Source organism: Thunnus thynnus, chromosome 7, assembly GCF_963924715.1.
Source record: "Thunnus thynnus chromosome 7, fThuThy2.1, whole genome shotgun sequence".
In the NCBI taxonomy this organism is placed as follows: domain Eukaryota; kingdom Metazoa; phylum Chordata; class Actinopteri; order Scombriformes; family Scombridae; genus Thunnus; species Thunnus thynnus.
The window spans coordinates 19303471-19447649 of NC_089523.1; the positions used below are offsets into that span (position 1 = coordinate 19303471).

The 144179-nt window shown below is 40.0% G+C and overlaps 4 protein-coding genes across 6 annotated transcripts; 3 read left to right on the plus strand and 1 right to left on the minus strand.

Annotated features, from left to right (window-relative positions):
• Positions 1-271: 271 nt before the first annotated feature.
• Positions 272-89555, plus strand: dscaml1 (Down syndrome cell adhesion molecule like 1). Its single transcript, XM_067594766.1, has 34 exons — positions 272-606; positions 8354-8500; positions 49002-49148; positions 49328-49606; positions 50708-50983; positions 51726-52025; positions 54785-54927; positions 55786-55915; positions 57754-58032; positions 58598-58726; positions 58918-59097; positions 60598-60803; positions 61798-61894; positions 62064-62192; positions 62537-62704; positions 62996-63066; positions 63227-63467; positions 68444-68590; positions 68689-68844; positions 71557-71696; positions 74888-75041; positions 77829-77946; positions 78284-78447; positions 78587-78685; positions 80449-80637; positions 81647-81775; positions 81949-82107; positions 82188-82343; positions 82550-82580; positions 82725-82843; positions 83049-83201; positions 83594-83788; positions 83957-84265; positions 84436-89555. The coding sequence occupies exons 2-34, from the start codon at positions 8398-8400 to the stop codon at positions 85029-85031; spliced, it is 5892 nt and encodes a 1963-aa protein (XP_067450867.1). The 5' UTR covers positions 272-606; positions 8354-8397; the 3' UTR covers positions 85032-89555.
• A 5039-nt stretch (positions 89556-94594) lies between these two features.
• LOC137186100 (uncharacterized) lies at positions 94595-98109 on the minus strand. 3 transcript variants are annotated; one of them, XM_067594769.1, is made up of 4 exons: positions 97820-98109; positions 97035-97148; positions 95453-95495; positions 94595-95285 (listed from the first exon to the last, which is right to left on the minus strand). In XM_067594769.1, the coding sequence occupies exons 1-4, from the start codon at positions 97871-97873 to the stop codon at positions 95113-95115; spliced, it is 384 nt and encodes a 127-aa protein (XP_067450870.1). In that variant the 5' UTR covers positions 97874-98109; the 3' UTR covers positions 94595-95112. The 3 variants fall into 3 exon arrangements, with proteins under 3 accessions (XP_067450870.1, XP_067450869.1, XP_067450871.1); XM_067594768.1 differs by having other exon boundaries at positions 94595-95312; positions 97820-98108; XM_067594770.1 differs by having other exon boundaries at positions 94595-95249; positions 97820-98106.
• A 6772-nt stretch (positions 98110-104881) lies between these two features.
• Positions 104882-112047, plus strand: si:dkey-202l22.6 (interferon-induced very large GTPase 1). Its single transcript, XM_067595786.1, has 3 exons — positions 104882-104924; positions 106335-111363; positions 111499-112047. Exons 1-3 carry the CDS (start codon positions 104882-104884, stop codon positions 111629-111631), a joined length of 5205 nt encoding a protein of 1734 aa, XP_067451887.1. The 3' UTR covers positions 111632-112047.
• Positions 112048-133479: 21432 nt separating this feature from the next.
• Positions 133480-136490, plus strand: si:dkey-202l22.3 (7 transmembrane receptor domain-containing protein). Its single transcript, XM_067594772.1, has 3 exons — positions 133480-133978; positions 134143-134540; positions 136154-136490. Exons 1-3 carry the CDS (start codon positions 133516-133518, stop codon positions 136373-136375), a joined length of 1083 nt encoding a protein of 360 aa, XP_067450873.1. The 5' UTR covers positions 133480-133515; the 3' UTR covers positions 136376-136490.
• The last annotated feature ends 7689 nt before the right edge of the window (positions 136491-144179 follow it).

Genomic DNA, 144179 nt, shown 5'->3' on the forward strand with positions numbered 1-144179 from the left:
GTCAAGAAAAATCACTTGAAATGTCAGTAAAAACTTTAGTAAAACTATTTGGCAACCAGTTGGCAAATCTGCAGAACCAAGTGATATTATGATCCTGTATCTTACAACCTTTCAAACCATATCAATTTTTAAGCACATCTTGAATGAACATTTAAGTGATTACAAAGCATTCCTTTTGATTGTGCATATGCTCCCTCTCTTCATACCTGACATGAATGTTTTCTGTATGTCTGACTCATACCAACCTACTAATGAACTACGTGTTCCTTTCTCTCATCCTAACAGTCAACAGTGAGGATGTTGTCTCTACGCGGCTGTACTTTGTGAACGCCTCCCTGCAGCGGGTGACCTTCTCCAGCTCGGTGGGGGTGTCCCTGCCCTGCCCTGCGGGCGGCGCCCCCCATGCCGTCCTGCGCTGGTACCTGGCCGCCGGAGACGACATTTACGACGTGCCCCATATCCGCCACGTGCATGCCAACGGCACCCTCCAGCTCTACCCATTCTCTCCCTCCGCCTATAACAGCATTATCCATGACAACGAGTACTTCTGCACTGCTGAGAACCAGGCAGGCAAGATTCGAAGCCCCAGCATCCACATCAAAGCAGGTGAGGGTGGGCACACAAGATGCAAACTAAGCCAACAGTCAAAGGGATAGGTTAGTTTCAGAGGAACTTTACAGATTTCTCCTAGGTACAACATAAACTTTTCAGTGCTTTTTTATGTCTCTGCTTGCATTTTCAAGGTGTTTTGAATGGTGAAATTACCTTAGTTTAGCTCAGTTTTTGAATGTTTGTTGAATCAAATACAAGTTCTGTCGAACTGCACACAGAGACATGAACTTTGAACTATTCTTTGAAATAGTGATGAAACACTGCCTTCCAAGCCAGAGCCCTCCTACATATATTTTAAAATCAACCATAGTTGGATGGAGGTCTGTGAAGGAACGTGGCCCTGTACTAGGCTAGCTCAATAGCACACCCATTTGTCTTTTTAACACTATACAGAGTGACATAGACAGACAATCCCACCTTCCACAAGTTATGGGTATGAACATTTTTTACACATTTATGTCAGACTATCTTCAAATCTTTGGTATGATATCATCTAATGAGGCAGTGTCAGCTTTGTAGCAGCAGGTAAAAATTAAAATAGGAGGGCAACTAATTTAAAATTTAACACACCAAAATGGCTTTTTGGAATTTTTAACCTGTATTGCTGACAACATTTATACTATTACGAGACAATGTCTCATATGCAGTGTTTATGTGTTGTGTTAAAAGTAATCTCTGGGGTTTCCTTGTAAACAAACAAAAACTAGGTTTATATTCAGTATTTCTTACTAAAATGCACTGTGTGTATCCTTTAGGTCTAAGAAATGTATTGAATGCACTTCCTTTTCTCATAAAAAACTACATTGTTTACATGCATGTTTAGCAGCTTGTAATCTTTGTCTTCCCTGCCTTTGTTGGTGCATTGATACTCTTCTTTGTATGTTACTGCCACCAATGGTCAATCAGAGGCTGTCAATTGAGTGAAACCATTGGCACAAATGTGCATAAAGTCGCCTGCATGCAGGTGCATGTGCCTCTTTGTGTTTATGCACACAAAACTGGGACTTACAGCACTCATAAAAACAATGCTCCATAGCACTCCTAGTGGTCAAAAACTCCACAAGGTACCTTGGAAAACTCAAAAAACATGAATGGAAGCACTTACGAACATATTCTTAGAGTGGCACATCAAAAAACAAAAACAGAAACAACAACAACAACAACAACAAAAACAGTCAGAATACCCTGCTGGGAACCCACTGAAGTGGTTGCAACAGCATTACGTAGCTACAACCCAGCATCTGTAAATCTGGTCACCCAAACGGCAGTCATATTGGCAATGTGAGACCAACAACTTCTCTCAGTGGGGGTGAAGTGTCACAAAATGCTGCGTCTTGACCCTGTGTATTAAAAATCCTCCAGAAGACAGACACAAAGCCACACAGACAGTTGGTCTGGTGACCTGTCCGTGCTCTATGCCAAGGTCAAAGCTGGAGAGCGGCGCTGAACACACTGAGGGAAGGTGTTATTGCTCTTTCTCACACACACAAACACACACACATGAACAACACACACACACACACACACACACACACACACACACACACACTTGCATTCACACCAGCCTGTGTGTAGCTCATGCCAGCAAGCCTCCTGTCTCCCAGTCTCTCCATCTGTCCATGGACTGGAAAGTCCCCTAACTACACACACACACGCACACATACATACACACACTAAAGCACACACACAGAGCCATTTTCGTCAAGCTGGCTCATGGTGTTTAGTTGCCAGCTCTTTGTCAGGGTGTTTGGCAGGAAAGATTTTGGAGAGTCAGCCACAGACATGGAAAGATGTGAACAGAATCATGAAAAAAACTGGATTTTCAGGTCATGGTAATAGCCAGGCAGACATTTTGACTGTGTTGATCCATCCTACATGAAGAGACAGTCAGCAGTTCCCTTTCACACCCATGTATACGAATATAATCATTCTCCAAAATGCTGTCGAATTCTCTTCCATACCACCATGCACACACTTATATAAACACACATATGGCCTCTGTGGTCCCTAGAGGAGGACAGTCCCTCCAGCGTGAGAGTGACCTTCTAGCTAGCCTCAGTGTTGGGATGACCTTCCCTCCCAAATAATTACAACAATTAATCAATTAAATGCTGAGGCAACCACAACTCCACAGCTCCATAACCAGGGCTCATGTGCATGTGTGTGCACCTCATTACCTCCAGAGTCCTACACAACACACACACACACGTGCTCCCTTACAAGCTCGCACACATGCACAACCCTGCAGTTGCCATGGGCGACAGAGGCGTGAGTGCTAGGGTGTGGCACGCCCTGTCTCAGGTGGCGCAGGAGAATGATGACAGCTGACAGCTCACAGTGTGACACCCCCCCAAAAAAATCTGCCCCACCCCCACTCCCCCTCGCCATCCGTCTCTCTCTCTCTCTCTCTCTCCCTTCTCTTCACATCTTCACATCTCTCTCTATCCCTCCCCCTCTTTCTCACCCTCCCCCATGCATGCTGATTGTGGTCCAATAATAGCACGAGCACCTGTCTGGATAGCTCTACATTTATGAAAATCACTATGTGGGCTGCTTGTTTTCCTGTATATGTTTTTATTTGGCTCTGCCACTAATCTAGTTTTCTGATTTCATTTTTACTCAAGCTTCTCTCATAGTGGCTTTCTAAATCCCCATCTTTTGCACACATTTAGTTTTTGGTTAAAAAATAAAAAAAAAAGGTTTGATAGATTTCAGAATCTGGTTCCACAGACAGTGAACTACTAACATATTCTAATTATATTTTTTTAGGAATTGTAAACAGAAAGAACCACCATAAACTGGGGTGTATATGGCACTCCAACTTCAGGTGCATCTTCAATTTGGTCTTTATCCTGGACTGGTCAATTCTCTGACTGAGGTTCTTAAAAGACTATTCCAGTGTCTATTTTAGCATACATCTATTTACTATACTATCATGTGTACTTTATATATACAGTATATATTGACCATCTTCAAATGTTGTAGAATTTCAGTTTAAAAAATGGTCTTTTCTTAATTTTCAGGCAGTCATTGCTTTCTATTCATTTACATGTAATACAAAGAACTAGCAAACTATTGAAACTTGCTTGTGTTGTGCCGTATGATTCATCATCATGTCTGCATTTATTTTTCCTTAGAGTTCAATTGTTACATGGTAATGCAGTTTAAATCCAGATTGGTTTGCAAAGTGCATCACAAGTATATTCACAAAACTTAATGCAGACTTGACATTCAAGGGGAAGCAGGCGCAAATGAAGTTTCAAGAGTCAGCATATGTATTATATATTCTATATTATATATTCTTTATTTTTTTATACTTTATTTTCTATATTCATTTAATACATAGATTTTTTTCCCAACAGAAATTCTTACTAAAGCTGCTCTGTGTTTTCTTTTCAACCTGATTTTGATCAGTTCTTTCAAAGCCTTTCAAAGTTCTCTGCCCTCATTATCTGAAGATGTCATGCTAACTGTCCTGCAGCGAAAGTCCTTACAGTATGTCAACACCAAATTACTTGTCCAAAAATAAACATGATTCTGCCAAGAAAAATGCAACAATGAGTTTCCTAACATGCAAAAATATGAAATGCTAATAATTTTCAGTAGATTTTTTCTCCCAAAATAGTATTCTTTTAACATAGTTCCCATTTAATGTTCTAGTTACCTGGCTAGCTGAACTTTGACCTTTTAGACAAGTGGCGCTGAAGCTCTCATTTTCAAATACTGTACACTTACAGTAGCCTCAAACCAAATGTTAATAGGAACAATTAACAGAAAGTTTAAGTGTGTTGTTTCACTCTGTTTTGAAGCTGAATTGTGTTTAAGTTAACACATCTTTCCACCTATTCTCCCTCTCAGAAAGATAAGGAAAGGAATCAGTTGAGTTTCCTAAAAAGACTGTCAGTTGTCAAAGCCAGTATTATCATAGATAGAAGGCAGAGAAAATCAATTTCACATCGACAAAAAGATTCAGTACTAAGCCATTTTTGTGAATTGGACCTCAATCCCTGAAGCAAAGTTTTTTTGTGGGTATGTAACATATCTAACAGTTTGGCAGCTGTCTAGCCTCAGGAGGAAGACCTTCTCCTCTCCTCTCATCTCCTCTCCTCTCCTCTCCTCTCCTCTCCTCTCCTCTTCTCTCCTCTCCTCTCCTTTTTCTTCACTTTCTTTTCTTTAGGCTACACAAATCATTTTCACTTTTGGTAACAAGTTAAGGGACATATGTGTGAGTTTACTCTAAGAATGGAAGCGCACCTTTAGCAAGTACAGTTTGTCATTGCAGTTGCTTTGTGCTAGAAAACTGTTTTCTCTGGGTTTCATGTTTGGTGCACCCAACACCTCCTTACACAGACTTAATAGAGTGAGACACCTGTTCAATGAACTCACCTCATCTCCCTTTTGTCCCGACTAAAACACACAAACCTATGCAGGCCAGGGCCAAGACAGCAGGTGTTTAGATCCATCTGCCCTCCTCATCTCTTCCCTGGCTGACATTTCCTTACTACAGTAATACCATAAGTAGGGCCCTTGAACCTGATACACAAGGACTGTTTTTCTCATTCTATCCATTCAGTAACAAAACCTGTGTCCATTAATTTCTCCTGTATTTCATTATTTTTCTCCTTCTCTATCTTTCTCCTCCTCTGTGTTTTTCTCTGCTCGCTTTATGAATAAGTAAATGCAGTATTTGGTTTCCCCGTCGTTAATTATTGAAGCGACAGTGATACAGGACTTGCCTCCCAGTGCGCCCAGTGCACCAGACCCATGTTTTAGCTCGTTCCTAGGCAACCAGGCTGCATATATTCAGGCATCAGTAACATCCTAATGATTCTGCTGCGCATGCGATGAGGGGGAGTGCAATTTACACACAAATCAGTTGGGCTACCATTTGCATCTTGTCACAAAGCTTAAAAGAATGAATATGTAATGTTTTTTTCTCCTCTGTCTTTCATATCTTGGAATAGGAACGTGTGTTAAATGACAATGCTATCACAACAGTTGCGTATTGGAGCTGGTTACATGGCTGTGTACAAGGGCATGTTGCCATACAAGGCTTATTTGACTGATTTTAATAGGGAGGGGATTGGTTGAAAAACAATTTCTTAGATGTTAGCGAGTGTAGGACAAGGTGGGGTCAAAGCACTGGAAGTACAAACCTGGGGCGACCTTGACTGGATTTGAACACCCACTGAATTGACATGTGGTGACGGTCATCATTGCACCAAACATTTACAAGCTGTCAAGCAGATTTTAAACACTCTATGAGAGGCTCAGTGGGCACTGGGGATTTTCCCTGCTATTGACAAGAGGCAGCAGGGTCAATCAGAGAGTAAATAAATGATTGAAAGAATTGGCTTGGCCACAACAGCCGAGGCTACTCAGTCGATCCTTGCTATTGATCTGCAGGTAGATGGCATCATTGAGAGGCAGGGGCTGTTTAAATGAAGAATTGAAATGAAGACTTGATTGGAATTATTTGTCCTTTAGCTTTGATTTGTTTACAAATGAGACTTCAGCTCACATTAGTGGCCTGTGTGTCAGGTGACCAAAGTGGAAAGTGATCTGCTCTCTAGAGGATGCCTTACTGCTACCATTAATTGTGCTGGAACACAAAGTAGCATGGTAGCACCACAGCCATCCGCTAATGGTTTGGTAATTCAAGCGCCCAAAACACCTCATCTGTTTGGTCACATGTATGGTGCAAGGTTACATTTCAACCATTTTGACAAAATACTCTAATGTTAGCTCCTCCACAAGCGAGGACAGAAGAAAAAAGAGGTCCAAGGTTCAGCCAATTATGAAAAAGTAGAACAGGGTAAAAGCAATGAATGGAATCAGACAAAGACTTGGGAGATTAAACCTCGGACTTTAAGGTGAAAGACTCCCCACCATTTGGACAAGGACATTGGTTTTGGTTCCACTGGGTTCCAGTGACAGTGGCGGCTGGCATAAAGCATTATTAATGACCAAGGAAACTGGCCTTCAGGCTAGGCGTTAATTATATCACTGGAGAGCTGGGGGAGAGAGCGAACACACCAGAGGGCGGGGCCTCCCCCTGTGTTGTGTGTGTGTATGTGCGTTTTACATTGTTAAGCCATTACTGTCCTCATTTCTAAGGGAAGCCTGCTTGAATAGCAGTGATAGATTGTGTTAGATTGTGATGCCAGAAACACTCCCCAGCATCAGCCTTTCTGGGGCCCCATCTGATCCTGTAATTGTGTTTTCCTCATCTTATGCATATCAAATAGCCTAATTTTTGTCTCATGTAAAAGTTACTGGAGAAAAATTTGGCAATGCCCCTTTATACAAATGAGATCAGAATGGAGGGTAAGCCCACACAGTTGAGCTCAGTTCAGCTCAGTGTTCATTCAGTCAAGCTAGTGTGCCCTTGAACTACCTGTCTCTCCTCCTCACCAAAATAATCCATTAATTTAATTTCACTTTATGTAATTTATTTAATGAAAATGTATGCTCTGATTCAGCATTTCACATTCCTCACTAATCTAAATGTGACAGAGTTAACTGGAGAGATAATTTGGTTAGCTACAGGCTACTGTTTTCATCATTAAGCCTGTCTTAATCACCACCATCCTTTCTGTACACTGGCACAGATTCACAGCCTAGTGCTCTGCAAACCATGTGCAGGGGGTGTGTTTTTGATGCCTGGCGCCTGCATGTGACAGTTCCATTGGCCGTGAGCAACCCTCCACTCCTCGCCGTCTCATAGCATTTGTGGCGTTGTTCTTTAAAAGGCCAAGGGTCGCTCACTGTGTATCCCCCTCAACACAGCTCCAAGTCAGCCCTCCTTACAATCATAGTGTGACTTCAAAACTGGCGCTAAAGAGAAAAACACTGGCCTAATGTTGTTGAACAGAAAACCAGACAAATTTGTTTACTACAGCTGCAGGTGTTTTTCCTATGGGTTAAACAGGACAGATGTCAACTGTGTAAAAATGTATGTATGTATAATTATTAAATGTATATTTATTATATCAATCAATTGCTGTAATTGATTGACAGAAAATATATAGCCATATATTTAGATAACTGATTGTTTAAGTGATTCATTAAGCAAAAATGCCAAATATTCACAGGTTCCTACAACCATGACCATTTGATGCTTTTCTCTTTTTTATATCATGACAAATTGAATATCTTTAGGCTTTAGACAGTTGGTCCAACAAAGCAAGCTACATAAAGATGTCAACTTGTGCATTTATTTTGCTGAAATGCATAATTGCATGGTAATATCTTAACCATCCACCAATGGTTTGGTATCTAAAGGTCTAAAATGTCAAAATTGCTGGTTCCAGCTTTGCAAACATGACAATATGAAGGTTTACTTTCTGTTATATCATTATAAACTTTATAGCTTTGGGTTTTGAACTATTGGTTGTATAAAAAAAGGAATTTGAAGATGTCATCTTGGCCTCTGGGAAACAGTGATGGACATTTTTAACTATTCTCTGACATTCTCTGAAAACTTATTACTTAAAAAAGTAACTGACAGATTAATCAACACTTCCAGCCCTACTTTTAATCACGAAACAACATTTTCTCTCAGAAATCTCACTCTAGTGACATTGTCATAGGTCAAAACGAAGTAAGATCAAGATAAAGTTGGTTAAGTTTTGTGAGCCTTACTTTCCCTTCCTGAGACAGCCACTTTTACCACCAACCAACATATAACATAACCAACCAAATATTGACTAACTTTAGCTCTTTACTGTCTACACACCAGTGTTCAGGGAGCCCTACACAGTTCGTGTGGCTGACCAGCGCTCCATGCGGGGTAATGTCGCCGTGTTCAAGTGCCTCATCCCCTCAGCCGTCCAGGAGTACGTCAGCGTCGTGTCCTGGGAGAAAGACACCGTCTCCATCGTCCCAGGTAAGAAATTCAACCATGGCCTCCTTGAGACCCATTACAAATGAACAAAAACACAAACTTAGTCAATCTGCAGACAAAACCAGCCCCACATCCACCTTTTGCTATACTGCCTCTCCTGCTGAAATATACTGTCACTGCATGGTCCATTCTTATGACCATGGCCGAACTTTGGCACAATGCATGCTCGCTGTGTTTGATCAGTTGGTCAATAATAATGGAAGCAAATGATCTAATGTCATCCGTAGAGAAATGTTATTTTTAGACTGAATGAATCCAGAACCACAAATCCTGAGTGTGTTTAAAAAATGGGAATTTCCATCAAATCACCTCACTGTAATGCAGATTTCCTCCTGGTTTGCCATGTTTGTGATTGCTCACACCCCTCAATTGATACTTATCACTGACTGTGTCACTGGCATCTCCTGAGAGAAGATGGAGGAAGGTTTAAAAAATGGTGTAATCATTCAAAAAGAAGTCTGATGAAATGGCCTTTGCCTGGCACATCGCTGGGTCCTCACTCACTAACTGACACTGCTGTGGTTAATAGCTGTGTTACAGGGATAAATCAGGCATTAGTAGACATGTGCTCTGTGTGTGTGTGTGTGTGTGTGTGTGTGTGTGTGTGTGTGTGTGTGTGAAGGACAGAGGGGTGTGTGGGCTGGGGGGGGGATCTAATTTGATGAGTGATAGATCTGTTTAGCTGCTCATCACAGTCACCCAAAAGAGAGCAGCCACACCTCTAGGGCTCTGCTGTGTCTGAAGCTGTTCTCTCTTCTGTATCACAAGGTTTCATCTGATCCACTATTTAAATCATTCGATGTTAAATGAAGAATAATGATATTAGTTTGAAAGTAAGCCTCCTACACACTGCTGTATGTTTTTGCATTTGTGCTTACATGTGTTCTGTGTGTGTGTGTGTGTGTGTGTGTGTGTGTATGTCTGTGTGTAGGCTTGTGTGGTGCAGTGTTAACATTTGCTCCATGGACCAATGGCAAATTGCAGGGTGTCAGATGAGACTGTTTAGGTCAGAGGATACGTATTGCTCCCTCTGCCCCTTATCTCGCTCTCTGATACCGAGCACCCCTTTCATCTCTCTCAATAGTGTGTGTGAGCGTGTGTGTATAGAGGTGTGTTTGTGTGCCTCTTTGTATGGCTCTGTCCTTCACACTCATTGATCCAGCACAGCTGTAGTGTGTGTGTGTGTGTGTGTGTTTGTGTGTGTGTGTGTGGCCTGAGGGGGGTTTCCAGTCTGGATCGATAAAGCTTGCTGTTGGATTCCCCTCTCTCTTGTCACGGATCCCTCAGTGTGAGAGTGGTGAGACCAGGCCAGTCTGTTTGACTGATCGCTCTGTGTGTGTGTGTGTGTGTGTGTGTGTGTGTGTGTGTGTTTGTAAAAGCCACTGTATCATGGCTGTGTGGTAAGAGCTCAGAGGGAGTATGTTATTGATCAACTGATGGACGTATTCGCTAAAACATGCACATATGAACAAGCGCGTGAGCATGTGTGTGAAGATGCTCACACAAACACAGTGAACAGCTCTCTGTAGGTAAGATGATCAGGGCAAGTCATCCCTAATCTTTCTTAAAAAAAGCTGTAATATATTTCGCATATGAACATAATACATTACAGTATATTCACAGAATATTATTGTCAATAATTTCATGGGAGACCAAGTTAATTTAAAGTTGAGTACTTCTTGAATTTTGATCATGTCCAGATCTTCAAGAATAGAAAAAAATATGATGGATGATATTAATTTCTTTAATATCAATTTACAAAAATATTGTGTAAATACACTGTATATTTTAAGTGGTAAAGAATATGAGACACTATTTGAATTTGCATTTGAAAAGGCTTGAGAGCTTTTTTGTTTTCCATCTTTTCTCCCTCTCTCTTTCTCTCTCCACGCCTGATGAATAGGTCTTATTAGTAACACAGTGCTCCTCTTCTTCTTCCCGTCCATCTTTGGCTCTAAGCCTCCTCTCATCTCTTTCCCTCCCTGGTACAGGCTGGTGGCCTGTGTCAGCATTGTGGCCCTCACACACAGAATGCACGTGTAGCCCCCCTCCACACCTCATCCATCCATCCATCCACTCCATCTATCAGCTCCTGGTGGCATGTACAGCTTTCTCTCTTTCGATAGCACTCGAGATGCTCTAGTGGTTTGCCATTTACTAGGGACAGCGTATGCCAAGGTATTGGCTTGACAGGATGACACATGTCACACAGACGGCTGTGTTGGTCAATAAAGCTGAGTTTGAATGGGCTTTGATGAAGAGGCAGGAGGGTGTTTGCTGACAGCTGGCCTCACTGCGAGACGACCCTGCCTGGGTGTCGTGTCACTATTTGACAGCCAAATCTGTTTGCGTTGAGGCCCGTTCATGAAGCAATGAGGTGGGGGTGGTGGTGGTGGTGGTTTGGGCGCAGATAGACAGGCAGACAGTCAAACAGAGGAGCGCTTTGTGTGTTGACTGGCTATCCTGGCTTTTACTCCCTTGTCATACCTCCCCTTCTCCTGCTATCTCTCTATCTAGCCATGTCTCTCCCTCTAATTGATGGTTTGCTGGTGTTGCCGTCGGTTAGAAAATTAGCATTTGTTTGCTTGTCAGTTAGGGAACTGAAAGAGGATGCTCTGTTGACGGATGTGTATGAAGGAACTTCGTCTGTGTATGTGTGTGTATGTGTGTCACTTTGTTAGTATCCATCTCCTCCTCCAGTTGGAGCTTAAAACAGTGTGAGTTTTATCTGGTCACCATGGAAACGGGTGCGAACCGACGGGCGGAATAAGGAAGGTGTGAGGATGCATCGCTGCCTAATTTTTATTAGTGCATCACCACGGCTCAGCTCCACCACACTCATGCACACACGCGCAGGCAGACAGGCACAAGGGCTCACACACAGATGCCATAGCTGCATATTTATGTACACTTCAGTGGCAGGTAGCATAGATATACATATTGTCTAAGACATTTAGCCTTTCTTTCTTTTTTCTTTCTTTCTTTCTTTTGATACAGGGTATATCTTTTTGTGTTGTGTAAATGTTATTTCTGATGTTAAATGAATGAAGAAATTTGACAAATAATGAAAAGTTTCTCTGTCACATTAGATTAGCTTTTCTTTTAAATTCATTATTATAGTATGTGACTCACATTACATACATACATGTACCATTTTTGATTATATAAAATGGTGACACATGAATATATGCCTTTCCCAACCTGATTTAGCTATTATTAGCTGTTATATTTAAAACATGTTTTCATTTTAAGAAAAAAAATAAATAAATAATCGTAGCTTGTTCAAAAGTTCCATGTGGATTCATACACTATGGCTAAGATTGTACATTACTCCTAGTCTTCTGCTGTAATATTTGGAAAGAATGACAGAATACCAGTAGTGAAGGACACAAAGTGACATAGATAGATTGATTTATTAATTTATATACTTTTACTTTTATATTTATATACTACTGAGGTATTGATAGGTTGATATAATGAAGAGATTGGAGGGTGAAGAGTGTGTGGAAAAGTGTGACGTCTGTGTTTTTGCTTTCATTGATTGAGGTTGTTTAATCCCCTTTCTCGTTCACACACACACGCGCACGCACGCACACACACACACACACACACACACACACACACATCACACATTGCCTCTCTCCCTCTCTCTTTGTGAAGTGTAGCGTCACCACAGCTGCTGCTGCTTCTGTCCCATGTCCCAGTCTCCATTTTGTGGCCACTCTGCAGAGGCCTACACTCTCTCTATCCACTCTTCTTAACTTTATCCCCCTCTCACCCCTCCTTTCTAGAGGCACTTATTAGGAGGTGGTGAAGTGACAAAGCATCGTCTTTTCCTTCCACTCCGCTAAACCTAAAAGTTAACAACAGATAGGCAAAAAAAGGCAGAATAGGCAGAAAAAGAAAGACAAAGTGGCACAAAAGCATGACATGCTAAATTATGCAGATGGCAAAGTGGACATAAGATGGATGGATGATGGAATGAGCTGGGTAGGTATATGAGGACGAGAGGATGGGCAGATGGACTAAGAGAGAGGTGTGTGTGTCCCCAGCACCCCAGGGAGGAAGAGGAGGCCATGGGCTTTAAAGCTGTTGTGTCCTGCCATTAAAGATGCATCTGACAAGTGCTTAATGTACCCCCAACCCACCTTCTCTCCTCCATCTCTCTTTCTCCTTTAGACTTTTTTTTTATTTATCCCTGTGAGTATCTTGACCATTAACCATTACATACATGATGTGCATCTATGTGTGTTTGTCTTTAGGATATTTGCAGTTTGTACCTAGTGTGGTGGTGGGTGAAAGAGGGCAGTCAGGGTTTCTGTGGAGGGGAAATGGGTGGTGTTTACTTATTGATGTGTGTTTATGGGCTGTGGTGTGTGTGTGTGTGTGTATGAACCTGGCAGTGATGCGTTTTAGGTTGGGTTATTTATTCAGCACTCGTGTTTGGATGTTTTACAGAGAGAACAGGTGCAGAGCGACTCTGAGCGCGCTCTGTTTGAGCGGACTGTGTGTGTCCGTGTGTGTGTGTGTGTGTGTTAGTCAGACAGACAGAGAGAGAGAGAGAGAGAGAGAGAGACGCACACACACACACACACACACAGGGGCATTCACTGCTGTCCAGGCACTGTTAGGGCCGCAGTGTGTATCTGTGTGGATGGCATGATTTAAGTGTTGAAAGGAAATGATGATTTGTAGTTTTCAAGATCCACTGAGACATAAACGTCCAGTTATTTTTTGTAGAGTGACAGACACAGATAGAAAGATAGATATAGATAGATCAACACTGCAGAGGAACATAGATGTTCTGTGTAGAGATTGAAATGGCGGGAGAGATGGAGGGAGATTGAAGGAGGGAGGGAGAAAGTGAGAGAGGGCTGTGCACGAGGAGAATTTCAATGGCACTCCAATCATGCAGGCAGTCTCGTTAGCCCAGGGAACATTTGCATAGCGCTTCGGCGAATTCATTTGGCCTTACTCAGAGAAGATGGCTCCCTTTCCTCTCTGCTAGTTAGTTATTCATTAACTGCACACAGCCAAGGTGTGCGCGAGTGTATGAATGTGAATTTGTCTGTGCGTTTCTGTTTGTTTCTGACCTGCCGGCCGACATGCTTTTAATTTTGTACTGTATAGTCCTTGTCGTTTGTGCATGAGATCATTATTTGCTGTTTTTGCAGCGTGGTGGTACATCTGCAGCTTTCTGACTGAATGGAGGCGTGCCTCGTCATATCCTCCTGCATATATACCTACAATAGTAGTGTAAGTACATGCTAGCAGACAGAATCGCTATCAGGTATTTTGCCAAATGCAGAACCGACGTCAGAGCATTACTCATCACCCACGAAGATCTGCTCGCCAACACCCTCTTCCTCAAACAGTGATGCTGTGCCTCAACTTCGTGTATCACTGCTGCATTACTCCCCCTCCTCCTCTTCCAGCCCTAGGAACTAATTAGAGAAAAAAAAATACATGATGGGGGTTCAGAAAATCAGATCTATACTTGAGGCCATCACTAATGGGGATCATGACTTGCCTAAAACAGCACGTCACTTGTAGGGTGGGGTGAGTGTGTGTCAGGGGTTGGAGGAGGGGTTGTGGTGTCAGTGAGGAAGCACAGCCAGTAAGTGAAGATGACACACATAATGAAGAATACAGTGGATGTGTTATTCTAATTATCCCACTGACACCACCACGCAATCTAATGTTGTTTGACAGTGCACAACAACCGTGGTGGAAGTGTGTGTGGATGTTCATTTGTATGTGCGTCCATGGGTTTGTGTGTGTGTGTGTGTGTGTGTGTGAATTTGCCAGCAAGCGTTTGCTGGAGTCTGACAGTGTTTGCCACATCTGCTTGGATTTGAGATGTGCATTTGGGTTGTGTGACCTTTCTAAAGACGAGCCCGTCTGTTGGTCAGTGTAAGCAGACGCATGCATGCCAACATCTAATGCTCTATGCTTACAATTCTGTTTAATATTAGGTAAGGTAGATTTATCTAAAAAGAAAGGAAATTAGACCATATATTAGCTTTAAATGGTAAGTACCCTAACATGACATTTTGTTGGAGAATATTTGGAAAATGTGATACGGGACTCTTCACAGATAAACATCTCAGTGCCTGAAATATTACCTGAAAATAAAGTGGTCTGTATCAGCTTTATTGACTTAAAGAGATTTCTCATCATTTGTTCATCTACAAGCAATAAAATACAAATATATTGAGGCCTTTAATGCTAGTATACTGTTGTCACTGAACATTGCAGGGTTTTTAGGCATTTCTGGCCCATGACCTACCAAAAATCTCACAGACCTCAATAATTACAGAGTTGTCAAGTTGTCATATCAATGTGACAATGTGAGTATGGCATAGTTTTGTGTTCTATTTTCAGCAGCATGAGAGGAAGCTCCTGGGCTAGCCTAGAAATTGTTAAGAAAATCAGAATCAGGTTTATTGCCGAGTAGGTCAGCACATAGAAGGAATTTTCCTTGGTGTTGTGGTGCATAACAATCAAAAATACAAGGTAAGAGAAAATACCCAAAAGTACCTATATAAATTAGGGGAAACACAACTACCACAAAAAAACAAGTGATCATAAATAACATTTTACAATTAAAAAAGTAAAAAAAAATATTCTAAGTGAAAAGAGTTAGAGTTTAAAGTTTAAAAAATATTGTACAAGATATTGACTGGGAATGTGCAACTGTTCACAATATAAACAGTACATGTAATATGCAAATGTGATAATAAAAATAACTGTGTTAAGGTAATGCGCCATGTTGGATGTAAATTGTGATATAGTCCAGAAAAAAGCCATAATGTCCACCATATTGTTTAGTAAGGTACATGTTGTTTTTTGTTTTTTTGTTTTTTTTTACAACCCCACATGGGTTCTTAACCCAAAACTTGAAGTGTTACCACTGTTAGGAGTCAAGCAAATGATGAATTTGTGGACTTTAATGAGTTTAAGTGGTTAGTTGACCAATAGGCCAGAAGCTTGTCTACTCTTTCACTGTTTGTGTTTTAAAGAGGCAGAGACCAATAAACAGAGAAAAAGAGAAAGAATAAAGCGTTTGTCTGTGTGTGTGTGTGTGGTTATTGTCGTGCATGTGTTTGTGCGTATTTGTGTTTCAATAGCGAGGTGGGGGCAGGGCAATATGAGAGATATCCTGTTCCAACACATCCCCTCTGGAGCTGACTTAATGACCCGTGACCTGAAGATGTACATGCTAGGGAAGGAGAGAGGGAGGAGGGCGGGTAGTTGAGGAGGGACAGAAAGGGAGGTGGAAGGCAGTGGGGTGAGGAACCAGGAACAAAATGGATGAAAACTGCAGTAAATAAAGCAGAATGGGAGATGCAAATGTGTCCTACCTGACACGGTAGTCTGTCTCTCTCTCTCACTGGGATGTGTCCTGACCTGACCACAGTCATATCCATCAGCTGGAACTGGCTCCTCATTTTACCTACATCTCCCCTTCTGTCATTCCTGCTTTAACTCACTTTTCCTTATTCATTTCTTTCATTGGGGCTTCATAGATCACAGCTAATCAAAGACAGGATGGAGACAGCCAACAGAGCTCTGACATGCAGCCCACAATGGACACAGGCAGAGGCAGAGAGAGAAAGATAGAGAGTGTCAAAGTGAAAGAAGGACAGGGAGATAGAGAGGAAGAATAACTCTGTAGGGAAGTAGGCAGAAGGCAGGTGAAATAGTTTTTTTCTTTTTCCTTTTTGACACTCCATTTTTTTTATATTCTACTTTTGCCAAGTCCTCCTCCTTCACCACTACCTAACCTCTGCAATAACTGTTAATTTAAACTCTGGAGCTGCCTGTGTGTGTGTGTGTGTGTGTGTGTGTGTGTGTGTGTGTGTGTGAGAGAGCCCTCACTGACCTCCCCTGTGAGCAATGGCATATCTATGCTTTATTAATAGCTAATCAATGGTCTCTCTGGGATGTATAGGATGCCCTGAGGAGTCCCATAAGACATATCAGCACACGCATGGACACAGGCACATCAATAGTTCAGAGAGAGTCAGTGATGTATAACATATGTAAAGATTATTTTCACAGTAGAGTCCTTTAAGTTTTTATTATGAATGTGTTTTGTTTTTTTTTATTTGAAGAGCTTCACACAAGCTTTAGCCAACGTGACAAAATAATGCTCTGATCCATAACAGACAGTTACAGATTTGTCATTCATGTTCCCTTATTTGGTTTGCATCATAAATTCATTCTCTTTCTCACCTTCTCTTTTACCTCTGTATCCTAGGGCTCCTTTACTACTTGACTTGACATTTATTCCTCTCAAGCGCCTATCAGGCCCACCTGACTGCCTCTTGTTTTGCATCATTATTTTCTTTCCCTTTCTGCTATTTTCAGCGTGCCTGCCCTCTTCCTATTCTTCCCTCACCTACTTATTTTCTCCACTCCGCTCTCACTTTCTGTACCTTAGCTCTTGGTATTTTGAAAGTGCAGTCTGTTGTTTTTTTGTTTTTTTTTTGTCTGTTTTGTTCATGTGCATAGCCATTGTTTTACAATGCCCAGAGCAATGCAGGTTTTCTGTTCCTCTCACTCTGTCTCACTGGGGACATTGTTTGAAAACAGGGATGTGAGTTTCAAACAGGTCTTGGGAGGAATCCTCCATGTTTTTACCTTTCTCCTCTCCTTCTTGTTCAACCCTTATGGTTCACTCCTCACTCACTTCCTGGGCTTTACTTTTGTAATATGTTTTAAGTATCGCCACACTTGTATGTAACTAAAATACAGGTATCACAAATTGTTTCATTTCAGTATCCCAAACAAAATTAAACGATAAGGCCGGCAATATTCTATATTTTTGTTATCGATAACAAATTCCATGAAAAGACCAAAACCAGTAAGGTGTTTTTCTGTCTCTCAATACTTTCCAACTTCCCAAGCCTGTCTGTAGGTCTCAGTCCCAGTCGTTCCTACTGAACACTAAGATCTTTAAAAACAGGTCACAATTTCCAGTTGCGGACAACACCTTTGCTGCACTAGTGAGTATTTACAGTAGCAAGATAGTGGATGTGGAATCAACTCAAAATATAGAACCGATTTTTATGCAAGAAAAATGTTGGTGCAATGGTGTGGCTCATTGATATGTTTTCAGCAGTTTTTAGCCACGCTAATGGCATGGCTTGGTCAACCACAGCTTGAAATAGCTTAACAAGTTCTGGATGGATTGCCGTGGAATTTGGTACAGACATTCATAGTGCCCAGAGGATGAACCCTACTGACGCTGGTGATCTTATGACTTTTTACTCTAGCACTATCATTAGGTTGACACTTTAAGTTTTACACAAATGTCTTGACAATTATTGGATGGATTGCTATGGAATTTAGTACAGATGTTCATGGTGCCCAGAAGTTGAATCCTCATGACTTTGGTGATCATACCTGCAAAACTAATGACAGTCTCATCAGCCTCAGCTATACTTTTTGTTTAAGGCAAAGTCGCAAATGTCATCATGCTAACGTGTGAAACTAAGAGGGTGAACCTTGTAAACTTTATACTTGCTAAACATTAGCATGTTAGCGTTGTCATTGTGAACATTCAGCTCAAAACACCACTGTGCCTAAGTAAAGCCTTGCAGAGCTGGTAGCATGGCTGTAGACTCTTAGTCTTGTTGGATAACAATGGAGATCAACAGCACAGGTCTTTTAAAGGGAATAGTTGACACTAAGAAAAATATAGAATATCCTTGAATGAAATTACCATGAGGAAAGATGGCTACAGGGTAACCAAAAAGGAGCTCATAAGTTAAATAATAACCTCAGTATTCGTGTAGTGATAGTATCAGACAGAATTGAGGAAACACTATCCCAGGAGTTAAAGAACAAGGTGCCATACTCAGGGTCAAGGTTGACAGAAAGACACCTGACTTACCTTTTTATTTCACCAGTATTCATACCTACATTCAACTGCCCTTTGACTAAGAATATGTGTGTGTTTATGTTTTTGTGTATGTGTGTATGTGTGTGTGTGTGTGTGTGTGTGTGTGTGTGTGTGTGTGTGTGTGTGTGAAAGAGAGAGAGAGAGAGACAGAGTGAGGAGAAAATCTTTTTACATCTGAGCTTAGCTGACTAAGGCTCCCAGAAGACAAAGGAAGGGGGAGAGGAGTGCGGGAAGAGAGAGTATAGAGGAAAAAGAGAATGTAATTTGAATCTCATATACATTTCAGTTGAAAGTCATTCTAGCCTTGATACATTCTCTCTGGAGTCAGGCTCACACACAGACACACACACACACACACACACACACATACACACAGACACACACACACACACACACACACACACACACACCCCACCCACTCTCATGGACAAAGCTCTTGTGTACGGGCACAGATTGACAGTTGAGTGCTCGCACTACAGCTCATTCATCCTTGTTGACTACATCTCTGCTGCCAAGTTGAAAATACAATGTATGTCAGATGCTGCCTCTCCACAAAATAAAATGTATTGTAATAGCTACAGTCTCTTGCACACTTAAATAGCCCAAATACAACAGAGAACGGGAAGAAAACACAAACTGTAGGCACTAAACTGATTTGGCTTAGAGCTCTTTCTCCCCCCAAACTTCTTTTCTCTTTTGTCCTGGGAAATACAATGCTCCACCGCCGTGTCCTAAGAGGAACACTGATATTGTTTTTTTTTTTTGTTGTTTTTTTTACTGTGAAAGGTTTCCAAGTCAAGTCGGTCAGTCTAAAAAACTCATACACATGTCACTAATTCGATTTGATATCTTTCTTACATGGCCATAGGAATAACATCAGGGCAGTGGCCTTGAACTTTCAACCTTTTACAATATATTAGCTTGTAATGTTGGAAGTGACATTTATAATGTCTGCAGGTTGCTGTAATTTCGACCCACATCCGCACAAAGGAAGGGCTTCATATCAGGTGCCTCTGACAGTGTTAAGAATACACACACACACACACATTTCTTTTTTACTCGTTTTTGACTTATCTCCCTCTTTAAGCACCCCCTCCTGCCAACAGCACCCATCTCCAGATTTGCTATTTGTGTGTGTGTGTGTGTGTGTGTGTGTGTGTGCATCTGTGTGTGTCTCTCTTTTCCTCTGCATAAACAGTGTGCCCTTCTCTTGCAGACTGACAAGTGAACGCCTTGTTTATTTCTGTTGAGGGGAAAACAGACGGGTATTTATTCCATTGCTCCTCTACCTCCAATTCTTGCTCTTACTCGCATCCCCCTTTCTTTGTGACATCTTCAGACAAACAGAGCTGTAGCAGAGCATCATACTGAGCTAATATTCATCCAGGTGAGGTTGTTTGAGTAGGGACAGATGAGGATAAATGACCTTCAAAGGGTTTACTTTAGGTTTATATTGCCATGTGGCTAACTTTAAGGTGGTGGATTCAGTGATCTCTGCTACATCACTGGTCCTCAGCCTTTCTCCGTGCTCTGTGATTTCCTCATTCTTTGTCTTACTAAGTCTTTGTTACCTGATATCTGATTTGGCATCATCCTACAGATTCTGAGGTGGGATTTTGAGGGGCAGACAATATATTTAGTCAGGTTCATTACTGCAGGATGACGCTGGGGTGACATTTCATTCAGTGTATAAAAAAATAGAGACTGTTATTATTGAGCTTAACCATGCATGAAAATAGGTTGCTGTCCAGTAAATAGCATGCCTCCAACGGTACCAGACAGTTAAAAATTAAATTAATCTTATTACTACGCTACCTTACGAAATGTTATGTTTAGTTTTATTGTAATTTGTCTCTCTTGCTCTATATCCACTCCCATTCTCTCTCACTTGAACATAATCTAATCTGATTCGTAAACAAAAACAGTATTACTGCTGCTCTGAAGTCTGACGTTCCAGCATCTGGTCAGCATCTATTGCTATGGAAACAGTATGACATGAACTTTTAGTTTCCATTGCCTCAAGCTGAAGCTGTTTCTTTATACCTTTAAAGGTATTTAATTAAGCTTATTTTCTGTTCATATCATCTAAGGGTGGTTCATTAAGCAGCTATAACAGTGATAGCATTAACTTAACTTCACTGCTCAGCTTCAAACTAGCCAATGAGTGAGCTTTGACAGAGCACTGCTCCAAACCAATGAACCAACAAACTAACCAACCAGGGAGCGGTCACTCTGGAGTGCACAGAGTAGTGGCACAAAACCAATGCGAAAGCTCAAGATGGTCATCATTAAAGTTTGGAACAGAAGAAGTGTATTGCTGTGTATTGCTGTTGCTGTGTATGTTACCCCAGGATATGTTGATTGTCAAAACTCCATTACAAGCACAGGTCCTGCATTCAGAAGCTTACTTTAGTAAAAGTACAGAGGTATTATCAGCTAAATGTATTTAAAACATCAAACTTAAAAGCACTCAAACAGCAGAATGGCAGTTGTCAGTGTCATAATATTATTTATTATATTCCTGGATTATTATTACAGATGCATTACTGCATGTTCCCATTTGTACTATTGTATATACTGCTCTGTAGTTTAATCAATGACAATGCATCATGTTTCATAAGGTCATCATATTTATTGTCTGTAACAAGTGACTGTAAGTAACAAGTATATTTTGCTCTGAAATGGGAAGCATCAGTAGAAGCAGTAGCATCAAAATTAGTACCTCAAAATTGTACTTGGGAAAATGTTCTTAGTGACAATCAGACTTCACACTAACTTCTTCAGCCTTGTACACCTGATGTTGTGAAATTATTTTTAGTGAAACTTTTTTTAGTTTTAGTTTTGATTACTATATCAACAATCCGTTTGGGATCTCTTTCACATTTATGAAAAGGTTTGTCCAGTCAGACTTTGTTTCCAAACTATTTAGTTACTCAGTTGCACCTCTTTGAGGCCCTTAGTTGTGATATTTTCATGCATCTTTCCTCGTTTTCATGCACTCTTTCAGTCCATCCATCACTAAACGTCTTACTGATGTCAATTTTGCGACATGAATGCTCAGATTTGTTATTTAGCAGTTTTTAATCTTGAACTGTAGGTAAGGAAAGGTTGATGCGTCACTCCTTCTTTCACCAAATGCCTTGCTTTGTGTGCATATACTGAATTTTCTCAGTTCATGGTGCAATACCCCACAGACTGCCTTGATCCTGAACTGGTGTATGTATAGAGGTATATTATGGTAGTATGATACAATAAAATAAATAATGGTATAATTTGCAGATAAATTAGAATATCTTGTATATCTTTTAGATAAATGAAAGCATCCTATCAGGAACCAGGAGGATTTTTTCGAGGGACAAGCTTCCAGTTCTGTCTATTTAAGACCTCACAAGAGTCACTGGGACCTCATTTGCATCTGGAAGCTTCAGTTTCCTTTTTTGATCCTCCTCCACCAATAGGAAGTGACCTAATTTTTCAATTACATGAATTCCTTGGGTGCCATTATGATCATTATAGTTTCATATACGGAAGTCACCTACCTATTATTCCACGCAGTGCACACACTCTGTGGAGGGCCAAGTGGCAGGTGGAGGGGTGGGTAATTGTGGCATCAGTTGATAAGCAGTGGACAGGACTGTATGTTTTTCTCTCCAGAAGTCAACAGCGCGTAGCAGCGTTCCACTAATAGGGAGAGTGGCTCTGCATATACGCAATGTGTTGCTGTGCAGGAGAGAACCATTCTGCCACTCAGGGTCTGTGTGCGTGTGTGTGGATGTGTCCTTATAGCTACTGTGTGTGCATGAGTTTGTACATTTATGTGTGCATATGCATGGTTGTGTGTCTGGATATATATATGCATGTGTGTGTTCATTCATGCGTGCTTGCATATACAGTGTGTACACATTATGTGTGACCATAATATTGGGCTTAGCTGACAGGTAGAAGATGAGAAAGAGAGATAGATTGTGAGAGAAATAGAGAGATAGGAAGAAGAAGGGTAAATTGAAGTGATGAGGGGAAGATACAGAGTAAAGGAAAAAGAGCAGTTGCCGAGGAAGGAGTGATAGAGAGAGTGAAAGACAGAGGAGTACTCTCCAGAGAGATACACATGGGGACCAAAGACACATTCTGCCACCATAAGCATGTTTAAATTTTGAACAGGCACTTAAGAGGGACAGCACAGAAATGCATATTTCTGAAAGAGGCTAGGAGCAGGCACTTGTGGGTAAAGCAGTGATTTTTGTGTGTATAAAAGAGAGAAAGAGATGTTTAAAAGAAGGGAGAGAGCAGAAAAGAGGGGAGAGGACAGAGAGTGGAGGAAGGGAGGGAAAAGAGAGATGCAGGCTTTCTTAATGGAGGTGTTTTTGCTTCACTAATTTTAGGGCCCATTTAACAGAGTGTGCTCCTCTCTCCTCTCTCCCACTGTCTCTGCCTCCCTCGCTCCCCATCCTTCCATCTCACCCTCTCCTCTCTTTCCCTACATCTCCAGTTAATTTAATGAAGGGTTGCCCGATTGCTTTTAGCATTAATATTCCAATACCAAGTGATGTAAATAATGAATGCAACCTCCCTCTATTCTCTCTCTCCCTCTCTCTCTCACTCTCTGGATGATGTTGAGCCCCATCTGTCGTCTCTGCGGTGGCACAGAGCACTCCCCAAGGATGAGAGGGAAAAGTGGGATAAGAGGGCAGAGAGAGAAAAGGAGAGAGAGAGACAGAGAGAGAGAGAGAGAGAGAGAGGGGTGAGAGAAGGTGTGTCTAGATGGATAACATAAGCATGTCTCCCTCTTAGTGTCAACACTGAGATTTTTATGTTTGTGAGTTTGATTCTGACTACTTGTGAGATTTAATTTTGCACCTTTTTAAATTTTGTATCATAATAGATGACAAAAGCAAACACTGTGGGTTTTCAGCGTCTCAAAATGCCATATCCATGAGACAATTTCATAATTTCATGTTTAGAATTTATTGTTGCATTGGGCTCACAAATTATTTCTTTCAATATTCCTATTTTGTTTTTATTTTAGAGTAATCATATATTTTTCTAGCGAGGCAAGCTGTGCCTAACTGGGCAACTTGTCAACGTTAAACATTTAGCAAAAACAGCACTCTGATTTATCGCTGTGTCTATTTCGAAGCCTAAAAGAAAGGTTGACCTAGAACACAGATGAAGAGAGAGGATCAAGAGAGGTGGACAGTTGTTATTTTTGGTGAAGTTTATTGACACTGCTACCTGTCCTGTCTGCAAGGAGAAAGTTCCTGTTCTCATGGTGTGTATAGTTGAAATATATATAATTGAAAGTGTTTAGGTGTCTCCTCATGAGACCAACCTGGTCAGTGGCTTGCAGGTCAATTGAATTGAGACCCCTGGATTGATAGATAGATAGTTACCACAAACATGTCTCCCTCTTATTGTCAACACAGAGATTTTTTGCTTGTGAGTTTGTTTCTGTTTGAATAGGAATTAAGTATCAGATTATAACACTAAACATTTTGGGGTTTCAGAGTCTACAGCTTTGCTAGGAAGGTTTTTTGCAATCAAGAAAGGGAGAAATAAGGAGAGATTGTCAGAAAGAGAAGTTAGAGAGCTGGTGTCTGGTTTAGACTGCAGGCCTCTTGCAAACTAGTAATGAGTGGAGCTAATTAATTTAGACTCTGCCAACAGATGGCTAAAGCCACATGGCAGCAGCTAAGGGAGGTGCTCCTCTTTCCTCTCACTCTCTCTTTCTCTTTTCCTTTAACTGTCTCTGTCCATCTCTCTAGCAGCACTCACTGTTAGTCTAGCTCCTTTGTCTGTGTGTGTGTATGCGTGTGTGTGTCTTCGAAGTTGTCACCGGCAGCAGGAGTATTTGATCGATCTTCACTGAGCAAAGGCCTCGGGGGTAGACATGGGAGCTCTCAGGCTATTAAACAATTACACACTTTCAAGGTGGTCACCTCAACCTTCAACACAGAGAGACAGAGAGGGAGAATGTGTGTTTCCAGGTATGTGTTTGCTCGTGCAGGTAGAGGAGACTGGATGGAGGGATGAGAAAAAGCAGATGGAGAAATGGTGGAAAGGGGTTTTGTATTAATGGCTACATTTGTCTGTGGCTTCGCCCGCTCGTGTAAACACCACTCTGACATCATATTATGACCCCACCCCCCCCCCACACACAGACATACACAGCCACTAACCACTTAAATCTCCTTATCTTACAATACCACCACACACACAGAAGCCACACTACAACCACTCTGGTGTTTCTGCAACCACAGCCATTTCTGAGGAGTTTCCCTGAGTACTTGAGTGGGAAAACACATTAAAGTTTAACTGGAGGAGGAGAGAAATGAAGACAGAATGAAAGAAAGGGACGTCAGAGTACTGTCGCACGCTCAAGCCCCCCTCCCCAATACTCTCTCAATTCTGTGTTGTTTTCTTTTCTTCCTGGCTAAAAGGTTAAAGGATGCAAGGGACATGCAAGGCTGATGGAGTGGAAAGGAGAGGAGAGGAGAGGAGAAATTGGATTAGTGGAGTAGGAAATAATCATGTATTGGAAAAACATTGATATTCAATAATAAGTCTTTCACACTACTGATGCATCATTCTAGCGCAAATTTCACACCACTGAAAAGGTTGACCAATTGACAACAACTCTATCAATGTGTTTTGTTACTGTAAAAAATAAAAAATCAGCCTACTAAATACAAATAGTAAAAATTACGAGTCTTTATTCCGCCAATCTTTCCCCCTCTGTAGTGGATTCCCCTTTGCTGCCAAATAGTGAATGTCAAAGGGTACAGAAACAAAAACAGACAGAAATGAAGAGAGGGAATAGAGGAAGAAAAGGGGGGAGAGAGAAGAGGACAGATGGGGGAGCTGGCAAGCACGTGGCACACTTTGCATGGGAGTGTGTGTATGTGTGTGACACACAATAGTGGTAATTATCTTAGCTGTTGAGTGCACAGAGGGCTTGGCAGTATAGGGTATGATGGGGGGACGGAGGGAGGGAGGGACAGGCAGTCAAACAGTAATATAATCATAGTCCTTTGTGTGAGCGAGAGCAGAGGGCAGCTCAGTGTCAGCTGTTATTGAGTGCTTATCCCCTAACGGCCTCCCCTACACACAAACACACATACGCACACACACACATGCACGCACACACACACACACACACACACACACACACACACACACACACACACACACACACACACAATGTATAGCCATGTCCATAAAATTGCACTATTCATACATTCATGCTCAGCCACTTTCACACGTCAGTTCCTCACAAATCCATCAGTCACAGCTGAACAATGTGCATTATTTAAACCAAACATTATGCCCAATCTGACATGCAGTGAAGGTTTCCCAGTGGTTGCGACAGGTGACAATTTGATCCACTAATACAAAGCCCAATCACTATGGTAACTAGTGTTAATGTTAGAGTTGTCTTAACTACAAGGCATACAAGCTTTGTTCACTTATCAGCTGTTCTCCTGTTACATACCGTACAGGCGATCTGAAATCTCTACTGTTTACAGAGAACATCTCTGAAAATGCATGTGTGTTTGTGTTCTTGTATTAATCATATTTGGGGACCTAAATCACATAGTATTATTATGGGGACTCGCTTCCCATTTTGGGACACAAAGCTGGTCACCACAAAGTAAACTATTAGATTTTTGGGTTTTGGTTACGGTAAGGGTTAGGATTATGGTTACAGAAGGTATACAGAGGCTATACTGATGCAATGCAATGTCCTCCTAAGTGACAAAAACAAAGTTTGACAGTGTGGGTGTCCCTGTTTACAATATATGTTCACATGGATGGTCAGTAAGCAAATTAGTCCTTTAAAAGAACATTTAACAGCAACAATTTTATTAATCAATTAAATGTTTAAGTCACGAATCAAGCAAACATTTGCTGTTTCTAACTTCTCAGATGTTTTGAAAACAGTCATTTTTTGCCTCACATTGTTTGACTTTTGCCAAGCACTCAATCAACCAACTTTACAGACTTTAGCTGTAGCTATGTCCTTGCATACTATTTGACTGTGTGCATGAAGAGGTGTTGTATCTGTGTTACTTTCTACTTTTTCTAAAGACCTTTTTTGTTGTGTCCCTGTCCATTTTTTAAGTGGAGTCCACCAGCCTTGGGTTAAGTGTCATTTTTCGCTCAAGTTGAAATGATTCTGTATGCAGACTTGCCATCAATGAAATTCGCTTTGTATTCAGTCTGAATACCAGTGTAGGGCTTGCTGCTTTAATCTGTTTCATATCATTGTTGGAATATCTTTGGATTTTGGATGATTTTACATTAAAAAACCTGATCAAATAATTGATAGATTAATTGACAATGAAAGTTATACACACAGTAATTAGTTTTTCTTCCCAGTCTTTGTTTAGGAGTATGAAAAACCCTCTCTATACTTTTAGGTAATATTTTGCCTTTTTCAAAATCAATAAAGACAAAACTTACAGAGAGGAGGGTGACAGGGAGGGAACAAGAGTCCAGGGGATGGACTTGAGCTCAGGACATCAAAGTTAATGTAGTGAGGGGTTAAGCATGCAGCGTAGTATAGAGGCCTGTTTAGGACTCATAAATAATTTTCTGGCCCGGTCCTGATCCTTTAGCCCTGAGGAAATCCCACAGCTGACCAGAGAAAATACACAAGACACATCTTAGACTTGACCTTCTACTGTAAACCCACACACAAAACACACTCAAACCTCCTTAGACATCCCTCTTTCAACATGGCCTCTCTCTCTCTTGACCCTCACTCACTCTCTCTCTCTCTCTCTCTCTCTCTCTCTCCCGCTCTGCAGGGATCGGCTTAGCTTCTACACATCCTCGATGATATATAAATGTTTCGCTTTGTCTCCTCATCAATAATGCAGACTTACTTTAAGTGCTGCTGTGGGGGCTTACATTCTTTGTCTTTTCCCTCTGTTGTTCCTTCTCTCAATTCTTTCCTCACCTCTATCCCTCCGTCTGATAAAGGAGTAGAGGCAGAGTGGGGGAAACACAGAAAAGCACTCAGAATCTCTTCCAGTCTCTCAGAACCTACCTGTGGCTTTATGAGAGAGTGGCATGGGTTTACCTGAGCAACAGGAGAGAAAGAAGAAGATGCAGAATATAACAGATGATGACAAGTTTTCAGTTTTTTTTTTAGAGTTAAACAAAATTGTTATTCATGTATAGAGCATGTTGACTAGTAAGCTTAGTATCAGGTCTGCTCAAATGCAGGAAAATAAACCATTTGGAAACTTAAAAAACATGTGGCTGCTCAGTTGTGGTATTGCAGCCATGGCTTTAACTAACCATTTCCACTGTCACCGGTAGCAACCACAATGATATGAGTTTGTTTTTATGTTGCTTGAAAGCTTGAATGCGTTACACATAATTTCTGGCCTTCATGATTTCTTGGTGCTGTACATTTAATGCTCCTACCATCTTTGCTTTGGCACTTTTATTATAACAACCGAAATGCACTATGTACATTTACACAAAGTAAATTGTCATTTTTTTCAATGTTTTGCACTGTATACATAAACCTTTATTTAAATTTACTTTTTCTCTGCTTTCGTATTACTTCATAAATTTGTACTTATAGTTAACAATTTTACAATACTTACACTGATTGTAACATTATTGCTAAGATATGTTGATCTATTCACAACAGACCTCTAACAAACTTGAGGGATTCCTAATCCTTGCTGCAGAACAGCTCGCAAATATGCATGTTGTACAAGTCCGACTGATCAGGACAGGCTAATCAATCCCCCACAGTAATGACTGTATGGATGTTGATGGATGATGATTACCTGCAGCCAAGGATATCCTCATCTTATCTTCAGAATATGAAGCCTGTGATGCTGACCCTCCTGCTCCAGTCATTGCTGCAGATAACATATTTTGACCATTGACATTAAAAGCAGAAACTACATGAATGGAGGATTCTGCCATTGGCCTGACTGTCTGGACTGCAGATCATATAGTAAATTGATTCTCTTGTGGCAGGTGGATTGTCATTCAAGTCCACCAATGTCTCCAAGAAATCATGGATGTTTGCAATGTTGTGACACTACTGGGATGAAAGAAGTACCCATTCCAGTCAAACAGCTGAGTTACCTAACATAAATATGTGAGAAAAAATGTTTTATGAACTGCTTCATCTTCTCATCCTTGACTTCTTTAAAAAAATCTTTCAATTTACCTAACTTTTTGTCTTTTTATTTATACTCTATATTCCCATACCATTCTCTGGTTGCTTTGTGATCACAAGAGTATTGTAATAGCTGTTTTTTTTCATACTGAGCCCAGTATTGAAGCTCATTCAAGTGTTGTGCATATTGTAAAGTCACCCTGGGTGAGAACATTAGCTGCATGTCTTAACAGTGATTGTACTTCTAAAACATTTTCTTACAGGAAAAAAATTAGACTGTTGGACTAAAGGCAGAAGTCAAAAGAAAAAGAGGAGCACAGAAAGTGAAGGTGTTTGCAGCATAAAGGAATCACCTTGATACTGCAGCGATACGGCAATGACACATCTGTATAATGTGCCTCGTTGAATGCGTATGTGTTTATACGCTTGTGTGCATGTGCAAATGTATTATGTGCTTGTGTTTTCATGTGTGTGAGCCTACCACTCTCTCAGAAGAGGAGAGAGCAGGATTGTATCTTTTGGAGAACAAAAGCTTGTCGTTTGAGCATTATCCTGTGCAATTCAAGTTCAGGAAAGGTATCCTTTTTTCAGTTGATTTTTGTATTCCTGCCTTTTGTACCTTATAAAATGATGTTCCCCAAGTGAGAAAAAATGTAATAATCATAGAATACTGAGCAAATCAGAATCCTCAATAATGGATTATTTTCTTCCTTTTCTCCCACTTTCATAAACCCATTGTCCCTTGCAATCCGTGTTGCTTCAAACTCCCACTCTTTGCCTGTTAAGGCTTTATACAAATGGAAACAGTACAGCCAGACCAAGCAGAAGGAGTCGGTAGTGCCACAACAAAAATATGATCCCTCAACAGCTTTACCGCCCATCAGCACCATCTAGTCCGTTCAATGCTGCCAAACCAGAAGAAGCTGGGGACTGAACCCTGATGAATGCTTTTCCACTGCGTCATGCTGCCTTAACTGACTTTAGTAACTGTTAGAAGAACTAATGGCCTAATCTACTTTGTGACTTTAAAGGGGAATCAAAAGGTATCCAACTGTACTGATGACAGCCCAACCGTAGGGTTGGGGTACAATAGCATTTTTATCAAATCTGAATTCAATAAAACCTCATAAAATAAGAGGAAAGAGAGATAAAGATTCAATAAAAGATTCATAACCATTCAAGCTTAGTGAACAGGGGTGTTTATAAAATGGGATCCAAAATCGGAACGGTAAACAGAACTCAGTCCTTCTTAGAAGTGGCCAGTGTGACAGAAATAGTTGTTGTGGTCTATGTAATTTTATATGGTGATGTACAATGATATTGAACATTTTAAAAAAATTCTATGATAGTTGTTCATAGACAAAATAACCCGATAGGAATGTCTGGCATTTCCATGCAGTAAATTGAATAGTTGATAAATCGATGTACGGTGTCAAATTGATGTAAAAATAAATGAAACCAATATTTTTATAAACAATACAACCACGGATATAACCTTAAACGATATAGCAAAATCCATATCATCTGATTGTATACATTGTCATTTCGCCCAACCCTTCTTCTACTATACCTCCATTTTTGTGTCTTTACTGTAGAAGGTACCTCCATTTTACTGCATATGCTCTCAGAATACTGCAGGACAATACTGTACATAGCAATGTGTGTGAGTGTGTATCTGGTAAATGTAACTTGACAGTATAAAATGCCTAGAAGAGTGTGTCAGCATTTGGTGAAGCAGGCGACAGTATCTGTGTGTCATTGTGGTCCGCAAGTTTCTGGGTAAGGAGTTGCTGTATATCTGATGTGATGTGCAGGGTATGTTGTGTGTCACAGCAAAACAGCTGTTCCTGCATAGAGCCGTTGGGCACCTGTGTGTGTGTGTGTGTGTGTGTGTGTGTGTGTGTGTGTGTGTGTGTGTGTGTGTGTTTGTGTTGTTGTATGTGTCTGTATACATGTAAGGGGCAGACTGCCTTGTATCACTGTCACTCACAGAGACGGAGAAAGACACTGATGTTGTTTCACACTGACACTTATCTGACTCCACTGTCCTAAACTCTTACCCTGCTGCAGGCAGATATATGCGGTCTTGTGTGTTGTACAGTCACATCACATCAAACCATGGCACCCAAACGCTGGCCTAAAGCCCATTGCTCTCCTCTACGATCATTTTCCAGCTCCCTCACTCCATTTCTTCTCTTCCTTTTCTTTCTCTGCTCTCCATAACCTTCCAGCAGTCTAGATACCTCTTTAAATTTGAAGGGTGGACGAGTGGACAGGAGTGGCTTTACTCCTATTTGTTGTGTGGCTGCTCACATTTTGCTTGTGTGTGTTAGGTTTTGGGTTTGATAGAATTTTATCAAAACTGAATCCAGCATCGAATCCACTTGTCAAATGTGAATTATTTAGGTCTATTTAGGTTTAGTTTTCAACAACTTTAAGTGACAGACTTTATATATAATCTAAATATCAAAGATTAACGATAACAGAACTAAACTTCAGGTTTTCCCGATTGATTATGTATTTGCTATTTAGATGAATGACTATCTTAAAGTTTTATACAGACACTGAGGTACAAAGTTCATTCTTGATTTTGGAAAACAGCAGCTGAAAAAAACAATCTCACCTGCTGTTCTTGAGATTTCAACAATATCAAACACTACTCATCAGCAAATTGAGTTTGCTCAATTGTCATGGAACTGCGGATGTTCAAACCTTGTATGATGAGCAACTTAAGAGGCTATTGTCTATGTTGACCTACAAGTTGAATCCGTTTTATACATTGTTCTTTGTTAATAGAAAAAGAGTTAAAATGGATGAAAGATTTAGGAAGACGCCCAGAGCTTAATGACTTTGGGTATTTTAACAACTTGGATCCAGATCCATATGCATATGCAATATTTAGTCCACACAATGGCTGTGTTCAAGCACAAGCTTGATATTACTGTAGATCTGACAGTTGCCATATTGCTGCCATGTTTCTGCCCTTGTGGCAGCACAAGCTTGTGACCCTAAGCAGAGGTTTGTGGGTCACAGTCTTGTGCCTAACTTGCTTTAGTTGTGATATGGATAATTTTGTTTTCGCGGTAATGTCATGAAAGTGAAGGCAAAGCATACATTTTAAAAGAGCTGATTATAAGTAATAATGACTTTGGGCTAAAAAGAGGGCCAGTCATCTGCCCTCGGAGTCAACCTCCTGGTCGTTATTATGGACTGAGTCACACGGCGGATTTGATGTTTACCTGAAGTGAGCAGGGCTGTAGAGAAATATTCTTTATTTTCTGCTCTAGTTCTGTTACAAAAATACTGTCTCTGATGTTGTTACGCTTTGAATTCATGGGGTTAAGCCATGGTACGCATACACACACACACAAATGCGCACACACACGTAGTCAGCAGTCATGTTCTGCCAGCACTCCTTGTAATCCCTCAGACAAATTACAACGTCTTCTCCTCCTCCTCCTTTCTCCTCCTCCACCTCCCTCGCTCTACTCTCTCCTTCCAGCTGCAATTGGATTTGGATAAAGATGGCTTTTCCTTTTCTTCTCTATTCTTCCCTGCTTTGGCTAAAGAGGGATTTGCCCGGGGAGATTACACACAAACACACACTCACACACACATACGTGCACGCTCACAGACTGCAGCGCGGAGACATTGCATTTGAGGAAAAACATCTTCACTAACAAACATACCCCTCCACCCCCCTCCCCCCATAGCTCCATAGCCAGAGGTCAAGAACCTCTCTTGCCTTTGCCGTGTTTCACTGTGTTACTTCTTCTTTTCTCCCACACACTCGCTCTCTACGTTTGTTTAACTCTTTTGCACTACTTTTTCTGTCCTTGTATCCCCCTTCATTCATTCTTCCTCTCCTCCTCCTTCATCCTATTACTGTCCTTAGTGCTCTTGCTTGGGTCAGGGGAGTTGGCCTTAACACAGTGTGATGTTAACTTTAAACCTCCCCATAGAGCACTCAGGAAGCAGGGGTTGACCTCCTACTGTACTACTCCAGTATGAGTAGCTGAACTCATGTAAGGGACAGCATGTATTTGTGCTCTGTGTGTGTGAGTGCTTATGTTGTCATGAAGCAATGTGACGAAGGAGACTCCAGTGCACTGTAACAGATGAAGTAATGCATAGTACAGTGAAGTATGCATAATATTAGGCTATTATGACGCACTGAAAATGGAAATACACCCCCCAGGGAATAATTTGTGTGTGTGTATGTGTGTTTTTGTGTGTGTGCCGGGGTAGTGGGGTTTGCTGGTGGTGTGACTGAATAATTGAAGGGTGGAGGCAGCAGATGGTCTTTAACCCTGAACCCCAGACAAGACAACAATCAATATTTAAGCAGAGAAGGCATGATACACTACACATGCATAAACACACTCACGGTACAGACACACGTGTATTGTATGCAAACACATTCTTCTGAGAGACAGTCCATGGCTGTCAGTGTGTATGATATATGGAGTGTGTTTTTCTGCACACCAAGGGAATTCGTACTGTGTGTACAGGAGTTTAAAGTAAAGACTTGTGTGTGTTTTTTTGCAAGTATATTTGTTACTTTGGATTCTATGGGTTGTTTTCTATTTATGTGGCCACTATGCAGAAAATGTATGAAAGTTGTTTTGTGTAGCCACTGTATCTATGCAAACATGTCAGGATAATATATGTGTGTGGATGCGCACAGAAGGAGATGCACATCATGTTTTTTGGATTGTACAGACCACAGTGTCTTCTATTTCTTCCCCCCTTCTCTCTCTCTCTCTCTCTCTCTCTCTCTCTCTCTCTCTCTCTCTCTCTCTCTCTCTCTCTCCCTCTCCCTTTCTCTTTCTCTATCTGTTTCTCTCTCTCTTTCTCTCTCTTCCTCCCTCCCTGGGCCACCAGTAGTGGTAATGGGGAGGGACCTGTCAGCTCACTTAATGCAGCTAATGTTTGCCTGCGCCTGGGGACACGAGCACAGAGACACACACAGTCCTGACACACACAGCGCTCCGCTTTCTCCCTCTGTCACCACTCTGTCACATTCCCTCTCTTCTGCCTCCCTTCCCCTCTCCCACTCTCCTTCCCTCTCTGCATCCCTCATTCTCTTCCAGCTTCTTCACCCACACTGTACTGCACCCATCTCTTAATATTTTTCTGCTTTGTTTTTTCTGCGCAGCATGAAGCTTTTTAGGCCATGGTTATTATAATCACCTTCAACTTCCATTATTATTTTATATGTATTCATGTTATTCCAAATGACCACTCCATTACAATATCATTGAAATTGTCTTATTAAGATAAAATAGTCTCATTTCACTTTCAAGAATAAGACCGGCGTAACTCCTGTGAAAATACAAGCCCCCCCCCCCCTCCAAAAAAAACCAAAACAACAACAACAATTCATTATTCAGTCTTTCAGTACTTTATGACTTCTTAGCCCAGTCTGTGGCCCTCAGCCAAGCCCTTTCATTACTGTCAATGCACTACTATAGTGAATGGCTATAAACAGCTGGGCACTTTAGTTTTTAACAAACATTGCTCAAACAGGAGAGACAGTGCATTTACTGGGAACTATTTTTTGGTTACGAATTAAAGTGCTTTTGTTGCATTAATGAGAATTCACAACAGCAGGACAGTGAATGATTGGTTCAAAATAAACTGCAGTTCATTATAATGAAGGAACATTTCATCCAGTACAACATGATGGAGTATTAATGTGTTCTTAATAGGTTTTGGACAACAATGGAGGTCTATGGCACAGAGGATTTAGGATCAATTCATTGTTGGCTATGGTTTTTCAAAGTTTTTATTGACACTTAAAATAAACAGAATATAGTAGAAATTGGGTATGGTTCCTGTAGTATATCCTCTCCTTTCTACTATTCCCTGTAGTCAAACCACAACAAATAAAAAAATCCCGACATTTTGAATGCAACACTTTACCTTATGCTTGTAAATAACACAATAGGCATGGCCCTGTAACTGAACATAAACAAATAGCCAGTGAAGAGCGCAGGGAACAGCTACAAAGACAGGGAAGCTTAATAAAAACAAATGGCTTATAGAAATAAAAAAATACTTCTGCTTTCTTTCTCTTTTTTCCCTCCTCCCTCGCTGCTGCCTCCCTCCATCTATTCCTCCCCTACGCTCTGTCGCTCAGATGAATATCACCCAAGCAAATCAGAGATGCAGAGGAATCTCTCTCTCCCTCTCTCACCACCTCCTCTTTCTGTTTCTGTGGCTCCCCCTTCTTCTTTCGCTCTCTTTACCCGATTTCCCTATCTACCTTCCCTTCCTCCCTCCTTCCTTTGCGTATGTGGATCTCATTCTCTCTCATTATGATGATTTGAGGTTCAGCTTCAGTTGCTGGCCCATTAAAACCAAGCAGCAGCAGTGAGCCTAGCATTTCCTTATTCTGCAGGCAGACAGCTAAGCAGCCTTATAAGATGGCCTCTATTCTGCATACTGCATTATAAACTGAAATACAAAAATGGCCCATGTCACTGTTCTTGTATCCAAATACAATATGTTGGAATTCTCTCATGCAGCAGGGATGGTGGCAAATACACAGACATGCTGAATGACCTTGGCAAATGCCACCTCTAGCCAAACTGCCATATCTCATGCCAGCCCTTGATGAGACCTCCCACTCTTAAGGGAGGGATGTCGAGGGCTATACAGGGATTGGACAGTGGACAGAGGAGGTTGAAGAGGGGTTTCTTTTGTAAAACCTAGATGTGGGGGCACAGGCAGGGGCCACGAGATTGCCAAGACTCTTTCACAGTATCCTGCTCTGTTCTACATGGCTGGATTCATATGTATCTGAGTCCACTAGTGTGTTTACAGTATCATTAATGAGACAGGGACATCACCTGCCATTCCACAGCTATGATGAAGAGAGTGCAGATGTTCAAACACAACATGTAATTGTCATGTGATTGAGATCGTAATGCAAGAAAATCATGTCAACACATATTGTGAGTGTGTTTGTGTTACTACTCTCTGAGTTGGATTAAGAAGAAGTGACGTAGTAACATGAAGCATGATGTGCTGATGTAGGTGAATTTCAAATTTCATGCTATGAAATGTTCTCTTAAAGTGGTCCCAACTGAGAGAGTGTGTGGAGGGAGGTATCAGGTGAGGTGGGGTAAAAAAAAAACAAAAAAAAAAACTCACTGCTATATTGTTCCCAGTTCTTTAATTCTACATGGACATGACAATGTTTTGACCACTATGGTTCCTCCTCAGGTGGTATATTAGGGGTTAAAAAAAATGACAAGACAGGATGAAGTGGGAGTGACCAAACACTCTACTGTGATGTAAGGACTTGAGGATGAAAAGAGGGTGAGAGAGAGGTGCAGTACATACATGGGGGAATAAGGTATACTAAAGTAGACTACACATCTCCTATATAATGCAATTATAGCATTAGTTATGTGTTGATGGTGTTGACATGCAGTAATACAATTTCCTCTTCCTCTTCCACTTTTGTCGCATGTGGGCAAAGTTGAGTAATCTTGTTTTTGTATTTTAAAGATATTTTGGTGTTTACCCCATCGATTTAATTAATCCATTGGGTTGCAACCCTGTATTTTGATTGCATTTAAAGGGCTAAACCCCTATGATTTGAAGCTGAGAATCGGTCCTTGACAGAGGTGGTGGTGGTGCTGTCAGGGGCAAAGAGGTATTCACTACAATGAAAGTAAAGAGATGTAACATAATGAGGTTTAAATGTCCTTCATCTAGAATGATCAGTGGTTGACAGAATAGCCAGCAAACATAGTGAGTTCATCTGATAATGTCTGAGATGTGGAGACATGGTGGGAAGAGGAAATTAGAATTACAATAGTCTTCTTGCTTTAACTTACACATACTACCACATTTTACTGTGTACTTCTACCAGATTTGACTTTAATTTTTACTTTTTTCCCTAGTAGGTCCTTCTGTATGTTTTGTTGTAATTTGGTGGACTGTGACTGCATTTCTGTTGTTGTGGTACTGCGTCTTTAGTGCCTGAATTGGTTTGGGGGATTGTAATGATGTGAGTGGGGGGTCTTTATTTTCAAATGTTACCAGAATTTGATCACATTTTTCTATATTCTGATATGTAATGGCTTAATTCTACCATACATCGATATGACTCTGAACACATACAAAGTTAAAAACTCTGTAAGGTGTCTACTAGATGTTTGTCAAACGTTCTTGATTTACTGTATAATTGGACCAAGCAGTTCATTTCTATAAATAGCAATAATTGTAACATTCTGTGCCAAATTATCTTCAGGCCTATTACTTTAATAAATGCTGTATGTTCTTTCAACCTGTTCATTTACTGCATGGGTAAAATATCATGTTGTCCTGATTTTTTACCTTAATAGATCTAAACTATTTAGCAGAGTACAACCACAACTTCATCCAAGGTCACCTCTGTCTCTGCGCTCTGAGACCAGAGTGCTTGTATGCACCTTAATTTATTCAAGGTTGCTCATGTTGTCTTTTCTAACACAAAATTTGACAGCTCTTATAATTTGATTTTCATTTTTATCGAAATTTTGGCTTGCTTACTGGCAAGTAGCAGTGTACAGTATCACATGCTACCACAGCTTATAGTACAAGTCATTTGATTTATATGATGTTTGAACCAATCAAAATATAATAAAATTGTTTAGTTTGCATATAGTTGTGACTTATGTCCAACATGACAAAGATGAGAGATCTACAGTACATTGATTGTGACAAATATATTACTCTCAATAAGACCCCAACCTACAGGCCTGAGCAAGTGTAGGTTGTACTGTCGTTTTCACAAAGCGGGAATTTGATTCTTATGATGACATTGGGTGCTTCTGAATATGTACTCTCTTTCTCCCCCCCATCTCTCTCCTACTTATTGGACACTTGTATATTGAGGAGGGTTAATAGCAGCGCTACAGCAGATGTCACTAGGCTCTGTGGTGCAATGCTCATCCATTAAACACACCTCCATCCTTCATTTCCATCATACATAATCGTCTCTTCTAACAGTGACAGTGTCCTCTGTATCCAGCCTTCTCTCATCCCTTAATATCTTTGATTTATTTATTTTCCCACTTCCTTTCACCCTCACACTTACTATCTTTATTATGGCTATTGCTACAATATAGTTTAAAGGCCAGTGCTAAATTGTGTGTGTCCAGCGGGCTGCAGCTATCTGTAATGGTAAATGGGATGTTGGACAGTTAATAAATTTAACAGTATCAAAGCCCAGTAAAGTGAAAGAAACATGGTGTTTATTGAACTGTTTGCCCATGGTGGCTTTGGATTGTTGTATTGTTGTCCTGTTAAGCATGCTTATCTCCAAGAATCACACATCTTTATGCCATGGGACGCTGGATCAGCTGACAAGACCACAAAGCACGCCTGGCTGGCCACTCTGTGTGTGTATGTGGGCATGTGTACGCCTGCACATACATGAATTTGCAATGGGGAGTTTGTGCTTGACTGCATGTGTAACTCTACATATGCTGAGTCTGGTATGTTTGTGTGACAAGGAGACAAAAGAATTCCCAGGCAAGGGATTGTGAGAGAGGGAGATGGAAAATCTGTACACATGAAAGCGTGTAATGGCATCTTAGCTGGACTCCCTGTACTCTCTTCTACCAGTATCCTCATCATCATTATCCTCTTTGGGATCTTTCTTTCCTTTTTTTCTCAATCTGTCTTTCCTCTTTATCTCCCACTTAGTTCCTCTTTACTTTCCTCCCTTTTACCCTCTTTCCCTCTCCTCTCTGTTTGTCTCTTTATATGTCCCCTCCCCCTTGCTGTGGCAGTGACATTGGGCTAAAGTGGGACAGAGTGTAGGGGGGCAGTGAGGCAGAAGAGACAGAGAGACAGTCAGGCAGGAAGGGAGGGAGAGCTGCTGTGTCCCCCCTCCCGCCTCCCCCCCCTCCAAGCACGTACCTCGGGCACTCCTGGCCCTCAGGCCTCCCCATGACGTCTGGGGGACCCGCTTTTAGCATGTCACCATTACTCCACTCCAATCTGCAACATCTGTCTCTGCAGCTCTTTTGCTTCCCATCATCCCTCATTTCTTCTCCTACTTTGACTCCTCCTCCTTCTCCTCCTCTTCATCCTCTTTTGGGTCTCTGTCGCCAAGATGCCCAGCAACAGTGGTGAGGGTGCATCATCACGGTGGCGCAGGCGAACAAGGGGAGCCAGGGAAGGAAGGCGTAGGAGAATGGCAGGCCTTCTCCCTCCCTGCCTCCCTCTTTCCCCTCCCTCCTCACATCCGCCTGCCATGCAAGGTGCACTCATCCGCGTACAGGCCTTGCTCCCCGGTGACCCCCTGCTCCCTGGGATTCAGTATGTGTCACCGTGGTGCTGCTTACATGCTGTGGCACTGTAGTACTCCGACCGAGGACAACATGGCTTTACAAAGGGCAAGGCTTTATTGATTTGTGTGAGAGTTTATCTCATGTGTGCCGGCACTCGCCTTGTCTCTCTCCTTCTCATACACACAGATACTTGTATGCAGAACCAGCAGCATGCTTAAAATTACACAAGTAGACCATGGAATCAAGTTCAAAAGCTAAAGAGGAAGTCAAAGTGCTGCCTTCAGAAGATCCATGATCAGTCTTTTCCCTGTTTACTGTGTCTTCCTCTTCATAATGGATGACAATCACACAAAACAGACCTGTGTGTGAAATTGGACTATTCACACCGTTGTTTTTGTGTTTTCTAAAGCAGAAATAAGGTCATGCTTTAGTAGAGTTGGCTCTGTGTGTTTGTGTGCATTTTGGTGTGTGTGTGTGTGTGTGTGTGTGTGTGTGTGTGTTTGTAATGCATTAGATATGTCCCGTTAGCCTTCTCATGACTGGCGAGCATGTCTTAATCTATTATCTATGAGACTAAATAATTAAAGACAAAAGCGACACAATGCACCACATGTTGACAAGTCTGGAGTGTATGTTTGTGTGTGTGTCATTGTCAGTGAGCAAATGGAAACACAGATAGATGTAGTTGGAGGTATTTTTTGGTTGTGTGTGTGTGCGCTGTGACGTACAGCGCAGGCTTTTAACAGGGTAGAAAAACATGTAAACAACTATCAAAGAGGATGGAAAAGAAGGAGGATTGTTTTTGTGTAACTCCTGCTGCCCTTCTTTTCTTTTCACACTGTCCAACAAAATCTCAACCATTTCTCTACATCTCTCCATCCAGACATCCAACCCTGCCTCCATCTTGCTACTTGAATATTTATGGTTATTCCAATTAAGGTTGCTTAAGTGTGGTGGAGGCCTTTAACCATTATAGAGGGAAAGACTGAGATGAAGAAAAGTGGGGGTGGGCTGATGATAAAAGCAGACAGATTATCAGATTTCTCATTCTTGCTATTTCTTTTGGTTTGGATGAGTGCATTTTTCCATTTCCTTTATTTGTTTTTCTTCTTACTCTCTCTTTCTCTCTAGTCTCGAGCATGAGTCGTTCAGAGAGGGTGAGGGGTGTGTGGGTGTACGGGGTGTCACCTTCTAGCAACAGATATAGAAAGAGGAATAAAGAGACAGCAGTAGGAAGAGAGATAGAGTTAGAAAACAGAGAAACCAAGGAAATAGATAGATATGAGAGAGGGAAAGACAAAGAAAACAGGAGACATGGTGGTGGTGGTGGTTGGTGGTTGATGGGTGGAGGGGGAAGGGGGGGGGGTGGCAGCTGGCATTTGACGGTGAAGCATGCCTTTTTAATTAGTGCATTAGTCCTCTTCATACCTATCCTCAGATCACTGCATCACACTGAACCTGAAAAACAGACGGAACAAGGGAGGAGAGGAGGATGAGAAGGTCAAGGGTTGGGGCTGAAAAACCAGAACACTTGTAGAGAGATAAGAATAGATCGAGTGTGTATCTGTGTGTTTCCTCTTCAATTATTCTGCCTCTGGTAACCGCGTGTGTCTTGCACTCATAGAGAGAGCGAAAGAGACAGAGCCTGTGAAATTCACACAACTCTTCTTTATTAACCTTCTTCTGTTATTTTGACATAACCTCTTCCCAGTCCTTACGCAAGCTTTTGTCTCTGATTGAGTCAAAGAAAGTGGCAGTAATACGCAGCCCTTGTGGCTCTTTCTATGTCTGGCTTGTTCTCAGTAGCACTTAACTATTATAGACTACTTTGAATGTGAATAGAGAGGAGATAGGAGCAAGCGTCATTCATTTCATACTAGAGAGAGAGTGAGAGAGAGGGGCTCAGATAGGGAGAGAGCCTATTGTCACTAGGTGTAGATTTCCCTTTGTCAAACACATGCCAATTCTTCAGGCCTAACAGAGGAGAGGAGAATAGGAAAATGATAGTAGCAGAGAAAAGGATGAAGGGAGAGAGGGCGGATTGGAAGGAGGGAGAGGAGGAGGGGAGGAGGGGAATGGTATTGATTTGACACTCGGGGAATCACACCACAGTTCTGTTCATTTTCATTCATCTGCCCTTGTAATGGGGGTGTTAATATGGCAGGTGGGGGAGAGGGCAGGAGGGGGATTTAGGAGGATGAGAACATTTTATTAGAATCCAATCTTTATTATCTTTCACCCCTACCCACCTTTTAGCCCTTACACACACATGCAGGCAAGCATGCACTGGTGCACATGCATGTGTGAACTCTATGAAGTCTATGCTTTAAATACACACAAACACACATGTACACACTCACACTACGAGATGTGAGTGAAGGTTGGGTGAGGGTGTTAATTACATGTTGGGCCTGAATGGACTCACAGTTGTACATAACATACTCATGTTTTATAAAGTGCATGCATGTGTGTGTGTGTGTGTGTGTGTTTGCGTGTGTGTGCGTGTGTGTGTGTGTGTGTGTTCAATATGACGCAGGGAGGGTGCTTAAAAATGAGCAGCTCAAATGAAATAGCTTTTAGTAGGCCTTCCCAGTGCCTCCTTGAAATCAGCCATAATGGGCCCTTGGTAATTATCAAATAAATTAGCCAGGAGAAGGAGTGGAGTAGGAGGAGGGAGAGATCCGGACTGACTCCTTTCATTCTTTTTCACTCTGAAAAACAGAGTGAAACTTTGCCCGTTCACTATTTTGAAAGAGCAAATGCTTCACATAGTTTTTGGCACGATCACCTGGAGCTGTTTGACAAACCAGTGTGAATTTTATCATAGTGTACTGCATTTTTTATGACATATCTTTCTGTACAGTAATGTTCACGGACACGTAGATATCTTTGGATTTCTATGATTTCACTCATATAGATAGAAGAATGCCAAAGCACAGTGGGCACAGTTTATGTATACCGAATGCTCACATTCATGCATCTTGCAACATCAAAACATGATGGCAAATAAAGATAGGTGTTGATTTACTCTTTTGGTGGCAACTACACTACTGGATGGCTATTTGGATCCAAAGAAATACATCACCGTGTTTCCATATATGTGTTTTATGCTCTGTAGCATTGTGCACTTAACTGAGCTGATCCTTTCATATTTCCTTTAGACATATGGCTTCCTAGCTCTATAACTTCAGGTTAGCAGCTGCTTTCCTTTAACCTTTGTTCTTGGTTTGTCTAATTTGTCTAATGTGTTTGTTAAACCCTTTGATTCACTATGATTGACGCCATTTTGTTACATTCTGTATTTGTAACACCACAGATACATCCCACCTTGTTTACCAGTATTGGATGCTCTGTTACTGTATGTCTCTGGTAGGGAGTTGACTGACTGCTGATAGGCTGGGCTGTAGCACTGGGCCATATGCCACATTACTATTTTATTACTCTGCCACAGTATCCACTGTAGCTAACATTACCCTAAGAAACACACACACAGTTTACTTGTGCCAAATGTTGCACCACTGAGACCCTGAATGCTGAGGCCTTTGCTGTTCTTGGCTGCAGCTGCAGAGCTGTCCGTGGTGTTACCTCAGCCAGTATTCCTTAATATTTTGTAATGTAGCTCTCCATGGTGCTGAATGGCTGTAGTCCTTGAGCATTTCTCTATGACTTCCACCATTTCTCATGTACTTATTTGTGCATAGATTTAGGGAATTTTTGCATGTAGAGTTTCATGTTTTCTAGCTTGTGACAAAATCTTGTCAGCATTTCCAACCAACCACAGGCAGCTGGGCGTGTTTACAGTGTGGAATCAATTTCACTGAGGTCTCATCCTCTCTTGCACTCTCAGCACATTGATACTGAATTGTCTATTACAATAGTGTTTTGGCTTAGTAAATATAAAACAGTTGCATTTCTGTCGCAGCAGCTCATAGTTTTGGGTTCAAACAGGCATATACACACAGTCCCTCGTTCATTGCATCTATCTATCTATCTATCATATCATCTATTCTGAAACACACACTTTAACACCTTCAATGCATCACACATACTCAGATGTAGACTCACATATAGGTCCACGACAGAATGTGAGACAGAGTTAGTAAAATGAAAATTATGATGAATGGTGAGGGGATAGATGTAGACAAAGTGAGAGGAAAGAAAAAGTGGAAAGGAAAAGAAAGGCAAAAATGAAAAATTGAATCAGAAAGAGAATAAATACGGAATGTGTAGGTGTACTTCACTGTCTGCTCATTGTTGTGCCATCCTGTAGTGAGGAAGTTCTGCACAAAAACACACAAACACACACGCACACTCACAAATTTGTTGAGTGCATTCTACAGGCGTGGATTGTGAGACAGTGGGAGTAAGAATGTGTAGATTGTGAGAAATCTGGAAAAAGCCTGTGATTGTATGCATTTGCGAGGAGTCCATTTGTACAGCTACTGGCCTTTATTGTACAGAGCTGGCGGCCCATTTAGCTTTACAATCCGATTGTAAGATCAAACCTTGACTTAAAAGTTGCGATAGTCTTCAGCATCTGTTTTTGTTAAAAAGCAGAGTCAAAAATAAAGTGATATGATGCACAGAGAGATGTGTTGAGCTCCTCTGTGACCTATAACTTAGGCCTGTGAATCAGTTACACATCCATTCAGCAGTTTCTCTCCTCTCTTCTGATCTCCGTCGCCACAATTTAAATGGCTGATTCCATTTTTACCTCTAATGAAGGGTACTCTGTCGCACACACGCACACAGTAGCTTGCACACATACACGCAAAACACACATGAAACGCACACTTGCACATGTCGTTGTGTGCCACCGCAGCGCCCCCTACCCAGCTGTTGTCACGTGAGTGCACGGGCCCTAGCAACAGCGAGTGAGAGAGCGAACAAAAAAGAGAGATCCTGGCGAGAGCAAGGGAGAGGGGAATGGGTAAAGAGAGGGAGAGAGAGAGAAAGAGATGGGAGGGGGAGCCGTAGAGCATTAATAAATGATGAGTCCAACAGTGTGAATTGCTGTTAGTTAGCATTGCTGCAGCGCCGCCTTCATTTGCATGGCAGCACCAAGAACAAACCCCCTTACTTACGCCATTTCCTCTCTGGCTCTTGTTCTCTCTGAATCACTTTCTTTCTTGCTTTCACTCACTGTTTTATCTATTTCTATCTCTTTCTTTTCTCTGTGGTCTAGTCATCATCTCAAAATATGTATATCTTTTCTTAGTTACTTTCTTTTCCTTTCTTTCCTGTCTGATCTTGTCCTCTTCTCCTCCCAGCCTCCCTGGTGGCTACAGCATACCTACATTAACATGATCATCTTTATTCTTTATTATCGCTCACGTTGCTATCCCTCCCCCCCCCATTTGACGATAATTTGTTGAAAATGGCAGCCATATACTACGCTAGGATATATTTAGCTGCACCTTTCCTGCATCCCTTCATCTTCTGCCTCCATCTTTCCTCCCCCTTCCTCACCGTCTATCCCCCATCTATCTCAAAGGAGAGGAGTGTCCTCTCTCTGGAGGAACTTTGGGGAAGACAAGTGATGCTCCAGGGCTCGCTAATCCTCTTTTCAATGTGTGTCTCTCTCCCTCCTTGTCTCTCTGTCTCGTTATTTGCATGTATGTGTGTGTGTATGTGTAAGTGTATCTGTGGAATTTCTGGCATACGTACACACACACACACACACACACACACACACACACACACACACACTTCACTCTGCACTTGGCTTGACTTCCTGCCTCAGGATGATCAGCTGAACTGATTCCATTACTTACAGACCCCCCTGAAAGAGAGGGAAGAGGAGCACAGACTAGAAGGAAGGCAGACATAGAAGGAGGTGGAGGGCAGAGGGGAGAGTTGAGGAAGAGAGAGCAGGAATGGAGAAAAGATGTGTCATGCAGATAGAAAAAAAGGGAGCAAAAGAAGGGGAGGAAGGGGTCGGGAAATAAGGAGGAAGTGAGGGGATTTTGCACCTCCCATGGGTGTGGGATAGACCTCAAAAAATCTCATCCTGCCTCCCACAGCAAAAAAAAAAAAAAAAAAAAAAAGGAAAAAAAGCAGACACAGAGGCACATACATACACATACTCAACAACAACAACAAACTCCTGGAGGCGTAGGCAGACTAGACGAGAATTGATCTCCTCTCCCACAAGGAGAGGCTTGCAAGGGGAGAAAGAGAGAGGGATAGAGAGAGCTAGAGAAAGACGTAGAGGAATTGTGTGGTTCTCAGGCCTGCAGGCCCCCCATCCCTCTCACTCACTCTCACTCCCTCCTCTGTCACTCCCAACGGCATGTTTCTCTTTATCTCCCTATCTCTCCCTCCATCAATCTCCATCTGCCGTCCTCTTCCCTGTAGTGTCAGCCCCTTCCTCTCCTCCACTGCCTCTGTCTATCGCTGCCGGCACCTTCTCTGCTGTTTCAGGTGTGTCACATCTCCATAGACAGCAGGAGAGCAGGCAGTGACTAGAAATTAAATATCAAGTAGAAAGAGCCAGGGTGAAGAAGAGGAGAGAGGAAATGAGGGGTAGTAGAAAGCTGAGGACAGAATAGAGGGATTATATTGATGAGTATTTCAGGACATCTAATCTGGTTTAGCACTCTAGTGCTGAAACGGTTAATTGATTAGTCGACCAGAAAAATTAATTATAGTTTGACGTGCCATATATTGTTGTTTTATGCCATCATTTGACAGGTGACTGGTAATATATGTATTTGTCTTACAAAAATAAAGTTTTCATGAGTAAATATTTTGCCTAGATGGGTTTTCGTCACAGAGTAAATATCTGTAAATGAATACATAAAAGAAAATATCATTTCATAGATATAAGAACCATGTTGATAGTGCAACCTATGCCTTAGTTCTTTGAAAAAATTAATTGATAGCGTCAAATGACAAAAAAAATCTTCATCGACATCTTCATTGTCATTTAATTGACTCCTTGTAGTTACAGCTACATATGTTTTGATTTTGTTACTACACTTCCCATCATGCTTTGAAAGATGCAAAACAAGCCATGTAAGTACATTATTTACAAAAAAACATCTGCAGATTAATTGATGGAGAACAGTTGCAGCCCTCTGAAACAAGAGGGAGAAAAATACAAAATGTGAGAGTGAAAGAGAAAAATAGTGAGGAATGAATGAATGAGGAATGAATGAGAGTAAGTTTCCTCTACAACCAGCAGTGACAAGCTCCTTCTCATGAATGTCCCCTGCACTACTTTCTTTCTCTCCATTCTTAACCATGTCTGAATTTCTTACTCTACACCCCACCCTCTTCCCGCTCCACCCCCCTCTGGTCTGTCTTTCTCTCTCCAGGCATGTTGTGACAGGGTGTAGCAGTGTGTTATACAGGGTTCTACTCACCAAGTGCATATTATCCTGTAAGGCTTAATACCCAGGTTGGAACAAAAGGGCAGGCTTTGGAAATTACAGCTTACGTCGCTTAGCACTCAGCACAACAGTCTGACTCACATGAAAACATGTGTGTGTGAACTTTCACATATGCATGCAGATGCACAAGCTGACACTCAAATGTGTGTGGAAAAATATTTGGAAATCTCGAAACCCAGAGATACACACACACACACACACACACACACACACCAAAATGCAGAGATACTATGTGAACATATCAGTCAGACACTGATCTGACAACTGACACAAAATGCTATAGATGCTGTAGACTCTAAAGCTCTAAAAGCTGGTCAGCAGCACTATATGTCCTGAAATAATTTTTCGATTGACTGATTAATTGATCAACAGAAAATGAATCAACTATTTAGATTATTGTTTAAGCATTTAAGGCAATTATATCAAAATATCTACTAGTTCCAGCTACTCAAAAGTGAAAATGTAATGCTGCTTCTTCCTCTTTTATATCATTGTATCATTGTTTTTTTGGTTTTGTTTTGTTTTTTACAATTTTGACTTTCTATAGACTAATTGATTAATCTGGAAAATGAATGAATGAACACATTAATCAATAATGAGTGAAATGAATGCCTAATGAAAAGCCTGGATGTGGAATAATGCACTTTTTATTTAGTCAGTGAAAACCTGTCAGCAAGAAGTAAAGCCTTCAGTCTCCTTCACATCTCAGTCTTGTTGGAGTGATAGAAGGTGTGTTTCTGTATGTAGGTGTGTGTGTGTGTATGTGTGTGTGTGTGGCAGGGAGCCAGGCCAGTCCTCTCTGTTTTAATAAATCTCCTTTGGATAGAGCTGTGCAGCCATAAAATGCATCGATTGTCGTTGCTCACATTGTAGCAGGAGACACACACACACACACACACACACACACACACACACACACACACACACACACACTAGCTTGGTTATTGATACTTACCTACAAATTCAGATCTACATATGTTCATTGATACTCACACACACAGGAAATCATGTGTTGACATTTTTACATGTCTAAATGCAGATGCATATTTCAAACTGTGAAAATACACTTTCTCAGTAAAAAAAAAGTAGGAACAAGACGTGACTAAGAACAAAATGAAAAGCATCCAAAACTGAAGTTGAAGTACTCTGGTTTTCACACTACAGCAGCCTCTTTTCATCAACAGTTAAACACATGTAACAGCTAGCACCCTAAGTGTTTCGGAATAAATTTGCTCTTCTGTTAGGTGATGACCTATTGATTGGAGCTGTGTGTGTATGTGAGTGAGGGTGTTTTTCTGTGCGGTACATATTTCCAGTACTGCAACTATTCAGTGCACCTGTGTTTTACTCAAGCCCTTTTCTTGTCAACATTGCAAAGAGACATTGAAACATCATGTACAACAAAAAACAGCCAGCATGTTCACATATACATGTACACACACACACACACACACACACACACACATACACACTGCAATACTATTCGCATAACCAAACAATCTGCAATCTACTACAAACTCTGAAGTGCGCACTGTCTAAAATAACCCTTTGGGGAAAGAGAATACAAAAAGACTCAGAGAAGCGTAAAGAATCAAACACTGAAATACACTCTCCTTGTCTCTTTTCCCTCCATTGCTCTCTCTTTCTCTTCTTCTCTCTCACATACACACACATTCACATACTCCCTCTATTGACATGTAGATAAATCAGAGGCAGACCAAGTAGTCACTGATGTGAAATGAAAATGACGCTAATCTGTTGTTACCATAACACACACAGACACATCAATTATTAACACCTACAATAACTCCCCTCTCTCTTCTTTCTTTCTTTTTCTTCTTATCTGTCTCTCTCTATTGTGTATATCTTGCTGGATAGATTGGACAGGGTATGTTAAAAGCTCCCATGTGTTCACCTAAGTACTGTGGTTGGGCCTTTTGATGTACATTCTAGGCTTGCTTTTTTCTTTTTGAAATCAGTTTTTTCTCCATAAAATGTGCTTAAGTTTTGTCAAGAGGGTCTTATTATGGAGAGGTTGCCATCTATAATACTTAAGAAGCAGCACATATCTTACACAAACTTAACTTCACTTGCTTTTTTCAATTTCCTTTGGATGCTTTGCTTTTTTTCCAGTAATCGCAAACATATATTGAAGAAAAATAATGAATAGAGTGAATACAGAAGATCAAGGATCAAGATTGACTAGAAATGTGTCTCACAACATTTAGAACAGTGAATAAAACTTGAAAATACATTTAACGTCAACTATTATAGCTACTCTTTCAGAAGTTGCACATAAGACATTCTGTGTTCAGGTAATTTTTTTCTGCATTTTTTACACTGGAAAATATCAAAAGTTTTTACAGTTTTTAAACATAAAGAATCGATGTAATGCTGTTTAGCCAAAGAAAAGGTGAGAATGTAAACAAAGCCCCATGTGGACAGTACTTAATGTCATGAAAAAAATAAAATTAAATCAATGGTTTCAAAATAACAATCTTCCAAATATGATTATTAGCTAGAAAATGTGATTAGATAACCTTAGATTTTCAGTGCACAAAATTGACGCTCTCAAACAGACAAGAACCCAGCCCAGTGCAAATATATTTGTGTAGACGCAGTACCTTACATGCAAATGATAAGCTTTTGTTGAAAGGGTGCATTTGTTACCCAAATACATTGACTAACATGTCCTTGTCTCTTGTTCTACCTGCTCCCTCTCTTCTGTTTTCCACAGGTAACCGTTTCTTCCTGACCTCATTTGGCGCTCTGTATATCTCAGAAGTGCAGAAGGAAGATGCTCTGTCCACCTACCGCTGCATCACAAAGCACAAGTACAGTGGAGAGACTCGCCAGAGCAATGGAGCCAGGCTCTCTGTTATGGGTAGGCAACAAGTTACCACTTCAACCTTTAGTTGTATACAGAATTACTAAATAAAAATAAAATCATGATTTAGTACATTTTCTGTAATGGACTTAAAGAGTTTAAAGCTTTAGTTTTGTGTAAAATCAGCCAAAGAAACTGAATCAATAAATATTTTCTATGACCTGCTTCACCCGCAGACCCTACGGAGTCCACCCCGTCAGTGCTGGACAGTTTCCAGTCCGGTGAGGTGCAGGTGGGTCACAGTGTGGAGCTACCCTGCATCGCATCCGGATATCCCAACCCCACCATCCGATGGCTAAAGGATGGACGGCCAATACCGGCAGACTCCCGCTGGACACGGCGCATCACGGGCCTCACCATTTCTGACCTGAGGCTCGACGACAGTGGCAACTACATCTGTGAGGTCACCAACAGCTTTGGCTCCAAAGAGGTGACAGGTCACCTCAATGTCATAGGTGGGTAACCAGAGGAGAGAGTGGAGAGGTAGAAAAAAAACTCAGTACAGTAATACAATATCAAAAAAGTCCACCCCTCTTGGCACACTACTTTTTCTACCTCTCTTGACTTCCACGGTTCGACACTGACAACAGTATAGATGGAGTGAAAGAATGAGATGGACAGAAGTAATGAATGTGATGTCAGGTCATGGACAGGAGGGATGGAGACATTATTCAAGCTCTGTTGGCTTTGCTCTGGCCCCCGTGTCGCATACACGCCCCCCCCTAACCCACTCTCGTCTGGGCCAAGCATGAGCTTGATCTGTGAGGACGGCTTGTTCCCCCCCGCTATGCTCTCAAACCCCACTGAGGCGTCGCTACAGTGACATAGCAGAACAGCGGTGGCGCAGGCCTGTTGCTCTGTTTACCGAAGACGTAAGAGAGGGAGGAAAGAGTATTTCATAATGTCGTGTGCATGAATGAAAGAGATGGCACACTTGTAGAGAGAAAGAGGAGGGCAGTGGAGGAGAGGAGATGGAAATGGAGGGTGGAAGGAAAAAGGGTGAAGTTAGTGGACACTGGGCAGACTGGCCACAGGGCACATCACTGCACAACCCACAAACCTCCTATGACAGGGCATGGAAATGCACTTATAGCCCATGAAGAGAGTCTTACACACACACACACACACACACACACATACACACACACACACACACACACACACACACACACACACACACACACACATGCACACACACAATCAGCTGCCTCCAGCACTTAACACCAGCTGCTTTATTGCTCACTGACATTTTCTCCCCTTTCTGTCTTTCTGTCTCGGTTTTCCTCGCTGCTTAGAGCACACACACACTTACATACACAAGGGCAATGGCAGAAATCTTGACACACAAATTACAAATACACAATTCCACCACACCAAAACATGATTTGCATTGCCTGGCCAGCATAGTGTAGCTCAGCTCAAATTGCTTTCATTTAGCAATGCAAATAAGATACTACAGATACTGTACCTCCAATATTTACATAGCAAGCTGTAAATGAAAAGTTGTGAATAACTTTCAACAAAATGTTCTCTCTTCTCGTTTCTTCTATCTTTAGAGCCATTGCGAGTCACATTGTCCCCCAAGAACCTGAAGACGGGGATCAGCAGTACAGTCATCCTGTCTTGTGCCGTCCAGGGTTCCCCCCATTTTATTGTGTCTTGGTACCGTAACACAGAACCTGTCCTGCCTGACCAGCACTTCTCCATCCAGGGGGCTCACAATGAGACATTGTTCATTTCTGCTGCCCAAAAGAGACACTCTGGAGCTTATCAGTGCTTTGCCACACGCAAGGGACAGACTGCCCAGGACTTCTCCATCATACTGCTGGAAGGTGAGGACAGAACTTCGTGAGTCATGAAGATCATGAATGCATGTAGGTAAAGAGAACGGTTCAGGTTGTTATACTGCTGTTAGAGTAAGAATGATTGGATTTATGTGCCTGTAGAAACAATAAAATTGTCCATGGTTACGGCACATTTTCATCACATACCTGCACAGGAGCCGTTAGACAGGGCCTCAATTTCATCTGTGCATTTGTCTGTTATCATCTGTTTGCAAAAAATGTTCACAAAATGTTTTGGAAAGGTTGTTAATGGAGAAATATCAAGTTAATTGACATAAAACTGACCTGAATTGTTCCATCTAGTTTCATCTCTTCAAGGATTTCCAATCTATTTTGATTTCCCACACATACATAGTATATGCACTCATGCACACATATGAAAACACATATGCACAACTTTGAAATGAGAAGAAACAGAAGCAAATCAGTTAATATCAACAACAAAGGTGTTAACATCAATTATCATATGTTTGATTTATGTACAAATGCATTCTTCCACACAGAAATATTGTGCTGGGCTTCATGCAGCTTCCCTCTTATTACTGATATGGAGTGTTACTTTTCCATCCTATGCCTTGAAGTAAAGGAAATTACTGATATAGTCTCTTGTCAAATAAGGTTCTCACTCACATAATACTGGTTTGAATCCAGTGTGAGGGATTACAGTCAGTCATTACTATTTGTTTTCAAATTCACACCTTGTTTCTTTCCTCTTGATATTCTCTCTCAGATGGTACACCCCGTATCGTTGCCTCCTTCAGTGAGAGGGTGGTGGTCCCAGGTGAACCATTTTCCCTGATGTGTGCCGCCAAAGGAGCACCTCCTCCGACCATCACCTGGACCCTGGACGATGAGCCGGTAGCCCGGGATCTGTCGCGTGTCCGAGCCAGCCAGTACACACTCTCCGATGGCAGCACAGTGAGCCATGTCAACGTCAGCAGCCCACAGATTCGCGATGGAGGAGTGTATCGGTGCGCCGCACGAAACTCGGCTGGTAGTGCCGAGTACCAAGCGCGCATAAACGTAAGAGGTGCCTGTCTACTTTTCAATATCAGTCATACAGAGGCTTCTCATAGCCTGACCCCTACCCCTACCCTGACCCATATCCTATCCTGTACCCTTCTATATCTCTACCTCTATCTCTGTATGTGTTTCTCATATGTATATTTTTAGTTTTTCTCTTATTTTATTTTTATTTGTTCTGTCCATCAATCTTTACACATACATTTTAATTATCTGCAGCAGTCAGTGTTTTGTCTTATTTGGTCGATCTTTCTTTCTTTCAATCTGTCTTTTCAAGCTTACTGTCCTGTTGTCTCAGTTACTGTAGTGTTGCTGTGTGAACACACACATACATGTGATCACACAAAGAAAACAAATACATCCGCTCATCCTCATACCTACAGTACCTTTATACACACACACAAACATACACAGATAGACATGTATGCAGGCAGGCAATATTTTAAGATAGAGTGATAGTGGCTTAACATATGGAGAGAAAGCATGGCTGAGGGAGAGGAAGTGAGATCAAGGGAATGTGAGACAAACGGAGGAGGAAACTTTAGAAGAAAAAGAAACAGATGGCCGTAGATGTAGGAAAGAGAGTACAGATGAAATGAGAGAAGAGGAATGGAGAGGAGAGGAGTGGAGGAGTGCCAGTGTCTGTCGGAGGAGTGATGGTGAAATCTGGTGACAGGACTGGTGATGTCACTGTTGTCTGAGACGACAAGGATGAGGAGTGACACCGATGGACAGGGCTGTATCGCTGTCTCCATGTCTCTCTCTTCCCTTCTCTCTCTCTCTCTTTTCTCTGTCCTTTGGTGAGATGTGTAGTTGTGACATGTGAGTCTGCTTTAAGGAGACATGCCAGAATGATCACTGGAGTGAGAATGAGGCCCATTGTAACACAACCTGACAAAAAATACACACGTGTACACACACACATTCACACATATATGCATAGCCACACATGAAAAAGCAGAAACACGCTAGTATGCTTATCCACTCACTGAAATGGGATACACTCAACTTATCCCATTCATTTAGGGGGCCAGCAGCCACACAGACATAGTTGAACACACATGCACGTGTATATACTCTATCTGTTTTTGTGTGTGTGTGTGTGTGTGTGTGTGTGTATGTGTGTGTCTGTGTCTGTGTGTCTGTGTCTGTGAAACGGTGCTACTGAATAATACATCTTTGACTCGTCAGAGCTGTGACTTCAAAGCTCAGCACACGCTGAGAGAGGGAGGAGAGAGAAAGAGAGGGAGAGAGAGAGAGAGAGAAGTGGGGGTAGGAGGGCTGGAAGGAAAGACAAAAACAAAGATACAAGATGAACAATGGTGAGAAGGTCAGAGAAGAAGTGACGGATGATTGAGTGATAGCTGCCAGTGTCCTCCATTAATGCTAAACACATTTTCTGTCCGTCTGACTGTCTGTCTGCCTGCGTGCCCACAGCCTCCAGTCTCTGTCCATTGTCTTTTGGCAATGGCACATGACCAACATATTGAAGAAGTCAAGCTTTATTTTTGCTATATTTCTGTATTTTTTTAGAATATTATTCACATTGATTTTGTCCCTGTCAGAGCACATATAACACAAAGAAGACAATACATTTTTTACACTATGCAGCCATGGAATTTACACTCTGTCCAAGCCCCAGAGTGAATTTAAAGTGCATACATGTAGCAGATATACAGTATAAACACAAACATTTAATGATTAGGTTGTTAAAGCTGATGACTTTTGAATCAGAGGACAGGATTATTACCAAAAACTAATGTTGCTGGCGGCAGGACACATTTACCCTAATGGAGGTGGAAGTGGTTGGTCAGCAGAAATAAAAATTCATATATAAAAATATGAGACTGTTGTTATTGGACTTACCCATGCAAATAAATGCACTGCCTTCCTGTAAACAGAAAGCCCCTAAATAAATAAAGTACAAAATAAAGTTTATTGTCAGTTTAGTTCGTCTTGTCTCTTTCGCCCACTCACTTTCCCTCTCTGTGTTTTTAGACTAGCCGTGCAGTCAGTTACATAAATTTTGTTTAAATGTCAGTAACACTAGACGAAATTGCTATTTCTTATCCAATCTGACCTGTAAACAGTAACACCATCACTGCTGCTCTGAAGTCTGGCATTCCTGTATTGTTGCATTTGTCTTTTTGTTTTTTAAACTGAAACTTTTAAAATTTTGAAGTAATTTAATAGGGCTTATTTTTGTTCCTTTCTTCTTCTCTTCATCTAAAAAAGCAGCTTAATAATCAGCTGAGTAACTGCATTTTTGTAGAGATAAAGACCATAAGACCAGTCAAAAGTTTGGACACACCTTCCCATTCACTTGAATGAGAAAGTGTTTCCAAACATGTGGCTGGTACTGTACATGTGTTAGGGATGGGGTAAACAGATCAGGAGTGGAATGGTGCATCTGTGTGGGGAAAAACAGTCCTGTAAAGACTTCTATTTTATATTATATACTCCAGAAATAAAGCTGCTTTTTAACATTGAGGCAGGGCATTCTACCTTCTTTCTCTCCCTACACCTCTACATGCTTTTTTCCTCTTCTGTCCCTTCCCTTCTCCTCAACTCCCTTCCCTATCACCCCTTCCCTTTATTCCTAAAATTCCATGACCTGTTTCTGGCACCATGAACTAATGATCTTCTTTTCTTCCTACTCTTTCCCTCTTTTCTTCCTCTGGTCAACCCATCTCTTTTTTCTGTCCCTCATGCTCCCTCTGCCCATTTCTCTCTCCGTCTCTCTTTCTCTTCCTCTCTCTCCATCAGGTCCACCAAGGATTCGGCCGATGAAGAACATCACTGCAGTGGCAGGAAGAAACACTTTCATAAACTGCCGTGTGATTGGGTACCCTTATTATTCAATCAACTGGTACAAGGAGGGACTCCTGCTGCCTGACAACCATCGCCAGGTGGAGTTTGCTTAATTTCTGCTCGAAGATAATATAAATACCGTATTTCACTTTTACAAGAGGACTCTCTTCTCTTTGTATTAATAGTATCTCAGGCAAACTTTTTCAACAGGACAAGTTTTTTTTTCCAAAAACAGTTGTTGGAAAAGGGGGGGATCATCTTGTAATTAGGGTTGTCTCATATTCAGACCAATACAGTATATCAGAACTTATTTTCCATGAAGTACAGTGCAACATAAATATACATGAATATATGTTGATACTTAATTCCTATTTTGAACATACTTTACATCTTGTGCATACATTATTGTTTAAAGGCTGATGAGGAAATTCTTTGGCCATATAAATAACATAAATTTTAGTGTTTTTCAAATGATTTTACAGCTTTATTTACAAATATTGTAAATTGTATCACAGGCTGTGCCTTTTATAGGGATGCAAAATTTGACATTTGACTTAGTAACGCTTAAAACAGTTCAAAATGTGAGACATTAACATGAAACAAGCTGAAAAATCTGTGCTCCTGTGTCTTTGTAACTAAAGCTTTAGCAAGCATTTGACTGAAAAAAGAGTTTCACTGTCAGATAAATGGTGGTAATGACCAATGATGCTAAGGTCAATAGTCCCCTTGAGCCAGTGATATTGTGTTATCTCCTCTACGTTTTGCTTTGATTTGATTTATCAGTTTTGCTGAAAGGATTTTTACTGGATTGAACCTCCCAAACGGATATAAATGAACAAAAGCAAATCAGGGGGATTTCTATTTCCATGGGTGCCTGCCATGTTTTGATCTTAGCATCATCTCATTTAAATTCACATTTGGCATCTCTGAATGTAACACTGCTGATGTCTATCCAGGTGGTGTATGAGAATGGGACTCTGAAGCTCAGCGATGTTCAGAAAGGGATGGATGAGGGGGCCTATGTCTGCAGCGTACTCATCCAACCGCAGCTGTTCATCACACAAACAGTTTATGTCACTGTCAAAGGTCAGTTACAGGTCTTAGCATTTTGACAGTCAGTCAGTCTCACAGGTTGTTATTTTCCCACCATGAACTGTCACATAGATGTCTCTAAAAACATACATAGCACACATAATCTTGTGTTATATAGTGTAAATGTTTGTCTGGGGTTTTCCCAATGAGGTGGATATACTGTAAGTAATAATACAGAATTGTGATTTATATGAGTCTAGTTGTGTCTTACTGGCTCATAACTTTGAAAACGCAATGAAAAATATTATGAATGTAGAAGAGAGGGATTGTAAGAGGGATGGAGAGTAAAGCTGGTTTGGAGCAGGAGGGTGTGAGTGAAACAGAGGGAGAGGAAAGAAGAAAGCTGTATGCATTGCCTCTAATAACCCCTGATTAAGGGGCGGAGTGGCCTAGTGTGCTCTCTCAACCACTCAGCAATTACATAGAGCAGGAGTGCTATTGTATAAGATTTGCTTGTGCGCATGCCATGCACATGCATGTATGTGCTTGAATGACACAGTGCGTGTGTGTTGTATGCTGTATGTATTCTACATGTCACCTTGTATGTTATTTCGCTCTGCCCTCTGCAGCAATAGCATGACATGTTTGTTTTAGGAAGTTGTCAAGTGTGAGTGTGGGTTGTGTGTGTTTCGGCTTGACATTAGCAGATGTGTGAAATTTGTGGTGCTAGGTGGTCTTCGTAGTGTTCGCACAGTGCACACGCACATGCGTGCACATGCGTGTGTGTATGTGCATTCACTGCGTGTGGGTGTAGGTATGTGCTTGTATGAATGTGTGCTCGTCATGTCTCTGATTTAATTAGATGAATTTTAATGAGGCCCAGATTAAATCCCCCAGATGTCTCAGCTGTAACCCCCCCACCACCAACACCACCCTCCCCTCATCCCCAACTCCAAACCACCGCCATCACCTCTACCGGTCTCCATGGCAACACCGCTCTTCCCCCTGCGGATGGGGCTCTAATTAGAGCAGCTATTATGGGCTGGCTTTAGCAGGGCAGGGTGGGGTGGAGTGGAGGGGTTGGTAGGGGGCACTGGTGGCTGCAGAGTGGGCAGTGGGCTAGTAGGCCAGACTGCAATGGTTTGGAAGCTTTGGGGGTCCAGGCTTAGATGACAGACTCAAGCAATGAGATTTCTGATTGGTCAAACAGATAGATGGACCAGTAGTTTATTAATCAGCTTGTCAGGTGGAAATGACACATGAAACATGCCCTCTCACAAAATATAACTATTCTGTTTTGTCTCTCCTGTCTGTTTCTTTCTCACTCCACCTCTTCTCCCTCTGCATCACTCACTCTCCCACCCCATGTCCTTTCAATGCCCCCAAATCTTCAAATCTGTGTGTCTGCCCATATTCTCCCTGTGTCTTCACATCTGACTTTCTCTCTTTACTCTATCCTTCACTTATTCATATCTGCCTCATATCTCTGTCTTCACCTCTTACTCACCCTGCTCATTTAAACAACCCTCTAACTGTTTTCATTTATCTTTTTTCTTTATTTCCATTCCCTCTTTGCCTTATTCTGTCTTCTCTCTATCTACCCTTTATTTCACCCTGTTGCCTGTCCTTGCCATTTCTCTCCCCCGCTCTCCCGCTCTGCTTTTCATCATATATTTCCTCGACTTGATCTGCCTGTTCTTTTACTTATTTTCTTTTATCTCATATCACTATTTTCCCTTCTATCACTTTGTCTCTACTACACATATATTTACTCCTTCTATTTACTCCCTCCTTCCTTCTTATCTACACATCTTACACCCTTTTACTCTCCTTCATTCACCTTTCTTGCTTATTCTTTCATCTGCATCTCCCCCCTTCTCTACCTCTCTCAGTTCCTCCACTGATCCAGCCATTTGACTTTCCACCGACTTCCATTGGTAAATTGATGTACATTGCTTGCGTGGTGTCATCTGGAGACATGCCCATTCGCATCACATGGCGCAAGGATGGCCAGGAGATTGTGCCCTCCTCAGGCATCACCATTGACACAAAGGAGTTCATGAGCTCCCTCCAGATATCCAAGGTGTCACTCAAACACAACGGCAACTACACCTGTATTGCCAGCAATGATGCTGCCACTGTGAGCACTGAGAGGCAGCTCACAGTAACAGGTAAGGAAAGTGGTGAGAGAAGATAGAGAATATCAAAGCGATAGAGAGACGGTTTAAGGAGGAAGGAAGGTAGTTATTTTAAAAAGCAATTTAGTATTGGACTTCCATAAAGTTAGGAGGCTTGTAAGACATAGATTTAGAAAATAACGGTCAAAATTGATGCAGCAGAAGCTGAAATATATGACTTTTACACTTCCAATCATGCAACTCAATTGATATTTGACTTTGGCCCTTCCTGCCTGGTAAATACCCACATTTTTTTTAACAAGCCTAAGCTAAGTGACTTCAATAATTGTCTTGCAAAACAACATTATACACAGGCTGAGTGATACTGCCCATTGACTAGAACATTGCCATGTAAAATAAGTGGACTGTCCCTTTAACTAGATGACGTATTACATTTCATTATAATCAATAAAGCAGATTAAAAGTTTTTATTTAGTGGCACAGCAGATTTTTTGACTGAAATATTGTGCACTGACCTCAAAGGAAACATTAAATATAAAAAGTGGAGGAGAACTGAAAATGAACTTTGTTGTTCTTCTGTTTTACTTTACTTCTCTAGTGCCTCCTCGGTTTGTGGTGCAGCCCAACAACCAGGATGGGATCTATGGAAAGGCAGGGATCCTAAACTGTTCAGTAGATGGATACCCTCCTCCCAAGGTCATGTGGAAACATGCCAAAGGTACACTAGGTACATGACCCATCTTTCATTCCTTATCTTTGTACTATACTGTGTCTCTGTCTGCTTGTTTCTGTCCATTGTCATGTTCATTCATCCATAGTATCCAAAATAAATTCCATTACAGTGCAGGTGTTGCCAGTTAAATTCCTGCACCCTAACCATCCGTCTCTGTTGCTATATCTCTCTCTCTCTCTTTCCAGCGGGTATTGGGAACCCACAGCAGTACCACCCTGTGCCTCTAACGGGCCGTATCCAGATCATGAATAACGGCTCTCTACTCATCAGACATGTCCTGGAAGAGGATCGGGGCTTCTACCTCTGTCAGGCCTCCAATGGGGTGGGCTCAGACATCAGCAAGAGCATGGTCCTTACTGTTAAGAGTGAGTATACAAACTCGTTCAGGCTAATGTAGCAGAGTATGAGTCTTTTTCATGGCATAGATGACTGCAGTGAGGCCATCAAGGACGCTCCAGTGCTCCTGCTTTATCAGTCTTCATGCACACTATGACTTGCTAACTGTGGCAAACCAATGAGCCGGCTCGCACTACTCTCCCTGTGCTCTGTGGGCATGAACATACACACACATGCATGCACACTGATAAATTGGGGGAGCAAAGGTGACCATGGACCTAAGAGCAAAACAATAAAGAACAGCAAGCAAGAGAGAGAGAGGGAGAGAAGAGTGTGTGTGTGTGTGTGTGTGTGTGTGTGTGTGTGTGTGTGTGTGTGTGTGTGTGTGTGTGTGTGTGTGTGTGTGTGTGATAGGTAGTGAGAAAGCAAGCAACTGAGCGATTGATCTTTTGACTCTTGGGATCTGTCTACAGACAATCAAAAACACTTTGAGCTTAATCATTATCTGCAATCAATCTCTTCAGCCTGCCCTCTCTGTCAGTAACACCCTCTGTAATGCAATGTGAAAATGCATAGGGAAAATGTACAAGAATACACACACACACACACACACGCACACACACGCACACGCACACACGCACACACACACACACACACACACACACACACACACTTACTGTACTTTGTATCATGCAGTACCATGAACTTACAAAGCTGTACTCACAAAAGAGATGTTAATGTGTAATTTCTGGCACCTTTTGACACTTGCACACATAGACACATAAAACTGGGTGCACATAAATGCATCTACTTGTTTCACCATGTTCTGCTACCCACCCACCCCCCACTCCACCCCCCACCTCTCTCTCTCTCTCTCTCTCTCTCTCTCTCTCCTTCTGGTGTTAGTGTTATTGATTGAACCGTTCCTCTCCTCTGCCTCCCTCAATTCTGTCTGTTTCGCTCAGCGGAGAGAAAGGAAAAAAGGAAAAGAGGGAGGGTGAGATGAATAAGTGATGAAAACAAAACAGCAGAACCCTCCTCAGATCGATACAGTGTGTGTGCTTGAGTATGTGTGTGTATGTGTGTGTTAGCCAAAGAAGATTGAGTGTGAGAGTGATTTTGTGTATAGAGAAAGGTGGAGTGTATCGTTTTTGCCTCTTCATTCACCTAGACCCCAATGTTAACTATTGGAGAATGAGAGAGGAGGTTTATTGACTTTACCTCATTGACCATAGCTCTTCATTACTCTACTGCGATGGAACTTGGCTGCTCTGAACTCCACCTTTTTAACTGCCAGCTGTCCTACCCTACCTCTCTCTGCTCTTTCACTTCTTCCTCCCTTTCCACCTAAACGCTGCTTATTATTCACTTACTCTTTCTTTTCCTCCCCCCCTTCTCCCACTTTTATCTGCCTCTGTCATCTAATATCCCTTGCATCAATCTGTTTACTGTCACCATTTCTCCCTGTTTCCCCCCCATTTGTCCTCACCTTCTCTTCATCTCACACTCCATTTCCCCTCTCCTTCCAGTCCCGGCAATGATCACCAGTCACCCCAACACTACCATGGCTAAGAAGGGTCATGTGAAGGAGCTGAACTGCACAGCCAGGGGAGAATGGCCCATCATCATCCGCTGGGAGAGAGGCGACACTGTCATTGACCCTGACCGCAACCCTCGGTACTCCATTACCACCAGTCCCAATGAGAAGACCGACGAGGTGTTGTCGACACTCAAGGTAAGAAACACTTATATATTGTAGAGCATCCCATTTATGAGATCAGACAGCAATGTCTTTATGACTCTTGCTCAGCTGACAAATAGATAGCCTTCAATATTTTTATTTTTCACTTTTTATTTTGTCATTTTGCGCTCTGCTTTTATGAGTCGGTGCAGATTGCAAAGTACATTCTAGTGCACTGTGTATAATCCACAGAGGGTACTGTACTTTTGTATTTTTGTTGCCTTGAGAATCTATTATCATATCGGTCAGCGTGTAAGGGGTTTGTTGAAGGCTGGTAAAAATCATTGCCAAATACCTTGGCTCCTCTAAGTTTGGTAATGGACTCCAGACCAGTATCTCCTTAGAGGAAATTAATATTCATCTCTGGAACATCCAGAGTTGTGTGCAAGTGTGGATGTGCAGCAGCATAAAATATGATGCCAAGGAAGGAGCATGTCTTTTTTTAAGATTAATTTAACATTGCTGGAGATATTGACAGTCACTATGTTACGAGTCTGCTCTAACACATCATGGTCATGGTCATGGCAGCCACCAGTCTACCTCCACTGCATTTAAAAATGAGATGCTTCAGGTGCTACACTTGCCAGAACCATTGGAAAGTTGGAGATGATGCATGCAGTTGTTGCAGTCTGGTAATACAGTGTTTTTGGATGATACAAAGAGAGGGTCACTGGTAATAAATGGTCCTGAAGGAGCTTGGTGATGTCAAGAGGAAGACACAAAACAGTTAATCTTGACACCAAAAACTTCAGTGTACCATTAGATTTGTGAGTGAGGCTCCTTCTATTGCACCTCTTCTCTAAAAGCAGTGCATGGTGAGTCACAAAAATGCCAAACAGGCATGGGTGAGGAAAAAAAAAAAAACTCACAAGGCCTCTGTAAAATGTCACTTCTCCATCACAAAGTTGTGCTTTACACACTTTGCCTGCACAAAGATAGAACTGTTTGTCTTTCTGACATTTCTGTCTCTACCTTTCTCTCCCTACAGCTAAAGCCAGCAGAGCGTGAGGATTCAGTCTTCTTCTCCTGTCATGCTATCAACTCTTATGGAGAAGGACGAGGCCTTATACAGCTCACTGTGCAGGGTAACCATTCTTGTACAAATGCATGTACTGTACCATCTCCTCTTCATATTGGTAAAATCTATCTGCACTTCCCTCTTTCCTTCCACAGTTGTCCTCTTTTTGATGCTACCTCCATCCCTCTATTTTGCCTTCCTTCCTCTTTTTCACTTGTTTTCTTTTTAACCCTCAGAGCCCCCAGACCCCCCAGAGTTGGAGGTGCGCGAAGTGAAAGATCGTAGTATGAACCTCCGGTGGACACAGAGGTTTGATGGAAATAGTGTCATTACCTCCTACGATATAGAGTATAAGAACAAGACAGGTAAGTACAAAGACTGTATTCTCCGTTTTATAGACAATAGTGATAAAAAAGTGAACATGACAACGGAATAAAGATGATTCTGGTGTTTCGTTTCTTTTCTTGAAACACTTTGGAATCTGTTGAAATTGACCAATGTCAAAATACAAAATGCTTTTTCAAGAATTTTCCTGGACTTTCCTTTAGATTAAGGGTAAAAAAATAAGACTTGATATTAGAAGTCTTTCACAAATCCAAGAGTGAGCAAATACCTAATAAATCAGAAGTGTCTCTGAAAATTATGGCAAACTGTATAACTCAAAATGAAAAATTAGCTCTATACTATTATTTGTCTTCTTTTTTGACAGATTCGTGGGAGCTGAAGCACGCCACTCGTAATATTTCCCCCACCAACAATCAGGCCAACATAGTAGACCTTCACCCTGCCTCTGTCTACAGCATCCGCATGTACTCCTACAACGCTATAGGCAAGAGTGAGGCCAGTAAGGAGCTCACCATTAGCACCGAGGAAGCACGTTAGTATCTTGACAGCACTGCTTTTTACTAATGTCAATGTGTGCAAATATTTCATTATTCCTTGTTGCATTGGCTCTTAAGCTCTGCATCTGTGTTGACACTAACGCCTGTCCTTGAATAAGCAATTTGGACTGATGAAAAGCTTACCTTAATGAAATTGAGAAAAACACCTTTAAGAGTTTTAGACCAGAATATTTTAGGGTCATGACACTCTCTGGAAACATGAAAGCTACAGAATGTTTTTTTTTTTAGCAAAATGCCTCCTTTTCAACCTCTGTCTCTCTCTACAGAACCCGATGGTCCTCCCATGGACGTGATCCTGCAGCCTGTTACCTCTCAGAGTATCAGAGTCACCTGGAAGGTAAAGTGTATAAACTTTCTGCCATCTGTACAGCTACCTCTTCAAAAGTCTTTTTTTTTTCTTTTTTGTTTCCTAGTTTTATGGAGGTGCCTGAATAATCATGCACTCTACAAATTCAAATTCAGATTCCAACATTGTCTTTTCTCATTTCATACCCCAGGCTCCCAGGAAGGAGTTACAAAATGGGGTGATCCGGGGATACCAGATCGGTTACAGAGAGAACGGCCCGGGCAGTAACGGCCAGTACAGCATTGTAGAGATGAAGGCCACAGGAGACAGTGAAGTGTACACACTGGACAATCTGAAGAAGTTTGCACAGTATGGTGTGGTTGTCCAGGCCTTCAACAGAGCCGGCACAGGGCCCTCTAGCTCAGAGATCAATGCTACAACACTAGAAGATGGTAAGGATCATAATAATCAACACACTAACAGGGCAGTATGCCTCAGCATATGAAAAAGGATTTTATTTATGAGCTTATATGTGAGCTACTTTACTGACCAGCAGCAATAAGCAGCCTTATATACAGTGGAGGAGTAAACTGTCAGTTATATGAAATATCACCCTCTGTCTGGCTTGGCTTTGACTCACAGTTACTACACTTTCTGTGTTGCTTTCTCACTTTCACACTAAACTGTCTCAGATCATGCTTTGTAACCTAAAGTCACTACATTCTCTATTTTCTCTCAACACGAATGAATGTTAGCTGCTGGAATCCAAAGCTTTTTACAAGTAACAAGGACACACACAGTCTCATAGACTCTGTACACAGTTCAGCAGCACTGCACAAAGAATTTGATTTGTGATATTGCGCTATATAAATAAAAATGTACTTGACTTGAAAGGAGTGAATGATATAGAGCTGCAACGATTAGTCAATTAAATCTTTAGTCCAACAGAATCCTTTCAAGCAAAAATGGCAGACATTTCATGGCTTCAAATGTGAGAATATGTTTCTTTTCAGTGTCCTATATTACAGTGAATAGATTCTCTTGATTAGATTTTGGACTGTTGGTTCAAACAAAACAAGACATTTACAGTTTTTCTCAATTGCTTTGGCATATTTCTCAAAACATTTTCAAAGTTCCTAGCACTGAAGAGGCATTTCCTAAAAAAGCTCATATGTGCAGCAAAACACTATAGTTAACCTGCAAAAGGCTGTAACTCACCCAAAACCTTTAATTGATGTTTCAAAATTAAGTAATTGTCAGAATGACATTGGACTCTGGAAGTGTGTTCCTCATCTACTAACTTCCACACAGTATTGTCCTACATGTTTTCACTGACACTGAATGCCTACTGTATCAGACTGAAGCTAGCTGACTGCTATTGTGTATCAAAGTGAATACTCTTCAGGAAACACCCTGTCGCTCTTGTCTGTTTGGCCACAAATTCTCATCGACCTCAACACCTCATGCTCTCCATTGCAATGTAACGGCGGAAGAATTGTCTTGTATGCTGCAACCATACTCTGCACGCTTCTGCTGTTATGTCATCACAAGCAGCATCCATTGCAGCAAGCAAAGACATTTGATTTTGTGGTCGATGATCATATACTTTACACCTTCACTTCACACCTCTGTTGCCCCTGTCCAGTGTTCATCTGAGCAGGCTCCTCCTTGTTCACAAATTGTATAAATACTCATGACTGACACTTGAAAGCTAACTGTGTTGAGGCGAAAATACCTTGCTCTGTGGTGAGGAACAAGAAATTACAGACTCATTAATAACACTGAGCTTGATCTCAGATTTAAGGAATTTATTACAGAGTATCAAGTCAAATTAATATGAAAAACCAACAGCAATCAGCAAACAGAGACAGTCTCGCTATTTGGCCGAATAGGGTGCAGTCTCTTTACTGAGGTGGCATCAAGAGACTGAACACAGGTTAACTGAAATGACTGTCCTTATATGCAAACAGAATATGCAGAAGGTCACGTACTTTGACGTCTGTCATGATTTCACCCCTGCATAGTTCAACTCCGTCCACTGTCTAGAGGCAGGGGCATCAGTTTGTTTGAGACCAGTTATTTGAGTTCAGTGCTATTCACTTGTACAGTTCATTCAAACATACTTCGTCCTTACAGAGAGTTCATCATTCTTACAATTTATAACCCACCAAATCAGAAAAACAGATTAAGAAATAAGATTTCCCCTACAAACTGGACAACACGTGCTGTTGGTTGATGTAAGACATGAGAAACTTCCCATTTGTAAGTGAAGCTTGAGTTTCACCTGACAACAAATATACCTATTTAGCAGACTTTACAACCACTCCATATCAGTGCAATTTATGAAACATGGGCTCAGCAGATTTTGACAATTAGTTGGACTATTCTGCCTGTGATGACTTACACAATGAAAGAATTGTAACATATTTTAGAGAGTAAAACTATTAAACTGAGAAGAAACATAATCTATCTTGATCACAAAGACATACACAACCAATAATTGTTCAATTTGTAGACAATTGTACTTAGTCATTTGCCTAAATGCTAAAGTGCTAAAACGTTTGCAAATGGTAACAAAGAATGAGAAATGCTCTTTCTGTTGTGCACAAAAAACAAAGTGTTGAAAAGAAATTCACATATTGTTTTGACAACTTCAACTATCATTTGAGAATTGAGCCAAAGCATCTGAGAAAAACTATAATGACATTACCTTAGACTGTAGGAAATTGCTAGGGGCATTTTTCACAGTCTTTTGGTCTTCTATTATCAAAAAATGAATCAATTAATTGAAAAAAATCGTCAGTAGATTAATCTATAATGAAGTTGCAACCTTAGAGTGATCCCTGTGCAGTGATGTCTGAGGCATGAGCTGTCCTATAATGCCATGCATCCTGTTGGCTAGGTTACAGATGGGCTATACGTAAGTGAATGAATGAATGAACATAAACATAAACTACAAAAGCCTGTACAGAGCAAAAACTTCTTCCATTGTTGCACAATCCTGCACAGTGTCTAGATTTTTTAAAACTGCATCTGGCTGGGAGCCTGCAAGAAAATGCACATAATGGTGGACAATCATTGTTTTTTATTCAACTAAATGCAGTAGTAGCAAAATAGTGAAAATGTTCAAAGGTTTCCTATCTCACAAAGTTAAGAAGTCCCCTAAAAATTCATAGATATGCACCTCTATCCAGAGCAAAAAATAATTCATTATTCTTTCCTATTACTTTCCACAAGTTAAGTTAGTTTTGATGTATTTTAATAACTAAAAGGATATGTATGAGGTCAAAAACATCCACCAACTCCCTGGTGAAAGTATTGATAGGAAACACTTTCTGGATCCATATTTTGCATAGCAAAAAATCAGTTAATGTAACTGATTGCATCTTCTCTGTTAATGTCGTCCTTTTTGTATTTTTCCTTTTAGATTCTCTCTATTGTTTGGTATATTGGCTACAGTATAAAAACCTATTATCCACTGTACATGGAAAAACACAATCTCTCTCATATCATATGTCATCATTGCCTGACTTTTTCTCCTCATATAAACACACACACACACACACACACACACACACAGACACACACGTCACATACATACTTGTCCACCCTGTGAACAGTTGGCTGAGCCCCATTGGTCCAGAGCAGACAGAGCCCTCCAGCTCTTCCCTGTGGCTGTCACCGTGGCGACAGTGATATTGATGGCCATTATGATAATAGTGATAACAACAAGCATACTAAAAATAATTATAATTAGCTTGTCTCTCTGTCTGTCTCTCTCTCTCTCCCTCTGCTAGCTTCCTGCTGTAATTATCCACAGCTGAGCGCATTGTCTCTCTGCTCCCTCTTTTCATCTTTTTTCTGCCCTTCCCTTGCTCCCCTTGCTTTTAACTCTCTTCCTCCCTTCCTCCCTTCTTCCTCTGCCCCTCACCCCCATCTCCTCCTCCCTGTAGCCCCAGTCCAAAACTGCCTTTCATTATGTTCCTGTATTCACCATCTTTTTTTCCCGTAAACTCCTGGACTTATTTATGTTAGATTCTTTAACACATCAGCAACCTTAGCACTGATTTACTTTACTCTTGTCTTTACCTTTCATATTTACCCCCTACCTTCATCTATTCAGCCTCACATAGCCCCAATGCCAACAATTTGGAGGAACCTTTTCTCCCGTTACAAGCATACTGTTCATATCCTTTCAACTATGCTCTTGTCAGAAAGGTGTGACTAGGAATAGAGGAACTGTGCTATGTTTTGTTGCCTTCTAATTATTTAGACTCAGAACCCAAAGGTTTATTCATGCAAAACCCTGTTTCACTTTTTTAATCCGCCTTTCTCCTTCCCTCCCTTCCTCCATCCTCCTCCCCACCTCCTCTCCCTTCACCAGCTGCAGAGAAATTCCCTGGTGGACTTGGCCCAATCTCTCTCTTTCTTTCATTGCTCTCTGTCTTTCAGTCAGCTCTCTTCCTCTCTTCCTGCCCCTCCCTCTTGCACAAGTTGACTTCTGTTCATCATCAACAGTGTGTGTTATTCAAAGCCTGAAAGACTAATGGTCAGTGGTAGCCAATAGAAGAGACACCTGGACTGGTGAAAACAGAGGGAGGCTTGTACAAGAGAGAGAGAGAAGGTGGTTGTAGAGATGGTCCTATACATCAGGCTGGACACACGTCATGGGCTTTTTATCTATTGCTAGCCTGTTTACTCACAACAGGTTTGATATGGAAATGCCATTTAGGGTTTCAGAGAGGGTTTATTTATCTATTTATTTAGTTAACTGGCCAAGGCAGTACTCATTTTAGTAGACATTGGCAGCCTTTGCATTGACATGAAAATCTACATATTTTGCAATTATTAACTTAATTATTATTATTATTACACTAAACTGACCAGGAGATGAGCCAGTCATTACACACTCATGCTGTGCAGCTAAACTTTTTTCAAAGCCACAAAACTTTAGTTAAATTTTTTGTGGAGATTCCAAAATTTTTATAGATCCTAAATAAGTCAGGCTAAATTTGTGGGAAATGTGTATAAAATGATGGTGAATGGTGAGAATGGTGCAGCCGAAAAACCATAGGAGTTGTGGGTTTGAATATTCTCTCATATAAATTCAAAGGAATTTGAAACAAGCTGACAGAATACACATTATATTGTCAAGCATTGAAGATGATTTTTCCAACGTTAAAGCTTCAGTATTTGAAGGGGAAATTAAATAAAAATTGGTTGTTAAGGGATTAAAGAATTGACTGATTTTCTTTCCAGTTTATCTGTCTATTATTTAGCTCAGTCTTCAAAAGGTTGCGATTGTTTTTCACGCTTCAATGAACAGTCGTTTTCTATTGAAATAAACTGTGGAATGCATATGGTTAGATAACTGAAGATACATGGTTTAGATAACTTATCTGACCTTTTCTTTTCCCACCGTCTCCAGTGCCCAGCCAGCCTCCTCAGAATGTGCGAGCCATTTCTGTAACATCCGACGAGGCAGTTATCACATGGGCTGAACCTCCCAGAATGACACTGCATGGAGTCTTGAAGGGATACCGTGTCGTGTTTTGGGCTGTCTTCCCGGACGGAGGTGTGTTGAGTGTTTCTGTCATACCAGCCCCAGTTTGGATTGTGTGTAATGTGACTGCTCAGTGCTTAGTCTGAACACCTCTCTGTCCTGTTTCTCAGAGTGGGGTGAAATGCAAAATATCACCACCACCAAAGAACAAGTAGAGCTCAGAGGCCTGGAGAAGTTCACCAACTACAGCATCCAGGTGCTGGCCTACACCCAAGCTGGTGATGGGGTCCGGAGCAACGTCCTGTATATCCAGACCCGCGAAGACTGTGAGTCCACATCTGCGTATTTTATAAGATCTTTCCACACGGATAAACTAAATAACATACTGACCTATGATAATGTGTGATTTGATTTGACCACATCTTTAGGGCAGGTCTAAGGGTTTTTGTTCTTGGTTTAGGCTGCAGTGTGGGAGGCATAGTGCCAGGGGGGGTAGAGGGGGTCTTTGTAAGGCTGAGGTTGCTGATTAAAACCTCTTTGTGCTCTGATGTGCCATTACCAGTGCTAATGAGAATTAAGAAGCCAAAAAGTGTGTGTGTGTGGTTAAGGAGCCTAAGGGTGTGGATCTGTGCGTGTGAATATGTGGATGTGTTGAGGGGGGGCGTTGAGTGTGTGTTTGCATGTGTACATGTGAGCATTGGTGTGCGCGTACGGGTGCATGTGTGTGTACATGCGCTATTGTTTGTGTGCAAGTCTAGCGCAGCACCCAGCACAAGGAGAGGGATTAATTCTTTGTGGCTTAGAGAGAATTAATTTTGTGCTTACATTGGCGGGCTGTGGATTACATCCGTATCCGCCTCTCCTCTCCCTCCCTGGGGCCAAGCAGAGGAGGCAGGCGTCTGGAGATGGAGAAAATAAGGGAAAGAGGGAGAGCAAAAGAGAGAGGGGCACAGAGATTCTAAAAAGTGTCATTTTAGAAAAGGCCTTTATTCTCTCTTCCTCGCTATATCTCCATTTTATGTGCTGGCCTCACTGCAATAGCTCTTCAAATATGTGCATTGTGTTAGTCTTTGAGTGTGTGTGTGTGTGTGTGTGTGTGTCTGTGTGTGTTTATCAGGGGCAAGCTGAGTGTCTCTTTCTCCCTGATGCGGGTTGACACTGTGTCCAGAGGCAACCTCTTCACATACGTTCAATGTTCTCTGCCTCTCTCGGTCTCACCCTTCCTTTTGCCCAGTTCTGTCTGCAGCATATGGAATAGTGTTTGCAGTGGAATTGCACAAACATCCAGTTCTCAGCCTGGCTTTCTCTGCCTCTGTCTTTTAGACACGCAAAGACAGTAGACAGTAGGATAAAAGTGAGGAAGACAGAGATTTGTTAATCAGTTCTTTTTCAGGCCCTTTCCAGTGGCCCCCACACCCTTTGGGGCCAATGCATTTGGTCTTGTTGAATATGTGCATTTGTGTGTGTTTAAGTGACTGCACATGTGTTACAGTACTTTGTGTTTTTTGTGTTTATCACAGTATGTGTACTTTAAATTACTGCATGTTGTCTGATTCTCTGAGGATGTTCTAACCTTCTAGGTCTTCATAATCATCAATGTTACACCAAGAAACAATCACTATATGTTTGACTATTGTTGTTGATCCTAAAGTAATGACCATATTATCCCTGATAAGAACATTTACATAAAAACATGATTCCCTAGTAGATCATTAGGTGCAGCACACCATGTTAGCACTTTAGCATACACTACGAATTGTATATGTGGCCCTCTTTGTTTAAGCATAAGCACAGAATGAGTTACATACAGTTAAATGTAGTTAGACTGCTGAGTAAATAGCAGTCAGTATAGAAAATAAATGTTTTTTATACAAATGGGAAAAAATACAAGAGAGACTCTAGTTGGTACAGGTGCTGGAGAAAAAAGGAAAAGAGCTACAACTAAAGAATATTTCCATTAGCAATTGACCTGCCAATCACTTTCTCATTAATTGTTTGGTCTATAAATGTAAGAAAATAGTGGAAATTGCCCTTACAATTTCCCAAGCTGACCCATTCACATAGCCTTTTTCTGTCAACAGTTTAAAACCCAAATATATTCAATCTACTATCATAGAAGACTAAGGAAAATAAATAAATACATAAAATTCTGCCCTGACCCAGCTGTCCTGACCTGACCCGCCCCAGATCCACCCTGGTGCCTCTTTGTCCTTAGAGTCCAGCCAAAGATGCCCTCCAAGAGCATTGTAGCTATCTTTCACCTTTTGGTTAATACTGTCTCCCCCTTTCTCTCTTTCTCCTCTCTATATCGTTCACACAACCCACCCACCCAAACACACACATCTACCTACACTCCTTCATACTACAATAAGAAAATCTAAGCCAAACATTATGCTTTTTTTGTTTGTTTGTTATATTGTTGTTGTTATTATTGTTACTGTTTTGCTTTTTCTCCCCTTGTGTTTCAGTTTGTTTGAGTCCTGTTCTCCTTCTTGTCTTGTGCTGTGTCGTGTGTCTTCATGTTGGTCACTTATATATAAAATTACATTTGAGAGGACATACTTAAAACATATTAATGAAAACAAGATGAAAACTATGAGGAAGTCATACTGAAAACCTGCTCAATCTACTTAGCATTCATATGACATGAACACAGCATCTATTACAGTTACTACAGTAATACTTACATCCTGTATTCTCTTACTGTTTTCTTGTCTCATATTTTTATGTTTTTTAACTAAACATTTGTCTTGAAAATGTGAGAAAAAATAATAGTAATTTTCCTAATTTACATTACAGTAAATCAAATACAGTAGGCTAAAGTATGGAGTAACAACTATTGAACCAACAGTCTAATGGATGCACATGGATGTTTTTGGATGTTTTTTCAGGTACCATCACAAATGGTCAAGTCTCTTTGAAAACTGGTGTGCAACCTTAAAACTATTAGTCTGGCTTACTGACCATACAGAGAAATATAACTGATTCACATTTTACTCTGCCCTCTATTTATCTCTTTCCTCCCATTTATGATTCAGACCCTGGACCCCCAGCTGGCATCAAAGCTGTGCCCTCCTCCGCCAGTAGTGTCGTGGTGTCCTGGTTACCCCCTCACAAGCCAAATGGAATCATCCGCAAGTACACCATCTACTGCTCCAGCCCCGGGTCAGGCCAACCGGTGAGTTACAAGAGGGGTGCAGAGAGTTGTTTGGAAGTGAATGCAAGAGGAAAAAAGGGGAAGAAGACCATCCAAACATGGCTGGTTTTGAAGGGGACACAGTCCTTTTTAAATGCAGAACATAGCTTGTGTTATACATTTTATGTGACACTAAGATGGAAATAAAGTAATTTGATTATGATGTTCTTGCATTTGTGTTTGTGTGTGTGTGTATGTGTATGTGCTTGTGTGTGTGTGTGTGTGTGTATCTGTGTGTGTGTGGTCTAGTGCTGCAGTCTCAGCAAGAGGTGTGTGTGAAATGAGCTCTCCTCATACCGCAGTGTGTGTGCGTGCAAGCTCACCCTCCAGCCTTATTTGCATATCTGCGTCTCATCACGTTGCCAGGACAACCTCATCTGTTCATCAACGGGGGCAGAAAACAAGCCGACAGCAAACACACAGTCACACTTACATACAGACACACACACACACACACACACACACACACACACACACACACGGATATACACACACTCATAAATGTATCACACCATGCATATAGAGTTGCATGAATTTATGCAACTCATGTTTTTATGACAGTGTGAATTCAAAAATGAGAAATACATACTGCTTGCACACACACGTATACACACACACACACACACACACTATATAAATGTACCTATCTAGAAAAATACATACAGCACATTGTTGTCTTTAGTGTCCCTCATTCACAAATCAGTCTCTTTCTCTCTCTCTCTGTCTCACTCTATCTATCTATCTATCTATCTATCTATCTATCTATCTATCTATCTATCTATCTATCTATCTATCTATCTATTTAGCTCTGTCTCTCTCTCTGTCTCTCTCTCTCTTTCTCTCAGTCTCTCTTTCTCTGAAGCCCCCATGCAGAGTTCGGGATGATTACTATGTAAATGAGTGCGACTGGAGAGAAGGAAGGAGGGATGGGGGGGTCAGACACACCGCACGGGGAGTACTTTTGTTCCTCTTTTCATTATCTCGCTCTATCGTTCCCCGGATCACCGCTATCTCCACGCCGAAGGAATATTTTAATATCCGTTACAGCAACACACACTCTGTCACTCCCCCCTCCCTTCCTCCTAACATCTACCCACCATCTACCCCATCCATCCATCCATCCATTCATGCATCCATCCATCCATCCATCCATCCATCCACCCATCCCTCCACTCACCCACCCACCCATACATCCATCTGTCCATACCGCTGCCTGCAGTGTTGAGTATAGAGACAAATGTACAGAGAGGAGCGAGGAGAAGAAGAAGACATTGATATACATGTGATTCAGGGAGAGAAATGCAGATAGAGGATGTAAAACTGAGGGGGGTATTGGTGGATAGATGGAAGGAAAGCCAGGAGTGGGCCCAGAGATGACAGGGATATGTGGAGAGGAATAGGGAGACAGGGACAGGGAAATGAAGAGAGAGGGATGAAGAGCGATGGCAGGAGGGGAAGGGAAGGATGGCGCAGTGGGGTAAAGGATAGGCAGAGAGGAAAATACAGAGAGGCTGGAGACAAGAGGAATGGATGATGAACAGGGAACACAGGGAAGTAATAAAAAGCCCAGTGGATTCTTCCATGACGGGCTGCTCATAAATGTGAAAAACAACATGAATACTGGAATCTATTTGCCCAGAATAAACCATTCTGCAGACAACCCAGCAGGCTAGGACAGAGCTCAGCAATACTGCAATCTCTTCGCAAGGTTTTACTGGTCTGCTGCGTTTACTGGCTCTCCAAACTATTTGACACTTATATTGCAGTCTTCATTTCATCTGTGCATGAGTGCCTGTCTGTCAGAAATGTAAGTTAGTGTCAAACTGGTAGGTGCAGTAAAACATGTGATTTAGAGGGCGACAGTGAATGTTAGGTGCGCGTGTGTGTTAAATTTGTGATTGTGTTTTCTCTTCTCACATTCTTCTATTGAGACCAGCAGCACAGTAACCAACAGAACTGCTGAGGGGGCATGTGTAGATTTGTGTGTGTGTGTGTACCTGGGTGTCAGGATACCTGAGGAGTAGATGAAGAGTAGGAGTTGAGGGAATAAGGGTATAATTGGTGGGTAGGTGAATAGTGACTGGCAGGCAGTAAAAAAAAGTGTTTGTGTGTTGTGTGAGTGTGTGTGTTGAAGGGACAGTGATGCGTATATGTCTAGACAGCAGACACATGGCTGGGTTAAACACACTGCAATTACACATCCACCTCCAGGTCACGTATGCCACTGTATGTGTGTGCAAGTGTGTGTGCGAATGTGTGCATGTGTTTTCTGTATCAGTCAGTTTGTGTTTGCTTGTGTGTGTCTCCTCTCCTCTCCTCTCCTCTTCTCTCCTCTCCTCTTCTCTCCTCTCCTCGCTGTCATTCTGATGCCCGCAGTAGATAGGCCTCATTAGTGTATGACTGTTCATGATATCTCTGACTGACTCATTTGTCTGTCCCCCATTGTCTTCCTCCGTCTCATATCTCTGTTTGCCCTCCCTGAGGAGAACAGAGGAGGAGAGGGAGCGGGCTTTACTCCCCCCAATCCAAGCCTCCTATCCCCTCTTCCCTCAAGCTTCATCCTTCCACACAGTTTTGCTTTATCATAATCTTCCCCAGAACCTCTGTACCTCCCACCCCATTCTCCTCTCCTTTCCTGGCGCTGATTTGAGGGAAGAATACAGGGCTTGGTTCACATTAGAATGATGTTCACTCAGTCCTTCACATTATGTCTGCCTCTCCAGTGAAGTGACAAAATGATCTTGTGTTTGGCATCACCCAGATTTTGCTTTGTGATGCTCAGCACATACAGAAAAATGCACATTTTCTGAGAAATGGAAATTCTTCAGTGCATATTCTTTTCATTCTTTACATGATGTACACAAAATGTCTATACTTTATTGTGTTTTTTGTATGAATTTGTATGTATTTTTGTTTTGTTTTGTTATAGAAAGAATTTATTGTCTTACAAAATTTCACCTGTTTCCAAAGAAAACTGCTTCAGAAAAAAGATTTTTTTAATTGATTCAAAAAGAAAAATTCTATATTTTAATATGATTGTATAAAATGTCTATAATATTTATGGCGTAATACAATATTACATGACATGTGAAGTTGCTTGACAGGTACTCACACATTCCCTACTGTAATTCTTTCCAAATTAACAAGTTCCTGCTACTTTTGGCTCTTCTCAGCTGCCCAGTGAGTATGAAGCCAATCCAGAGCTACTGTTCTACCGAATCACCCACCTCAACCACCGACAGCAGTACCTGATCTGGGCTGCAGCTGTCACCACTGCAGGCCGGGGTAACTTCAGCGACAAGGTCACTGTAGAGCCAGCAGCCAAGGGTGAGTCCCACAATATGAAACAGAGGTTCATAATAAGAGACATAATGTAAAGTAGAGAGGTTGGATGCTGTGGGGTTTGGCAGTTTGCAGGTCAAAAGATATCTATGTTAAAACTGGGACAAACTTGGTTGAAAAAACCTATAATCATTGTTTCAGCAGCATTTCAATGACTGTATTTCAACCTGTTGTTACAATCTGCTACACATTGAAATATTACCATTGAAATGCAGTAGTTATGTAAAAATAGCTTGCCCTTTCCAACTAAATTTAGCCAGATTTTAACCTAGACACCTAAAAGTCTTTAGACTTTCCATTCACCAAATCAAAGCTTACAGGGTTGTTTAGATCCTATAGTATAGTAACTGTTTTCTGATGATATGCTTGTTCTGTCTCTCTTTGCTTCTGCCATCTCTCTCTCTTTAAAACTTTTATGACACTGATACTGACAGAGTTCTGTATTCCTCTTCAAGCCTCTTACTGACAGTACCATGTACTAAAAATAAACATTTTTAAAGGATGTTTTGCTCTACATCCAGCCCAATCACCAGAATAAAATGTTGGCATTGTATGTTTCTGCAAACCACAGATACATTTAATCTCTATGTTTCAATATGTTCAATACGTAGCATATCAACATTTCTACAATTCATATCATAGGGAAAGTAATGTAGTTCAGATGACATCTATATGAGCTCATTTCAGAGTTAGGAGGAGGCAGGTTCGGTGGTTGGCTAGATACTGTAGTTAGTTGCATGCATGCAAAGCATCAAAGCAGCAGAGATCACTGTTCGAGACCAATGCTTCCCGTTTCAACAAACAAATTATTTGTCAAAGTATTTTTAGCGAGATGTTGGGACATTTACAGCCATTTTCTGGTGACAAAACCGGGTATTTTAACCCAAACCATGATCTTTTCCTAACCCTAACCTAACCCTAACCTTGTGTTTTTTGTGCCTAAACCTAACCAGACCTTAACCACAACGTTGTCACACCATTAAACACAATTATTCAACTGGTAACGGCCATTTAATGCAGCATTAAATGACACACAAAAAGCTTACAACGTACAATGCCAACATTTTATTCTGCTACATCCCTCATGACTTTGTGAATCATGTGAATCCCTCTGTCTCTGTCACTCACTCTATATTTCCCATCTCTGCATATTTTTCCAACCTTCCTTCTGTTTCTGTGTTACTGCCTGTTTTGATTCTGCGCAACAGAGCAAGGTGTGCAATTGATTTCAGAGTTCAAAGGCCACCAGATAAACTGCCCTGAAGCAGGGAAATGATAAGCGGGGGAGCAAAAGGGAGGAAAAAAGGAGTAGAGAAAATGATACGACAGGAGCAGACTTAACTAATACACAAGACAATAGAGAGGCAGAGTGTTTAAGAAAATGAAGAGGGCAGTGAAATCAATAGGCTCTGGATTAAAAGACAGGAAGAATAAGGGAGTAAGAATGAATAGAGTGCACTTTCCGCTGTGTTATCCTTTTCTTTATCTATTCGTTCCTTTAACTGCTGGGTGCAAAGGTTTGCTAGTGATTGTGTGTGTGTGTGTGTGTGTGCTTGCATGGTTGGGTGCTGTAAAAGGCAGTGTCCTCCAGGCCTGCCCACTCAATACTTCACATCACGTCACATTTAACACAGATTTCTTCTCTACTAGCTGTGAATCACAGAAAATAAATTGCACATTTCCTTCTAGTAAATCCTGTTTATTGAAAGAATCCAAAATAGAAAGCAAATCACTGTATGCATTGCATATCAGCCATCACATTTCTGTATTGATTCAAGACATGCTCAAACCTCCACAGCATTTGTTTATTGGGTCTGAACATTGTTTATTTGACAATGGTAAGATTAAAGGTAATCTAATATGCTTTTCCTTATTTTCAGTCATATATATAATGTTACAATGGCGGATGTTCATGTTAAACATGGCCATAGTGTCAAATAATGGCTTCAGACTGCTCTGAATGCTTGGTTTCCAACGTTTCTTTCTACTTTCAGCCTGAGCCGACATTGGCTCATGACGGATTTCTTTATATGGTCATCTGCTCCATGCACAGCGCACAACTTCACTGGTCCGCTAACATTATGGCATTTTTCCATTGTTTTGGGGCAGTCACACCGAGCCATAATTTGAGTTGAGCTGGCACGCTGTGAATGTTTTTCCATTACACAGCACAGCAAAGTAAAATAAGTTTTTTACCTATTGGAGGTGTGCTGATCATCTGCAGCTCTTCATCAAACATCATCACTGTGGCTCTTTCTGCTTGTACTATTCCTCCCTGCAATATTTCTAACTGATCTGCTGAACAAATAGCTTCAAATGTCTCTATATGTTGTAAAGCAGGAAATGTTTGGTTTTCATCAGCAGTAACTTAACATGACTCTGATACGGCTGCCCTTTGGCAGGCTTCTGGAAAGCTGGCCAATCAGAGCAGAGTGGAGCTCATTGGAAGGGGGGCCTTAAAGAGACAGGAACTAAGACTGCCTGTTTGAGACAAAGGCTGAACTGAGGGGCTGCATAAAGGGCCAGTATAAGATAAATATGGTGTTTTTTGAACTGTGAATCATGCAAAGCTACTCTAGTGGAGTCCCAGAGTAAAAATATAGAGCTGGAAATTAGCATAATAGGTCATCTGATTATCTGATTGGTAGATATTAATTAGACCTTTTTGTGTTTGTTCGAGTGTTTATTCCAATAGTTGTAATGGATTTTTATTCAATTTCTCTGTCTCCATACACCTGTGATTTTTACATTCCTCTGTCCATCTTCCATCAGCCCCAGCTAAGATCCTGTCATTTGGGGGTACAGTGACTACTCCTTGGATGAAGGAGGTGCGACTGCCCTGTAGCTCAGTAGGAGAACCAACACCTACCATAAAATGGACCAAAGACAGGTGAAAATCCTCTATAAATTGAATTAAGTAAAAATATTATGTAAAGCTGTATGTGTCCTACTGTAATATTAAGAGTAGATTTCAATGAGTTTACTATAACGTAAATTTTCCTCAAATAATTTTAGTTTACAGAGGCTATGTGTTGCTACATTGGATCACATTGGTCATGTAATTATCTAGCTCTGAATACAAACTTTTACAGGAACAACACAAATGTCCACCGTAATGTTAACATCATAATTTTGCAGCTTGTGCTGAATAATTATAATTAATATCTCATCATTTACAGTAGAAGAAGTCTTATGATGTCATGAGTCTCTCTTTCTGTCTCTGTTAGTGAGGACACAGCCATCCCAGTGTCTCTTGACGGACAGCGTCTCATCTTGGCCAACGGCACACTGGTGCTGCGCTCTGTCAAAGCTGAAGACTCTGGTTACTACACGTGCACGGCCACCAACACACTGGGCTTTGACACTATCATAGTCAACCTTTTAGTACAAGGTAGGAAAAAATGAAATACACAGGATACTTCTTCACAGCAAGTATATTATTTCTCCAAAAATAAACTACAGTTTTTAAAAAAAATATATTATAACTACAAGTAATACTGAGCGGTTAACTCTGTTTGTCTGTTTCTCAGTCCCTCCAGACCAGCCGCGTCTAACCGTCTCCACTACCTCCACCTCCTCCATCACTCTAGCCTGGATACCAGGAGACAATGGAGGCAGCTCTATCAGAGGTACTTGGCCCTGCACAACGGTGTTCTCTTTCTATATATCTACATCTCTGTCTTCTTGTCCTTCTATCTGCAGTATCTATGGTCTGCCAGCCAATGTGTCTAAAGATTACACAGTATGGAATCTTCCCTGTTTGCATATCACATCAGTGTTTGTTGTACGTAAAATAAGTTGCTGTTACATAACGTGGCTGTGACAAAATTTCCTCTACCCCACTCTCAGATGTCCCCTTTTCTTTCTCTTTTACCTGGCACATTGTTTGTATTCATACTGATCTATTAGTTTATTGATTGGTGTCCTGGTTTTATGTTTCCTTGTTAACTATGTGTCTGTTTGATTATCTGATTATTGGTGATTTCTGTGTGAAGATCGGCATGGTGGGTGCGCCTCAGTGGGTGTGCATGCAAATGTGATTTCAATCCCTTTTCTTTGTTCAGGCTGTTTGTAAGCATGAGGGTGTTGCAGGATCGTCTGTTTAACCATATCCTGTCTCTTTGTTGCTCTTAATACCTGTGTGAGACTATTAAGCACAAGGCAATGCAGTAAAGACAGAACTGTGCCCAGAAAGACTTGTTTTATCCATATATGTCAATCACAGTAGAAAATGCTGCAAAACTCTGAAGAAGTTTTCATCAGCACATTCAAAAACAACTCTTTGAACCATTAGGTCTAATATAATTTAAAGCTGTAGCAATGTCTTTCATGTGGGTCAGCCTACTGCCAGGAGGACGTGAATTTGCATGCTATAAAAACTTTGAGACACACAGTTTGTGTTAGATGAGAAGCTTTCACTGACATGAATTGCCACCACTCAGTATTTGTCTAATCTTGTATGTATACCAAAGTGCCTGTCTGTTAGTGAAGCCATCTGTACAGTGTCAGCAGTAGGCACAGCTGAAGTTCCCCATCAACCATCTATTTTGCATTACTACTGCAGTGGCATCTGCAGCCTATTCCTTTTCAGATAAAAAACAGTGGCACATTTACAAAAAAAAAAAACTCAGCTGATTTTGAGGCTTTTTTTTTTTTCTTTTTACAGCTTTTGTAATTAAAAAAAGGAAATAAATAATCAAATCCTGTAGGCTAGTAAAATTTTATGTTATGTTCTGATCTGTTTTTGTGCTGTTCTGTACTGTTCTTGCTGCTATCTTCTGTTATGTTCCTCTGTGCTCTCTCCTGTTCTGTGACAGACAGAGGGTGACTATAAAACTTATAAACAAACACTGCAGGATCTGCACATGTTAACCCTTCTAATGTTTTGGACTTTATCGTACCATCTGTTAGAGAGAGAGGAAGAAAAAAGAGAGATGATACATAGAGTACAAAGAAACAAAGACAGAGAGACATTCACATATACATAATTACATACAGACAGAAGGAAAGACAGGCAGAGATGAAGGATTAGATGGAAAGTGTCTCAGAGCAAGAGGGAGTTGGCTCTCCAAGGCAGCTGATTATAAAAACAGTCACCATATTGCATACCCTCATTTGCATAGATGCTCAGTCAGCGCCATCCCAGTCTTGGGGTTTGTAGGTAACTAATGGCGGCGTAGAAAGAGAACAGCTAGACCGTCCTCCAATCTGAGCCTAGTTGAGCAAGAGAAATACAGTCTGACACTGCCATCCAGTGGACAATAGAGGTACCAGTGCCATGAAGCTTGGTAGGGTTAGTATAAGAAGAGTTATTCATCTTTATGGTAAAAAAAGAGACAATTGTTTAATATGCAAGAAAATAATTTTTCTGTCTGCATGTCTGTGTGTGCAGGTTTTGTGCTGCAGTACTCTGTTGACAACACAGAGGAATGGAAAGACGTGTTCATCAGTTCTAGTGAGCGCTCCTTTAAATTGGATAACCTGCGCTGTGGCACCTGGTATAAAGTCAAGCTGGCTGCTAAGAACAGTGTTGGAGCTGGACGCATTAGCGAGATCATTGAGGCAAAGACACACGGGCGAGGTGAGAAGTCTGGACTGGTAGATGAAGAAATGGATAGAAATGGGTGAAAGATATTAAAACGACAAATAAATCCGATTGGTAAGAGCTCTAACACTGTTTACATAAAAGTTTGTAAACTTTTCAAGTAAAGGTGTGGACTGCCTGTCCACATCAAGCTGTAAAGAGGTGTGGAAGTTAGTATGCACACAGAGTAGGAATTTAGTTAGACAGGAGTTTAGAAAAGTGTGAGTCACTTTTGATCATGTTCCAACTGGAAGGGAATATGGTAGGTTATTTACATGCCGTTCAAATGGTAATCTTGATAGACTAAAACTAATCAGAAAAAACATGTGAGAGATCTGTGTGATACAGTCAACAGTGAAGCTCCAAATCAATAGCATTCATCCAACATTATTAAAAACATCAGAACACATTAAGCTTCATATCAACAGAGAACAATACAGATTCAAATGGCTCCCGTCTTTATCTAAAGCATCAAAATTCACCCCTTGTGGGTGCTTATAAGTATAGTCATTTGTTATTTAAGAACACATTTACTTTCCTTACAGTGTCATCATTTCAATGAGAAAAAACAATAAAAATAGCATTTCTTGTATCACAGGTGCTACTTTCTATCACCAATGTTTGGGTGATTGCATCAAAAACTGTAATTATTTATACATTTATGGTTATAATCAAATGATATTTGATACATTTAGTAATATACTTTTGGATCACCCACCTTGAATTTGTTTTTAATTTCAATCCTGTTATGTATCTTAGTTGTAAAGGTACTTAGTTAGTTACTTAGTTTTCTTTTCTAGCAGTAATACATAGACACTGTTCAGTTACTAAGCAAGACGCTGCTATTGCTGAATCACATACTGTAGGTCTGCTTATGTTGTTTTACGTTTCCCCATCTCTCCATAAAACAAGTAATACCTGCTACAGAATATGGTACAACACATGCAGTTCTCTATTAATCTGAACACACACTGGGGAACATGTCATGATGTCGCTTCTTTTACAGAGCCCCAGTTCAACAAGGATCAGCCGGTCTTCACCCACATCAACTCCAGCCACGCCCGCCTCAACCTGCAGGGTTGGGCCAGTGGAGGTTGTCCAATCAGCGCTGTCACGCTAGAGTTTAGACCAAAGGGTTTGTCACTGCTTTTCCAGTTTGCTGTTGTTAATATTTGAATATATTGCACGAAAAAGGGAAAAGAACACTTAGTTTGACAAAGAATGCAAAACAAATACATTTTTGTATTGTGTCTTTGTTGGAAAGCTAAAAAAAATTAGACTCATCAGTGGTTTTTGTGTCTTTTGCAGGTACATGGACCTGGCAGAGTGTGCGTACCAATGCCACCACAGATGTGTTCCTGGCAGAGCTGCGTGAAGCCACCTGGTACGAACTGAAGATGAAGGCCTGTAACAGTGCTGGCTGTGGCAACCAGAGCTCCCAGTTTGCAACACTGGATTATGATGGCAGTAAGTAGAAGACTTTCTTTGTTTGCCATTCCATTTAAATCAGTGTCATTTAAACTAAACCCTTCTCTTCCTATGTGCAGGTACAATCCCACCAATCAAATCTCCCCTGGAAAAGAATGACGATGTCAAGAAGCTGTTTTCAATTGGCTGTCCTGTGATCTTGGTCACTCTGGGTGTTGCACTCCTCTTCATCATTCGCAAGAAACGCAAAGAAAAGAGGCTAAAAAGACTAAGAGGTGAGACAATAATTAAAAGGAGAGGAGAAGAGAAAAATGGTAGGAATGACTTGGCAATAAAAACAAAGCAGTCATCAGAGATTCCTGAAGCAGAAACAGACTTCAGAGAGATTGCTGAATGAAGTCTCTAGAGTTGTATTTATTTTAAAATATTTATTTGGATGTCAGGAAAATAAATAATCCCTCATGTTCTCTGCCCTCTCTAGATGCCAAAAGCCTGGCAGAGATGCTGATCAGGTAAGACTGCTATTTCCTAGTCCTTCTCACAAAATCAGTCTCAAGTATTATTTAGTGTAACTCAAAATCCACTTCACAAATCCTTATTTTAACAATTTCTCAAAACCATGAATGTTTGTCTGTGTGTGCCCCTATCGGGAGTAGTAAAAACAACCGCAGCTTTGACACCCCAGTGAAGGGACCTCCTCAGGGCCCACGGTTACACATTGACATCCCCAGAGTGCAGCTGCTAATTGAAGACAAAGAGGGCATCAAGCAAATTGGTGAGAGGAAGAGAGAGAGACAGAGAGTTTTTGTGCTTGTGTTCATGTGTGTGTGTGTTCACATGTCTGTGTATCAGTGTTGGAGCAAATTATTTGTATGTCAAATGTGTAATGAACATTGGAAGGCATCAGAGGCATATAGTTGTCATTTAGTTTTTAACCCGCAGTAGCTGCTTTTCTGAAACATTCATTCTATCTCTAATAGGTGAGGACAAAGCCACTATCCCTGTGACAGACACAGAGTTCAATCAAACTGGGAACCCTCAGAGCTTCTGCACAGGTGTGTCTGTCCATCACCCCGCTCTCATCCAGAACACCGGTCCTTTGATTGACATGTCAGACATCAGGCCAGGAACCAGTAAGTGCTCTCTCTCCTTGCTGTCCATTTTATCAGTGAAAGCTTAAACCAATTTAGGCAGTACAGTAGTGATCGCTGAAGTAAATGCATTTCTCATAATAAGGTACAGTAAATCTGTGGTGTAAGCATTCCATAAACTGTGAAGTTCTTGGAATTTCTGCTTGATTATTTGCTCTTTTTTTTTGACCATGTACTGTAAATGACATGAGTAATCATTAATGAATCGTGTCTTCACATATGACCTGCATTTTTTCCTGGTCTGTTGAAATCCACCATGGATCAGAATGGGACAATGAGTCTGGTTTTTTGCAAATGCTTGTTCATTTTTCTGGCTTTAAACAGCCTCTGTACATATACACATCATTCTTATTTCTTCATCCGCTTACCACCAGACCCAGTGTCAAGGAAGAGTGTTAAGTCAGCCCACAGCATCAGGAATCGCTACTCCAGTCAGTGGACTCTGACCAAGTGTCAGGCATCCACGCCAGCCCGCACTCTCACCTCAGACTGGCGCACAGTTGGCTCCCAGCATGGCATCACTGTCACAGAGAGTGACAGCTACAGCGCCAGCCTCTCACAGGACACAGGTTTGCACATGGGTGAAATGACACTTACAGCCATTAACATGCACATATAAGTAAGGCTATTTTTCAATATTGAGGAAAAATGTGTTTTTGCAGTAAGCTACACCTCAAAAATCATTTGTAAAACTGGAGAGAATGTGCTTTCCTTTACTTTTTCCTTTCTCTCTATAGATAAGGGACGTAACAGCATGGTGTCGACAGAGAGTGCCTCCTCCACCTACGAGGAGTTGGCAAGAGCATATGAGCATGCCAAGCTGGAGGAACACCTGCAGCATGCCAAGTTTGAGATTACAGAGTGCTTTATCTCTGACAGCTCATCTGACCAGATGACCACAGGAACCAATGACAATGCAGACAGCATGACGTCCATGAGCACACCGTCAGAGCCTGGTATCTGCCGTTTCACTGCCTCACCACCCAAACCCCAGGACTATGATCGTGGCAAGAATGTAGCTGTTCCCATTCCACACCGCGCCAAGAGTAAGTAGTTCCACCAAACCATGATTTTTTTTAACCTTCACTTCGCTTTTTGAATTTAAAATGGCTTTAAATATGAACCAAATATGGTTCAAATTGTGCTAGAAATATCTATATGCTTTGGCTTTTGCTAGCTTTTTCCTGTCATCTTCAATTTGACTTTTTCCCTCCAGGTGACTACTGCAACCTACCCCTCTACATGAAGTCAGATCCCTTCTTCCGAAAGCAGTCAGAGCATCATGACCCATGTCCAGTGGTTCCACCACGTGAAGCCTCTATTCGTGGCCTGGCCCAGCGGGCATACCACACCCAGGGCCGTCATGTGACTATGGACTCTGCAAAGCAGCAGGCCCTAACCATGGGCCACTCTGGCCTCTCCAACCTCACTTCCTCTGGGGCTTCCTCTGGAGGAGCAACAGGAGGTTGTGGTGGAGGTAGTGGGAGTGGAGGGGCGTCTTCTAGCTCTAGCAGCTCCACACTTCCCCAGAGGACTCTCACCATGCCTGGCTCCTCTGCCTCAGTGGCCCAAAGTGCAGCGGCAGCTGCTGCTGCTACTGCTGCTGCAGCTGCTGGGGCATCATCATCCTCCGGTGGATGTGGGGCAGTAGGGGCCACAGGAGGGACCCCTGGAGGTGTCTCCTCATCCTCCTCCAAGATGGGAGGATCCAGAGACTCTCTCCTAGAGAGCAGCTCCTCGGGCTTAGGCAGACTACAGAAGCAGAGGGATGGAGGGGCAGGTGCCTACTCCAAGTCCTACACACTGGTGTAGCCTGCCATCACTGCGGCCTGTCACTGTAACTCTTAATAGAATACTGGTCAAGCCAGCGCTTTCCTGGAGCCTCTATTGAAAAGTGGGGTGAGGAACATACACATGCCCAGCTGACCCGTCAGTGCCTGCGCTGTGCCAGGCTGCAGGGGGCTGGTTGGGTTCCCATTGACACTGCTGTATGAAGGGGTCAGAGTTCGGTCTCCACAGCACAGGGGTTTGCCTTTCTTTCTGCCTGATTGCTTTCTATTACTGTTGTGTCATCTTTCTCTATCTCTTATTTCACCACCCTGGAAATCACTTGCCAAAACATAAATGATTTATCTGTTCACTTCATATTTTCATTTTCTGGTAAAGACACAGTACTTATGCACAAAATGCTTTCCACGTGCACTGTCTTGTTTTCTGGGATCAAGACAGTAGAAGAGTGAACCAGGTTGCTTGAGTTTCACACAGGTGTTGAGGTTTTTAAGTTTTTAAATGTGTTACTTTTCTGGTCTCTGATGGAAGAAGAGCTCATATCACAGCATTGTGCCATGGCAGGATGCTTTTACTGTATGCATAAACCACCAGCCTTGGTGTTACACTGGCTCTGAGAGGTTACTCCATCATGGATTCATACATTAGAGGCAGTGGAAAGACTGTTGTCTCAATGCCAGTTTTGAGATGCGGAGAATGTTCTTATACATGCAATGGATGACACAATATAGTGGTCTTAATCAATGCTTTTATAAACAGCAGAAAAGATAAAAAATGTCAAGTATCATCAAATGAAAGGTGAATCCAAACCTTTTTTTTCAGAAGTTTTCAGTTTTCTTCCTGATGATGGAAATATAATCTCATGTGCACTAAGAAAAGGTTAGAATGGATCCAAGTAACAGAAACCTTCACAAGCCTGCGTGTGTGTGCGTGTGGGTGTATATGTGTAAATATATATAGGTATACATGTGGCAGGCACACACCAACAGTGGACCTTTTTAAAATCAATCTGTATGCTGACCTCTCGGGCAGACGTCTGTGTCAAAACTGACCCCCCCCCCCACCCCCCCCAAACCACCACTGTTCATTTTGTACCTGTGAAAGGGGATACAGTGGCAGTAATGATGATGACGATGTAACACTATGATCCTAATTTGGTCCAGCATTTTGAACTTTGTTTAGTTAAGTGTAATTGACAGCATTGCTTCAGAAATGAGAAATATTTAAGAGGGTTGAAAAGAGATAAATTACAGATGATAAGAAAGAGGTTCCTTTCTTTCTCTCTTTCTCTTTTTTGCTCCCTCACAACTAAGAAGGAAGAGACCCTTTTAACTATTCATCATGGTGCCACAAAACCATTATTCCTTGTTTAACTCATTGTACCTGTGTCCACTTTATCCCTTTCTATTCTTCCCTACCTTCACCTCTACCCACCCAGTCCCCCATCATATCCATACAGTGTCACTGTGACCTACTGCTAGCATACTGGGCTAGTTAAAGACAGACAAGACTGAGAGATGAGGTCTAATATGCACAGACAGGCAGAAATGCTATTTGACGTTCAATGACAACTGGACAGACACGTTGCAAACATACAGCAAATTTATAGAGATGTATACAAGAAAAGTCATATTTGTATGAAGTGATCTTTGAATTGAATTTATGAAGGACAATGACTTTGAGATTATAGAAAGAGAGATCAAGTGTTAATAGAATTTGCAGTTGTGTTAGAGAACAGAGAGGGGTTTACATATGAGAGAGATACCATTTTTCTTCAGAAATAAGTGGTCTTCAAAACAAAAAGATGTGTTTTCAAGTCCCTCCGCCTTGCTGAAATTGATTTTAGCTTTATGCATGGTACTGTACCTGTTAACTTTAAGTTTATTTTGTTTTCCCATTTTTTCTCCCAAAGCTTAATCCCATGACAAAGATCGTTCCAAAAAAAAGAGTTGCTCCAAATGTTTTGCAATGGTAAAACGTAACATCAGGGCTCTCGCAATAGAAAAAAGAAAAAGATATGATATATGTTTGTTTTCAAAAGTATGTACATATATATTTCTATTCAAATATATAGCAAATATATGAATATTGAAAAAAGCAGAGAAATATAAAAGCAGTTCTAATTGAAAATATATTTAAAAGATCACAAGACAATCGCTCAGAGTGAAAAACTGCAAGAAGGAAGGAAGAAAACGAAGAGGGAAGCTCATGACTTAAACGGGTAGCACAACCATGGACGGGAGATCTTGGAGAGAGAAAGGAAGTGGTGTGAAAGAAAATTTAGTGGTGAAACTGAGGAATGATACAATGACCCCTTGTGATTTTGTAAATGTTCCAGCTGCAAAGCCTGTGCAGCAGGTAGCAGCTGAAAGGACAAGCACAGTAAAAGTCAAATTATAGTGTGAGATTGTGTCGCTGGTTAACTGTGGTCTATGGCTCAGTGCAGAAAGTGTGGTGTTGAAAAAGAAAACAGTAAAACAAGGACAGCCTATACAGTAAGTGAGCCTATTGTAATATGTTGTATTGTACCTTCCAAAGGTGTGTTCACAAACTCAATGCCATTACCTGACTATAGTTAATGAAGACAAACAGACCAAGTGTTTCTGTTTCTTATCTGTGTCATAGCAAGTCCTCCCCAAACTCCAGGAGTGAAGGCCAATTAACATACCCCATAGAAAAAATGTTCATAATTGTATTCATGCTCCCTTTTTATTTCAAACTAGACAGGACTTGGAGTATTGGTAGAAGGAAGTGAATTTCTTCTTCTTTTCATTGTTAATGGTTTCGATGCCTTTCATTTTGGCCTTTATGTTTCAAGTTATGCATATACTTGTTTTCAGGAAAAAAAAACAGTTTGGGAATGGGGCAGGCCTGTTTTTAGCAACCAAAAACAGGGGCTTCCTTACTCCAGTTGTATGGATATTGGATGGAGTGATGAAATAAACTCCTGCCCAACCTGCTTTCCCCAGTTCTTCAGTGAAGTTGCTTCTACTGTATGACGTCAGTTTGCTCAAAGGAAATGTAATGTACACCTTTAAGGAAAATTCCACCCTCCAATACTTTTACACTGCGTAAATCATCAGTCTGTGTTGTTCATTATATTCCAGGAGTTAATTGTTTCTATTCAAATGTAATATACAGTATATTTTGTTGTATTCAATACCACACAGCCCACCTTACAGTACACACAATACTACAGAGGTAGTTTGCTCAGTAATTCAGGCCTTTGTACTGTCCTCAATCCTGAATCATGGACTTGTCCATTTAGACATATTTTTGCCCCAAATACCAAGTCCAGATATTGACCCTTTCTAGTTTAATGTAAAAATACAATACAACAAACTGTATTAAAAACTAAAATTAACTAGCTGCTTTCAAAGCAAATTGCAAACCACAGTGAAGTTAACATTCTGGTATTTATTGTCTTTATTGAGGAATGCACGGAATGCAACATCCTTAAATGTATATATATAGAGAGAGAGAAAGTATTAATGCATCAAATATGTAATAACTTAACATTGTGTCATTTTTATTTGCATTTCTACAAAATTTTAAGAACATGAAAATTGTTAAACTGATCAAAAATGCCATAAATGTTTTGCCATTGATAGAAAAAAGTCCAGAGTACATTTTTGTCTCCTTAAACTCTGTCTAGCAATGTTGCAAATATCTCTGTAGTTTGTCTAGCATTTGGAAATGTGCAATTTTAAAGTAATTTACAATGTTTAACTGGCTTAGGGTGGATTTTCCCTTAAAATACAAGTACATACTTTCAAACTGACTCAGTCTGTGTCTGTAAAGCCAACTTCACATGTGCTACTTTCCCTGACCTTTTCCACATCTGCTCAACCAATCAGAACTCCCCCTCTCACTGTACCCCCCTGCCCTCTTATACAACATAATTTCTACTCCATAATAGAAGACTTGTGTACATAGGAAAGTGTTTTGTATAAATGAGTACTATTTTCGACATCTTCACTAGAAACCAGGGCACAATGTAAACTTTGAACTGCAGTTATTGTAATGAAACAGAAGAGGACTTAATGAAAAACTATAGAATTATACAGACACTGCTTTATCTTGATTTATGGACCAGTGGAACATGTCAGAGTGGACCATGCATAGTTAATAATATTGATTTCTTCTTTTACAGGACATTTGGTTGCATTGTCTCTTTTTTATTTTATTTTTTTTAATCTTTTTTTGTTTTTGTTTCTTTTCTCTTTTTTTTCTTTGTCACTGGTTGCTTGATTTAGAGTTTGCCTTTTTTTATTATTCCACTTTTTGGGGGGAGGACAGCAGCATTGCATGTTCTGAAAATTTTGCTGGTTATAAAAGATAAAGGGAAACGGTGAATCGAACAATTAAAAAAGGGGGTTAATTAAAACATTTTAAAAATGAAGAGGTTGTTCCTTAAACTTTTATGGGGAAACGTTGCTTCAATTTGCAATTGCTTGTGTTTAACTCTACATTTTCTTTTCTATGAAAACAAACAAAAACAAAAAAGAGTACTCAACACCTTGTGCAATAAAGCTATCTTTTTATGAACTGTGATGATATTGTTCATTCTTTCAGAATCATGTAGCATTGTAGATTAATTTTGAGGGCTTTCTGTATTACCCAGTGTTAAAATAGAACGTGATAAGAACTAGACTAACTTTAGTTAGTTTGGCATCTTATGTTGGACTGTTTCTTTAGTCGAAAGTAGTCTCAATGAAAGACACACCACAAATGAAATTCCCTTCCCCTTTTCACCTCCATTGTTTTTGTATCTTTTTTTGAAATCAGAGTAGAGGGATATCTCAAAACCTGGCAAATTTAACAAAAAACGATCTGCAAAACCTAAGTATAGAAGCATAAAGCATAAAACTATAGGTGGACTTGCGTTTAGGTAGAGAAAATATTTTGTTGAAATTTGGGTGAACAAACCCTTTAAGTGACACCCATGAACATCATGTTGAGTTCTGTAACGTTCACCTACAGTTTACTTTCAATTCAGGCCTCCATAGTGCCTGTTTGATGGTAATACAACAAAATTCAACAATTTTAGTAGCTACTTGTTGGACTGCATTGACAGTTAATGTGTGTAAAATTAGGGTGAACTGTCATCTTTAATTTGACTTGTCAGCCCCCTATAGAGCAATAAGTGTTTAAAATGAAACAAGAAAATAAAAATTATGAAATTATTATGTGAATAAATACAGACAAAATATATAATCATGGAATTATGAAATAATCAAAAAGAAAAAATAACAATTAAATCAGCTCATTAGTATGAAAAGTTTTTTCAACCTGCGTCTTTTCTCAGTAAGATAGTTTATTGCAGGTTCTTTTTATTTCATTCTGGCAGTTTTTACTACATAATTTTCCCCAATGACCATTTTATTTCATAATACTACTTTTCATTACAGAGTCCCTGTCTGTAAATCAATACAGGGCAGAGCTTTAGTGATGTTAATTACTGTGTCTGAATTTATTCATATGGTTACTTAACCTCTTTATTTCTTTATATAATTCTAAATTGGGGCCTATGGGATCATCCATCCTCCATACCTGCCTTCCTTGACTATCTCCTCAGAGTAAGCTCCTCAAATCTAAATCTCGATGAACTCAGAAATCAAAATGTCTAGAAGAGGTGAAGAAGAACCTGTCACTCTGTCTGTGGTTTGTGAGCTGCTGGAACAGCAGAAGACTTTTTTACAAAGAACTACTTGAGCAACAAGAAAAGAGCTACAAGTCATGTTTACACATTTTAGTTGATTCTACTATCTCCCGTGTTGATGGTCTTGTCAAAGACATTTCATTTATGTCTATGGATATTCAGGAACTAAAAGCCAGTCTGCAATACACTCAGGCTGACTTGGATGACTTGAATGCCAACAAGGAGAAAAGTATGGAGGAAATCAGAGCTATAACAGAGAGTCTCTCAGGTCACCAAACATCCACTAATGACTTGTCAACAAAACTGGATTACCTGGAAAACCAATCCAGGAGAAATAATCTGGTCATTGATGGCATACCAGATTCAAAATATGAATTGTGGTCTGGCACTGAGAGCAAAGCATAAAAGTTTTTTCTCTGACCACCTCAAAATTGACCCCAAGCTCATCGAAATTGAGATAGCACATCGCATAGGAATTATGGACACACTGGACATCCAAGATCTATTGCACTAAAACTACTCCGGTTTAAGGATAAGGAAGAAATCCTGAAACATGCAAAGAACCTCAAGGGTACAAACTTTTTTATTAATGAAAATTTTTCAGAAAGTGTCCGGCTGAAGAGGAAAGATCTGCTGCTCCAACTCAGAGCTGATAGACTGAAAGGCAACATTGCCTACTTGAAGTATGCCAAGTTAGTTGTTCACCCTCCTCGACCAAACCAGAGATGTTTTGCTGTGCTGTTTTAAGAGTCATCCTACTGAATCATGAGTTGCTCCACTGAATCCTCTAGCACTAATATCAATGTAATTGACAACTCTGACTCCTGTGTAAATGATGTTTTAGTTTTCTACCCTTTTGACCTAAGTAATGATAATATTACCATTTACAATGAATACTTTGTTCCTGACAATAATCTTGATCATTTAAAAAATGCTAAATTATCATGCCAATACTATAATGAGGATCAGTTTAATTATTTAACCCAAAGCCAATCTGAGGATAATCAAGTATGTGCTTTTTTGACTTTTCACTTGAATATCTGTAGTATTCCTAAAAACTATGATTTCCTAACTCAATATTTATCCACTATAAAGCCTACCTTTTCAGTGATTGCTTTATCAGAAACCTGGCTTAATGAGGATATAGCGTGTCTTTATCTAATGTCACAATTCAATGCTGTTCATTCCTGCAGGAACAACAGAGTAGGAGGTAGAGTCTCAATTTGTTCATGAAACAAATTTAACTCCATTGAAAGAAAAGACCTTAGCCTTAATTTAGATAAGACTGATGTAGAGTCATTGTTCATCGAAATTCCCTGTTGTTCGCTATTTGATGACAAAAGTATTATAATCGCATGTATTTATAGACCACTTGATTCTGACATCAGCACTTTTATGGATGCCCTCTACTGTACCCTGGAAATTATATGTAAGGAAGGTAAAATGTGTATGTTGGTGATTTCAATATTAATCTCCTCAAAGATGAGTTGTCATCTACTGTTGATTTTCTGAATTTACTTTTTTCAACTTATTTTTATCCCTTGATTCATACACCTACTAGAATTTTGTTATGAATCCCATTCCTCTAAATCTGGAAACTTATAAGAAGTACAAATATATTTTTACCCAATTATTAAGAAAAGGCAAAAAGAAATATTTTTCAGAGAAATTCACCCAAGCCTCTAATGACATTAAGTCATCATGGAAACCTATCAATCAATTACTAAACAGAAAAAAAGCCCCTGTTGGGGAGTGATGGAATCCTCTTAACCGCAGGGAGATAGCTGAGGGTTTCAATAATTTTTTTATAAATGTAGGATTTTCCTTAGCCATGAATTTTGATGATTCTTGTGAGACTCCGACTGATTTAATTACAGGTAAATTCTCCTCACTTTTCAATTTTAGCCACCCACTGCTAAAGAAATACATAGTATTATTATGAAGTTAAGGGATTCTGCTGATGGAATCAGAAGTAACCTGATGAAAGAAATTATTAATTCAGTCATTGATCCTCTTACCCATATTTTCTCCTTATCCTTACAAGGTTGTGCCACACGATCACAAAGTTGCTAAAGTTACACCCCTTCACAAATCAAGTGATTATGATACTTTTACAAGTTATCGTCTGATCTCTATATTATCTTGTTTTTCAAAAATTCTGGAGAATCTCATTTATGCAAGACTCAAGTGCTCAACAAAGCACTTAGTGGAGAACAACACCCTGTACAAACATCAATATGGTTTTCGGAAAAAATACTCAACAGAGTTGGCACTGTTACAGCTTGTCAACAAGATTTCTTCTGCCTTGGATGAAAAAGAAATTGCACTCAGCATCTTTTTAGATTTATCCAAAGCGTTTGACACAGTTAACCACAATATTCTTATTTCCAAGCTTAATAAATATGGATTACAAGATGTTGCACTCGATTGGCCAGCCAGTTATTTAAACAATAGAGAACAATTTGTATCCACAAATAGTTGCATCTCAAATAGATTAAAATTACTTTGTGGATTACCCCAAGGTTCTATCCTTGGTCCACTTCTATTCTTGATTTACATTAATGACTTGCCAATGATTTGCAAAGATTTTTTTTACTATTTTATTTGCTGATGATACTAATCTCATAGCTACTCATGATGATTTCAAAGCACTAATCCAGTGTACAAACAATGGAATGTCCTTCATTTCTAAATGAATTTTTTTTGGATGAACAAGCTCACTCTCAGTGTCCAAAAATCTAATTTTATGATATTTTGCAATAAAAACAAAAAATATTTAAAAGATGATGCTACAGTATTCATTAATGATACAGAAATGTTTCAAGTCCCATTTACTAAATTCTTCGGAGTTATTGTAGATGAAAGATTAATTTGGAAGAAACATATTCAACATGCTTGCAAAAGGTCAATGAAAATGATTGGAATATTGAGGAAAGTTTGTTCTCTGATTCATCCTTCTTCTTATTTAACTCTGTATTATAGTCTAATCTATCCATATACCAATTATTGTAATATTGTTTGGGCTGCTACATATCCTTCACACCTCAATCAGTTACTTTTAATACAAAAACGGTTTTTAAGAATGATTTCAAACTCCACTAGCCAAGAGCCATCTGCACCTTTGTTTAGGAAATTTAAACTTTTGTCAATTTATTCTGTAAATACTCTTCTAACATGTGTGTTTATGTTCAAATTCATATATCACAAGCAAAACCTTACAGATACATTTCATAATTTTTTCCTTTTATTGTCAGACATTCCACTCTTATTCAATGATGCGATCAAAGGACTTTCATTTACCTTATGGTTGCACTTCCAATCATCAAATTTAGAGGTCCTCATCTCTGGAATTCACTAAGTACAACTTTGAAGTCATTGTCTTCTTTAATAATGTTTAAAATGCATTTTAAAAAATATCTTTTATCTAAATAGAATTTTGTGTGACTGGGTATGTATTACACCTCTTGCACATTTAAAGTGTTCATATTTCTGTTTTGATTATTTTTTCTTTTTCTCTTCTTTTCTGCTATACATGTTTTTTTTTTGTCTATTTGATGTTATATTGTTTTATGACGCAGTATGTTTTTAATGACTTGTTGAAATAAAGGAGAGGACTTTGTATAAGCCCTCTGGGCTTCCTTCCTCTCCTGCACAATTTAATATAACTTTTTACTGTGTAATATTTTATTGTAACCCTTGTGCAAATAAAAAAATATATATATAAAAAAATATATATAAACACGTTGGATCTCCATGCAGCCCCTGATGAGTATTAATGTATTCTAAAAAAAAAACCTTGCATAGGGGCTTTTAAGTGTACTCTTTCATTATGTATTAACAATCTTAAAATGATGTTCACACATAATGTGATTAACACCCTGATCAAAACACTAGAGGGCAACATGCTGCAATGAGACAAAACACAGGCTGACAGAGCACTTTATTGAAATAGGTTGGAAATGTTTTAAAGTGTGTGTTTTTGAAAGATCCACAACATTGACAAATTATTTGATTTTTTCATATTTATATACTCAAGACACTGGTCAAATATAAATTACAGCATATTCACAGTCACTCACACACTCACAGTCACTCTGTCATCACTGTACATCAAAACTATCATTCATTCAGATGTACAGCACAGTTATTCACATGTAATATTCACCTTTTACATAGCGTATTACAAGCAGCTGTTTGGGGTGTATTACTGTATATAATTATTTATATTGTGTCATTAATCCTGCATCTCTACTACTGTAAGTCTTTATAACACACTTTGAATGTATGTACATTTACATATGGGTGCACATAGGCATGCAAGTATGTCATCACAGAGTCCACCCATCCTTCTGTGAATCCAAATGTGTCCCAACTCCTTCCTGTCGTCTCTCGGGCTTGCTACACCAACGCCACCGTTCATCCTCTCCCCGTCCCTCTATCCGTCTACTTGCCATTCTTGTGTTTCTTCTGTTGGAACTTCCTGAAATGGGTCTGGATGGTAGTGGCAGCCTTTTCAACTTCAACAGGGCTGAGTGGGGGTGCAGCGGGTGCAGTGCATGTCCCATTGCTGGCATTGGAGTCTGAGCACGACAGGACACAGGGGATAGCCAGAGAGGCTGAGGCAATAGCCATGGAGACATAGTCTGTAGCAATAATTAAGTTCAAACACATGGTATACATATTAGCCTTGATTGAAGCAGGCTATTTTTCTGATTCACCTTTTATTCAGTTGAATTTGACAGGAAAATAGCCTGCATTTAAATGATTTAACAGTACTACTTACTCTTTCTGTACACGCCTATGCTGTTCCTCCTGTAGCCATCAAACTGGAAATGAAAAAAAAAAGTTGTTAAAGACACACTCATACTGACACACACACTGACGCACAGAGACAGAAAAAGAGGAAAGAATCAGTCGTGCAAACAAGATGCACCAGATAGCAGTCAAGTATGATAATTATCAATGTTACAATCTCATGTGGAACCTAACTAAAACATTGTTCACATACCACTGAGACCGGAAATTCAGACACTTGTGAACAGATAGTCACACAGGCACAGGCACTGTGAAATTCTTCTATGCAATTGTACAAAATGTGCCGGCCTTAAGTATGACTGCGTATTTCTGTAGCACTAAATGTACATGTGTTGCTGCACCTGTGTGTGTCTTTTCTAAGTTAGAATAATGACCTCAAACACAAATCCCCTTGATTGGGATTACAGCTCAGGCAGAGCAGCAGCAGGGAAGCCAGAGGCTGAGGACTAGACCAACTTAGCCTTCTTACCCATCAGTTTGGCTGTGTGCCTGCATTCAGTCCCACACAGCAGCTCCATGACCTCGTCGATGAGGTCTACTCTACGTTTTACCACAGAAGTGAAGGTGAATTTAAACTCTGGCCGGTCTAAAAAACAAAAGGTCTTTCTTCACCTTTGCCTTTTTATCTGTTTTGTTCATTTTTTGACAGTTGGCTGATGTCTCACCTTCTCATCTTAGTACCTGTGCCTCTAGTTAACCACCAAAGTTCCTCTTCCTGTTGTAGTCAAGGTCTTCGCCTCTGTATGTCTGTTTATTTGCCAGCTTTTATATATAAAGGTCTGGGTCAGAAGTAACCTTCAAACCACTTACCCGTAGAATGTTGTGAAAAAGAAAAAGAAATCCACGGACAGGTGAGCTTATTGCGTAGGAGGAGTGCATTTTGCACTAGTGAAATGTGCTTCTTTATACAGGAATCCAAAGTGAAAGCCTAAAGAATAGATAAGTAACTATGAAGTTGTGGACATTCTTGATCTCTTCACAAGAATTAATTGATTCACCGATGACCAGAAGGTTGTTGTTTAACTGGGTCTGATACAAAACTCAACTTTATCCTATTTTATTTAATTTAACGGCTAGTGCTGCTTGAGTGCGGGGGCACCAAAAGTAATCTCTGTCTTGTATATCATATTCTTATACTTGCTGCTGTATTACTCTCTTAAGGCACTTAAAGCAGATGCAGAATGTGACCAAGCTTAAAGCACATGCTCACATGCTGAGTCAAGATTGACTGTTGAACGTTCCACATGCTCAGTCTCACCTTTAGATAAAAGAAGATTAGAAAAGCTGATTTATAAGTAAAAACCCCAAGCAGTTTACTTGTTTCTTTTTCTTAAAAACAAAACTACTGTGAAATCTTCTTGGAAAAAAGCAACCCCAAGATGACCTCACTGGAGCTCCTCAATGTTCAGACGAGAGGATGTGGTTATATTGGATAACTCAGTCATGTCCAGAAAGAGTAAGAGTTGTAGTAGCTGTAAAGAATCACATGTCTTGGCACGTCAGCACTGTAACAGAAACTTCACTGATGCACAGATTTCGTTACAACTAACCTCATCTGCTTTGCTGCTCCTCCGACTGTGTGACACTGAATGAACCTGCCAAGGCAAAGGCTGGGACACCATGTAAGGCAAAGGGTCCTGTTGCCGTGCAAACCGCACTGTTACCTGAAAATGAAAAGGAGTTTAGGTTAGAGGTGTCAGTGTGTGGGAGAAAATGTGAGAGTTTTACTTCTAAATTAAATATCTCTCTCCCACATGTCTCAGCTAAGTCTAAAAATCATTCAATTTTCAGTAGAGTTTGGAGTGCTGAAGGTTTTTGGTGGTACTTGACTTTTCACTGCTGCTCTGATTCTGATAAATAAGCATCCAAACAGTTTTGGAGAAACTTGAGCATTAGATGTTACAAAATTAAAAGCAAGGAGAGATGAATGTTGCGTAGTTAAAGTTTATTTTAACATCACATTAATCATTTTTGGATGCTGTCAGTATAAACCTGGTTTGTATTTGACACTGACAACCTGTTTTAACATCACCCTAATCACATTTTGATGCTGTCCATATAAACCTGATTTATATACTGACAATCTGCTGAATGAGAAAAACATGTAGTAAGTTTCAGCAAAAACGGAATACATTACATTAGAATGTCATCATCCTCCAAACACTCCAAACATATTAAAAATATTCTAATATTACCAGATATTTAAAAAAGGAAGCTAGCACACTTTATAATCATGACATTTTATGTGCTAATTTCCCAAAAGAATAACCAATGAGATTCCTATTTCTATTCTTTTTTCCATCCATCTTTCCATCTATCATTGTACTCATCTTACCGACTCTACGACTCTGACCATCATGTACATCGCTGTTAGCATGGTGATCAACATCTTGACCACTACTCCTTTAGTGTCTCTATTAATCCTTAATGTTGTCTTCAGTTTTCGATTGCTTTCCTCAGTCCTGCTGAAGGGAAGGTAAGTGCACACAGGAACTGATCCGAGTAATTAGGGATGCAATGAAGGGCTGCTCAGGGGAAGGACAATAACTGAACACACAGTGTTGAGTATGTCCACTCACACATGTTTTCTAGGTACACACACACACACACACACACACACACTTCATTCTCACAGTCTCTGACACATGAGGGTAAGACTGCTAAAGAGCTTTGCAGGACAGAAATAGAGAAGCAGTAATCTTTTCCTCTGCACAACACTTATCCCTCAGGTGTGCTAGCACCTCTCCAGCAGCTGAGGAAGAGCAGGCAGACATGTAGGATTATTGATTATTTGCTATGCATGTAATTCTATTTTCCTTCTTGTCCAAACAGTTTGCATGCTCTTACATGCCAGTGTGTAACACTTGTGTGAATCAGGAAGAATTTCCCAAACAGGTTGACACTTTGCCATATAAAATTAGATTAGTGTAGAAAAATAACTGATGTGTGCTGTCTTTCAAACATGAACTGATGATGTTTAAAGCATAAGGAACCAGGCCATGGAGAGCCTATTCAAGTCAGATCAATCACAATTAATGGATTTAACTCAGCATAATGGTGAAAAGTGAAAGTGCTTGCTGTCCTCTGAGATCTTGTAATCTGGATTTGATGACCACATGGTCCTATATGTTTTAGGTTGGTCATTTACCCCTGGTGTTGGGTAATAGTCTTTATAAGAAGCAGAAGAAGAGAGACAAAAATTGGGAAGGAAGTCTGAGAAAAATAGATGATTGCAGCAAGTTTTAGTCCACTTGCCATTACAAATGAAAAAAAACAGCTTTTCTACAGCAAACGTGTCTGCAGGTATTAGTTTTAAACTATTATTTTCCAAAATTTAAGAGAGCTCTTTGGACAAATCCAGTTTTCAGCATTTAGTTAGATTCCGTTTTCGATTGCTTTTGTTGCGATTTAATGTTGTCAGAGTATTCATGTGAGTTACTGTATGTGTTTAATGCCTGGCTGCAAACCAAACTGCCTTTGGGATACTAATAAAATTCAACTTGAACTTGAGGTACAAGATGTTTTACCAAGTCCTCAGATTAACTTGAATATCTCTCTTTGGAACTAGAGTCAACTCCCATCTTAAGATCAGTCTGAACCTGCTCTTACTACTAGTTACGATGGCAAGAGTAAAACAATTATGTCACATAGGTTTCTAGGAAAAGAAGTGGTGGAAGAGGCAACTTAGTGGGAGGAGAAGGCTTTCTATGAAAAGAGGAATGTCAGTATGCCAACTATGTATTATTAGTAATCAGATAGACTTACATCTGAGAGATCACACATGACTAAGGGTTTGTGTGCGTCATTGTCTGGAGTCTCGCCTCTGACCCCTGTAGACCAATGATAATCCTCAGGGCAAGTTGTCTGTGAATACATTTCAACTGTAGCCTCTGCTATGTGCAAGACTGACACTGCCTGCTGTTATCAAGTTTAACAATCAGACCTGTCATGTAAAGAATTTTTACATAATCACTGATGTCACATGATTGTTCTTGCTGTGGGTCTGTGTGCGTATGTGATATTCATTTTGTACTTATGGGATTAGATAGAAGTGCAGGAATGTGTCTTATCACTAAACAGATAGGTATAAGAGTTCTCCTGACAGACGGAAAGATGCAGCCACCTGGTGACCGATAAAATGTGAAGGATACTCATTTTCTTTTCACCAAGTAATTATATTTTACCAAGAAATTGTATGGAGAAATAGGTAAGAACATCATGATTTTACAAATTCTACCAAGGAATATTTGTATTAATAGCCTATGTACATTTGTCTTGTTTGAGAAATAATACATGAACAAGCTTATTTTCATGAGGAGATATGTTTATTGTGCAGAAAGGTTGTTGTGTGCAACTCTATATTTAAGCCAGGTTGAGGATAGCAGACTCAGTAAAGCAAAAAGCAGAGAGTATACACTGTAAAAAGGAAAAAAAAATCGTAAAAAATGGTAAAAAGTCTGGCAGCAAAAGTTGCCAAACACTTACCGTCAAATAACAGTAAAAAACTTTTAGTTATTCGACAGAGATTTATTTTAAAAATACGGATAATTACTTTGGACATTGTCTGCATTTTTACAGTCCAACTATTGTAAAATAAAAATAAAATCTCATTTTAAAACATCGCTAGAATGTTAAACGAATGGATAAATCTGCATAAAAAATGAAAAAGACTGCAGAAATACCTTAAAATGACCTAATTTAAATGAAGATACAGTAATCATACAGTAATCTTTGATAAATTCATAGGATCATTCAATCCATCCACAAGAACTCCCCCTCAAAATACAGATTTCTGGATGTAAAACACAGAAAAACTATGTAAAATTACATTCAAATTACTCTCCTTTAACACCCATTAATAGTATCTTGAGAGCTTTAGGCTTTTATTTTATGTGATTATCCAATCTATTTACAGTAAATCCCTGGTTGGCTCAGTGTTGGCTTTACACTGTACAAAAAAATAAGATCATGTGATAATAGTTTCAAAAAACATAATTTTAATAATCATTACTTTATATAAACATTATTAGACAGTAATTACAAGCAACTCTCCAGCATATTTACAGGCTTTTCCCATAAATGTATGGGGTTTACTTCATATGAACATTATTTTACAGTAATTGCAAGCAACTCCCCAATATATCTACAGACATTTCACATTAATGTATGGGGTTCTGAATGTACAAAAACCAAAAGGTGTACGTTAAAGTACCATTATATGAACTTCTTTTACACTGAATCATTATATACATTTTTCTACTGCCATTTTACAATCCATTCAATGCAGATCCCCATTTGAGGTGTATGAGGTTTCAAGATGTTTAATAATGTATCATAAAATTACCTTTCACTACTTACTTTACAAAGTAATTCACTATTTTTTACAGTGTTATCCTTAAAGTTTCAGAATTAATGAACCAATAAACAGCCATATTGAATTATAATGTGGGTCTGAAGCTGATCAACCCAATAAGAGCTCAAACAGAATACTTTACTACAATATATTTATTTTTTTTCTCATTCAGATTAATTCAACAGACATCAATGGAAGCAAAAACAGTTTTGTACATTTTATCAGTACAATGTCTTACATGTTGCATTATGGCAAAAGGGAAACTACGGCCAATTTAGAAATTCATAGATATTATTCCCATGCTCTAAGATGGTTCAAAATGTTAGTGAACATGAACAAATCTCTCCCATATCCAAAAATTATTTTGCTAAAATTCAAATTTGTGATGTCATCTGATAATGCCTGGAGCTTTTCCAAAAACAATGAATTGAGAAAGATGTTATAGATGACACTGAGAACACCCAGGGGGATGTTCTGAGTATACGGTAGGGTTAGGCTGATGGGCAATGCCATCGTCGGTCATCAACCACTGAGCCTCTACCATCATAACATTGTGTTTTAAAAGCCCCCCCATTGTCTGTCCATCTTTTGCGTGGATTAAATTACTCTTATTGGCTTTTTACTCACGGAGCTTTTATTGCACTTACAGTAATGCAACGACTGTAGTTGTCATCAACTCAAGTACTTCATGTGGTTCACTGTCTCTCCTCTGCTCCACTCAGAGGACACACACTTACAAATGCAAGGATTGCTCAGCACCACCTGTGGTGAAACAGACGAGAGGAGAGAAACTTAGCGCAACCATAAATGACAGCAAAATGCAGTAATTTATCCCACCCGATATCATTGTCCATTACGATGTTTCACTGTGGACATCGTCATATGCCAATTCTGTAGACATCGCCCAACCCTAGTACACAGGTACATTTTCTTTTTCAGATATGAAAGGTCACTATAGAATAAAGCTTACTTGGGTATTTAAATATTACGACAAAATTAGTTTCACATTCATTGTCTATGAAATCCAAAATGCTTACACACAGCGCTTCTTAGGTGCGTTAGTGTTGACATGATCCGAGTTTCCTCCAGTTTTCATCGCAGTCTCTCTACCTAGCCCTATGTCATGCAATAGTTTAGGGCTGTAGTCTGCTGGTCGCCTGGTCAATTAGTTGGTCGATATGCTCTCGTCCGACTAAATTTTCATTGGTCGAATAATCTCCGTGTTACTTTCATACGGAGAAAAGTGCTACATCAACAGCTTTCCAGGAGTAATCCATTATTTCCTGCGGCAGGAGGGACAGACTAACAAATTACCTGTCTTTATTCACCTTATATTGTCTCTGCTTTTTGCTCTTTGTTCCCTTCGACCTGAAGAAATGTTGGAGTGACCTAATGATTTGAGGGAGCAGTAGGACTGCAATGACAGCTTTGAATTTTGTTGAACATAGACTGACTGTTTGGGTCTTAATATTAAGAGAAGAAAAAATAGATCTACAAATGATTGCACCTTCACAAGGAAAAAACTCATGGATGGTACATATGCAATTTCAAGTTGTGGTCTAACATAATGTATTGGGAGACAGCTTCCAACATTTTTAAAGTGGATTTACAGCCTTTATTATAGCTATTATAGATAAGAGACCAATAGGTTTATACAAAAATGTATGTATGCGAATATGAAGACCAATCATGTGCAAAACCTCCATAGAACATACAAATGCATATACATCAATTATACAGATATCCATAAAAAACACCAGAGTTCACACAATGCTGATTAAGCCTATAACTGCCTGATAAATCTCTCATATTTGCCATTATACAGATTTTTTAATCTGATGTCGGTGACAACATTCTTGTGCTGGTTAGATGAATGCATAGACTTCCACTGTCTGAGTGGCTAGCTTCTAGTTAGTTCGTTAATATGTTTGGACCAAATGGATCAAATTCTGACAGTGAAACGACTCATTTTGCGGGGCTTGCGTGACGCTCAAAAAAATGTATCCACTGTTTTACAGCCACAACAGTAGCAACAGAGTATTCTGCGGTGGAGCCTGTGATGTAAGCAAGTGTTGGTAGTGTTTTTGTAATTACTCTCATTGTTGGGACAAAAGTCCCATAGTTGGGCTTTAACTGTATGAATACATGATATTTTTGAAGGTACACCAAATGTGTACAATCTGTAACAATTATTGCATTGATTGATCCAACTATACTTAGAAGAGCCCTTGCTTGTGGGTTGTCTCGCTGAACTGCAGAGTGGCTGAGGCCATGCAGTGAGGGTTCATGTTCAGGCTGGTTGAAAGGCTCCTACAGTGCTTAAAAAGGCATAGTTGGTACTACCTGTCTCAATACCGCTGTTAACCCCTCTTCATATAACTGCTAAGCTAAATACAAGTCCTACTCTACCGCTAGGAGTTGGCAGACCACTATACCAACATCTGTGATTTATTCATGTCTACATAATTACAAACAGGCAAGGGACATAATTGTCAATGTCAATCATTGAGAGATCTTTCAGTCTCAACAACCAGGATGGAACATAGGATACAACAAACACACATTTTATGACCATTTGATTTTGATATGTAGCCCCAACACCAATATGCTGTGCATCAAGACCCAAATACAATAGTTCTCTTTAGCTTCAAATAGCCTATAAGTGGCAGGTTCTGAAGAATGATGGCAGTGTACACACAATATATTATACAGTAAATCTCATACATTAATTGGAAAAGTCTGTAGATATATTGTATAGTTGCTTGTAATTACTTTCAAATAATGTTTATATAAAGTAATGATTATTAAAATTATGTTTTTGTAAGCCATTTTCACATGATCCTATTTTTTGTACAGTGTAAAACCAATATTTACCAGGAATTTACCGTAAATAGATGAAATAATCACATACAATTAAAGCCTAAAACTCTCAAGACACCATTAATGGGTGTTAAAGGAGGGTAATTTGAATATAATTTTACATAACTTTTTTGTGTTTTCCATCCAGAAATCTGTGCTTTGATGTGACATTCTTAAGGATAAATTGGATAATTCTATGAATTTACAAAAGAATACTGTATAAAACAAGCCTTCATTTAAATTAAGTAATTTTAAGGTATTTCTCCAATGTTTTTCTTTTTTTGTGCAGATTTATACATTTTTTTTTAACATTCTAGCAATATTTTATAATAAATTTTTATTTTTATTTTACAATAGTTGGACTGTAAAAATGCAGATAATGTCTACAGTAAATATCTGTATTTAAAAAAAAAATTCTCTGTAGAATAACGAAAGGATTTTTTACTGTTATTTGACGCTAATTGTTTGGCAACTTTTGCTGCCAGACTTTCTACCGTTTCTTTACTATTTATTTTTTCACATTTTTTTTTTTACATTAAATTTAAAGTTTTGCTGTAAAAAAACAGAAAGTTGCCTTAATTTTACATTCAGTAATAAGATGTGTATTTTTTTGTATTTTTTACATAGGATTCGATGTAATCTAAAGAGTGTGCACTCTAAGCTGTGAAGTATTAAAACTAGTCTACTGATCTGAGGAGAGGTCATTACATCAGCATATAATGTTCAGCATGGATCAGGTTTAATTGTAGTGAAAAGCAAAATGAAACAGAGAGGAGAGTCTTGCTTCAGTGAAGCATTTCAGTAAAATAAAAGCCAGGATGAACTGGCCTTCTCTGTACTTTCCACAATGAGCAGTTCCCTGAGACAGCAGGCTACAACATATTCTCATCTATTGTAAGTGGGACAACATAGGTTTTTTACATTTGCAGATACATGTGGCATTAGGTCAAAGAAAATTGCAGATTATTTACATATGACATGTTAACAGTTTGAAAAGTGTTTCAACTCAGCTGAATATGCTGTAGACATTTGACTGTGCTATGCTGCCTTTTGTATGCCAGTAATGTTTGTGTTATGTATTTTAATAACAGGTTTCCAGTCAACTCTCCTCTCTATTAGTGATGTGGCTTACCAGAGAAGATAAAGTAATTTAAAACAAAGAAGAGACACTCAGCGGGATTCAACATGTCAGTCAAGCTTTCAAAGAGGCTGAGCAGCAAAAAGAAAAGTATGTTTCTTTTTTGTTTTATTTTTCAGGGTTTATGGCATCATTGAAACATGTTTCATTTAGTGTGAATATGCTGTCAATATTATATTGATATTTTGAAAGTGAGTGAGGGAAGAAATGTCTTAAAGCTCTACACAAAGATTAGTTCTTGTGCTTTATCAACATTATATTACATTTAATATATCGCACTTGATCCAAAGGATGCACTGTATTAATGACTAATGATTTCTGCAAAACAAATAAAAACATTCACACAGGAACACATGGGAAAAAGTACATTCATTCTTACACTTGTGGCAGTAGTATACCATTTGGAAACCTTATACAAGCTAAAAATGGTGTGGTGAATCTGACCTTGCATAGAGAAGAATAACTACCTGGTGACAATTAATGCATCTATTTTTGCCCTGTAGTTTTGATTATGAGGTGGGTAGTGCTCAGACAAAACAGTGACACTCTTAGAGCTGCAGCAGCAAACAAAGCCAACACAAGCTCTATAGCCCTAAAAATGTTTCCCCTAAACTTCAGCTGATCCAGGTATAAGTTTACATTTTATTAAAAAGTGAATAGTTTGGCAAACAAAACAAAATATGTGCATCACTACCATGACACCAAATAATGTGGGAATATGTCAAGTTTTGTTGTTGTTGTTGTTGTTGTTGTTGTTGTTGTTGTTGTTGTTTTTATTGTCCTCCCCCCCAGAGGTCCTTGTGGATGCTCTGGCATTGGAAACAAATTAGATCCTACAGGCCAGGAGGGATATGCTTGGATAAAATGACAACATTACAGAATTTGTTTAGTCATTGATAATAATTGGGTTAGTGGCAGCAAGTGTAAATTCTTATGTTACTGCCACTACAGGCTGGTCTGTCTAGTTTTAGTAGTCTTACAGGTGTAGCTGAGCTCTGAGCTCAAATGCAATGGCCTGTTAGCAAAGAGGATAATGTGCCTTTTCTGTTATATAAAAGATTAATAACAGCACTTACTGTGAAGTAATGTTCTCTGTTATATACAACAGCTTATATATAACATAAGCAAAAGTAATAATATTATTATATGATACTGCTTTTTTCAAAGACAAAGCCACTTGTTACTTAATAGTCTGGGCAACAGCTGAAAACTACATGGAGTTCAATTCAAAAGTTGATGAGAACTCAATCTAAGTTTTATTTTCACAGAGATACAATGCACATAATGTGCTTTGCAAGTCAAGTTTAATTTTTTTTCATTATCAACAAAAACAAAAACAACTTGGATCACTTCATCACTTTGAGTCAAATTGAAGAAATTATTTATGATCATACAAAATGTAGATTTATGCTTAATAGGACAAAACTGTATTATTATGTAAGGTTAAAAATGTTGCTACTTCACAGCCTAAATGATGGCATTTTTGTTTTTTCAAACCAGAACCCCTTAAAGACAATGCCCAGTCAGAGGTTCTACTTAAACTGGGTCTGGAGGAGTTCTGGACCACACCGCTGGACCCAGCATCTATGTTGGACATCAGCACCTGGACTCTGGAGAACCAAGCTCCTCTTGAACCCAAGGATCTACCCAACACTTTCCTCCAACGCCTTTGGCTGCTTAGCCCAGATGCTCGGAGTCCTTGCTGCCAACTTCCATCTGAGGCTCTGGACAGTGCCAACAAATCAGCTGAGGAGATGATCAATGGTTTTGGAGGAGAGAGCCAGTGTGCCATCAACCCCCTTGACCTAGTTACGGCTGTCTTTATGTCTTCCAACACCTTCCTTCAGCAGGAGATGACAGTGCGCATGCTGCAGTGCCAGTTTGCTGTGCCCCTGGTACTTCCAAACATAGATCCAGAAAAACCTAGCCGCTTCCTCCTTTGGCCTTTGAGAGGTGCTGTGAGCCAATGGACGTCTCACTTTCCGTGTACAAACAGGAAGGTCCAAAAGGGGGTTTTGGCAAGCACATGCATGCCTGTGGTTTCCTGTGTGAAGCTTGGTCACTGTGGTGTCTCCAAGTCACAGGTTCTAAACAATGTTATAAGTGGACTCAGATCTCATAGTGAAACATTTCTCCACAGAGGGATGGATGGAGGACAACTTCCCCGGAGACTCTCCAATGGCCTGATAGAGATTGGTTGGTGTCTCCCCACTGGAGAAACTGACAGAGATATATTCCCTGTCCCTGTGGCCATCTGTAACCTACGTGGAGATGCCAGTGTGCATGAGAAATGCCTTAGTCTTCTATGTCAGGCATCTTCAGCTGTGGTTATTTTCTGTGGAAATCTGAGGGAGAAAGAAAAACAACTTCTTGCTTACTGTAAAGATATGGCAAGCAAGGTCATAGTGATTGATGTCTCTGACATGGAGAAAAATGAGAACAGAGTTGTGGGGTTTGTTGATCAGAGCCTTGAAGAGGACATGGGGCTTCCAGAAGGATCAGTCCTGCCAGGAAGAGATCTGAATGAAGAGGAACTCGCTGATAGGCTGTGTGACACCCTAAAATATTTGTTACCAGACAAACTGAAACATGTTACACTTGAAGCAGCAGCAAAATTAGCAGTGGAGCTAGAGCTTAATGTGGATGAAGAGGTGGTCTGTAAAAAGGCAATGGCCACAGTGGAGGAAATGTTGAAAGGTTTAGATGAGGGATCTGCTCTGTTTAGGCAGAAACAGCTGCCTTTGCAGGGGGCTTCATGGAGCAAACTGGCAGAAATAGAGAAAGAGGAGTGTAAACAGAAAAAAGAAGGAAAAGAAATCGACTCTCAACTGCAAAAAGAAAAGAAAGACATCTTGGTCGAGTTGAGCAGCTACAAAATGACCCCAACAATGAAGATTTTCACAGATGCCCTTTTCACAACAGATATAGTGGAGAGGACTTATTTCCTTAGCTGGATGAAACTAAGGCTTTGGATGTTGCAAATGGAAAAACAAAACAGTCCACAAGATCTAGTCACAAATCAGCAGACCAAAGGGAATAATGGCATGCCTGAACAGTCAGATGAGCTTGAAAATGGAGTTAATGACAACTCAGAGTACAGTGATAGTTTCTGCACAGATACATCATTTGAAGAGGAAGACATTGAAGACCAACCTGTAAACACTGAACTGGAAGTTTCTGAGCAACAGTCTGAGATAGGGCAAGAGTCAAGGCACATTTTGCAGATGTCTACAGAAGAGACCATAGAACCAGAGTCACAACTAAAAGAGCATCTTGAGTCCACACAAGATGCAGTCATAGAACAGCAGTTATCTGAAGAGAAAGAGATTCAGGGTGAAGAGATTCTTGAAAACAATGGAGAACAAATTTCAGATCCAATCTCTGAGGACCAAAACCTTCGTTTAGAGTCTAGAGAAAATGGAACCTTGAGCCCTGAAGGGAAACAGCTGGATGGACCAGAGCTAACACTAGATATGTCACATGTGGCTTCTTCTGCCGAGCAACATATGAGCATAGACGCTTCTTTTGAAGATCAGGTACCCTCATGTTCAGAGCCTTTTGAACTTCATCCGTTCACGCTGGGGCTCGAGCATTTTTTGCGTGAGATGGGGCTCATTTTTGAGCTCACACACATCAGCCCTGGTAGTGGGAGCCACAATGTTCTGCGTCTCCCCAGTTTAGCTGCAGACCTGATTCTCTATGGGATTCCACTTGAACTAATGGATGGAGATGCCTCTAACATCCCCATCCGCTGGTTGGGCTGTGTCTTTGCGGAGCTCAAACGCCGCCTTCCTCAAGAACAGTTCAGGACCCGCATACTAACAAGCCTTGGAGGGCATCATGCAAGAAATGCTGAGGTTCTTTCTGCATTATTTGGGGTGAAATTTCCTGAGGGAGGGAGAAGATCCACCAGAGGGGTGTACATGGTCACTCTCTGCCTACCTGATAACCTCAGAAAGGACATGGAGTGCGATTTTTTGATGTTAATTGATGTAGAAGGTCTCTGCTCAATGCCTCTAGACAACAGAATAAATACCCAGACCTGTGACAATGAGATGGCCACTGTAGCAGCAGGACTTAGTGATGTTTTAATGCAAAACATCTCTTCACATGCGGGTTCTGAGTTTGAGACTAACTTCACTGTCATAGTCAATGCTCTACTGCGCATCAAAGAATGTGGCTCCATGCCCATTTGCCATGTCTTGGTTCAGGATGAAGGAATAAACAGCATATTACAAGCCTCACAGTTAAGGCGTGTATCTGACATGCTTCAGACTGAGACTGGCGACAGAGGAATTAGCAATGCTGATAACCATTATGCAAAGACCACAAGCTGTATCACCTCTGTCAAAGGGCCTTGGTACAATGCATCCCTAACTGAACCAGTTGATGCACAGTATAATAAGGCTGTGTTGAAGCTTAAGCAAAACCTGTTTGGGGCATTGAAGAAGTGTGCAGCGAAGTCTGAAGCCTCAGGTCTGCCTGAATTTGCAGGCCGTCTGTTTGCTGTTTGGGATGCGGTGAAAGCAAAATCATTCTCCGTTGGTCTGCAAAATACTGACATAGCTTTAGCATTCTCCGTATTGTGCACAGAGCTTTCCCAGTGGGAGGATAAATTCCTGGAACACATGGAAAGTTGGCTCATGGGGCCAACAAAGAGAATAATCGACACAAAGGCAAAAGCTTTAGACATTACGATAGAAAATGATCTTCTGAGTGAGTTGAAGGATGAAGCCAGAGAAGAGGTCAAAACAGAGATGGATAAACTCAGGTCAAAAGTAGAGGCCAATTTGATGAAAGATGACCATCTCAAAATGTACATCGAAACATTCAAGCCAATCCTAATGAGCAATATGGATGATCTCCAGGAGCGAGTAACTGAAGAGATAGTACAAAGGTTGGAGACAGTCAACGAGAGCCACTGTTCTTCCACACAGCTGAAAAAATTTGAAACCTCACTGGAAAAGGTGCAGGAGTCGAAGCTACATGCACTACTAGAGAACAGCAAGTCAACCAAACATCTCCTTCAAGATACAGAACTGGAAGAGGAATTTGAGGATGTCTGGAGTAACACACTGTCCAACTTTGACTTCAGGCCTTCTGAAACAGATGACATTACTGCAAGGGTGACAGATATTCTGAGAGAGAATCTCATCAGTCGTGGTCTCCAGAAACACATAAAGAAGCTTGAAGTCACTGGCCAAAATCAGCCCACTAACTTTCAGGTTTATGATGAGCACTTTGGATACCGCAGCAGATTAAAGCACATGTTTGAAGACAACAACAGATTACAGAGGATAGAAGCTCAACAACTAGCATGCAATATCATAGACGAATACAATCAGTTTGTAGCAGATAAATCAAGTTCACCAGCAGATTTCTCTGACAGCTTCATTACAGAAATGCTAGAAAATGTTGAGAAAGCTTTGAAGGAAAAATCTATGGAAATCAGATCAGCTTTTGAAGTGGATCTGAAAGTTTATCTCTGTAGCGCTGCATGCCGAGACTTCCAAAAACAACATGACCGCTACGCCAAGGACAGAGATCTTTTGACATGTATCAATACAACCAAGGGTAAGTACTTGGCAGAGTTTATTTACCAGTTGAGGAAGAGAGACCAGTGTCAGAGGTTGGCCCAGACATTCACTACCATGGTCATCAAACCCACAGTGTTAGATTACATCTATCGACCACTTGGGAAGCGTATCGTGGAGGAGATACAAGGTAAATCCCCACAGTATCTGTCCCAACAGGCAATCCACAAAAGCTTGCTGGAAGAGCTGATAAGGGAAGACAGGTTTGAAAGCTTCATCGAGTACTTGTTTTCCTATGACAGCTTCAGACTGAGGAAGATCCAGGAGACAGTGGTGGCTCACCTGTCTGAATCAACCAATTTGGATAAATGGAGACAACACAGACTTGGAGAAATTGTAGGAAAATTTGCAGCAGCAGTGAGCCAAACGGCAGAAGGCACCAATGGTGTGCTAACTGATACAAAGCCCCTGCTGGAGAGAGTATGCCTCACTCTGGAGAGAGATGGAGACATAGATGTCACCAGGGCCTCTCTGAATGGACCACTCTTCAGTATCACCACAGAATGGGATCGCTTCATCACATGTTTAATGGAGTTACTGGCTGCAATGCGGTTGGACCTAGCCCAGGAGTTCTCCCAAAATGTGAATATTAACCAACTTCTTCAGTGCCTTCCCATTCAACCTCAAGACTCCATTTTCAACAGAGTAAGAGGATGTGGCAAGCAATGTCCTTTTTGCAAAGCCCCCTGTGAGGTGGAAGAGATTGAGCATGAGGTTCACAGGGTCTTGCTCCACCGGCCCAAGGGTATGTTTCCTTGTGAATCCTCCTCTCTGTTCTGTATCAGCTGCCCTGAAAGCATGACCCAGGCCAATCTGCCCGAGAACATGGACACACAGCATATGTCTGTGGCATGCAGGGACCTCCATGCCCTCGACCCAGACTGGAGCATCTCCCCTGAGGACCCAAGCAACCAGACACCCAATGCTTACTGGAGGTACTGTGTGTTTTGTTTGGATTGAAATATCATCATCTAAGTTTCTCTCACTTAATTTATGCTACATACCAGTATATATATTTTTGCACTCAAATGTTCCTGTATAAAATGAGCTAAATTCTCTTTAATTTGCAGGTATGTGTTGGCGCGGTTCAATGAAAGATTTGCAAAGGAATATGAGCAGGAGCCAGCAAAGATTCCTGAGGAGTGGAAGAGGATCACTCAGGAGGAGGCCCTTGACAGTCTGAAAGAGGCCTTCCTCACTTGACAGTGCTGATATAAGGACTGCTCTGTACTATTGTACTATTCTACATGTGATATTTTATTAATCAAATTCAGGTTTTATTTTGGTTTATAAGTCTTTTTACAGGTAATGTTGACATTGTGATGATGATGATGATGATGATGATGATGATGATGATGGACCGAAAACTAATACTGATATCTGTTTTTTTAATATTTTCCCTTTCCTTTTACCATTTTATCTTATTAATACGATTTTCTGTTAAATATGCTCTTAAAATACTATACGTGTTGACTCTTTATTATTTCACTTTCCTCCACTGCTACTCAACATTATTCCAGTATGTATTCATGCATCAAAACCAACACAAGGATAATACCTGTGAAAACAGGATAAAAATATTAAATCTGTCATTTAGAAGGGTATGTGAATGTACTGGTATTCAAAGAAGAGCAGAAATATAAAATACTTCAGAATCAATATATCAACTGTCTTGTCTCATTTTTTCCCAACCTTTTATCCAGAAGTTATTTATGTCAACTTCACTTCTGTTTTTGAAATGATTGTCTATATCTGCAACTGGTTTTGGTAGTATTACAGATATACAGCCAACAACGTCACATGTTAACATGAAACAAAGGTGGCAAAATGTGTAAGTGAAAACAAATTTGAGTTAAACATAAACTATAGAAATGTCAAATAACAGAGAGCTACTTAGCAATTCTATAAGTATTTGACCTGAGACTGTCACACCTGTTGAAAGTTTCTCCACATATCATATAAAGGTTTGATAGGGTTTAGGTGTTCTCAAGATTTTCATTTTGAATCTTAATTTTTTTATGTATTTATTCCTTTCTTTATAACAAAGATAAGATCAATTTGCATCACATCTCAAAGGTATGCAGGGGTAAAATGTGGACTCTAAACCACCATCAGACTACAGGTAGGAATAATTCAAAATTTTACAAATGTTTTGTGTGTGTTTCCATGATAAATGTTATACATCGTGAAAAAAAAAGCAAAAGTTATGCACTGAGATTCTTTCCTTTCCTATGGTATGGTTAAATCCACAAGAGGGCATTGTAAGCCGGAGGAATCCCTTGTAGCTCAACACTGAGTTGTAAGAACAAAGTTCATTGGTTTTAAATATCTGTCTACCTGACCTGATCTCCTGTACCTTCTATCTACTCTATCAATCAATTTATTGGACCATCCATCTATCCAGCTCGTTTATACAATGATTTATTGCTTTCACAGTTGTGACTTCAGCCTACACAGTCACACAGCTACACTGTGCTGTATGTGAAGGTGAGTAAGGGTTTAAAAGCTCAATAGTAGCAGCTATGCGAGGAGCCAGGCCATGCAGTGCTTTAAAAATATGTCAAATGTATTCTTAAATGTGCCAAATGTGGTTCTATGTCCTTATTTTGGGTTTAATGCTTGGCAGCAGAGATTTGCTCAATCTGTAACAGGTCTTAAGTTGCCTCAGAGGACCTTTGAGTCCCAAACCCTATTTCATTAGTAACCTAACATGCCCTCCTTCACATCTCCTCAGCACTTTATAATAATGGGCACTGTATCTCATGCAAAAGGTCAAAAGATGTCTTTATGCCACTTTGTCTTCATGCCACTTGTTTCTTACTCGGACAAGATACAAGTCACATACATTTTGAGTTGTACAAGACTGACATTTTTCAAAGTGCCATCTATGTTCTCCTTCTATTTCTTTTCTGCTAAAATAACTTTATCATGTGTATATTATATGATTCCACCAACATATCAGTAATAACATTATCATTCAATAAATCTTATTCGAACCCATAATTTTCCTCTTTGTTCTTTTATTTGTTGGACACAGATAGACTTACATTAGGTCGATTTCCTGAATGAGATGACTAGCACATTTCAAACAGTATATACTGAAAAACATGAGATGTCTGTTACACACGGAACAGACTAGTGTACTGTTTCACCCACACACACATGTATGCGCGCGGACACACACACACACACACACACACACACACACATACGCACACACACGCACACTATAAAATCCCATCAGCCTGACACTGACATCCAATCTTAAATTTAATAGAATCAACAAAGAATTCCCACAACTCTAAATTGATTACATACAGTACATTAGGAGAAGATAAAGTCAGGGCCACACTGGTTAGCATTGGGGATGGCTTATTTTAACTGGCAAGATGCTTACTCTCAATCTACACTATAAAATGTTTTTTGGCATGCAAATTATTTCCAAAATAATTTGAACATCCAACTTCCATCACAGTTTTAGATTTATTTCTCCAAGTGAATGACCTCCAGTTCATACTGTGTCTGTTTTGATGAACAATCACAGTATGCGCTAATCTGCCCTGCAGCCAGATGGAGAAAACAAAGCTTTACACGCAACAGCATGCTATGAGCAGCAGATTTATAAACTAGCTTGAGGATAAGTTTATTCCACAGCACCTTGTTACCTAATAATTACAGTAAGTCATATCTATTAAGGTCCATAGGGATGGAGGAACATGACTATAGTATTCAGCTGAGAGGTATTCATTGTTGGCGATATCCTTTTGGCAAAAGGGGCACCTAAGAGAGCTCTCCGCCAGGATTCACGAGGGTACCATCATTCAGAATACAGGCTAAAATACACCAACACCATTCCACCAGCATATCATTAATAACATTATCCTTCAATAAATCTTATTCAAACCCATAATTTCTTCTTTTTTCCTATAATTGTTGGAGACAGATAGACTTCCATTCCTTTGATTTCCTGATTTACATGACAAGCATGTTTTATACAGTATATACTGAAAAACATGAGAGGTCTGTTACACACATAACAATAGACTAGTGCACAGTTTCATCCACCCACACACACTCACAGACACACACACACACACACACACACACACACACACACACACACCTTTACTAGCATAAAATCCCAATACCCGGACACTGACATCCAATCTTAAGTTTAATAAAATCAACAAAGAACTCTCCCATCTCTAAATGGATTACATACAGTACATTAGGAGAAAATAAAATCAGGGCCACAGTGGTTAGCATCAGGGATGACTAATTTTAACTGGCAATACTCATACTCACAATCTTCACAATCAAGACTGTTTTTGTCATAGAAATTACTTAGCAAAATAATTTGAACATCCAACTTCCATCATGGTTTTAGATTTATTTTTCCCAGTGAATGACCTCCAGTTCATACTGTGTCTGTTTTGATGAACAATCACAGTATGTGCTAATCTGCCTTGCAGCCAGATGGAGAAAACAAAGCTTACACACACTAGCATGCTATGAGCAGCAGATTTACAAACCAGGATAAGTTTATTCCACGTAGTTCCCTAATAAATACAGTATGTTATATCTATTACGGTCCATATGGATTAATGCCTGACTGTAATTTTCAGCTGAGAGGTATTTATTGTTGGTGATGTCCTTGTGGCAAAAGGGGCAGCTAAGAGAGCTCTCTGCCAGGATTCACAAACGTACCATCATTCAGAATTCACAAATACAGGCTAAAACACATCCGATGTGTGCTAAGATACACTCATTGTGTGCTTTCACCTGCTTTTAGCAGGTTTTAACAGTGTCACAGTTCAGTTAACAGAGTAAAAAGCAATTTAAATAGTCAATCAAGTATACAGGCAGATAAATGGGGGCTGAGAAGGAGGGCAGGAAGCAGGTCAAACGCAGACAACTGGCAACAGGCTCAGGCACGTGAGAATAGCTAGAGAACATACTGCATCATGGAATGTCATGTTGATGTTGAAATGATCTGGCCAAGAATAACAGGTGAATATGACAAATGATATTAGTAATCACTGGAAATTTCTCAAATCTGCAGGGACCTGTAGAGACCTTTTAGAATGTGTGTTCATACGTGTCTGTGTGTGGTTTCACACTGTTGTAAACTGAAAAAGCCCCTGTTCCAAATCCCAATGGACTATCACACAACTGTTGTCGCTAAATTCTTTGAAATGCTGTTTTTACAATGATGTCATTGGATCTCCTTTTAGCTGCAATCATTTCTTGTATTTTGGTCCTAAGCCATTGTAAGATTTATGGACGACCAGCAATACTTTACACTCTGTTCTCTGACACACTGGAAGTAGTACAGAGACCTGACAAATGGTGTGATGTGTTTAGTTTTCTTGGTCTTTGTTCAGACTCTAGCAGCAGCATTCTGGATGAGCTGAAGTTGCCTGAAAGTTTTTTGTTTTTTTTAGATCATTGCAGTAATCTAACCTGCTGGAAATGAGAGCATGGACTGGTTTCTCTAAATCCTGCCTGGACAACAATTGTCTCATTCTTACTATGTTTTTAAGATGGTAGAATTCATACTACAGTGTGTTAAATAGGTGGAGCATTGAATGTATTAGATACCCCTCGATATCCCAGCTAAATACCAAGAGCAATGCCTTAGTGCTTTAAACCACACACCAAAAAGGCTGCATATATCTTTTCCTTCCCTGCCAACTTAGTAACCTCATGTCAGTGCTGTAGAGGGGGTTGTACACTACCAAATTGCCAAAAGAGGATATGCTGAAAAACACAGGATCATAATAATTCAGTGTGGTTGGAGGAGTGTTTTTTTTCCATCTCAATCAGAGTTTACTTTTAAGAAGACTTATTGTTCCAATAAAAATATTATATATTAGGCAAGATAAGACATGACAAGATAGCCAAAAAACTTGATGGATTGGTGACTAAAGCATGAGAAGAGCTGTGCAATTTCATCATTTTGATGGACTTGCACTGGTCTGCATATCATGGATTTAAAGATGACATGTCAAATTTAGAAACTCAATGAGAAACACAGTTAAAAAATATTACCACAGAATCTAACAAATATAAAATATTAAATTAGAATGAATACTGTTTATAAATGATTATCTGCAGTGTGTTTAAAATCAAACTTCATATATTATATTTTTACCAGGAAAAGAGTGAGAAGTTTGAGCGATTAGATGAACTCCAGACGACAGAAACTCACTGAGGGTTATTTTTGGGTCAACTACAAAGATGGCAAGGGATGACAGGATCAGGCAGCGGTAAGAGAAAGAGAATCTTCGCCTACTGTATGTGCAGAAACTTGCAGATGAAAGGCACTGCAAACTGCAGGTCAAAATGGTCAACCGTCACAAAGTTTACTCAAATTTCAAAGACAGCTCTCTGTTTTGTTTCTGGGTTTTGTGTCTGGGACTGGCTTGCTACATTGCTGCAAAAGCAAAAAAGAAGAAAAAAGAAGAGGATGAAAAAGAAGAAGAAAAAACATAGCACACAGTTCTACTTTCCAGTCACAAGCAGTAACAGAAGTCAAAGTGGCTGAGCTTTGTAGGGCACTGCTGTTTTTTGTTGTTGTTGTTCGTTGGTTTGTTTTGTTTATTTCAAATGGGAGGCAGTTCTCACTTTGACTTGCAATCTGCAATGTTTTTCAGCCACAAATGTCTGCAGATGGGTAAAGCTGAAGCATCACCATTACATACAAGCACACATCTTCTATCAAGTAAACATTTCTATTTATGCATTATTGGCAGCTCCCTTGACTCATTTTACTATTTTATTGCTTCCAACATTCACAGATAATGGAGGCGGTGCTCAGTCTTCACTATGGACCACAAAGCAACATACCTCTCAATGTGTAATCTGACAGTCTGCACTTGATGGCACTGAGAGTGAATCACTTTAAGTGTGAAGACAACAAAGAAAAAAAAAAAGTTTTCATAGACATACTATTTGCATTTATGATTTTAGCACCTTTAGACACTGAACAGTTTGCTCAATAGTTAGAAAAAATAGCTGTACATCTAAACTGCCTCATCTCGTTTAAATCTAACAACATTTTTTTTAAACAGGAACCTCTACAGTATATTAATGCTTTTTGTACTAGTTCATGGGTGGAAATATAGTATCACTGTTTCCCCTGGAGCTCATCTGTGCTGAATCAACACACACGGACTGTGTGTGTTGACCGTACTTCAAAAATAAGTACTGTATTCGCTTTGACACCCTAAATTGGTTCAAATGTAACATCAATATCAGGTCCAATTTCTTTTAAGTTTTTTTGAAGCTCTGACAGATTTTCACCCCTCACTCTGTGAACCAGCCAACAAGTTACTGTCACCGCATGCTAACTGTGATACAAAGCTTTAACCTTTTAAGTTTGGCGAGTGGGAGTGAACAAACTGACTGTGTAACAATCTGAGAATAGCACCTACCAGTTGATTTTCATACCAAACTGACATGAATGCAAACCTAAAGTGGCCTGAAAGATTGAAAAAACTCAATTCAAAAACACATTGCCCTGGAAAATTGGCAGCAGCAATGTAAAGTATATACAGTTTACATAGTGAACCGGTAACATGCCAAAACTCCTAACATGACAAAATGTTATTGCTTAGTAAGAAACAAATTGACAGACAGTCTGGCATTGCAGCTTATGGCAGTGTGAGTCACCAGTCTATAGGGAATACTGGTGAGGGAGTGGTCTGTCTCAAAATAGATTGAAAAAAAATCACTACAGAGCTCCATGTACCCCAGCTGTCATATAGCCTTTGAGTCATAAATTGACTTTTTCCACATTTCTCTAGCAGTAAGGCATACATTTAAAAGGTTAAAATATGACTAAAATATATGCAGTGTCAAGAGATTTTAAATTGGAAAATGACAGTAATGTGTTTCACAAGGTAGTAACGAAGGTTACGATGTTGTAACCCTAGCTCTATAAGCACAGGTGGAGCTCTCTACTGGACCCTATGAGTAATACTCTCCTCCAATCACGCACAAAATCGTCCACTGAAATTTGCATGTACGAAGCTGGCCAATCAGGAAGCGCCTACCGATTACGTGTGTCTCACACTATATATCGTTGCCTTCGCTATCCAGAACCGCGTCAGCAGAGGGTGAAGGAGCTGTGCTCATAGAACTAGGGTTATAATATCATAATCTTTGTTTCAAGTTTCAAGTTTCAAGTTTCAAGTTTATTTTATTTATATAGCACTTTAAAAGCAAACAGGTTCTGCACCAAAGTGCTTCACAAAGACAGGTGTATGTATACATACAAGCATAAAGACAAATACGTGCATAAACAGCCCGCTCTCACTCCCAACTTGTCACATATGGACGCTTGGTCGGGATCCCGTGGTGTCACTTTTTAGAGCACTGGGTACCCCTTTAGCGTAATTTTTTAACGTGCAGGGTAGTCCGATAGACTTCTGCTGAGCTCCCACAACGTCTGAAATAGACACTGTGAGACCGGTGATGTCTATATGAGGTGACAAATTTCAGCCTGGTCGCCAGAATAAAACATTGGCATTGTATGTTTCTGCAAACCACAGATAAATTGAATATGTACATTTCAACATCTGTAATACGGAGCATATTAACATTTCAACAATATGTATCATATTGACATTTCACCTCTTAAGTTCTTCTCTACACATTACACGCTGTGCTGTCTCTGTGTTCTGTCTATGATCTGGGAGACTCCAATTTTAGACCCGGTGTAGGGACCTCCTTCGTAAGATAGTTTATTCATAAATACTTATTTTAACACTGTAATATCCTAAGATTAAAGTCATTAAGGTCAGCAGAAAGGGCTCCGCCCTGCCAGTGTCTCCCTTGAACCAGAGTCAGGAAGTATTGGAGAACCAACAGCACCGCTTGAAGTTTGAGGAGGTTGATGTGTCAGTTTTTCCCTTAAGGCCACACACCACCTATCACTCTCCCCAGGCAGGTGCCCGCCCACCCCATCAGGGACGCATCTGTGAAAGTCGCTAAATAGGAGGACTCTTGACCCAGGCGTGTCCCCACCGCAGACGCTGTGGAGACTCCCAGTAACGCAGGTCCTCCTGCACTGATGGGGGAATGGTCACCATATGGTGCTTGTGCCGCTTGGGATCCAAGCGCAGGCTGGTGAACCACCTTTGCAGGCATTGCATGTGCAGGAGCCATGAGCCCCAACACCTGCATGATAGTCAAAGCTGGAACCGCTGCTCCCTGCCGCAGTCTGAGAACTGCCTGCTGCAGCGCTGCCCATCTGGTCTGACAGACTGACTGAGTTGAGCATGACTCCCAGATACTCCACCTTTTGGCATGGCTGGGGAGCGCTCTTCTTCCGGTTGACAGCAAAATCTAAGTGGGTTAGGTGTAGCATCAACTTGGCTGTGTGGAAAATGGCCCATTTCTTGGACTTGGCCCTAACACTGAGGTTGTCTAAGCAGAAGGTGACCCTTTCGCCTGGTCATGCAGCTGTTGCAGTGCAGTCCACACACTTGCTGGATGTCACTGGGAGCCAAACGGTTGCCTGTGTACTCAAAGGCTACTTTTATTTTTCAGGTCAATGGCATCCATTCCATCAATACACACTCGTGTCACCACACCTCGTAATCTTGCATCAGGAGGCGAGCAACCAGCTGCTTAGCAGCAGTCAGGAAGCTGTGATATCCTGCGTCAGCCCTCTTCGCTGCCAAACCGTCTATGAATGGAAGTTTGGCAGTACAGAAAGGGCTCACCGCCACTGGCTGCCCTGTAAATGTAGCAGCAGCAATATTCATGTCATTGTGTTCAGTCCTCCTCATCTCTCGTGGAGACTGATGAAGAAGAACACAACATGCATGTACTCCTCTCACTCTGTGTTAAGTGCACATTAGGTTTGTTTCTCCCTGATGGAGAGATAATGCACTCTGATGCCTTGCTCTTCACCAAAGAATTGTGAGTGCCGTTCCAAGGCAAACCGGTAACAGCAGCCATAACGATTGGGGGAAGGTTTGTTAATTAGAGCTGCTATATCGAGTGAGGTGTGTTTTCTGACAGGATCATGCTGAACATAATGCTCACGCACTGGCACAGTGCTGTGATGCTTCTGGAAAACTACAGAGAAGTGGCCGGTGTGGAAGGAGCTGAGCTGGCGGGGCGGTCCGTGAACGCACCACTGCCGGCCACTCCAATAACACAGCAGCAGACTTTGTGTAATTGTGCCCAATCCTCCTCGTCTCCCATTTGGAGATCAATGAGGAAGAACATGTCACATATGCACGCCCCTCATTCTGGGATAATCGTGCATCAGGTGTGTTACTCCCTGATGGACAGGTAATGCAACCTGATGCCGCACACTCAGCCAGAGACACATGACAAAGTGGTAATGGTGGCCTCAAAGGGGGGCAAGTGTGTTACTCAGTGCCATTACATCAGGTGAGGTGTGTTTTCTGATAGCATCACCTCGAGGATAACATGCACAACTTGGCACAGTGAGCATTTCGCCATCACTGAAGTAAGGATTGTGAATGGAGAGATGCTGCTTATATAGTGTGTGAGACACATGTAATCAGTATGTGCGTCCTGATTGGTTGGCTATGTATATGCAAATTTCAGTGGGCAATTTTGTGCGTGTGACTGGAGGAGAGTATTACCCATAAATAGATAGAGTCCAGTAGAGGGTGGAGCCCTTGTGAGATGGAACAGCTGCTTTCAACATTACTGGTATGATGACACTTTACTTTTAGTTGATATACAGGTCAGCTGCGGCTACGGGTCCTGTAAATCACAGATCTCCAAGTCAGCCGCTGCAATGCCCAACAACAAACAGCAGCGTCTAGGGCCTGAGCAAACAGAAGCGTTTGAAACCACAATAGTTCTCAAACACCATTTAACTATGTACTGGTCATTTTCTCTGGCAGGTCACTGCTCATTCTGTCCCTTGCTGGCTACAGCACTGATTCGTTGGGCAAAAATGAGAAGCAGGAAGCAGTGTTCCTTTATAGCTGATAAGCGATCACCCGACAAGCAAACATTCCTATTTGGTACAGTCAAACAACACAGAGGCACATTAGAGGTTATCTGTGAAACTCCACTGCTAATTATTCACAAACAATAATATTTTTAGTCTCAAGCAGGAAGATGCATGACGCACGTGCAATTGTGTCAGTTCCGATTCCCCATTATACAAAGATGGTAATGGGGGAAGGAAGAGATACTTGACTTTCAGTGAAACACTTAGAATAATTCTGTAAAACTGGTATTGGCAGAAGCTTGTGTTCTGCTGCATCTGCTCCTTTAGAAATATTTATCAGGATTTCACCTACAGAATTAACTGTTTTTTTGAACCAAGTATGATTACACAACTTGAAAACTATGAGTTATTTTACTGACAGGAGATCTACTGAAAGTGGGCCTGCTATCTAGATTGAAAATTCAATTCATGATGAATAGAGCTACAGTAGAAAACTTTTCTTTTTTTCTTTCAATTAGTGTAGGCTTATATTTCAACTGCACTGCTACAAAATCCACTGTCATGCTCACGACACACACTGGAGAGCACTGTGAATGAATCAGCCATTTTGAGTCATGATTCCCCATTCCTGGGGAAAAAACATTTAAAAACAGATATGAGTGTGAAAGTGTCTTTGAGAGGGCAAGTAAAGACAGGCAATCTATGGATTTTCCCGTCAGTGATTTGCTTTAATGATAAGGGTGGCATCCAAGCATGAAATCAAGATATAGTACTTTGTCACAGAATATTGCTTTTCTTGTAAAGTTCACTTGTAGCATAAGTTGTGACATTTTTTTTTTTAAATCCTCAATTTGCTGTTTTCTCTCTCCTTAGTATCTTTACAAACACACTCACAGTCTTGTTTTTGTCAGGCTTTCTTGCAGGTCCATTTTGTCTTATTATTACCAATCAAGTCTCTTTATCCTGTCTTATTATAATTTAATGTGCTGCATCTTTTTGGTTCATGCTTGTTGCTAAAATCAATAATATTATACTCTGTTTCTACACTACACTAAAAGCACTGTCCCTCTGCTTTCACTTCAACCACTAATCCTCTTAACATGGTCACCTCAACTCTGCCTCAGTCTCATCTCTCTCCCTGCTTCCATCTCTACAACGCTCCATTCCTGGAGGGTGGTTCGTGTACATACAGTCATACGGGGGTCAAAGCAAAGATGGGATGTAAGCTTAGTTAATCTGCCATGACTGTTTGTTACTAAAGGTGTCCTTAAGGGTCACTGAATCAAAATTAGAATGTGACATTTAGTGAGACAGACATGCTGTGCTGCTACACCCTCAAAACATCAGAGTTCAGTGGTGATCAAAATCAAGTCTTCAACATACCGTGAAAAACCTTATTTTGCAATATAACTGTATGCAGTAAATAGAAAAAAAGCAGCTTCTGTTTTACTAGTGCTAAAACAGCAATTGCACTGTCTCATAGTAGGTCTGTATTAGTGGAAAATACAGCACTTAGGTACAATTTTGAGGCACTTGTACTTTACTTGAGTATTTCCATTTTATGTTACATTTTTACTGGATTACATTTCAGATGGAAATATTGTACTTTTTACATTCGTACAACACACATATGATAAGCTTATAACATATAGCTATAGCTAACTTTTTTGACTTATGATCCCTTGTCACATTTCAGATGTCTATGAATTGTTAGCATTTTTAAACCAAAGAGACATTTCATCAAAATCTCCTTCAGGTGACTGATTGATTTACAATACATAATTGTTTGAACAATTGTATCCATTATTAAGATTAAGGAAAACCCCCATTAATCATACCCTAACCCTTCAGACATATCTTGTGACCTTTACAGCTAGCATATACTCCAACAGAACTGCTTGTCGGACAGTTCAAAAGCTTCACAAACCTCCCCCACACTTTTCCAGTGTTGGATTGGTGTGTGTTTGTCTGACAATTTCTGTACCTCCCTGAAACCAACAATCCGACATTAACACCCATTTATTAACATAATTAGACAGGTGAAAAAGAAGCAAGGGTTTGAACTTCTCTCTCTGGCTCTGATTTTTCACTTGTTACCAAATGGCAACTACCACGGCTTGAGGCTGGAGCTAATGCGAGAGTACTTTAAAGTGCAATGCTAGCAACGGCTGCTTGTTGGATCAAAAAAATCCCTGGCTTCAACTGACTACCATTCAAAAAGTGTCAACACAATTTAATGTTAGCCCAAGTGTGCACCGCTCGGTGTTCCCAGTAAGCTTGCATTCGCCTTGGTTCGAGGTAGCTAGGTGTGTTTCCAGAGCATGAAAGGCAACATCCTACAAACCTTATTTGGACTTTTTGCTACAACACCATCTCAGAATTTTTTTCTACAGAGCTGGGAAGTCGCAGACACATATTTTCATGATTAGATATGTCTGCCAAAATCATTACAAACATTTGTAAAGTTCACTCCATACTGACATTCAGAAACTTACATGCACACACATTCACACAGTCTCAGCAAATGAATATACTTCTACAGAAAAAACTTACAGTAATTTCACAGACAGTCAATCAGTCAGTCACACAGATGGCTGTGACACTCTGATAACAAGGTTAAATTCATGTTAACTTACGCCTCAATACCTGAATGCTAAATGCTTACTCATACACCAGTGGAGAACAAAAGCAACCATAATTATTATTCAGTCCAAGGGACAATGAATTACTTTACATAATTCATATATACATATATCAAACATAATGTTATTTGGTTGAAGTGAAAAATGTTGACATTTGATGCTTTTGCACACAAATATTTATATACTTTTTTATACACATTTGATGTTATGTGTTTATTTTTACCATTCATCTTTAAGACCTGCAGCTGAAAATCTCCTGAATACCTCTGCCATTTCAGTCCCTTTTTCTCTGCAAGTTATTCACAGCGACAAGGCAAACCTATAAAACATTCAGTTTTCTTTCGGTCTTGGAAAAAAGGACTGCCACATATATTTCCTCTGAAATATAGCAATCCATATCTACTGCTTTCCCTCTATCTGTGTCTTTTTACTCTGCATTTTGTTTTTTCTAATCTTTTGCTCAGAGCTCTCATGGGTTTGCCAGGATAGTGTGCTCTATTAAGTGGTCAGTCTTGTATTGAATTGGTCCTCCAGTTGAAGTGGTGTGAAATGGTTGGACCTGTGGAGCAGATTTCTGAGCTCAAGTGTCAGATCCTCATCACACGTCCAGCAATAGTCTTTAGGAGCAGCCTTTACCAGAGAGAAAGGGAGAGAGAGAGATGAAGGAATAGCTGAAGGGAGAAATACAGTCTGTGCATTACTTGATGGCGCTTTCATTGTAGCTGCTGTCGATGCGTCAGCAGGGGTTCCATGGAGAGGGCATTACATTACAAAGGGCAATACAAAGATACATTGACAGAGGAGTGACAGTATATGGAATTACAAGTGCTGCCTGATGTGGACAGAAACTGTGAACTGGGCTTGTGGGCTTATCTGACACAATGTAAGTGGAAATCATTATTTTATTTTGTTTTTGAAGACTGGTAATTGACACAGGAGCTGAATGGGTATTTGAGCTGACTTCTTCTTCAGTTGTCTGCACCTCCCTCATTTAGTTATGCATCTGCATTTTGTTTTATTTGATGGTGCAATAACTGGTATTTTTTTTATCTTCCTCCTCCACCCTGGAGACAACCATAGATATAATTCTGCCCTTTTTCCTGACAGTTGCTAATCCTCTCCCTCATTCCTCATTCCAGGTATGAGATAATCTGCAGGCAATCAAAGCTTTCATGCAGCAAATAAAGCAAAATAATAGGTTGTCCTCTCCCCTGAGGGTAAATAATAGATTCCTGCACAGGTCTAAACAGCATGATGCACAGGCTGCATTCAAAAATGTGCCTGTATGTGTATACATGTGAAATGTGAATGTGTGTGGATGACAAAATAAAGAAGAGTAGGTGGGAGGGGGCACGAATATGAGGATTTGAGGGAGAGAGGTTATGTGGGTCCCTTTTCTTTCTCCCTCCCTCTGTCACTTTTCCCCAGTACTGAGTGAGACGCCGTCTTCCTGCCTGACTCCATATCACTGTGGGCAACTATATAAGCTGCAGGAAAGCATTTCTGACCAGAGATTTAAGACCTGTAGCTAGAGAGAAAAGGAGTGACGCAAAAAAAGGTGACAGAGAGGAAAAGAAAATAAGCTAATTTGCTGAACTGAAGAGCCACCACACAGGGATTTTCTCAGAATATCCAATTTTGAACATCTGCACAGGTAAGACACTCAATCTCTATCTGCTGATTCACTGCATGCATTGACATTTACAGATATGCACTCACACACACACAAGCACACCAACGACATTTTCCCCCACAAAACTTTGGGGTGTATTTGTGTTTTTCTTCTTCTTATAATTAAGAAGTACAATTTGTTTTAGGACATAAGTTGCATTATTGTCTAATTAAAAATGTCATTTGCATTCGATTACTATTTTAGGATATTGATTCACAAGTATAATACTCTACAAGGAACATATTATAATGAACATACAGGTGTTTGACAAAATCATGTAACATCTGATGGCAATGGATTTTAATGCTAAAATAACATAATAACACTTACAAACACATCCATAAAGTAGACCAAATTAGGATGAATGCCAATTAGCAGCATTTATCAGCTTTAAAGGAGGTCTGGCAATCAGCACTTTGATATGTGAGTTTTCAAAGGAGCATTAGACCAACAGCAGTGCTCTCAAGAGCCAAAAGCATGTTTGACTCAGCTGCAAATGTCTTATCAGTATTTCCGCTAATCAGACTTATTTTTCATCAGTTCTTGTCATCAATTCTGAAACCTGTCAATAAAATACCATAATTCATATGTTGGAAAATGTGCAATAATTTGGTTTTCATATGAAAATACCGTACAGTTATGTATTTTGTCTTAAATTCTATGATTACGGCCATTTTCATGCAAATTTCAAACAATCTTACTTGTATTTAAGTATTTCATATGTATCATATGTTTATATGTCATTGTATATATAACAAGCACATAAAGTATGTACATACATGTATTAGACAGATATCATATGGTACTACTCTAATTAATAAGCATGTAATCAAGAGGCATAAAACATAATCATGTACTGTAGGAGGTATATTTTACAATGTGTTTAATTTTTAATGAATACTTTATATTAAATATTTTATGGGAAAGACTGACAGAACATTGTGCAAAATATAGAAAAAACAAAGCTGACAGTGACAAATGGCCGTCAAAGGCTGAAACTAACCAACATGAAACAAATATTGCTCAGTGTGTCCCAGAACATATTTGAGCAGTCCACCCACAGAGATTTACACCCACACCCAGCAGAATATGAGTCATTTGTAAGCTCATTCCTCTTGTGTTTTAAGTTGTTTTAAAGTAATAAAATAACATTTTATTGCTGCATTTGTGTCATGTAATTTGTGCACCCTGCCCAAAGCACGAATACAAAGTTATCTAGATTTTTAAAGCCCATTTTTGCATGTCTTAGCTCAAAAAAAAAACCTGACAATTTTTATGGTCTTCTGTGACATCTTGGGCACTAAGCATCTGTGTGCATCCTGTCACCATAGAAAACAGACCAGAGGGGAGGGTGCACTATGCTGGCGTTAAAAGCTGAACAACACAGCATTTATAAGCTCCGTTGTTAGAAAAGCACACCGCAAAGACATGCAAGAAGATAACACAGACATCAGGAAAAGGATAAAACTGCTGAAGCTCCTTACATCAATTTGGCTATGAGAACAAGTATGTCAAGTAGGGAAATATTTTTTCCTATCTGTATGGTAACACATGAATGCACACTTACCCCACACTACCATACGGCATCAACAACCATAAAAAAAGTTCTTGACCAGTGGGAAATACTTAGGGAGTTGACAAATTCATCTAACTGGCATTCAATGCAACACGGCTAACCTTAAAATCCTGCCTGTTGATTTTTCTATTCCTTGCACTTGTTAAAATGTGTATGTGTGTGTTTGCACATTTTAAATCGGTTTGGGTTGTTCCTTGGCAGAGCCGATGCTATTAGAGAGGCTTCAACTTCTCTTAATGAAAGGGTCAGCTGGAGATAATAACATTTGGCCAGAAACTGCTCATTAGCCCTGTAGACTAGGTCAGACATTCACTGCAGTGAGAAATTTCTATGTACTGACTTTAAAATACCTAAAAAGCATGCAGTGTCTCATTACACAGCAATACAAACCATCTCAGATGATACTATTGAATAACACAAATGTGTTGTTATCCAAAGTTAAATAGAGACCACTGTGGCATTCACAATGACACAAAGATGAGAACAGACCTCCTACACACCAAATTCAAACAATGTCGTACACCATTAAGTCACCTCATCAGAATTGCTCATAATCAACTTTGACCTCACTTGTGTTTCATATTTGTCCAGCATCTGCCTCCAGCTGAGAATATTGGAGATGCGTGACTGATAAAATGCACTCAGGTTAGGAGATGTCAGAGAGAGCAAAAGTTGGGAGAGAGTGGGTTGGATGTAATGTAGGAAAGAGAACAAACAAAATAGGGGGAGAGAGAGAGAGAGTCATAGAGAGTTGTCCTTCCTTTTTTGCATTTTGAGGGTTCTCAATTCTCATCACGCCTCACAAATTAGCTGCAGGGTCTGGATGGCTTCCACAAAGACCATGGCAACAGCGTTACTAGGCAAGGGTGGGTATCAAACAGGTTACTAACAGGTTTTGAATTGAGCATGGACAATTTTCTAACATTTCAAACTGATTGCACTGATGTGCTACACATACTGAATCACTGGAGTGGATCCATCTGCTAAGGATTTTATCAACTATCTGAATCATTTATCCATGTGTTGATGGGATGGAAAAACTCTGCTGTACTGCCATTTTTCTCAACACAGATTATATCAAGGGATTCTTTCTTGTGATTTAATTTGAGCATAAGACAATCTCTGTGTTTGTTTCAGTATTGAGAAACTTAGCATTCTGCGGCAGCTTCTTGGGGAGCTTAAATGCAGTCTAATTGGGATCATAACCCCACTTTTAGAAAAATTTAAGCTTGCAGGATTGTTATGCTTAACTCCATTCCATTGATGAAAAGTGTCTTTTAGCTGTGTTGGTGATTTTCTTAAACCACGCTGGCAGCATGGCTCTGTGGATGGCAATGTCTGTCTGTCGGTCAGTCCACTACATTGGACCAGACTGAAATATCTCAACAACCATTGGATGGATTACCATGAAATTTTGTACAGACATTCGTGGTTCCCAGAGGATTGGTCCTTACAACAAGCATTACGCTGACTTTTCCTCTTGTGTCAACAACAGGTTAAACTTTTCACTTGTTCTGTGAAACATTTCAACATCCAAGATGGATTGGCACCAGATTTTGTACAGGTATTCATGGTTCCCAGATCATGTCTTCTAATGATTTTGGCGATCCCCTGACTTTTTCTGCAGCCCCATCATGAGGTTGACATTTTTGGTTTGAACTGAAATATCTCAACAACTACAGGATGGATTGCCGTGAAATTTGGTAAAGACTTTCATGGTCCCCAGAGGATGAATTGTAAAAACCCCTGAACCCCTGATCTTTAATCTAGCACCGCCATCGGGTAAAAATTTAATAAAAATTTCAATAAAAATGACATTGCCACAAGCCTTGGTTGTACTTTGGGTTTAGAGCTAATAAGCAAATGTTGGCACACTAACATAAACTAAGATAGTGAACATGATACCTGCTAGACATCGGCATGTTTGCATTTTCACATTCTGACACAAGCATTTACCACAAAGTACAGCTGTGGTTAAGTACAGCCTCACAAAGCAGCTAGAAGCACTGTAGACTCTTTGTGTTGTTACTTACATATACAGTAGAAACAGGAAACTGCACAAGTATGACTGTTGGGTTTTTTTGTGATAAAGTGTGATAGACCACAAATGTCAATGTATAACCAAAATGAGACTGACAAGCACACAAAAAATTTGAAATAAGAGCATCTGTTTTGCAACTCCATCCCACCCACCCTGGACCTTATGGAGAGGCAGATAAACCATATTAAGGATTTTATGATAGTAATCGCTTGTTTCCAGTAAGAAATATTTTCTGTTTTTGCCTGGTGCATGTTAGCGGCCCAATGTTCCATACTTGCTATGTCTATGAAGTTAAGCAGCCATCTTTGCATATTGACAGAGTGGGGAGCTTTCCACCTACAGGCTATTAGTCACTTGGCAGCTGTAAGGCCAGCACAGAGCTCCAAGTTTTGAAACTCAATCTTTTACATCCTGCCTCATTGGAATGTGTTTAAGCACATGAATGGATGTTTCTGAAAGCTTGAAAGCTTTTAGGTGGTGCTATGGACAATTATTAAACAAGGCCGTTTCAGTCCATCCTTGGTTGAAAATTCATGGACTAAATTAATTAGTTTAGATTAGATTAATTCACTAACTAAAGCAAAATTACTGTCAAAACAAACAAAACAAAATAAATCAATTCAAGGGAGTGTCCCTGATAGCTCAACCGGTAGTGCGCGTACCACACATCAAAGCTGAATCCTGTTATCTCATCTCTCTCCCCCACCCTTGTCTCTTTCTACTATCACCATCAAATAAAGTGGAAATGCCAAAAAAATCATTTTAAAAAAACAAACAGAAACAAAACAATGCAATTGATACGGTCACTTCCCTGAGTAATCAGCAATATTCATGGCTCATAGATATTCAGTGTGCTGTTCCTGAATGTCACTGAGGGAAACAAAGTAAAACAAATCATGTTGTGCCCCTCTGAATATTCCCTCATTTAAAACACAGAGGGAGGCTGCCACAGTCTTTTTGCTGTGATATAAAAGCCATGCCCTGCCTGGCATGCCTGCCCCCTGGAAGATTGTACTCAGAGTCATCTACAAACTATGAGGCAGGTTTCTGTGGTTTTTCGTCTGGTATTCTGTAACTATAGGCAGATGAATAATGTGCAGTTTATGGTTCACCCTCCACTAACAAGGGAATGAAAGATTATAACACACTTTCAGGGTTGTCCATGTGCTAGTGGAAAACTGCAACATCTGACAATTGAGAGTTGGCTGCCGAGCAGCACTGCATTCAAGGGCTTACTTCTGAATAGCAAAATCATTTCCCAATCTATACAACTGCCCCTGATTGCACTGTATTGATCGACTTTTCAATTAATATGCAATTTCAACAGTATTTCCATTAAGACCTTACAAAAAATACCCCTTCAAAAAAATCCTTTATGCGAGAGCAAATCTACTTGGCAGCCAGAATAAATTCTGTATATAGGAAACACTAATCTGTGGATAAAGGTCAAGATAACTTTTTTCAAAAGAAAGAAAAAGTTGACATTAAGAAAAAGATTGACATCAGAAAATCTTCTGAAGTGCAGGCTGCTACATTTTCAGTATTAACTGCTGAAGCTAAAAGGCCACACAGTGATGGAGGACAGCTCTATCTAACCCACCTGCATGACAGTAATCTCTGGTTCGCAGGTGGTAGAGTACAGAAGTGACAAAGACAGAACTAACAAAATGAGAAGAACGGTTAGACCCTACTGCACCGTTGTAGTATGCATAGGAAAGTTTGTTACCTCATTTAGATGCATGAAACTATCAGAGTTGCAGACATTTCTGGGCTACTGGAACTGATGTGAGTCTCCTGCATTGCCAAGCAGAGAGGAAAATCTTTCTGAAAAAACTAATCATCTGGTCATTGGGAGCCAACGTCCCTTCCTCTTTTAGGCTAGCCTCTGTTCCACTAGCTTTCATGACTTAATGGGTTTTCTCATTTTGGTTTTAACCATCTCTCTGGAGAGCTGAAGTATATCCCTACAATTTACCTCTGTTTTTGGCTGACAAACTTTAAAGCAATAGTTCAACATTTTGGAAAACACATTCTGGCAGAGAGTTATATGAAAAGATCGATACTCGACTTGTATTTGTCGTTCAAAAATAACTTCTACAGCCAGCAGCCGTTTAGCTTAGCTTGGCACAAAGACTGGAAACAGGGGGAAACAGCTAACCTGACTCTGTCAAAAGGTCACAAAATTCAAGTACTAGCATCCCTGTAGCTCACTAACAGGTCACATCTTGTTTGTTGAATCCATATGAAAACCAAAGTGTAAAAATAACAATCATAACAATTGTTACCAGACAACCAGTGGAGACTCCATGAAGTTACTGCTCCCAGCCTCTGTTTTGATTGGGTGTTTATCTTCCACCTTGAGGCAACTGAACAAGAGTAAGGAAGATAAAATGGAAACTGAAGACATTAACTGTATGTACTTTTTTTCTTTTAAGTAATCTGTGTTTTTAAGACAATAGGCACAGAGTGAAAATATTATATAACTGATTCTGGCAATTAAATCAAAATGTAGACTGCTGAAACAATGAACCTTGTCAGATTTTAACCAGCATTAACCAGTATTTCTCACATAACCTAAAATCACATTTTGTTCTGCATGCTGCTTAAAATCAAACCACAGAGCCAGAAGTGTTTTATATTTTTAAATCACTAAGACTAGGGCGATAATAGTCTAATGCTAAAAGTGCTAATCTCACTGAATTATCTTCAACGCATCCTCAAACATTTCTCAAATGTCCTTTAAATCAGTTCTGGCTTGAGGTGTCTGGACATGTCTGTGCTCATCATTTATGTGCTGTAAATTGATTGTGATGACTTGATACAGACATTTTCATTCACAGTAATTATATAGACCACGACCTTTTCAAAATTTAAAGTTGTAAAAAATAAGACTCCACTACTGCCTAATACCACAGAGTTCACAGCAATTTTCCTTCCTCATGATATTTTATGGCTGTGGATTCCGACCTTGTATCTACAGGCTGCACCAATGGGGCCAGAAATAGGATTTAACAGCTATTTGAAAGGAAAATGCACCAGGGTGCATAATGCTCCACTGCATGATATATCACACTACATGCAATAAAATATCCATCATCTTTGATGGCTCTCTGAGCAAAGTAGTAAAATATTATAAAATTTCTCATACGAAGTAATTTATTCTCAAAGTCAACTCATTTTTCTTCACACAAATATCTGCTTTTATGTGTGTTCTACAGTAGCTCTTCCCAGTACAGTTTCAGAAATTATCTACAGAAGAGAAACAAGACAGAATAAGCCAGATCACAGTACTACTGTAATGATCATGTCATTTGATTCCAGGAAATTCTTGAGATTCTTGGTTGTATGACCTAACGTCTATGTGTTATTTGGAACTGGAAGTTCCTGTGAGGTCAAAATCATTTAATCATTTTCAGAGCAGTTTATGTTGATTTTCAGATACCTTCCCAGCATATTCACTCATTGCAGTGAGACAAACATTCAACTAGTTCAAGCCAAACATCGTGCAGTATAAAGATGTTTGTCAGATCTCTGCCATTTTTAGTCTGATTACAGTGCTGTTTTCTCTAGATAGCTCTAAAATATGTTAATACTTTTTTTTTGCTGTTGGTATCACTTTTCATCTTCAACTGAAGTCTGTATGAGGAGTTCAGTGCCACAAACAACAAATAGATAGACTCTTTAGCGAAATATGCTGATGTTTGTTAGAAAAAGAAACATTGAGTTAGAGAGGTTCAGAAATTTCTGCTGCCATGTCGCTACAATGTAGGTGGATAGAATTTCTTTTGCGGCTCTCACAGCATTGAATACTTACATTTTAAAAATTTCAACCTCAGCTTTTCTTTCCAGAACATTTTCGTACTGTAGGAACTGCTTTCCACTGCAGAAATAATCCCTAAATAAACTGCTGCAGTGAACATGTATATCTGCCCTAAAAACAGTAAGTCAGTGAATTCATTTATTTAGTATTTTTTCAACTGGAATAAGAAGTGACATATCAAAGTGTCACTGACCTGACTGAAATCTAAACCAATGTCAGCGACACTTTGATTCAGTCAGTTCCCTATAGAACACATGTAGGTGACAAATATTGATTATCCGTGCCATGCCAGAATAATCCCAAATGTGTGGTTGATTACTTACTTATGACTCCTGCGGATTTAATATTGATCATTCTCTCCCTTTTTTTTAGATTTGCCTCTAGAGAGATGGATATCTTTATGGTTGAGGACTTCACTGTGACCGGTAACACCAGCCATGAAGTAGGACGGGAAAGACTCGAAGGCAGCAAAAATCAAGGACTCAACCACAGTGACCCTTTAGACATGTTTATAGGTATGGAACTTCTTCTACGTTTCAAGCCTCTCTTCCTGCCCCTCTACTTCATCGTAGTGGTCGTGGCTGGTGTTGGAAACTCCTTCCTGTTGGCTTGCATCTTGGCCGACAAGAAACTCCACAATGCCACCAACTTTTTCATCGGGAACTTAGCGGCTGGAGACCTGCTGATGTGTCTGAGCTGTGTTCCTCTGACCGTGTCTTACGCCTTTGACAGCCATGGCTGGACTTTTGGGAGACCCCTCTGCCACCTGGTCCCTTTGCTGCAATGTGCCACAGTGTTTGCATCAGTGCTTTCTCTCACTGCTATCGCTGTGGACCGCTATATTGTTGTAGGTAAGAGCACAACTTGACATTATTATTACTGATTATGGGTTATTTTTATACTCATGAGAAGCCAATAAGTTTAAAGTGTACACATAGTGGCTTTACCGTGTGAAATAAAGTGCTTTGGTGCTTCTATATTTGCTGTCTGTATTTATTTTTCTTCTCCATCTTAGCTCACCCAGTGCGGAGGAGGATCTCTGTGTGGGGTTGTGGTGCCGTGACTCTGGGTGTCTGGCTTTTATCTCTGGCCCTGGCTGCTCCTCCATCGCTCTACACACGCTACCTGGACCTGCGACCCAGTGGCATTGACCTGGTAGTGTGTGAGGAATTCTGGCCAAATAGTGGCAATCTGCGGCTGCTTTACTCCTGCTTCATTCTCATTGCCTCCTACATGATACCGCTGCTGTCTGTCAGCATATCCTACTGTGCCATTACCATCAGCCTGAAACGGTATTCAGTCCCCGGTGAGCCATCCAACAGTCAGCAGTGCTGGAGCCAAAGGAGGAAGAAGACTTTCTCACTGCTAGTGGCCTCAGTGCTCGCCTTTGCCCTGTGCTGGCTGCCCCTGCAGGTGGGTCTTATATTAGATACAAAACTAAAGCCACACTTTTACTCTTTATTTATTTTTTTGTTTAAAGATCTTTATTGAATTTCACAGTAATAAATGTACAAATTCAATATATCAAACAATAAAGTGCAACCAGTGCCTAGTTGCAAACATTCGCATTCCTCATTGCTATTTTTTTTTAAACAAAGTTCTCAATATACAAAACGAATACACACATGAAAAAACTCCCAAAAAACAACATACCCCCCCCCCCCACACACACACACACACACAATAAATAGATATAAAGTGCTGTGTGAAAAAGTGCAGAGAGTTCAGTGGATATTCAGGTGAGTCTGAATCTTTCCTTGAGTTCATGTTGGTCCCTCAGATCAAAGATCTAGCACTTGCCAAATTTGAGGAAGGTAGGTTTGGGATGGCGATGAAGTTTACATCCTCCTATTGGTACAGTATGTCCTAGTAAGTCATAAACGCAACAGCAGGGAAATGATAAATAGAGTGAAGCTTAAAGCTGGAGTGCGGGACTTTCATCTTCTGGCAGTGAGAGTAATTACAAAAACACTGTTGACACATGCTTATAAAATAGTTGATAAATTGTTTCAAGCATCACACAACCCCCAAGAAATGACGTGTTTTTTACCATCAGAATTTGATCCATTCAGCCCATTAAAATTTGAAAAATCTAGAAGAGTCATGTGATTAAATTATTTTATTCCCCTTAGCAGAGAGCTAACCAGAGGTTAGCCTGCTCAGCCTGCAGAAGTCTGCATTCATGCATTCATCCGGCTAAGACAGGAATGTCGAACCCAACATTAGATTAAAAACTCTGGTATACTGTGAAATACAGCAAGATTTATCTGGCTGTGACAGGTTTAATTAGCATTGTGAACTCATTTGGCAAGGGCTTGAATGTAACGGATGTTCATTTATATGTAAAAGTTCTGCACTGCAGGTTTAACTATCCATGAGATGAAATTAAATTATTAAATTTTACACATCATTAACCAGAGAAGCATCATCTGCAGCAACAAAACCAATATTACGTCCACAATGAACCATACAAAAAACCTAACAGATTAGGATTTCATCATCATACTAATGGAAGAAGAGGGAAACGGTTACATTACAGTAGGGTTGAACAGGCTTGGGTATGAGGTTTTTAAATTCTAAAGTTATCAGTAATGCTTAATTTTACAGGTCTCTTAATTTTTTAGCCTACTAATTTCCTGGAAATTGTCTGAGAAATGTGGTATTGATGGTTAATATTTAAGACATTTTACAGACAGCGTGGTGCAATTTGGTTCAAACTATTTTTAAAAATGGAAAAAAGTGTTAAGTTGGTTAAGTACCCACTCAATATCTTTTTCATATGAATTTCTTAATTTTTAAAAAATATAATCTGTATAAAATTAAAGAACCTGTAAAATTAAGTGTTACCAAGTTATCATATGTAGAATTTTGGTAATAGCGTTCAACCTTATTGTAATCACACCAGATAAAATGCAATTTCTGAAATGTATTTGCTGCATGCATTGCTATCCAACTGCAAAGTTGGACATTTTCAACTCTTGCACAGATTCCATGCCATTTCAAGTATTCCCATTGTTGTTGTTTAGGTGCTGAACCTGTTGCTGGACCTTGACCCAGACTTCCACATCATAGGAAAGCGTTACATAAACGTCTTACAAGTCTGCTGTCATTTAGTGGCCATGAGCTCTGCTTGTTACAACCCCTTCATATATGCCTCACTGCACAGCAAGGTACGCATGCACCTGAAAGGCTACCTCTGTCCTTGTCGACAGAGGGGGATGGTGGAGAGATCAATGTCCAGGAGCTGATTTCCGCCTGTGCCAACAACGATACAACCTATTTAGCAACTCATGACATGCAGAGTCCTGTACCTACCCACAAGCAAACACCTGCACCCCTAACACCGATGATAATATCTGATGTGTGTCCCGGAGAAAACAAGGCAACTGCTCAACACTCATTTAAACCAGCTTCACCCATGTTTTTCCAGCATTTTGTGACTTCAAGACATTTGGTCCTCTCTTGTACAGAGTCACCAGAGGCAGTGTTAAAAAAGGCCACTTATGACAAACAAAAGCAAAGGAGTGGATCCAGACCAGACTGTAGCTAAGCATGATGAAGGAAATCAAGTCATCCTCTGGGATCCCTGTGTTTTTCTTGGACAGCCGAGCTGCTGGTATAGACACTAAGCAGATCCTGCAGTTTTAAAACAGCTATCAGGGGCATAAACAGAGCCTCAGGCTGAGGAGGCTCTGTGCTGTAGGTGACTGTTGCTGGAGGCTGAGACCAGGGGTTACCGGGTTGGTTATTCTGAAACAGTAAACACTTCAGGGAGCTGACTGAATGATGAACTCTTCTCGCTGCACACAGATTACAGACAGAAAAAAGATGTGCAAAAGACACAGTGTGATATTTTATGTTGTTACTTGTTCTGAATGTCTGTGCTTCAACATATTATTCTTAGTATCCAACCCAGTCTCACAATCTATGTACAAATAACACAACTTTACACTTTCAAATTGTGTGCATACGCCAAAGTCCGACTTTGCGTGCAGGGGATAACGTCACATTTTTAACCTTTTCACATCTCATTTAATGCTGTTGGTTAGGTTTAGGCACAAAAAAAGTATCATTTACTTGTATATCACCTACCTTATTTTAGATTTATCACATTGTTATGCATCTTGCCTGCTAATTGCAGTGTTATTATTTAGTATATATTTTCTATGATTTAGCTCTTTGTGAGTCATATATGTACATGGATAATTATGTTTGTGTTAGTGCACACACAATGCTGTGTGTACAGTTTGTGTGGACCTGGGTGGAAAAGATAAAGATGTACAGCAGTGGGAGATGAAATATGTGACTTTAAAAACCCTATTTATAAAAATTAAATCTGTACCAAATTCATAAAGGTGTTATCTGACAAGCAGAGTCCCAGTGCGTTGACTCTGTCTGAAAAACAACATTGTCCCAATGATCAACTTAATATTCATAACACATCCTCATAATTAAATGACCACATTGGTCGATTGTACCTGCACTGCAGAGAGACCCATAATAGTGTAATACCACTTTCCATAGCCGTTACAAATCATTTATGTTTTATGGTGTGACAGTGCTGTGGTTAAGGTCTGGTTAGGCTCAGGCACAAAAACCACTTGGTTAGGGTTAGGGAAAGATCATGGTTTGGGTTAAAATTATCACCTGAAATGTAGTTAGTACTTCCTTAAAGTTATGCAACCTTAATCGTCATGGCAACAGTAAACAAAACCGTAGCGTTGTTACGATTTTTTAACGATTCGAAACATGACACTCATGGTCATGTCACCCATAAGCATTGCTGTGCTGCCACCACCCCTGCTGAGTTTCCATCAAGTATGATTAATGCTTTCTTTATTTGTCAGAGCCTCGATATCAAGTCGACACTTCTTCTGTTAAGAGACTCACTCCAGAACTGGCTAATGTGATCTGAATTTCATTTAAGCAACATTAATTCTGTTCACTTTGTTATTCAGAGTGTGACAGTTTTCACCAGTGTAGCTTTGGTGCAAGCCCCCCAGCCTATGCTGTTGATGCCAACAGTTACCTTTTAACAATCTGATTATTTTGCTGTCTGTTGCTCAGCAGCTGGGTTGTCCTGGCTTCCACTTTAAGTGAAACTTGAGACTGCATTCAGCTCTATTGAATTAGATGTTTTGTCCTGACACTTTCTCTGAAAGGGTCTGCAAGACAGTTTTGTTCCTTAGAAAGGAGGTTAGATGTTTTAACGGTGATTTTCACCTTGATATGCCTTAATTCCACACACAGTGTCAATCAACAGTTGAAGCCCCTGCAACTTAGTTTGAAATCTTAAAGGTCCCCTTCAGACATGTTTTATGACATAAAAATACTTTGCTTTGAACAATAATGTGCTTCTGATATGGTTCTTTCCACAAAAAAGTATAATTATGACATTAAAATCTTTAAAATGGCGTATATTCCTTCTCCCTTTATAAATATCAATGACTGAATAAGCAGCAATCAAAGTTTTGGTGAATTTTATTAAGTAAGGTTAGCACACAAAAACAGATCATTGTTGTCATTAGGACTTTGTGGGTGTCACCTGATCAGATTTGATTGACAGTGCTGGTAACATAAGCAAACAACCCCACTGCTGTCATCACATTTTGATTCAAACATTGCTATTGTTTGTTGCATGAACTTGTGTGATATTCCCCCACTGCAAACTTGTAAGAGGAGCACAGACAAAAACAGAATTACATAAATATATCATGTGAAATAACCAAAACCCTTAAAACTCTATGCTCTGAGTAAAATGCTGATTGAGAATGGGCTATGGCTTTGAGGGCCTGCAAGAGTTAAAGTGAGATTATCATCTACTGGAATGTCGTTTTTTGAGGAAAAACATAAATTGTGTTGTTTTTCATAAGTTGGGCATCAACTGGGGATTTCATTGTAATGGCCTATATCCATTAAAGGTGCAATATGTAAGAATTACGTAAGAATTTTAGTTTAAAACATTCAAAAATTAACTAAAATTATCAACAGAATGCAAAGAAATAACAAAATGAGACCTTCCTCGACTTTCTCAGTTGCCTATAACAGCCTATGGATTCATTTCTATGCAAAGGACTCTGGATAGTTTTGCCAGGAAAATCCAAAGGATGTGATGTTTATGCATGCATTGGCAGTGCCTTGCCTCTCTCAACACCGACAGGGTGCATCACTAGCTAATGTTAGCTTAGAAATGCAGTCTGCTAACATCATGGAGTGTTAAGCTAACATCATGGACAGTTAAGCTAACATTACTGCAAAGTATGTGATATATATTGTGATATTGTGGTTTGAATTGGATAATGTAAGTGCCACTGCTTGCTCGCGTTGACAGAGTGTGAGCACTCATGTGAGCATGAGCAACAAGATGCTGACTGCAGCTCACTTAACGGCCACCGGTGTCATTAATGAGACGGAATTTGTGATTCTTACATATTGCATCTTTAATACAGAAACGGGTCATGGAATAATGAAATAACATTTGTGTGTCAATAAAGTGAGTAAGCTGCTGTAGCTTTTCGTTTCAATGGTCAGAGCTCATGAAGGGCAAACATGACCAAAGAATAAACATCTTGTGCAGTATATTCAAAGCCAAATGATTGCACTGTTGGAGTTAAAGTCCATTATTACAGTGTCATTCTTCTGTCTCTCACATCATCAGTAAGAAGCAGTCAGAAATCTTGTTAATGTAAGCCTGTCATAAATGCAGAGTGCACTTTTAACAACACAAAACATGGTAAATACAGGATGCAGAATTTTGCCTTGGTTAGAAGACAAAAGATGAGAGCTCTGAAGATTTTCACAGCCACTTCAGTTGTTTGGATAAGGCCGAGAGCTGCTCCAGTTCATTTGTTTTATATTGCAATATATGGATACAAACTTTCGACTGAGATAAGGGTTAGCGGCTTCTGAGAAAGACTTGTTCATAAAGCTCCTTACAATGATGATTTAGACTTGTTTGTCCCCTGGGCTGCTGTATGAGCTGTGGCAAGTTGTTATAGTGAAGTTAATGGATTGTAAAGGTGTTACATGAAACAAAAGAATATTCACAGTATACTGCCGGCAATTATTTCAAATAACCAGAACCATAAAATTACCACCATGACTGGAAATTGGATATTGTTGCAACAGTGTAAATCCATAGTTCAGATATCATGAAGCACTTCTAGCACTGAATCACAAATATGCTTTCTTTTATTCAAATAAACAAAAAGAAATATCATTTAAACAGTATTTCCCTGTAATTAGTATTGCTCAGTTTTGATATATATAAGTGGGTTATGGTATTTGGTTACCTAGCATTAATAAACTCTGCTGTTTACTTTGACTGTGTTTTCAGTTATCAAAAAAAATAAACGATGAAAAAACATTGTGGTTGTGTATGTTTCACACAACCACATGTATTGCATGTGTGTGCAAGCACAGTGATGCAACTGAGAACCAGACGTTACATTTAGACAGGTTTAAAATATGTCATGCTGAGTTCTTTTTAGTTCCTGTCTGTGAATTAAAACTGTGGGAAAGTGTTTTGTGTCTTTATTTTGTCCTAATTGATGCCTGAAAACTATTACAAGTGTTTCATGAGCCTATAACCATGCATGAATGTGTGGGTTTGTTGTGTTTGTGCAGCTGATACACATTTTTGTACAAAGAGAGTGTGAAGGTTAAATGTGACCCTTATTTATTGAGAAATTCAAGAACAAAGCTTCATTAAGGATTAATCACCTATTTATTGATGGCTGATGAGGTATTTATGTATGATTGTGGTTCCGAAATTTGTTATAAAGAGTAATTGTGAGGAGATACTGTGAAAAGTCAGAATTTTACAGTATGTTAGAATCAAAACATACAAGATTGAAGTGTCTTAAATTAAGCTTAAACCTTTAGTGGTTAGATGTTGCACTTCAATTATTAGAGTGGAGTTTGAGGGGTCAGAAAACCACAACTAGCTCTGAACAGCTTATGGGAACTTCAGAGTTAGATACTAAGTCTCTGCAAGTTTGTGAGCGACTCTATATAGTAATGGATCGTTTGATGCATTGTTAATATAGAATTAAATATTGATTAGTGCAGCTTTAAATTATATTAAACCTTGTGGTTGTCCAACAGTCAAGAGCAAATGGGCACCATCAGTCATCGTGGAGCCTCTCTTCTTCTCTCTACCTCTTTTTTGTCTCCCTGCTTCTTGCATGTGTGTGTTTAGTCTCTCTGCAAGTATTTATGCAGGAACTCTCTAGTACCAGTGTAGCCTCGAAGTTGCTCAACATCTTTTGATCTACACAGTCTTCTCTCCAAACTCTTTTACATTCTGCCTGAAACTCTTAAATGTACTTGCCTTCAAATGTAATTATTACATGGACTTAATATTGTCATTTTGTTTCTGCATTCTAATTCTTCTACTGTGTTATATATACTGTGCCTGTATATACAGCCTTTTTTGCATGCCTGTCTGTATTGAAAGAGGGATCCCCCCATGTTGGTCCTCCTGAGGTTTCACACTTTCTTAACTGTGAAATGATGTTTTGTTTGTTTGTGGAGTTTTTCCATATCCATATTTAGGGTTAAATGATAGGGGGAGTACAGATTATAAAGCCCTCTGAGGAAAATTTGTGACTTTGGGCTTTACAAATACGTTATACTTGATCTGACTTGACTATAATTCCCAGCAAACATTTGATGAAGAAAGAAGTAATAATACAAAAACAAATATAATTTTCTATGGGGGAAAATCTATTCATGTAGGTAGAAACATTATATATATATATATAATGTGTATATAAATATATATATATATATATATATATATATATATATATATATACATGCAGCTATATATATATATATATATATATATATATATATATATAGCTGCATGTATGACAGTAGTTACAGAACAACACAGTGAAAATTAATTATCCTGCTTATTGTGTTGCTAATGAAATATCAAATCTATGATAAACCACTTTGGGTTTGTGGTTCAGAAATGCATTAGGTCTCAGACATATTGAATTTGATTATTGAGACTTGCTGTTTCATTAAAGACACACTTAATAACACACAGAGCAGCGGGAGAGCAGCATTTCAATAGAAATATGAACCGATTAACAGTGATTGCTCATTATGGTGGAGGAAATTAAAAACTATTTTCTACTGAGTGCTGTTTTGTATGATTCACAATACTCAAATGCTAAAATAACACACTCAATGCTAAAATAACAGTTCTATGAATAGCTTGTCTATATAATGCATTTAGACCTGCATTATGAGCCAGAACAGCTAATCAATGAAACCATATTGATTTCCCAAGAAGTCTGGCAGCAGCCTGAGTTGGCTCATTAAGAGCTGCCTCTGGACAAAATGGATCTGTAATATCTTGGGCCTAATGCAGTGGGATGATGGACTGCAGCTTTGGGTCGTTTCTCTACTTGACTGCATTTTAACATTTGCAAATGTTAAAAAATAAAAATGTTAAAATGAGTCATATCGCCTTTTCAGGTGGTGCTTCTTCAAATTGAGTATTTTAAGGTGAAATAATAGAATGAGGGAAGGACATCTTTTGGGAACCTTTCAATAATTCATATAAAAGAGGGTTTTTATCCATCTGTCTCCCTCCTAAAGTGAGCTATGTCTTTGAATTTGATGGGGCAGATAAATCTTCACCAGTCATGGCTTGCCTTTAATCTATTAAGCTACACTGTCCCATCCGTGGGACACTTTAGCCTTGGTGGCATTGTTTTCAAGATCACTTATACTCATTCTGACTTTTTGGTTGTAAAATTTAAAGATTTACCCTTTAAATGAGACCAGGGTCATGAAAATTGTTGAAGAACAGTAGAACAGTCTTATTTTGGGTACATTATTTTCGGGCTTGTACACACACATGGTAAGGTTAAAGGCTGGAATTATTCTGTATTTTTCTTTGTTTCATCAAATCCCATTAGAGGACTGAAAGCAACGATATTAGTTGCTTTTAGTCCTTTAGTTAGTTAGTCCTTTCTGGCTTCCCTAAAGTGTCTGTAGCCCATTTGTTCTTACTGAAGAATAAATCCTTGTGATGTTTTTTTTTTAAAAAGGCTCAGTATTTTCCAAAAACAGTATTATTTGTTATAGGAACTGTTTTCAGATTTTCAAATTGATTGAAATTGATGAAATTGATTGAAATGAAGCTGACTATTTAAAGCAGCAGGACGGTGTATGTGTGATCTACTCAGTAAAAACTACAGTGCCCCTGTTCATAGTAATGACAGAGAACACGTCACCCAGTGCAATCGTATGGCTCATTTATGTTTTTATTAGTTTTTGGACAACATTGTTGAGAGATGAGCTACATCAGGCTTTGTCTACACATACAATACTAATAGGTGTAATTGGTTTTTGTGTGTTTATGGAATTTGTTGCCAGTAAGAAATATAGAATATCTGTTGAATATAGAATAGCAACAGCTTTATCCTTGAAGTATTTAACGCTGAGCAACAGTGGGCTTGTATACAACCCTGTCTCCTAAAGATTACATTCATATACAACCAATTTGCAAAGAAGAAATGCTGCCAGGATTATGTTCTTATGAACATAATGAAGGAACATTTTTAATGAATTTATCTGCAAAATGTTATGAGCATATTGGCAAATTGTTCACTGGCAACATTTTATAAATTGGTTTCTACAATATCCGCTTTTCATGGACCGGAAAAACAAAATATGGCCAGTAAACATAATCCAGGCAGCAATTACATTTCCACCAAAGCAATATTAGTCATTACATTTTAGTAGTATATGATGTGCAATATGCCGTGAGCAATACACAGATGAAGAGGTCCGCAATATAGTCTTCTAATGGAAGAGAACAGGTTGTACAAGCCTCAGGTTTCATACTGTTTATATGCCAGGCACTCCACTGGTGATATATTGATGTGCACTAGAAAGAGCTGTATTGATGCATTAGAGAGCCACTGTATGAAAAATAGACAAAATATAAAACAAAGCAATAACAGCCTTGATGTGGTCAATTCATTTTCTCCTTCCCTCCCTCCTTTCTCTCTTTCTTTTTCTTCACTT

Excerpts from the sequence above, each read along its gene's own strand:
- dscaml1 (XM_067594766.1), top strand. The coding sequence starts at position 8,398 with ATGCGGGGTAATGTCGCCGTGTTCAAGTGCCTCATCCCCTCAGCCGTC. Across the intron at positions 58,033-58,597 it reads GAGGCAGCTCACAGTAACAG|TGCCTCCTCGGTTTGTGGTG; the intron begins GTAAGGAAAGTG and ends TTACTTCTCTAG. Across the intron at positions 71,697-74,887 it reads GCCCCGGGTCAGGCCAACCG|CTGCCCAGTGAGTATGAAGC; the intron begins GTGAGTTACAAG and ends GGCTCTTCTCAG.
- LOC137186100 (XM_067594768.1), bottom strand. The coding sequence starts at position 97,873 with ATGTTGATCACCATGCTAACAGCGATGTACATGATGGTCAGAGTCGTA. Across the intron at positions 95,496-97,034 it reads GGAGCAGCAAAGCAGATGAG|TTTGATGGCTACAGGAGGAA; the intron begins GTTAGTTGTAAC and ends TTTCATTTCCAG. Across the intron at positions 95,313-95,452 it reads CATAGGCGTGTACAGAAAGA|ACTATGTCTCCATGGCTATT; the intron begins GTAAGTAGTACT and ends TTATTGCTACAG.
- si:dkey-202l22.6 (XM_067595786.1), top strand. The coding sequence starts at position 104,882 with ATGTCAGTCAAGCTTTCAAAGAGGCTGAGCAGCAAAAAGAAAA. Across the intron at positions 104,925-106,334 it reads GCTGAGCAGCAAAAAGAAAA|AACCCCTTAAAGACAATGCC; the intron begins GTATGTTTCTTT and ends TTTTCAAACCAG. Across the intron at positions 111,364-111,498 it reads ACACCCAATGCTTACTGGAG|GTATGTGTTGGCGCGGTTCA; the intron begins GTACTGTGTGTT and ends TTTAATTTGCAG.
- si:dkey-202l22.3 (XM_067594772.1), top strand. The coding sequence starts at position 133,516 with ATGGATATCTTTATGGTTGAGGACTTCACTGTGACCGGTAACACCAGC. Across the intron at positions 133,979-134,142 it reads GGACCGCTATATTGTTGTAG|CTCACCCAGTGCGGAGGAGG; the intron begins GTAAGAGCACAA and ends TCTCCATCTTAG. Across the intron at positions 134,541-136,153 it reads TGTGCTGGCTGCCCCTGCAG|GTGCTGAACCTGTTGCTGGA; the intron begins GTGGGTCTTATA and ends GTTGTTGTTTAG.